General features: G+C 34.8%; 2 protein-coding genes across 2 annotated transcripts; one reads left to right on the forward strand and one right to left on the reverse strand.

Moving 5' to 3' along the window:
- Positions 1-2,339: 2,339 nt before the first annotated feature.
- On the reverse strand, positions 2,340-55,864 carry LOC138713703 (protein lifeguard 1-like). The gene is made up of 5 exons (XM_069846002.1): positions 55,679-55,864; positions 53,577-53,643; positions 19,598-19,916; positions 19,090-19,360; positions 2,340-15,687 (listed from the first exon to the last, which is right to left on the reverse strand). Exons 2-5 carry the CDS (start codon positions 53,629-53,631, stop codon positions 15,328-15,330), a joined length of 1,005 nt encoding a protein of 334 aa, XP_069702103.1. The 5' UTR covers positions 53,632-53,643; positions 55,679-55,864; the 3' UTR covers positions 2,340-15,327.
- A 248-nt stretch (positions 55,865-56,112) lies between these two features.
- On the forward strand, positions 56,113-73,107 carry Rab10 (RAS oncogene family member Rab10). Its single transcript, XM_069846003.1, has 5 exons — positions 56,113-56,290; positions 56,833-56,893; positions 56,979-57,117; positions 67,354-67,443; positions 71,544-73,107. Exons 1-5 carry the CDS (start codon positions 56,164-56,166, stop codon positions 71,727-71,729), a joined length of 603 nt encoding a protein of 200 aa, XP_069702104.1. The 5' UTR covers positions 56,113-56,163; the 3' UTR covers positions 71,730-73,107.
- The last annotated feature ends 27,885 nt before the right edge of the window (positions 73,108-100,992 follow it).

Consider the following 100,992-nt stretch of genomic DNA (forward strand, 5'->3'; position numbering starts at 1 on the left):
CCTATGATGAAGAAGATGTGTCTCCTTGGAATCTGCTAAGCTACCCAACAGAAAATCTACTCGCCTTCCAGTTTCATTTTCTAATCGAATACCTTGGCTTTTTCTTGTAGCATCAGCCCAGAAATGCACATTCATACAGATATTTTAATTGCGAACCATCATATAGAACACGATCTAATTCTTCACAGTGGGACTGATGTACAGTTTTCAGATTTTCCGCAACTTTCGTAGATTCAGTGTTACTTATAAATCACCGAAGTTGACTGCTTTGTTTCTTTATATTGTATAAAGTTGAACTTCCAACTTTATATTCGTCCATTAATTATTTGGATCTACTAAATCTATTTTCTCGAGTAATTCAAGCTTTTCTTCAGTGTGAGGATGCTATCACACGAAAAACTATGACGTGCTGAATTTCACACTTTACAATTTAGACTCATCCAACACCTCCTCAAAACGGAAAAGTTCAAACGGTAAATTTAAAGATATCGTCCCTGTGCAGTTTGCAAGGCCCAAGCTACACAAGTTACACTACACAAACACACTACCACAGGAAACACAAATAAAAGGCGCCAAGACCAGCACCAACCAGTTCTGAAGATGGCCCATAACAGGCAGAAACTAGTCAACCGGGTACTATAATATTTAACACGTGAAAGCTGTATGCTGTGATACATATTCCGAAATGATATAGTGTTAAAAGTTGTGTAATCAAGACGTATAAAAGAAGTCATTGAGGAATGACAATTGAAGTGGTTTGGGCATACCTATTGCATATCGGAAGGAAGGAAATCTAAGCAGGTAATGGAAATGCAAATTGAGGGAAGAAGATAAAGACCTAGAATTAAGTGGGAGGACACATAAGAGAGGGAAAACAATGAATTGAAGAGAATGTGTAGATAGAAGTCGCTGGAGAGTTTGGGTGTACCAAGGTGAACCCAATACCTAACAGCATAATGGGACAGATGAAGATGATTTCACTATAAAAGTCGTAAATACAGTGTGTCCCAAAAGTCTCCATATGTAGGAAATGTTAGTTGAAAATAGAAATGTCACATAATGTGACAGCCTTCTAGAGTCAGACATAGGTAAATGTGAGCCAATCAGTTCTCACACACATTCTGCAACTTGTCCAGCATCACACGATGACACTTCAATGATACAGGTCTGCAAATGGTGCAAGTCCCAGATTTTCTCCTAGTGACCTGCGACTTAAAGCAATCCCAGACATAAAAAATCAAGAGATGTAAGATCTGGGGAGTGGGCTGGCCACATTCAGCACATTATGTGACTTTTCTATTTGAAAGTGACATTCCATATGTATGGAGAATTTTGGGACACCCTGTAGTTAAATGATATATTACATAGCAGGATAAGATATGCAACCATGAAAGGTAATCTTTGATCCTTTGCATACGAATATGTTTGTTACATAATAATAAGTATATACCAATGTCTTTATATACTAAAGAAACTTTACTCCATGTAGCACTAGTATTTATCTTAAGAGTATATACAGAAAAACATACGTTTAAGTTCGAACATCATGAAAGCCTCTTTGAAACTAGAGTTGTTTTGTTAGAAATGTATAAGATAACAGTTCACTAACTGCATATTACATTAAAACTACCTAGCCATTCATTCAGAGACTCGTACAGACCACTAAGTTGTAATATAAAAATTTATAAAATTGACTTAGTCTTACGTTAAAAAAGTGTAAAATTGTTAAAAAAAAAAAAAAAGGCATATACCTTCGACAGACGGCCCGTTTCGACGCTATGTCACGTCATCCTCAGTGTCTCTTGAACCACTCAAGAGTGAAGATGATTTCAAGAGTGGTTCAAGAGACACTGAGGATTACGTGACATAGCGTCGAAACGGGCTGTCTGTCAAAGGTATATGCCTCTTTTTTTTTTTAACAATTTTACACTTTTTTAATGTAAGACTAAGTAAATTTTATGGTTTTAACAAAGTGTTAATGAGAACTTTTAATCAATATATAAAAATTTATCTCATTGCAATTTTTAAACACTTTAAAAGAGCTGCTAATAAGAAATTTTACAGTACCATTCAACAGATGAATTCAACAAAGATTCCTTTCACTTCCATTACATAGTTCATGTAATTTATATTCTATTACTATTATTTAATTGCCGTGGAGCTCAATCTTTGATTTCATGAAATTGCAAATTAAAAAAAATTATCAGGACTAAAGAAAATCAAATGTAACAAAGAAATCTCATACAGTACAATGCAAACAATTTTATGATGAACTCTGATTTATTACTTACAAAAACTAAAAAGACCAAATTAATTAGTAATTCTACACATGACATAAGTAACTTGATCATAGAATAATTTATTTCAGAATTTTTAATAAACACATTCAACATACAAAAACTACAGAAAGTAAAACACATCATTAGAATATCTATAGAGATACATAACCAGTTGGCTCTAATGGTAACATAAAAAAAAAAAAAATGGAATGCGTATTTCACATATCCTCATTTTAATAGGCAGAAATAAAGAATTCAAATTTGGAATGAAACTTCTACATTTGTTTACAAAAACAAAATTTTTCTGAAATATTGACCGCTTGCATTTTCTTAAGATTTCATACATATGTGCAAAATTACACACACAAAGAATCTATTCAAGTGTCCTATATAAGAAAAGACAACAGTAGTTTCGTATTCAGTTAAGTTTATAGGTAGGTAGATAATCTTTTATTATATTCTGTTGAATAAAATTATATTTGTAACAGTCTTTTTCTTCAGACTATCACACATTGCCTAAAGCAAGTGAATATTACATCAACCTGTTCACAAACTAAACACAATAAACAATACGAATAATAAAAACTTTATCAAAGCAAATGGTTGTATAGTAGTACAGTAGATTGAATAATATACAAGATACACCATATCAGTACACTTTCATTCCTAAAACAAAAGTGACGTTCAATAGTTACTTCTTTTTTGAACTTTACATCTACAACCAACACAACTCTACTACACAGATAAATGACTTGAACAAAATAGATTTTTAACAGCGACAGTAGGACTAGGGCTTGAATAATTATCTGATTAATTTTATTGGTTAAATGAACAGCCGCATATAATTGTAGGTGAATTCACAACCAACGTAATTCTACTACACAGATAAATAATGACCTGAACAAAACAGATTTTTAACAGTGACAGTAGGACTAGGGCTTGGATAATTATCTGATTAATTTTATTAGTTAAATGAATGGCTGCATATAATCGTAGGTGAATTCACAACCAACATAACTCTACTACACAGATAAATAATGACCTGAACAAAAAAGATTTTTAACAGCGACAGTAGGACTAGGGCTTGGATAATTATCTGATTTTATCTGTTAAATGAATGGCCGCATATAATTGTAGGTGAATTCATTTGTACTCACTACTGACTGTTTGCATTTATTTATTTTGGTTATTTTCATACCTGAATGAACATTTTTAATGATTTCTTACAAATATATACATTGATTAGTTTTATTCGTTCCCATTAAACTCAAAAACTGCATGATAAGAATCAGGACCTGACACTGGCATCCAAGATGGCGGCCAATTGAAGGTTTTTCGTAGATTGCATGCATTAAATAATTACTGCGCCAAAGAGATTTTAACAAAATTCTCGATGAAATAGTAAATATTGAAGTTCCTTATCTACATAAATGTACACAGCACATTCAGTAATAGAAATAATATATAGTTATCTACACCAATAATAAAAGAAAACAACTGATTAAAAGTTTCAATACGTCATTATTATTTTCTTTTGTTTCGACATTTCCCTCATTCTATAATTATACTTACGACATCCTACACACACATACAAAATTAACTTGGTGAACTACAACATGAGATTATTTGAAGTAGCTATGACAAAATAACATGAGATTATTTTAAGTCGTTATGACAAAATTATTTCACATTATTATATACAAAATTAAAGAATGGTGAAGCACTCCTGGTCTCGGTCGACGTGTATTACTGATTTGATTAGTCTTACGAAAGTGACCAGGTAACAAGGTTCTCCACATTTCAGCATGTTGAGTATGTTCAGGTTGCGTGTGGCTGTGCTGTTCAGCTGCAGCAACTGTCTTCATGTTCAGTCAACAGCATCAGTCCCCTCTACCAACGTTACAATAAATAATCCCACTCTCACTTTGCCGATCTTCACTTGTCATAGTAGGTTTCCAGGATGTCAGCCATGTGCTTGTTGTCTCACGGCTTCTCAAGTTGGTGCTGGTTTGGTTTCTTACACTTGTGGGGTATCGGCTTCTTGGGTCCATGATCTTGCATGGAGCGGATTCCCTGTTTCTCCAGATATCCCTCTATCTTCAGGTCATCCATGCTCTCAACTGCCACAGAATGCCAGAGTTTCTGGAACTCATTGTCCACAGGCAGACCTGCTGTCTTGTTATTGTAGAACACAATCTTCTTCTTGTCAATCGGTCGCGAGATGTATATGATCTCATCCTGCAAAGCCTTGAGGGCTTTATCACAATGTGGCAGAGATTGCTGAACGTCTTCCAACAAAATTCGTCCAAGACCCTTCAAGTCATGCTGCTTCAACAAACGCAGTTGTTCTGATATTTGACCAATATTTAGAATTTCATTATATTATATTATATTTATATAATGGCACTGGCAGTTCACCATTTTATAATCTGTAAAATATAAGTTTAAGAGGAAATGAGTTATTTGTCCCCACTGTACACACAAAAGTCTTTAGATACCCACACCAAAGTCTGTGATGCTTACCTCAGCTGTGTGGATAATGGTCTTGCAAAAACTTCGGTTTATTCCGACCTTTTTTTGTTCAAAAGTGTCATCAGTATTTAGGAAGCAACTTAATAAAACAGACAACTTTTCCTATGTCCTTATCTTTAAATTTAAAAGATTTTAAATAGCTCAACAGGCGATCAAATTTGGTTCATTTATCAAACGTTCCTCATGGACACCATTGAAACTTAAAGGCTCATGTTATGAAGAAATCTGAAACTTTCACAGCTGATGAAATCTTAATGGAAACAGCTACTTTTGGTAGCAGTTGTCCTTAATTTTGCATAATAGGACATAATCTCCTTTATCTATTAAAAAAAAAAAAACGAAGGGGGAAATATTTCTGTCGCTCACATGACTTGAAGTCGAATTATGTTGTCCCTTTCATTCCATTTTTCAAATTGATGTTTGTCACATGAAACAACAGTAGCTAACATTCACTGGAGTCTTTTCTTTTATGGCAATCGTTCAGTTAAGCAGGAGGGTAGATTATAAAAAAATCGTATTTGCTCCATCCTGTAGTTTCAACTTTTTTTTTTATAGACATCCCATAAATCTTTATCTTTTGGAAACAAAACTACATGTACAAATGACCTTTCCTTATAATAATTCGATTTACAACCTGAAACGCTACAAGTGTGAGGCATCTTGAGGTCAAGTTTTATAACTACATATCTATATCAAGCTTTGTTCGCTATGAAAATAATTATATCAATTACAAGATCATAACTCTCTTATAATATGCTAACTTATAAACCCCCACCGATTACACTAGAGACAAATAATACAAGAAACACAAACATGAAGAACAAACGCTTTCACAATCGTGCCTCTACTCAACTGTCCGTCATGTTTACTATTTATATTTTCAGTGTCAGATCCGAAAACATTTAGAAGATCCTGTAAGAATAATAATACTTATTGCTCGTCAGTAATGCTGCAGCAAATATTAAACTTCGGTCTGTTAACTTATATCAGTATGTGCAGATGTGTTCGAGGCATACACAAATCATTTGGTGCCACTAATATCCCACTGAACAAGTTGCAGCATACGATGTAATGCGAAATTTCCGAGAATTATATATTAGCTTCCCATCCTGGATGAGTTAATAATAAAGAAGCAGAATTTACCTAACTGTATACAGACAATTTGACAGAATTCAGAAAGAAACTCAGTGACAGTAACTGTACAATATTACTGATGCAAATGGACACTATGTGGCAAACATACATAGTACTTTAAAAGCCGAATTATCATAACTTTTATCGTTATGCAACTGCTCTGAGAAAACAACCACACCACAATATTTTTGGGACTTAAACAGTATTCAGTACAATAAAATGCATCTATTACTTAACTTGTTTAGTACAAAGTGTCCACTGTGTTGCACAAATTTAGCAATTTATTTTCCAATAATAAAACGAAATTATTGTAACAGTAAAGAAAGTGATTACTGAAGCACTATGTCACGTCGAAGTGTTCAAGAATTTCCTCTTTCCCCAAAATCAATTCTCAGCAAATGAGTACTTACATGTGGACAAATTTCAAATATTAAAATCTGTAGCTGAACTGAACGAAGATGATGCGCTGTACATTGATTAAGACCATAAAAGGCATAAAGATGAAATGATTGGTTTATCCTAATAATTATTCAAAAGATTGCTCCTCAAATATTAATTTAATATTAACAATAAAAAATAACTAATACAATGAAACAAAAAACAGTCTAAAAAATATCTCCTTACACATACTATCTTTGAAGGGAGTGCAGGAGAACTTAATTTACTTAAAACAAACATATTTTCACTTCACAATTTTATTACAACTTGCTACTGTCAAATACTCAAGAACTTTCTGAAAAAGCTCGAGAATTTCTCTGGAAAACTAGTGAAATAACCTTTCACGAAACTGATGATTAACCAAAAAATACTAGTTACCATACAGTAAAAATGTGCAAATAACTAGTGTTCTTTGTGGCAAGGAAAAACTGAAATAACAAGAGGATTCTCATTCTTAATCAATGCATCTTCAAATATGTACCCATATTATGTAATGTACAAAGGAGCAAGCACGCACGCACAAACACACAAAAAATCCTTTTTACACGAAAATCTTAAAATGCACATTGCTATACAATGTGCAAAACTTCAAATTAAATTGTTATATTGCAAAAATAATTTCAATATCCTCTCTACTAATATAATTTAAAAATTTCAAATGTTATTCACATTCATCTAGCATGTATTGTTATTGTTCTTTCATAGGGAACTAAGTTTTGCACACTGGATAATAATGGTCATTTACTTGTGATATAAATTTTAGTGACATATGCCATTTTCCTCTACGCTATGCTACTCTAAGCACATAATTATCCAAGTCCTAGTTATGAAATTTCTGCATTATCAGTAGCAGGTTCTTTTAAGGGTAGCAGATCAGTGGTAAACTCTGTACTTTTGATTATGCTTATGTAAGTGATAAAGTTATTGCTATGTTTGAAATGTAATTCTATGCAACCGCCACTGTGCTAGGACACTTCGTCTTAGTGCAACAAGGATATTATTTTAGTTCAAGAGCTGCTGCTGCTGTGTCCAATAGTGACACACATCTGCACACACACACACACTCACACATACATGCGCACACATGCACACGAATTAATGCATTGACATAGGATACTTGAACACTCATTTTTGGTAGCAGATTAAACTTCCATTGCTAGTTCAGACATCCAGCTACATTTAACTTTCTCTTTCTAGGAATTTACATCCTCTATTTTTTTTTTCTCTGACTATGGACAAACAGTAGATACTACTTAATCCATGCCTCTGTGCTATTCATTCCCACTCTCCAAGAAACTCTCTTCTGTTAATGAGAACTCGTATTTTGTTCAATTCAAATAGGTTTGTTATTGTTCTCAATTTAATAAAGTGAACTGAAGTTGTGATTTGTTTATTTACTTATTATTATTATTATTATTATTTATATTAGTTATTTGTTACCATGAACTGAACACATCTTTACAATGATTAATACTATCAATAATTCCACGGAAACTTCTCTTAACCAATGAAATAAGCTTAATGATGAGAATCATACTACACTGACAGTATTTTGGTTACCATACTGCAGTTATAGCTTTTACAGCAACATGGAATTGTTTTATTCCACATTATTATCCTAAATATTTATGTCTAATTGTGATGTTCACTAATCATATGGCTACTGTCAAAGTTTACCCATTAACTTGATATTTCAGGAGGCCAATGTATTTGTATCATGTGCTTTCGAAAAGAAAAAACAACAGAATGTAAAAGGAAAGTAGATAATATATAAAGAATCCTATTATTCACAATGCACAGTGGTTTCAAATGCGAATCTAGCAGGACAAAATTATTTGGAATTTAAAAATTATTGCTCTTGTATTACTACTTCCCTGAATGAAAATTTGACTTGAAAAAGACGATTCTTTTTTTAGGTTTTCTTTTTATACCAGAGAGTATGATAATTTGCAAGTTGGCTTAATATTATCTTCAAAAATGTTATGCTTGGTCGTCTAAGATTTGGTGAACAGAGAGCATCTTCCATAGAATTTCGTGAAGGTAATCCCCTAACATTTTCCGAGAATTTTAATTCAAAATTTAATCATTTCTCTATTTAAGTACATTTATAGATTTGGAACACTACGAATCCGACATTCTGCTTTCAATGAAGAGCAAATCCTGGTTGTACAACCTTTTCTTGTTGTTAATGAAGTTGGAAAGAAAGACAAATACAGACCAGAAAAATGCCCAACAAGCTCACAATGTTGTTTAAAGTCTCTTAGGGCCCATAAATGTCTCTGTAATTATTTTTTCCATAAAACATACTACTTAATATAATAGCATTAACATCAACACACAATTCTCAGTATATATTATGTACGAGTATTAATACAAAAAGTGACACATATGTTTAACTCTCTACATCCCGAATTACTTTCGAAAGTCAGGAAATGCTTTCAAGCCTCTCTATTAATTATCTAATAGCACATATTAGTAAAATTAAATTTTTTGATTAATTTTTATTCGACATAACATGGTTGTGACTTCCAGGTAACTTTGGTCGAAAATTACACGGTAAAATAAATACTGACATCTAGAGGGAAAAATATGAACTTCAGAGAAAATTAAATGTAGGAAACAGTAGCCATATTGTAATTTTGAAGTCACATTGGTCAACAATGGAAAGAACATTCCTTCTCTTGTTACAAAAATAGTATTAAAATTACTGGATGTGACTCTTAAGTCACACGGTCCAATAAAGGGTTAACTAATATATCCAACAGGAATAAAAGCTTACACTTTTTCACACTTGCTTATAGCCACTGACTAATCTTACAGAAACATGAAATCATTTGATGCTAAGAAGCAATTTTATGATCTCTACATTCAACTTTGGGATTCTACTATGCAGTCATATTTTTAGATTGTTCTTGTTTATAGGCTGAATCATGATTGGACGAGATGCTTACAATATAACAGATCTATTTTCATTACTTTTTTTTAAGAGTGACCAAAATGACTATTGCCTCAGTAGATTCACGCCTGGGACCACTGTGCAATGCAATTGTCTGGCCAAAATTTAATCATACCAATAATTTTCTTTAGTAATTTAATTTCGCTTTTAAACGTAGGTTTCTTATCATTAGCTAATTGCAGTCTCGAATAATGATCATAACATGAAAAGTTCACTGAAGTCAATGATCTTACTGGAAAACTATCAGCATTTGTGATATTGTTGTGGATAGTGAAAGGAGAGGGAAATTTTGAATTAAAATAAAAGGCGTGCAGACAACCATAACCTCACTCACTCTCATATTCACACTTGCTTATAGCCACCGACTAATCTTACAGAAACATGAATCATTTGATGCTAAGAAGCAATTTTAGGATCTCTACATTCAACTTTGGGATTCTACTATGCAGTCATATTTTTAGATTATTCTTGTTAATAGGCTGAATCATGATTGGGCGAGATGTTTAGAATATAACCGATCTATTTTCATTACTTTTTTTTTTTTTTTTTTTTTTTTAAGAGTGACCAAAATGACTTTTGCCTCAGTAGATTCACGCTTGGGATCACTGTGCAATGCAATCGTCTGGTCAAAATTTAATCATACCAATAATTTTCTTTAGCAATTTAATTTCACTTTTATACTTAAATTTCTTATCATGAGCTAATTGGAGTCTCGAATAATGATCATAACATGGAAAGTTGACTGAAATCAATGATATTACTGGAAAACTATCAGCATTTGTGATATTGTTGTGGATAGTGAAAGGAGAGGGAAATTGTGAATTAAAATAAAAGATGTGCAGACAACCATAACCTCACTCACTCTCATACTCACACACAAGTAAATTTCAATACTGAAAATATTTAAACACAGCTTGTAAAGAGTGTATGATGTAAAGAATGCGCTGTTCTGTGCATTAAATTTTTAGGTTACCAACCACTACTAGTAATATATATTTTCACAAATCAGACCTTTGTATTCAATGAGTGACTAATTCCATACCTGAATTAATGCAGTTAAATTATATACCTTAACAGCAGTACCACATTCATGTACAGACCATGTAGTACCCATAGCAGTAAATTTCAAGTGACAGGATTTGACTAGTACAAAACACACACTTTTTGTTGCTTACACTTTGAATCTGAACAGATGCATGTAAATATATACGTGCAATAGTAATTACTGTTGGCAAATTCATACAGTATAACAAGCTTAGAGTGACTCAGAAGTAAATGTTTCACATTTGTTATATTATCTAAACAACTGTAAGGAAGTACGTTGAAATTACTGTTTAAAATGTAAACATGCAATGTGATGTACATAAATGTTCGTTTGAAAATAACTAACATAAAGCAACATGTGTGAATCATAATGAGAACGATGTATTATTGTTGCTGGATTAAAAGGACTGAGGAAGTCAATGCCTTCACCAAGCATGGAATAACATATTTCAAACACACTCTTTGGTAATCGCAATTCAATTATTTGCAGGGTTTAGAGGATTTTCATCTCAGAAAATAGACTCCACTGAAAGGTAAGGTTTGACAGACACTTAAATACACCACTCCTTAACAGGGAGAATTAAGTTCCTTTCGCATTAACTTATACTTTTGTGTAAACCATGTGTACAAGGAATTTTAATTCTAGGCTCAATGTCTGGCTATTCTGTAATATTATGTCTCCATCTTCAAAACGGAAGCCTTTACTGTTGTATGGAATTCCTCGGCTGGGGAAACTGAGTAACCTGGGTACCAGCAGAAAAATGCCATCTCTACAAATAAGCTCCGATATTCTACTGAAAACACTTTCCACTACAAGAACCAACAACAATACATTCAGGTCAATTTCCTAAATTGAGAAATTCTCTATTTTTAATGTTGCTAATTAAATGTGTAACAAAGATGCCTATGTTCAGTGTGAAAAAGTCAGTCAAACTATTGTTCCCATTAACATTCCACTTCAAATACATAAAAATTCAATCTGACAATCATAAAAAGGATAGTCCTGGAAGTGCATGGCTTGTTTCATACTGTCCCATTCCACTTATCCAATGATACTATCTTGCCACATTAGAATATATTTAAAATCTATATATACATAGAAGTCTTTTAGTGAAAAACAGAGGATTACGGTATACTAGCTGCTCTCCACATCAACCCTTCCCTTATGCCATATGTCAACTTTTTTCCATATATTAAATAAAAATTGATTGATTGTACTATAGCATGTACTTTTAATATTAAATAGTGGTAGAAAATGTTCACTATAAGAATATGACTCATCAACGAACAATCTTTTCGAAACCGCAGTAAAAATTATAACAAGCTTGTGTAATGGTGGAACAAAAAGCTACGAAACTGGACCACTTTTCTTACACCATCAATTTGTATTTTGCTTACAGCAAATATTTAATCTGAACAATATCCTACTATCATGTTCAGATTAAACTTAAACTACAGTATCATTAATAGAGATTGTATTTTCCTAAAATATGTTTTCTTGGGGTTGTGTGGGCGAATTAGTTTCTAGTCTAACAATTCAGTGTGTATTGTCAGGTGAGATAGTTTTTGCGACCGTGATACCAGTACATAAAAAAATTGATATTCTCTAGATTAGAATATACAGACAGCTCTTCAGCAAAGAAATGCTGCAGGAAATTTCGTCGATAGTTGCTTTTTACATTTCACATTTTTTTTTATTTCTGGGCAAAGAATAAGTTAAGAATTGCTTTCTGGTAAATGAACAGAAATTGGATCAAATAAGGCTTCAAACACACACCTAAAGGTTGCTGAAATGTGTGGCAAAGGAAAAATGTCAAATCATCAGCTAGATATGCAATCCATTTGATGAATTAAGTTCATCCATACTTTTTTTTTTTTCAAATGAGGCATGATCACCTAACATAACAAAGAACATGCTGGAGTAATGATAATCCATGTAAGATATACGAAGCTTCTTTAGTATATGATGAAAAAATAGAAGTGTCAGCAAAGGCCCAATGAATGAAGAAAAAAAAAGAGAGAGAGAGAGAGAGAAATTATATACTTCATGACAACTGCAGATTCGTTTGTCAATTCAATAATGACTGTTTGTTTTTCTCCGGAAGTTGTTGAATTATTATTTGTATGGTTTCAATACAATCCTCAACTGCCCACACCACAGACAATTTCATGTTTCAATTAAGTATACATTTCCCGACTCTGAGCTCATGTGATTTTATAGGACTTCGTACACAGAGAAATTCTGGTAATTACTCCAAAACTTCTTTGGGTGAACCAAAATCACTTTTGGATGTTCACAGAATGTTTGCAGATTGAAGGACAGCAACTCCACCATTTCTTATAACTGAGATTTTTCAGTGACTCAATGATTACAATGATTACTGGTAAAAAAAAGTTTATAAGACAATCACTTGTGTGTGATCTATGACAAAGTAGGAAAATATCCTCATTGTGTATTTAATTTCAGTAATAAAATACGTAACTTAAAATTCTCCACATGACACTGTCAAATTAACTTACCACACATGCTTTTTACACATTTCTTCTTACCATGTTCCATGTAAATTTCAAAGGGAGGTAGCAACCATAATGACAACAGAAAAATCACCTCAAAGTGCTGGTCACAGATTAACTCAGTCATAGCCTCATTCCAATACTGAATCACCACATTCATTTCAAACAATGACATATAATTTCAATGCAAGAAATTTGGCATATTTAATGGAAACCATATTAGTGGTCAAATTGTAGCACTGAAGTTCTAAACCAGCTAAATGACAAGGGCAATGTATTCTACGATCTGCTAAGTACTAAGTCTCCTGCAAGTAAGGTACATATGAAATTGTTTCAATGATAACAAATAGCATCAATATAAAATGAGACAGTTTTTCTTGAATAACTGAAAACCGCGATTCTGGCATTTAGCTGGCTTAAAACTCCAATAATACAATTAATAATAATAATAATAATAATAATAATAATAATAATAATAATAATAATAATAATAATAATAATAATAATAATAAGTAAAAACAAAGAAAATAAACCTTAACTCTGGTAGTACAAAAAATCTGACACTAATATATGTCACAATCTTGAATATTATTATCTTGCACAGACATTTACAAATATTGTTAACAGACAATTTTAGAATCTAGTGGCATGACAAATTGAAGAGAACATTTACTCTAACTACAGAAATACGCAAACTATAAATATATCTTCTAGAAGGAAAAATATCCTGTATGTGAAAGAAACTTTTCAGAAGTTGAGCCATTTTTTTTGTCTTCAAGGCTCATTCGGTAAGTGTAGTTTTTAGTTCCACAGTCTTCACTGGATTTGTAGAAGTTATAATAAAATGAATGAAAAAAATGATTTTCTTTCTCTCATTAACAGGGAAAGAAAATAACTGTAGGATCTGAAGTTGTACATGCACAGAAGATGACTGTGATATTCAGAATAATAATGAACTTCAAAATACTTGAAATAATCACTTCGATGCTGCTGATTTGTATGTTTAAATTTTACACTTTGGCATACAGTTCGCAAGCTTCAACAAAAATACAGACACAATAAACATTTAGATCATCTTCCTGGTCTTCTCTACTATTTTATATCTTTTACATGAGTCATTTTGCAAAATTTATAAGAACGAAAGATAATAAGTAAAATAGGAACTATGCAACACTGTATATAAATCCTCTCTTTAGCAATTTTTTTACAGAATCTAAAAACATACCCCAAAATCGATTATAAAAAAATGTAAATAATAACTGCTCATGTAAAGACTGGAAGGTTCTCCCACTGCAATCCACTATCAACATTGCTAGTACAGTAGAACCTCGATACAACCAAATTTACATACAATACTGGAAAGCATAGAAAAAGAATAAATCAGGCCGGCATTACTTGGAGCAGCAGTATTATTCCATTTTGAAACTTGCATACACTACTTTTAACACTTGAATATAAGTAATTGATTAACTAGCGGACTTACTAGTGTTAATTATGTAAGTCTGTGCAGCTTACATAATTAACATGAGTAAGTCCGCCAGTTCATCAATTACTTAGCAGTATTATTATTTATTTTGTTTCTACTGTTCTATATGTTTAACTGTATGTTTGATTATTGTACTTAATAGACTAATTTCCACAACCATTTTACAGGTATATTGTTTTGTAACAGTGTACAATGATTTTTATGTAATTCAGGTAGTTCTATGTTTGCCAATCCAAGCGAACTGAGAATCCGAAATACCCCCAGTCCAAATTGGTTTGGATTATTGAGGCTCTATTGTACCTGCTTTCACAAGGTACCTGAAAACATGCATTTTGTCTCCTCCCCTTAAAAGTACACTAAATTATTAATTTATATACACTGACTTCCACAAACATTTTACAGGTATATTATTTTGTAACAGTGTACAATGTTTTGTATGTAATTCAGGTAGTTCTATGTTTGACGATCCAAGCGAACTGATAATCCAAAATACCCCCAGTCCAAATTGGTTTGGATTATTGAGGCTCTATTGTACCTGCTTTCACAAGGTACTTGAGAACATGCATTTTGTCTGCTCCCCTTAACAGTACACTAAATTATTAATTTATATTGACTCCTCAGCATACGGTATTATCAAAAAAGAAAAATATACAATGAATTTTTATGACCAATTAAGCAAGCCATAACTACTAAAACTACGTACATGAGCAAGACCCTTCTGCACTTCGGAAGTAATAATGATGATTAATAAATTACAAGGTATAACTTCGTTACAACTTCAAGGAGATGGAATACTGTTGAAGTTCAAATAATAAAGATGTACATAAACTGGTGAGTAAGTGGATCTCCTCTTACAACATAATGCAGGCAATTCCTGCAAGTGATAATTTTGATACTGAAGCCTTACAGTATACTACGGAGCTGATTACAGCGTGGCAGGGAAGCTAATCTCGAGAGGCTCCAATGATAGTAAGAATATACAGGAAAATGTTGACAATATCAAGATAGAGATTCAGAGCAGCGAAGATGTATTCTTCGGGTGAAATGGAGTACTTGTGTTTTCCTCCTATCATGAGTTGCGTGTCATACACCAGATATATGGAGAACAGCAGTGCACCACAAGATGCATATACCAACGTTATGGTTTTGCCAGGAAAGATCATAGCAACAATGCCAAAAATCATGAGGATAATGACGGCAACAAACAGAGCACCGCTAAGTACCGTGAAGTCCCATTTCGTTTGGAATGCGAATATTGTCAAGCCAAAACACACAGCTGCACAAAGGCCCGCCGCCATCAGAACCTGCAACAATCATAATCAACACTGTAGAGCTCACACACAATACATTCTGTGGGAGTGTATCATTCAAAGTTTGGAAAACCTTGATAAACACTCTAATCAAATACTTTACTGTAATAATACCGGACAGCTGTATACTAGCAGCAATGTGGAGCTGACATCTAGTGGAGGGGTGTGGTATTATGACCACAAATACAAATATTAACATAGCGGGAATCGAACTATTGTTTAAAACGTGACGTACTAAGAAATGCTGAATAATGTTTAATGTAAAATTATTATTTTATATCAAAGCTGGATATTATGAGAAATACTTTCCGTAATTAATTGTTAGGGTACATACTTTTTCTTTGCTTTAGTGAGACAAAATTAATTCTGACATTAAGAATGAATTTACAATAACGCTTTATATAGCCTACGAATTGTCGACAGCTGCAAAGATAAAATTCGTAATAATCTGATACTTGTAATAATTAGTAAAGGCATATGGCCAACAATAAAACTTAATTTTATAAACCTTAAAATTTCCAATACATTTTAACTTCTATTCATTTATTAGGTCTAAATAAAAAAAAAAAAGCTAATTTTTATTGTTCTATAAACACAGAGACAAAGGCCTACTAAAGAATGTTGTTGACTCGCGTTTTATGATCCCTCGGAAATCAAAAATACGATTTGAAGCAGTTTGTAATGCTGTAGGCTAATTGTAACAGTTATAAACAGGATATAACTGACATTTTAACACATTTAATTAATAAAACTATTTACTAGCTCAGCAACAATCTACACTGTAGTAGATTACAGCTTCATTCGTGGGTTTCGGAACACACTGCTGCCTAGGTAGCAGCACCTGCACCAATCGCGAGCAGAACTGCTAGCTGTCCGGTATTATTACAGTAAGGTATTTGCTCTAATACGGAATTCTCATATCGTCCCTGCAAAGCAAAAGTATCTTAAGTGCCACTTTTACCGAAAATGGTGCTTAGAATAAAGTACCCAGCACTGTGCATCGACTATAAAAGTTCTGTGAGCCCCAACAATTTTTTTCCCTCTGATAGGTTGGTTTAAACTTTGACTATTGTATTCACCACCATGACCATATTCTACAAGTATCGTAACTGCTTCTCCTGTAAAGTTATCAAAATGGTGCTTACAATACTGTGCCTTGCAGGCGACGTATTTGAGAAATTTGATATGCAGAAACAGCAGCAACTAATTTCCATCACAAATCCATAAACAAATATCATATCGGTGTACTGATGATTAGAGAACTTAAAAGGCATCTTGAGAGTAGAACACTCAAATCCTATTCACTTTAGAACACCTTGAGTATTGGCAGCATAAATCAATAGTGACATTAATTTGTCCTTGGCATCCAATGTATGAGCTTAGTTATTGCTATTGTGATTTCAATACCATCCTCGCACAATTATTAATTATAAGTAATATCAGGAGAAGATAATGATGCAGGAAACCATATGGTAACATGGAGTTCATAGTAATATATTCATTTTTACCAAGTGTGTGTGTGTGTGTGTGTGTACCCACTTCACTTACGTGACACGGGTTTTCACACACTGCAGATAAAGTAGAACCTCTATTATCCATGGTAATGAAGGGGTGGACTGAACGGTTATTCGAAAAAATCGGATAATCCGTACCATAAAATATTTTCATAAATTAAGCATATAATACTTAGTTTCATAATTTGAAATTCCTACCATACTGCAACTATCAGTGTCTTTATACTACACACTATACAATGTTATGCTGGTTATAACTAATGAAAACAATGAAATACAATAATACATACTACTTTGTTTTATTCTATTAAACTGTGCATATTTCTTACGCCAATCTTCTATTCTGATGCACTATGAGCCACAGTTTTTCCTTTCCCAAACAGCTCAACAAGTTTCCTTTGGACATTTTGCAGAAAATGACTAAATGATGCATTGGTTTGCAGTTATGTGAAAGGTCTTGGGGTCATTTCTTTCAAAGCTGATAGTGACTATTTTACAAGTTGTGAAAAAACCTCCTCCCAAAAGTGTTTCTACTGCTGGTAACAGTAGCATTCCTACTACATACTGTGTAACAGTAATGGTGGTAATAACCTTCCGTAGAAAAAATGCGTGTTAACATAGTGTACAGTACTTAGTATTTTTCTGCAGCAAAAAAGAAAATAGCGAGAGAGAGACAGTCGGATAATCCACCAATCAGTTAATAGGGTTACAGATAATCGAGGTTCTACTGTATATGGCAGGACTGTGACTCATTTTCAAGTTGCACACCACTCCAGATGACCATGCTGTGCATAATGTGTATCTGTGGAGAGTCATGTCGTGTACTAGGGTGAGTGTTCGTGTTAAGTGTAGTGTAGGGAATGGGTGAGAATGATGATGATGATGAACATGAGGAAGGGAGGAGGGGAAACCTGGGGTCAGCACGTAGCCTACTCCTGTTGAATAGCGCCAAGGAGGATGCCAGACTTAATGTCCTCGTCCGACAGACAACTTGCTATCAACAGTGACATATTTCTTCTCTTCATATACACTGCAAAGAGATTTGGAATTTAACCCAGGCATATTGATGCACAATCTAGCGATTAGAAGTTGTGCATCACCACCTCTCCTAGGTAGAAATTTTACACGAAAATCTCTGACCTCGCCAGGAAATGAACCTGGCCTGGGTTTAGCAGACCTCATTTTTATCAAATAAATGCAATAGCTCCTTAACTACTTGAAATCGCACCCAGAATCATATGAATGTTTTTAGTCAAAATGGTTTCAAGTATCATTTCCTAAAAGTTATGACCTTTCTTCAGGAATTAATGCACATATTATAATTTTAAGTAATTTTGCTCTTTTAATGATTTCAATAAAATGAAGAAATGTGTTTCATATGCTCATGCACGTCAAAAAATGCAGATCTTTTCAAACTTAAAGCCTGAATCTAGATGTGATAAATAAAGCCAAATTCGGGATTTGTAGTTAAGCCTAACAGTTCATTAAATATTTCAAGTAAAATCTATAAAGTGGAAATCCTGAGATAAAAAATTCACTTAATATGAAATGAACCAACATTTTTACAACTTTATTTTTAAACACGTAAGAGAGAACACACTTTCTCCATGTACCTCATTGTTATTTCATTATCATAAATATAATATAAAGAAGAAGATAGATCTTTATATTGCATGACATTCTATCTTTCTTTTATATTTTAAGAGGCATTTAACAAAGTACTACTCATGATATTGAATTTATGGAAGATGAAATAATAAACATGGCACAAAAATCGTATGATGAGGAATTAAAAGAAATCACATTTGATCATTAGAAAATTCCTAGTCAAAAACACGGAATAATTTCTTACAGAAATAAGCTTATTCTTTTATTTACATACCGCTTCTGTGTCATATGTAGAAGATGCAACACCAAGCATAAAGGCCTCTGCTAGTGTGAATAGAAACAAGAAGATGAAGTTCATTGGTGCCTTGCGTCGTACATCACCGCAGCAAGCCATTGTGATTAAACATACAATCATTACTGCAAATGCTGCCCACCAAATCCCTTGGTGTTGATGGACATAACGTTTAGTAGCTTCATGGAACGTAAACCAAGCAATGAATGAAACTGTAATTAGCAACTGTACTCCCAGAATTCCATACACTTTCCTGAAACAAAAGGTGTAATGTTATTCAATGGATAGAGAGGAGAAAGAAAAAAAAAGAAGAAGAAGGCATTTTTAAACGACATGTAACTTCAACTCCACAGAAACCTACTGAACTGTTAAAACAGCAAGTAATTAAATTAAACAACATTTTCTACCATGCATAAGCCTAAAAGACAAACCTTCACACTAACCACAGAAATTACTACAAAGTTTAATATTATACTATACAAAATATTACCTTATAAATCCTCGACGGATAGATTTATCTGTAAATTCAAAGCCACCATCTGCTCCCTCTGTGAGGGGTTCTTCCCCAACATATGATGATCCATACATGGCTTGTTGATTTGGACTGGTAGAGTATGCCTGCCCTGATCCTGGTGGAACGTGTCCGTACGGAGGTACAACTGGTGGAGGTGCTACGAAGCCTGGAGTGGCTGTGTAAGGTGGAGGGTAACCCTGATTTGGATAACCGGGCTGTGCGGGATATCCTGGCTGAGTAGGGTAACCAGGCTGAGCTGGGTATCCTGGCTGTGCTCCGTAGTAATTCTGCTGATCTGAAATAACCAGACTTCATTAGTTCTAAAATTTTGGTTTTCATTTCCAATCAGTTACCATATACAGTCAACTTCGGTTACAGTGAACCTCTGCAGACCAGCATATTTCGTTCACTGTATCCGAGGTTCACTAAAACCGAAGTGTCTGTTTTTATACCACTGACGTTGATATACATACAGTATTAATGTCCACTTGGGACAGACCACGTTCAATATCAGTACTAATGTTCGCTTTATCTTCCAACTTAAACACTTTACACTTTGACATCCTGATGTTCACAGTTCGAAACTTGAATCTAATCTGACCATGTAGGTAGTAGGCACTGACCGATTTCGCACCTCTTTCCACTAGAGGTATTTCTACTGTATACTCGGCCTTGGAATTTCCCCGGGTTCACTTTTACAAAGATGCAGGTGAGGACAATTATATTGTAATCCTTCTTGTATTTACCCTTTGGTCATCACTCTACTCCCTTTTACAAAAGAAAACACTTCTTCCTATTCTTCGAATAACCTCTTTTAAAGAAGTCAGATCTAATCCTTCCTTTCTCCCTCACTGTGTATACTATTCTCTTTAACATGTTTCAAACTGTCCAGGAAGCTGAACAAATCCTTTGTCTTTCAATGCACATAACGAGTAGAAGGTTTGAGATTTTGTTCTGAACATATTCTTGGCAGTTCATAGGAGAAAGGGTTTCCTAAATTACCATTTTGACCATTTTAAAATTACATTTTCTTGGGGAAGTTCTAGTTTTAGGTTCACTATAAACGGAAATATTGATGTACTTTATAATGTATGCGGGTTGGGACCAACGAATTAGGTTCACTATAGCCAACCGAGTTCACTATATCCAGAATTGACTGTACTATCAATAACATGGTTCAAGTTCCTTCTTCTTTATTATAATATGAGGCCGAGTCGAAAAGTAACCATAATACAGAAGTAATAAATATGTTACACTCTCCCATTTCAGCTATATGTGAGTGGTCTGATGGGAAATGTCAGCTAACCATAGGTGAAATGGCTGCCCCCTTTGAAGCATACTTCAGAGAGGAGCGGCATCCAGTTATCAGTTTTTTTGGTAATGGAGAAAAACTAGTACATATTCATCAAAGGATTAAGATGTAGTATAGAATTGCTTGTGTGTTGCTTTAGTGAGTTTTTGAATGACATAGGATGTGTGAAGATCAGACGCGGTTTGCCACACATCATTCACAACACACTTCAGTACCACACCACAAGTACCACTAAGTCTCAGCAAGCCAGGTATTAAAACAATTCAACCCTATGAAACCAAAAAGTTCCATACAATCCTGTCAGCTAGCAAATTGATGATCATGCTCTTCTGAGACTCTTAAAGACCCAATCTCCGAATATTACATGCACAGTTAACAGTGAATCATACTGTGATCAACTTCAGAACCACTTGCAAATTGCAATCAGGTCAAAATGTCACAGTTTGCTCAGTTCTGGTGTGTTCTTACAAGACACAGCTCATACAACAGTAAAACAAATCACAGATCTACATTTTGAGTGAATTTCACATCCTACATATTCACCAACATTATATTGAATGTTTATCATGTGTTTGAACTCCTTAAAGAGGCAAGAAGTACAGGTAAATTAGGTGGAACGTAAGTATTTACAGTCACTAGCAAGATTTTTTTTTTTTTGCGAAAGCCAGGCTAAGTAAAGCATTGGCACACCCACAATGAATGTGTTAAGTGATGTTTTAATCCTATTTGTGCATATTCTTTACTTTTTTTCCTAATTTTGACAAATGCAATTAACTGTATAACATTATAAACGTGTTTCATATGTTTTTTTTTTTTGTATGACAGCATTATCAAACAATTAATAAAGAAATAACATCAAATTTGTAATGATGGGTCTATGAAGAAACAGGTTGCTATGACAACAATGATAAATTAAAGCATGGCAAATCTTTTCATAATATTAATTTTATGGCAGAAGTTATGCCATCATAATAGAAATCATGACTTTTAGTTAGTATCGTAATATTTTACGGCATTGGTACAACAATGTGTGATTTTATGCACGATTTTCACCAGCGATAAAGACTGTTTATAAAGCTGGAGTACAAAAAATAATTAAGGTTTCTTTTTTGACTCTGTTTCATATGTATTTGTACCTGAGAGGATAAAAAGAAAGGAGGGAGCGACCCAAGGGAAAATGCTTGCAAGCGATGGGACGGATGTGACTTCAAACTATACCTTTTGTCCCATAATTCTCCGCGAAATACCGCCAAGTATTTAATTTTGCTACAGGCTGTTATGTCACATGGCGAAATTTAAATGTCTAATTCAAATTTTAATAATGGTTAGTTGTTGCGTTTGTGGTGTAACAGCTAAACCAAAATCTTCAGGAAATGCCGTGACCTTTCATATCTAAGCATTATATTATTATATTTATGTATAATGAATGGAATTCATACAGTGCGATCGAAAAGTCTCTCCACAGTTCTTTTAGTTTTAGTAACCCTAGAATACAACCCTGTAAAAAGTTGGCACTCTCTCATTCATTCTGGTTTGACAATCTCACACCCCCCCAGTCCATCACATGCTTAGGGCCCAGTGCTGCCACTTGAATTCTCTACCAAATACACTTGACTTCTCTGTCTAGTGGATTCTCGGCTACACAAGCACTGTGGAGAGACTTGTCGATTGCACTGTATAATAGTATGTAGGCCTAACCATTATGGCTTACGTTCTTTACAGATTTCCGAAAGATTTAAGTCGTAAAAATGAATGGCTAAAATTTATGAATACGCCAAATTGGCAGCCAACAGCAAGAAGCGTTATTTGTTCGCAACATTTCCTGGAAGAATGTTTCGACAGGTCCTCCTCCTGCTCTAGTGTTAGACTGAAATCAAATGCAGTTCCAACTTTGCATGTGGAAAGACTTAAATATGTAAGCCTATCATCCACCTACATATATTTAGAATTTAACAATGATGAAGTACAGTGCATTAAAATTATAGTCTAATTTCATATACAAATTAGTCTAGTTTTTTTCTCTTCTCTTTGAGGTTCGGGATCATAATCCAGAGACTCTAAAAGAAGTACAAGTGTCAAGTGGCAGGAATTCATCGAAACCCTATAATTGCGTGAAAGGTTTATGGTGTTCCAGAATGCGATTGTGAGCACAGGATTCTAAGGATGTTTGGGATTTTAAATTAAATTGTTAGATTTCTCTTCATTTCTGTCTTTATATTCTCCACTTTTAAATTTAACAAATTGGAGCCTTCTCGTTAATTTTATTGCTTCATAATAATTGCTTCTTCATTCCATAAGACAACAATGGAATTGATAGTTGAAACAATTCACACATCAATATGACGCCAATGAGTTGTTTGAAATTATAGTGAATAATAATACAGAGAATTGGATGCACTTCTCATAGTTACCTACTTGAGAATTAGATTACAGTTAAATTAACTATTTGTCTTTATAGACCCTGTATATATTAATCAGTCCGTTCCCCCTTTATGTTTTATCATGGATGGCTGCATTCGAAACTACTTTCTTTTACGCATATCATAAAGATAATTATCCAAGATCTATTGTAATCAATGACATCACTCTAATAACAGAAAGTGGACCAGATTTCTCGAATGTCAAATGCATTAACATTTCACACTGAAAGTAAAAAACCTTAACCCCCTCAGACCGGTTTGCCATATGCAGCTCTGTGGGGTAATTCTGTAGTGGATTTACGAACACATACGTACACACATCATGCATGACTACACAAAACTGGCCACAGTTCATAATCTATTGGAGATATTTTCAAGCAGTTTTTTCAAGTGTACTGCAGAGAGTCTGGTTTTTACTGCCATATGGCTGCATTATGTTCAACCATTTCGAAAATAGGAAGAAGAAAAAAAGAGCGATGTCATGTAAATTTAATTCCATTACAGGATTTAAATACCATTTTGGTGCTCAACAATAAGACTTTTAAATACCAGGCTGAGGGGTTAAACAGAATTAATGCCAGTATATGCTAATCTCAACGGTCGCTCACAGTGAAAATTATCAGATGTGCACTCAATAGAAGTTGATGTGCAATTGAGGTCAACAACAGTTCCGACTCCATTGTTACCACATTATGAGAAAGGAAATTGGCAACCGACTCCATTGTTACCACATTATGAGAAAAGAAATTGGAAACAGCCAATAGTAAAAAAATGACATGACTGCCAAATACTGTATGTTAGCTTATTAGAGAAGAGCATGTGTGATCTCTGATGAATTAAAAGAAATTTCTTGGAATTCACCACCAATCTGTGAAAATATTATCTTAGGCAGCATCAGACTCCTCTTAAGCATTTTGAATCACCACCTTTATTTAAATTTCTTGATTTGTTATATTATTTTAGATTTAAATTACCTCTTGTTTTATATATGTGTACATTATTAAATAAATTACCTTCTAGTATGTTTTAGTATGTTCATTCAAAATACTGATTTTCTATTTTATTCTTTCTATTATAATATTGTATTATATTTCTTATTCAGAATATTCTGTTTTTCAAAATTCAGGATCTTGTGGTCTACCAAAATTGTTGTCTGATGTTTTCAATAAAAATCTATATATGGACACGATGTTTTGTATTTTGTATCCTTATTGTGAATGATCAGGCTACTTTTAAGGTTACAAAGAGGATTCACAGAATACATTACATACTTTTGTTTTTGTGTTTGTAGTACAATTGTGACAGAAAAAACATAATATGAAACATTGATAAAACACAGAATAAGTATCCTAAGCAAAAGCTGCAACAAGCATATTACATCAATAGAGGCCGAAATTGCATTCTCTCCCTCACTGCACATATAATAAAAGTTAATGAAGAACTCTGCTAAGGGGATGGACAGAAGTAGAGGTAGGTTTTGATATACATATATAAAATACGTAATATTGTCCAACTTATTATGTGCTAAGTTACAGAAAGGATTTTGATCAAGACTATGAAAACTTCTAAATGGCAAAGTACCTCAGCTTAACTAACAACTGCTGAATTAGCAGCTTGGCAATATACGATGCAACGGTGTAGGGGTTTCTCGAAAAAAGTAAAGATGTAATTCATGAATCCTTAACATCAACAAGTGGATAGCTTCAAGTACTTGGGGTGTGCTGTAAGTACTAACATGAGCTGTTGCCAGGAAGTCAAAAGGAGAATAGCAATGCCGTCCACACCTGTGGAGTAACGGTCAGCGCGTCTGGCCGCGAAACCAGGTGGCCCAGGTTCAAATCCTGGTCGGGGCAAGTTACCTGGTTGAGGTTTTTTCCGGGATTTTCCCTCAACCCAATACGAGCAAATGCTGGGTAACTTTCGGTGCTGGACCCCAGACTCATTTCACCGGCATTATCACCTTCATTTCATTCAGATTCTAAATAACCTGAGATGGTGATACAGCATCGTAAAATAACCCAATAAAATTAAAAAAAAAAATAAATAAAATAGCAATGCCAAAGGAAGTTTTTAATAGAAAAAGGAACAACTTCTGCAGAGGTCTGGAAAAATAAACTAAGGAGGAGACTAGTGAAGTGCTTTGTGTGGCATTGTATGAGGCAGACACATGAACATTATGACGAAGTAAAGGGAAACTAGAAGCATTTGAAATGTGGATATGGAGAAGCATGGAGCATGTGAAATGGACAAGTCTCGCAGACCCCCTCCGGTTTCCAAACATGTTTGGAGACGAAATTTCACGATATGACACTTTACGACACTTTTTCTCAGAATAAGAAATGAAGCTGTGCTAGAAAGAGTGGCCGAAGATAGAATAATGCTGAAACTGATAAGGAAGAGAAAAAGAAATAATTGGCTAGAAAAGAAACTGCCTATTGAAGTATGCACTGGAAGAAATAGTGAACAAAAGAAAAGTTAGAGGCAGGAGGAGAAGTCACATGATAGACATTAAGATACATGGATTATAATTATGTGGAGACTAAGACAAAGACGGAAAACAGGAGAGATTGGAGAATGCTGGGTTTGCAGTGAAAGACCTGCCCTTGGAAATTCAATTCAATCTTCTTAATGTATCTAGCTGTTTGCTAATAACATAAAGTCCACTATAGTCCACTGTAGTCTATTCAGTTGTTTTTCACGAGAAAGAGGGGTACTTTGATCGGTGTTCATTATAGATGCCTGTTGCTAGTAGGCAGAGTTGGGGTGTAGTCAATATATACTGCAGGGCTGTCTTCTGCAACTGATACTGATGATTTTAATTTACTTCTGTTGTGGTTTATGGATGGACAATACAGAAGAATGTGTTCCAGATCTTTATCATGATTATTACACTACAGACAAGTAGGATCATCAGAAATGTGAAATCTGTGTGCAAGTTTTTGTACATTTCCAGGTCATTTGGTTTCTTTTGAACAGGCTGTAAAATTTTTCCTTTGTCAGAAGAGAGTCAATTGTTTATCGATAAGTTTATGAAATGAGACCTTACTGAAGCAAAGGCACTGGATAGAGATATCACTTGAAGAGGTCTCGGTTGTGAATATGTTGCCTGTTTTGCAATATTATCGACTTTCTCATTTCCAGATATGCCACAATGACTAGGTATCCATTGAAATGTTATTTCCTTTTGGAGTTTTTTTAGTTTACTTAGTTGTTTCTGAATTGGAATAATTCTATGTGCGTATAGGTTTGGTACTTATTTGATTATATGTAAATATAGCTCCATTGGAGTGGTAAGTATGCCCTTGGAAAGAACACAATGAATGAATGAATGAATGAATGAATATAAACTTCAATACCATATTACAATAATGTGAAGGATTACTTAAAATTAATTTTTTATTCATTTACACTTAAAATTTTTCTTAAAACTTGGGTTTTATATGTGGAAAATACGGAAAATGTTTCTTCAAGACACAGGTATTACAGAAAGGAAAAACTCAAGGTTCAAGAAACTATAATGATTATGAATAATTGCAGAATGTACTGTATTTGAAAGGGGATGGGGACACTACAATCCAGCATTGTGTGACCAATAACACCTATTGCACTTACCCTCAAGTTAGGCATATTCTCAACCCACAAGAGCTGATTACACTACGATTTGTTGAATAATATAGGTTTCGAGCACACAACTCCACTCATCCTTAGATCAGTTTCCTCCATGTGTCGCCAGCCAGCATTTGGGAAATACTATGAAATGAATGGAATGGACGTTGGATAGAATTAAACTGATGTCTAATGTAAAAAAAAGGAGAACAACCCCAAGAGAAATTCCAACTGCCACCTTGTTTGCCACAAGCATTAAACTACGGATTTTTCAGGCCTGACCAGGGCTCGAACACACCATTTGCGTGACACACTAAAGGCCTGACCACTCAGCCACCACAGGAGTTCGCATCCAAAAGTACTCTTACAACAGGTATTACAAGTTACACTGGGAAGTACAGCAGAGAGGGTATAAAATATCCAGCTACTTGCAATGAAGTAAATTTGTCAGTACAAGTGACACGACATACAGGAGTGAGACAATTATTACATGATGTAGGTGCAGTACTTCAATATTTTCGGACAGCACTAACACTCCTACATAAAATATACTGCCGATTGATTTGTCACGGAATTTTTGTCTTAATAAACAAAGATTTAAGTTTGATTAACTGAAAACTGAACATCCAATGAAGTGTCTAGCTTATTAAAATGTGCTGCAGTGTGTATGTGTGTGTGCAAAAATATTAAAAGAATGCTAGAAAGGTGCAACAGACCAAGCTACGATAAGATTCCACCTAATACTACTATTACTTTTCATAATATCAGTCTCACCAACCTGGTGAACTTGAATTCACAGTAAAAATCCTTACAGCAGCTTTATATAAACAGAGAAAGGCCAAGTTTATGACAGTGTATTTCAGCTTATATAAAAGTGTCGTGACACAATGTACACAATGTAAAAGATTTTTATTCAGAGTATTTCTGAAACAAGTACCTATATATGTTACCAAGGGAAATACTTTATAAACAAATTGTAATATTTCATTTTAGACTAATCACAATTTGACAATAACTATGAGTAGAGAATGGATAATTACTGTATTATTGTAAACTTTTCACTTGTGGGCATCTTCCAGACATGATTATTTCAATGTATGGATATTAAAATACAAAGTGGTTCACGAGGAAAGGTAAAAAATTTAGGATATGATATCTTAGGCCATTTTGAATGAAAAAGTTCATATGAACATAGGTCCATTTTCGAATGATGGCAGAGCTAGATACATTTTTTTTTGGTAAAATGTCTCGCCCCAATGTGAATTAGATGTTACCACATGCTGCTGACATGAGACATGAGACAAGGTCACGGATCGCAATGAATGACTTAACATTGGAATCTGGATTGTGAGCGATGTAGATAAGAGACGTTCATTCACCTCACAAACCGGGTGGTAGGACATTACAAATGTCCAATCACCTGCCCTTGTCTAATGTAATGACACAGAACCCACACATAACACAAATACACTATCACTTATCAGTTCACAGCAGTTCAGTCAGCTACCTACAGTACAGTAGTTATACAGGTACAGTTATCAGAAGTGTTGTGTTTTTCAAGATGCCTTATAAATTTTCGACTGCAGAATATGCCGATATTGTATATGTTTATGGTTTGTGCGATGGAAGTTCCTTGCATGCCATCGCTGAATATGAATGACGCTTTCCTACTCTCTTTCCAGCTAAAGATTGAAGTAAATGTAAATAAATGCACGTGGCATAATGGTTCCTGATTGGCTACTGGACGCACAAGGCCTCCAAACTCATGCTTGTCATCTTCTTCCTCACATTAAAATAGTTCCTTCTTAAATAATAAAATGTATAATGTATATGGAATACGAGTGAATTAAACATGCTTATAAGAACACTTTCTTACGATTTAAACATGTTTATATCAGTAGTTTCAGACATTGCATGTTAAATCATTGTAACGTGTATTATGGCAACGCGAATGCGTAATAGGCATTAAATCCCTCCCAAGATGACTTGCAGCTTCACAGAGCACATCAACACAGCTGGTATAACACAGTGCGAGATTCAGGGTTGCCAACCTCAAATAAATTTCTGTATAATTAAAGAAATTCTCCACTCTTCAAAGAATAACATTTAATCACGAATCTACAGAAAAAGAAAATCCACTATTCCCAGTAGAGAAATAATAAATATTAACCCTCTGAGAGCATTTTACTGGTTACTTCAATGAATATGTTGAAATGTCTGCAATATATCAGACGGTGGCTGCCCTGCGTGCTCACTTGCTGAAAATAATGCGCCCTGGTGGCTGCTTTGGTAACTAGCTTGCGATTGCGGAATAATACATTTTGGTTTTGTTTACGTCTACTTCAATCTTTAGTTGGAAATAGTTTAACAGAAGGGTACCATATCAAAGAGCATTTACTGTCTATGGGGTTGGATAAAAGACTTGGTATACCAGGAAGGTGGAAACGAGAGAGGCGCTAATCGACTGTATTTTGAATGCTGCACACTGCATAAAGAACAGCCACAAGCAACTCTCCTGAGCGACGAGCGCGATTCACGCCCAAGTGCAACAGTGCATTGAAGCAGGAGGAGGTACCTTAGAAAATGTGCGAAAACATCGACCCCAACATCTAGAATATTAGGTATGTATGCATACGTGAATATAAACTTTAAATTTGTCAGTTATCTGTCTCTAATTGCGAGTTAGTACAATGGAAGCCCAGAAGTTTTTGTGAAATGAAAGAGCCATATCTCTGTAACCATTCGAAAACAGACCCATATTCATATTAACTTTTTGACTCAGAATGACTTCAGAATTCATATCCTAAATTTTTTACCTTTCCTCGTGAATCACCCTGCATATTCACTCACTGAATCAAGAATTTTATGTACAAATAATTTTCAACTCAAGTCTTTCAAACATACATATAAAAAGACAAGTTACATAAGACAGAAAATTTAAGTGTCTTTCTATTTTGCACCAGTACCAGGCTATATAAGATGCATAACAAAAAGTATGTGTTAAAAGCATATACTGTATAGTGTGGGACTACTATCACAGTTCATTATACACTCAAATTTCGGCTTCAAGTAAACAGTCCTGTGTGTTCGATCAATTTGTACTAGAAAGTACCTGCAGAATTATTTGATGCACTTTTAGCTTCCCCAGTCAGATGCCAATATACAAGGGTGTTTTGAGAAGTAATGCCTCCTATTTTTTTATGTGTTAACACATTTCAGAATACTGGCCATTGTACATTCTACTCAGTTAACTTTCCTGCTTCACTGACGCAAATTTCGTACCTCTGCTTCTTCAGAACTCTAATTACAGATTGAAACATGGCAGCATGTAACAGCACTGTGTCTGTGCTCTAAAAAAGCATGATGTGATAAGAATTTTGGTCCACACCTTTGGAGTAATGGTCAGCGCATCTGGCCATGAAACCAGGTGACCCGGGTTCGAATCCCAGTCGGGGCAAGTTACCTGGTTGAAGTTTTTTTTCCGGGGTTTTCCCTCAACCCAATACGAGCAAATGCTGGGTAACTTTCGGTGCTGGACCCCAGACTCATTTCACCGGCATTATCACCATCTTATTCAGACGCTAAATAACCTAGATGTTGATACAGTGTCGTAAAATAACCCAATAAAATAAAAATAAATAAAAATAAGAGTTTTGACGGCAGAAAATGTGGCCTTGATTGACATTCATTGGGAGACTGAAGGCTGTTTATGGAGATGAATGTGCAGACATCAGTACTCTGCAATGTTGGTCTGTTCGTTCTTGTAATAAACCTGATGCGACTCTCAACTTGTGTGACAAAAGACGGAGTGGAAGGCTGCATACTGCAACTGACAATGCTCATCGGAATCATTTGAATGAACTCATTAGGCGGAATCATCGCATAATGCAGGAGCAGCTGTCAGTCAAGTGTGGCATATCACAAGAGTGCGTGCAAGTGATAATCCCAGAACTCTGATTCCGAAAACTTTGTACACAATGGGACTTTGTTTCACTGTCTTTCATCAACCTCCATACAGTCCCAATCTGGTGCCATCAGATTTTCATCTGTTCCCAAAATTTAAAGAACACCTGAGTGATGATGCAGTGCAGACAGAAGTGAGACTGTGATTCTGTCATTAAGTGAAATATTCTACAGTGACGGTATCAAGAAACTGGTCTCCTGTTGGGAGAGATGTGTTAATCCCCAGGCCGACTATGTGGTGAAATAATTATATGCAGATGAACAATAAAGTTGTAGCAAGTTACCACTTACTGTTTTATTCAAATAACTATACCTATTTTCAAATAACAAATTAGGAGGCAAAACTTTCCAAAACAACTTCATGTGATCGACAGATATGTAGTGTTCCTCAATGTGTAACGGATGCAGGCAAAACTTCCCAAAACAACTTCATGTGATCAATGGATATGTAGTGTTTCTCATTGTGTATTGGATGCAGACTTATTTTTTTAAAACTGTATAAAATGGGTTTCTTATAGAGGAATTATTGTAATAAAATATAAAAGGAGCTGAAAAGCAAATAACAGAACCTAGTATTTGGTTGCATTTCAAAAAAGCAAGTTTTATAGCAAGAACATGTGTATGTGCATACATATGTTTTAATTCCATCTCTAATCTCTTCCGCATGCATGAACTGATTTTGACCAAATTTTGTACATACATAATTTATGAATAAAACATCTAACTACAAGCCACATTTCTTCAAATAAAGAATTTGGCTTATAAGAAATTATAACTTGATCAAAATCCTACCTTATAATTAGAAACTTTTGCAGCATAAACTTTTCTGTATTAGCAAAATATTGTATTTGATGGACATCATGCCATACAAGAGGAGCAATATATACAAAACTGTTTCACCCTGCTGTCAAAAACAAATTTAAATGCATTTTCGTGAAATAGGCTAGGTGACTCCACTTAAACTGTCGCCTGTTTTTACTTCTATAAATTTCATTAAATTAATGAGTATGAACTAATGCAGGCTATCTATAAAATTTTCTAGTACACTGTGGTGCAAAATTGTGGAAAGAGGTCAGACTTCTCAATTGTGGCTCTACTGAATCCCATAGAATATGTATGAACATTATTGGGAAAGCATGTACGAAATCTGGTTCCTGCACAGAAAATCGACACCACCTCAGAGAAGCCATACAAAAGGACAACCAGCATATCAGAAATGTCACTGAAAGCATGTCTGATAGGATGGAAATTGTCATTGCACGAGGAGGGAACACACTGTGGTGAAGGACAAAGTGATAAAAAGCCATTTTGAGGGGATTCTTATGTTTTTATTATTTTAGGTTTTTATTTATATATGCATTAACATCTAGGTCATATCACACGTGTAAGATTTTTTTAATATATCACTAGGACATGAACTTATTGTTGTGATTCTGTTTCTATTGTTATATGTTATATAGGTATGACTTGTCATAATGTTATATGCCTTGTATTCATTTTGAACGGATTTAAATTTTGAATGATGATAATGGTAATTAAGGTAGTGATGAATCATGTTATGCAAATTTTGAATCAGGCATTTGCCTTTGTGACTTGAGGGTGTGGCTAGCTCTTATTAATGGATTGGTGCATTAATTCGTAGCATAAATAAATACTTGGTTGCTATGGAAACATAGACAGCAGATGAATGAAAGTACAGAAAAACGCTACGAACTAATGCATCAATCCAATAATATAATTAATATTGTGTCCCTACTATGTATCAAGTGGCACAAGGGGAATGACAAAAAACCTCAGTCAGATTGGCCTGCCAAGAGGATTGAACACATGACCTCCTGAATGTGAGTGTTATGCATCACCATTGTGAGCCACCTCACTCTGTGAAGGAATTCATTGTTTAATGGTGATTATTCCTTTTTGTGCAGTGCAGTGTAAAAAAAATTACAATGGTGTACATTGTGTTTGTTAAATAGGTCCTAAATATCCTACTTTTTCTTTGCATTTCACATTTTTTGCACTACAGTGTACAATTTGAAGGAAAAAACATAAGATAATAGGTGTGATATACTGATATATTACACAGCATATAACATAATGATAATTGAGACAGAAATATCTTATTCTCACTTTTCAACGATTGATATACAGTACCATCAAGTGGGGTGAGTTCGGATGGTTTTGAGACACTTTTTTATATAGTTTGTAAATAAAAAGTGCAATAAATATAGAAATTACATAAATTGTGGGGTATACGTCTAAGGAACATATTCTCTAATTAATTATTCATAGTTATTGATTATCCTAGCGTTGAGGTGAGTTCGGACACTAAATAGTTACTTATTTATGTCTGAAGTTGTCCCACTGTGAGGTGAGTTAGAACACAATTTCTTATTTCTTTTTAATGCTGGGATAATAAGAATATATTGGACTATAAAAGAAAAGTATTGCAAATTAAAATGACATATAATTTGCACAAAACATTCCCTTTATTCCTTTATAAACACAAAATGTATATGAAGATAAAACGTTTCCTAATATTAAAAATTTTGTCTCCAATAAGCTTAACATAATCAGCTGTGAATAGATCACATTATAAATTCTTAACAAAAAAAATCGTAAAAGTTGATAATAAACAATAAAAACAGATAAAAGTGATGTTGATAATTAAGAAAACTCTTCACACCTTTACACAATGTTAAAACTAGAACAAACTATTCTCAATTGTTATTCTATGTTTACAAATACACACACTTTAGATTTCTTTTTTAAAAAACAAATTTCCCTTTGTCATGTGTTGGAGTTTATAGCACTTTTGAAATTTGGTCTTTTGTCACGGTGTCTCATCAGGCTCTTGAGGGAAAACAAACATTGACTTACTGTCTTCATATGGACGTAAAAATTTCACTTCCACATCCCTTTCCTCCACTTCAGTTATGACACCAACAAACTGTCTTGTAAGTTGTTTCTTCACCTTCAGATAAATATAATTAACAACTATAAATGCTTCCAGTTCTAGCACAGCCCCCTCCTTTTCAACCATCATTCGACGACGAACATTTGAGGTTTCAGTTGCAGGGTAGCGGCCATGTCAGGTTTGCTGCATTAATTTTGTTTTCCATTGTTGATTTCGAAATTCCACACAGGTCAGATGCCTTCCTCTAGAATAATTTTCCCTCTTTAATGTATTTTACGGCTTTTTAAAGCTTCTTCGGGTCATAATGACCCCTTTGCCTAACACCCGGCTTACTTTTGTATTCACGTGGCATTGTCCAAACTCACCCCACACTGTTTTCTTAGTCACAAATATGCTTACTACAAGGATAATGATAAACACTTAATAATGCAAACTGAACTGTGGCTTTCTAAACACTTTCAGAAACTGCAAAATGCACATCCAAAGCTTTTCTTATATATCCCTCATACTAAAACTATGACAGTATCCACATTGTAAAAATCCCAGCTAATACGTCGTAAAATTTAAAAGGCCCAAATTAATTTTTCAAACAAAACCAATCAGTGGAAACAGGAAGCACCTGTCACTTGCAGCATCTGTTAAGGTCCTGTTAAGTGCGGTAGTCATAAACTCACGCTGTAGTGTGAACCGACTGTCATAAAAGAGAGAATAACAGTACTGTCGGAACTCACCACTGCATCCGAAATCATCTCACTTGGGGGTACTTCCACTTTCATAGTTTATTAGTTCAGTTAAATATTTTCAATCTGTATGAATGACATATTGTTCATTGTTTCATATTATTGTACACTAGTGCTTAACACATACAAAGAGGGGGAGAGAAGAGGAGAGAATAAGACAGTGAGACAGAGAGAAAGAGAGGAAAGAATGTGCGACATCAACACCTGTAGTTTCATGTGTAGACAATTAAAATTACACATCATGAAGCATATTACAACTATGTTCACCTTATACGAGAAAAGCAGAAGAAAATTATTTCCTATGGAAACTAGTTTTCTTTGGATAATTCATGTTAACAAACTAAGTAGGGTGCTCATAAAATCGCCATGTTGTTATGGAACATCAATACTCAAGATGGAAAAATAATTGTTTGGTATTCTATGAAACATAGCAATGACAGTTTTATTTTAAAGACAGGGTCACAAATATCCAACATCCCTTGATAAATGTCTTCAACAAAACCACATTAAGCAAACATGGTTATGAAAATTACCTAGTCTATAAAAATGTTCTGAAACGCATCTGTTCACTAAATGTTGTTGTTTTCTAATGCCAGGCGTTTGACAATAAAGTCATTTGAACTCTTGCACTCCAATATTTTTTAAAGATATTATCATGACCAGCCAATGAAATGAAGCACAGATTTTAAGGTGTTCCGAATCCATTTCTTGGTTTGAGTTGCACAATGGGCAGTTAGGGGACTGATATAGTCCAATTCTATGCAGGTGTTTAGCCAAACAATCATGGCCTGTTGCCAATCTAAATGCAGCTACAGACGATTTTCGTGGTAAATCGGGAATTAACTGTGAATTTTGATGCAGAGAGTTCTATTTTTTCCCTTGGGATTGTGTTATCAAATTTTGTTTGTCTAAGTATGTAGATTTAATAAATCTCTTCACAGAGTAATACGTAGATTTAGTAACAGGTCTGTAAGTAGCAGTGCTGCCCTTCTTTGCTAAAGCATCCGCATTCTCATTTCCCAGGATTCCACAATGGGGTATCCATTTGGAATACAATTCTTTTATTGAGTGATATTAATTGAGAGAGCATTTTAGTTATTTCTGCTGTTTGAGATGAAGGTGTGTTCACTAAATACATATAGGCCTAACACAATTTATTCAACTCATGTTTACATAGACATATTTAATATTCAATGAAAATAAATAAAACAGAATATGTATTGAAGTCAGGAAATCTCCAAAGAAAAATTCTGGAAATCAGTTTTTGTAAATGCAGTAAGACTTGTAATTAACAAAGATATGGAGGAGAAAGAGGGTTGATAATAAAAAATAATGGATAATCCAAATATATACAGTATACAAAATGCACAGATGTAATGTAGCTATACCATTAATAATTTATATAGGACCATGTAGGTATTACTCATGGCTTTTAAGGAACCCAGATGTTTTTGCCGTCCTCACATAAGCCCGTCATTGGTCCCTATCCTGGGCAAGATTAATCCAGTCTCTATCATCATATCCCACCTCCCTCAAGTACATTTTAATATTATCCTCCCATCTATGTCCTGGCCTCCCCAAAGGTCTTCTTCCCTCCAGCCTCCCAATTAAACACTCTATATGCATTTCTGGATTCATCCACATGTGCTACATGACCATCTAAAACGTCTGAATTTAATATTTCTAATTATGTCAGGTGAAGAATACAATGCATACAGTTCCGCGTTGTGTAACTTCCTCCATTCTCCTGTAACTTCATCTCTCTTAGCCCCAAATATTTTCCTATGCACCCTATTCTCAAACACCCTTAACCTCTGTTCCTCAAAGTGACATCCAACTTTCACAACCATACAGAACAAGCGGTAAGATAACTGTTTTATAAATTCTAACTTCCAGCCTTTTTTTTAAAGCAGACTGGAGGATCAAAGCTTCTCAACCGAATAATAACACGCATTTCCCATACTTATTCGTGCTTAATTTTCTTCCGAGTCTCATTTATATTTGTTACTGTTGTTCCAAGATATTTGAATTTTTCCACTGCTTCAAAGGATAAATTACCAATTTTTATATTGTCATTTCGTACTATGTTCTGGTCACGAGACATAATCATATACTTTGTCTTTTCGGGATTTTCTTTCAAACCTATCTCTTTACTTACAGTACTTAAAATAAAATTCTCGTGTTTTCCCTAACAGTTCGTGGATTTTTTCCTAACATATTCACGTCATCTGCATAGACAAGCAACTGATGTAACCCATTTAATTCCAAATCCTTTCTGTTATCCTGAACTTTCCTAATAGCATATTCCAGAGTGAAGTTAAAAAGTAAAGGTGATAGTGCGTCTCCTTGCTTCTGCCCGCAGTGAACTGGAAAAGCATCCAACAGAAACTGGCCTATATAGGTATAAACTTATTAATTTCCTGCCAAATATCTCACTACCACTATTACATCTGCATTCAATAATTTAGTAGATGATACTTTCTTAGGTGAAAGAGTGATATAGCCAAAACGTCACAACAATGGAGGAGGAGGTACTGTGAGAATCCGTAATCTCACCTTAGATTAAGGTAGCTGGGACAGTCTTGAACTGCAGTTTCTAAATGAACACTACTGGGGAAAATGGGCAGTTGCCAAGAGTATTTTAAATTATGACGAGATGAAATTGACAGTTTTCTCAATCCAAGTCTTCAAATCTTTAGGCGTAGATAGAATCATGCCCATCATGCTCCAGTAGGAACTTAAATTATTGTATAATAAATTAATAATTAGAATACTAAGAATAAATTTAACCTTAGGATATATGAAGGATTTCAATCCAGACGTAACTAGGGTTACTACCAATCTGGGATTACTCTGGACAGTCCGGGAATACAGAAACTTGTCCGGAGTTCAGTGTAATGTGTCTGGGAATCTGATTTCTTGCATCACCATGTGATCTTTATCCCATGATATCACTTCACAATAATTTTTCATTTGAAAATAGTTAACATTTACACTATTGAGAGCAGTATAGACAGACAGTCATTGAATCAGTTTGGCAACACTGTCTACAGATTGCCGGTCTGTTTGTCTCAATGTGTTGTTAAGTTTTCCTCCAGATCTGGTGGTAGTTTTGTTTGTTTGGGCCACGTGTACTGCTAAATAACACTTATACTGTACAGCTTTGCTGTGCTGTACTAAATCAGTCAATGTTGCAGAAGAAATGCCTTCAAAATTGAAAAGAAGTGAGGCAATTACAATCCCAAGAAGAAAGGACTGTGTACTAACTACAATGAACAGTGGGAGAACTCATACAAGTGATTAACCACAGGTGCTAGTAGTGAGTATGCTAAATGTAAGTTTGTAAGTGGGATGAACTTTTACTTCAAAGTGTTCTTCATTGTGTTCTTCCTACAGTCAGCATATTGCAGTAGTCTATTCTTAGTTTTTCCAAAACTCAATCCTTTGTAAAACGAAAACCTGTGAAAACGGGGGGGGGGGATTTCTGGAATGATCGCGTTTCATTTTAGGGAGGTTTTACTGTATATTGTATTATACTTATTTCTAATAGGCCTATTTTTACATTTTCGAAAATCGGATTCAAAATCCCTTTTCATTTCAAATCTCTGTTAGATCTTGCTTCAGTGGTTCACAATAGTGTTATTACAACAAAACAGTAATCCTCCTAACAATAAGTGGTTTTGTAGCTCTCCCTTACTGCTTATGGCATAAGAAAGTAGACCTTTAAAAAATTTGCAACAAAAAATAGAAATAATAAGTATATAAAATAATTTACCTCTCTTAGAAATGTTTCCACCGACACTAATTTCACTGTCTAATTTGAAAGTATATTTTACGTAATACGAACAAAAATCAGGAAGTAAATTATCTGATTCCTGAAGTGGATTGCCAAATAAGAACCTATTATCATACTAAACATTATTATATTTGATGTGCATCATTCCCAATAAACTGACTCATAGATACTAAGACGAAAATCCAACCCATAGTCTCTGAGAAATCACTGTTCACAGACAGACATTCCCAAAATTGTATGAGGAAGCAAAATCTATGAATGAAAGCCATTAAATGAATTCTTGTAGTTACATTCTACTATAAAATAAATCAAATTTAGTCTACAGTGCTCTCATGAATAAACACTATGCTGATAGCTAGCTTAGCCTCACCGACTGTCCATTATATTATTGTATATATTTTCTACTGGTCAAATATGATTCTTCCTGCTATACTTTGCAGTGACTTATACTACACTTGCCAGCAAAAAAAGTGAATCACTTTGAAAAATTTTGTTTTCAATACAATTTTAAGGGAATATTTAATTTTGTGGTGTTTCCCTTTATAAGGAAATGTTTTTATCACTCTCTAGTAAGTATGTGGTAAATGTGGTCCGAATTGATTGACTTTTAGAGATAATTTTCCCTTCCATTAACTTTTATGGTTTTCTGACCCTGGCTTTTAACATGGTTCCTCACCCCTAATAAAGCTTTAAAATTACTGTAAACATCTGATAAAATGTTCTTTGTAAATTCAGGGGAGTTCCATGCGATTTTATTCAGTTCCTGTTCGATCCTTATTGAGTCAAAATGCCTCTAAGTAGAGAAAATGTTGTACGCGTAATCGTCTTAGTCGAAGATGGTCGCAGCCTTTGGTATGTGGCACATGCTGTAGGAGCATCTTATGGAAGTGTCCAGCAGGCCGTAGAATGTTATCATGAACGTGGGACATGCAAAAGAGTCCTGGATCTGGACATCGACGGATTATGAAAGTCAGTGACGACCGATTTCTTGTCCTCTAAACCTTGAGACACTGAAGAACAACAGCAGTTCAGGCAAGAAATCGTCTAAAGGCCGCAACAAATGTCCGTGTGAGTGAGAGAACCGTGAGGCTAAGACTCCAGGAGGCTAATCTTACTTCAAGAAGCCCCGCTACAGGCCCATTATTAACAGGGCAGCATTGGAGAATACGACTCAAGTTCGCGATGCAGCATCGAAACTGGACCATTCAGGACTGGAGCATGGTGCTGTTTACAGATGAGAGCAGCTTCTGTCTGAGGTCTCCAGATGGGCGAGAAAGAGTGTGGAGGATTCTCGATTCTCGCCCATAACTTGCTCCCAAACGACACCATTTGGGGAAGGCTCTGTGATGGTGTGTGTGTGTGTGTGTGTGTGTATGTGGGGGGGGGGGAGTATAAACATTGAAGCCTGTACTGAGCTTGCGACATTTTATGGCGGTTCTTTCACTGCACACTGCTACGTGGAAGAAGTTCTGGGGGATCATGTTGTACCATTTGCACAATTTACAGGCAACCACTTCATTTTAATGCAAGACAATGATCGACCGCACATCGCCCGTATTGTTACATGTTACAAGAAGTCGGGATTCAAACTCTGGACTGGCCAGCAAGGAGCCCTGACTTAGTCACACGTTACAAGAAGTCGGAATTCAAACTCTGGACTGGCCAGCAAGGAGCCCTGACTTAACTCCCATCGAGCACGTGTGAGATATGATTGGGAGAAGATTTCGGTCTCAGAATATTGAGGCCTGGCTGAACTGAGGGCACAACTGATGGTAGAATGGAACAATCTTCCTCAGGAAGCAATTAGGAACTTAGTGGTCAGTGTACCTCAACGTCTCCAAGAGGTCATCACTGCCAGAGGAAGAAACATCAGATTTTAATGTTTCTAGTGGTTTACTAAAACATTTTTTGACCGTGTACATCAGTGGAAGTGGTAAAATTGAATACAGTGAAAGAAATTCAAATGAGTAAAAATAACAACAATTACAAAAATTGCAAAATGTCATAATAAAGCAAATGTGAGATAAAGTTTGAAAGTGCATACAAGGAACATGATGTTTGATTAGTATTACCAGTATAATTCATTATTTAGGACACAAGGCTAACATTATATTCAATAAAACAAAATTTTTCGAAGTGATCAAATGCCGGCAAGTGTATAAGAATAAAATAAATGGTGTTTAAATCAATGTCACTTTATTAAAGATTTCTAGTTCATTTATTCCTCTTTAGTTTCCAGTCTCAATTTTATCATTCACTCTCTTCTAATAAGTCTTGCATAAGCTAAAGCACAATGACAACTATTGTCCAGGACAGTTAGAAGGTCATTACTATGGAGTAACAAGAAAACAAAAGTGACAGACTCTAAGAAGGTCACACAATGTGAAACTAGGATCTCATACTAGAAAAGTAAGGTGTACAACATTATTAAAGCATTCTTGGGGAATAAGATCACAAATAAATATAGACATGAACTTAGAATAGTGTAGTTCACAAATTACTTGCATGCACTACTACTTAAACATGCAACAATTAACAAGCCCAAGACATTCAACGTAACCATTCCCTTGCTCAATTAATGCTAATATGAACATAAATTAAGCACGAATGTGGTATTATCCCATCAAAAGAACAGAAATATTTTAAGTGTAACCACGAAAAAATGAATCATTACATCCTACCTACTAAATCAGAAACCTGTTAAAAAGTTTCATGTACAATATACAGAGTGAACTGTCAGTAAAGTCATTAATTCCAGGGGGCTATTCTTCATATATTTCAAACAGAGAAGTTTAATACCATTTTGCTCGTTTTTGCTTCCTTTTCGAGATAAAAATTCATTTATATTAAATATTTCACAATGTATTTCTGGGAAAGCAATTGATTCAATTCCCAATATGTTCAGTCAGCTTAAGAGAGCAATGTATTATATAATATATGACTGAAAGAATTTTTTTTATCCTTTAATGTGCAAAAATTTGATCACAACAAGTGTAACTTTTCGTTCTAAAATGGAATTTTACAGTGTTACATTTGTTCGGATAAAATTTCTCCACATTTAAAGAACAAAATTGAAATTCTTTGTCATAATACACTGCCATCTTAAAACAGCTAAGCATATTGGGAATTAAATCAATAGCTTTTCCAAAACATGCTATGAATTGTTTCATATAAACAAGTTTTATCATGGAAAGGAAGCAAAAACGAGCAAAATTGTATTTAACTGTTTTGTTTGAAATATCTCAAAGAATAACCACCTGAAATTAATGACATTAGTTACAGTTCATCCCATATTGTTTGGAATCTTGTAGTCAAGTGTATTAAAAAAAATTAGAGAAATAACATGTGAGCAGACTCCTGCTAATTCAGTCATTTCTTGCACAGAGGTATGCCAGATTACTGAGAGTGCTTCAAAATGTCATTAAATTTAATGTTATAAACTGCGCCAAATAGAAATTCTAAATAGAAATTAGAATGTTTCACATGTGGCTGGTACGTGTACATGTATGTAAGTGTATAAGTAACACAGTCTGATTGAGGTTCTGGTTGATATGTACTAGGCAGTACATCTCACTTGACGATATGTGTCAGAGGAAGAACAATTGTTTGTATGCATCTGAAGTCTGATTAGTGTAATATATATCTGGTCAGCGATGTATGCAATGGAAGGGTTAAGGAATTGGCCACCCTACCCAGTATCTCTTGGCTTAGTTGCCTCATGAGTGATGTCTTATTAGTGTCATTTATGAGGTTCAGACTTGGCTTCGGACAGTTGACTAAACAACAAACAATAAGTGATACAGTATAAAGCCTCCTCTCCACTGATAAACATTTAACAACATGTTAAATGTTAAACTGTTTACTGTTAACATCCCAACATGTTGATTGAACATGTTAATGCTAATTTCATTTAACAGTTTGTCCACACTGTTAAACATGTTAAACTTGACTTTCTTTGCTTAGTCCACCATAAACAGTCTATGAGATTTTAATGCAGGTAGTGTCTTATTTTCAAACCTTGGACAATGGACTGAGATGATGATTTGGCTTTTGTAATTGCCTCTATTGCCTGTTACAAGACCTTGAAACGGAAGAAAATGAGAATGTGGGTGCGGCAATATCTTAGTAAAAGACACAATGCAAAAGACATTCTAAATGAGCTTGAAGTTGAAGATCGATTCGGATTCAAAAGCTTTCCAAGAATGTCAAAACACGATTTTAATAAAGTGCTGCAAAAGTAGTTCCTGTTATATCAAAGAAAGACACATAATTCAGAGCTGCCATTTCATCTCAATTACAAAAATTACAGTGCGATTGATTGACTATCATAGGACTTACAACATGATAAATGTTAAAGGAGGAGATAATATCACAGTCTAGTACATAGTCACAAAGCTTGAGGTGATTTTTTTTTGCATTTCTCGCGATACAATGCTCCAAGCGGTTAGCAACTGAGAGTACTAGGAACAACAGACTGTGCGATAGTAGCGATCCTAGTGGCTAGCAACTAAAGTTCAACTGTCATTGGATGCATATTCCCTATGTATTGAGCTTCGTGACCGTATGTACTAGACTGTGGTAATAAGATATGATTCTTTACGAAGTTTTGCAAATGTTAACATACGTCACCAAATACGACCATTACTGACGTCAACATAGCATTAACGTTTAGCATAAGACGAGGGTGCGAAAACTCTCTGTTGTGTTCTCGAGAACAGTTAAATAATAATTCCAGTTCTCTAAAACAGTCGACCTCCTTTGTTTTGTTTCTGTATTCTTTTGCAGACACATCCCACAAACAAGGCCTTTCCATCAGTGCATTAATCAATTTTATTCTAACATATTTTCTTTCGTCCATTCCATTTCGAACAACTTACAGCCAACACAAAATAATTAAGATACACGCCAGAAAATAGGAAGTTAGTTGTTGCTATGGAAACTGTACGAACTTTTCCGAACAGAGCCGATGCTGTACAAGCTAGTGAACTGACTTGACATGTTTCCATTGCTGCTGGAAAACACGCCAACATGTTAAAAGTTTTAACTTCAACATACTCAGTCAACATGTTAAATCATTTGAGACTTGAAATGTCCATATACATGTTAAATTCAACATGTTGTTGTTAAATGTTTATCGGTGGAGACGAGGCTTTACACATGGCATCGGTGCAACTTATCATGAAAACTATTACAGCAGAAGTGACAGGAAGTACACTAGAAGGAGGCCTGATAATTCAGAGGCCGGATTACTGATTAGTGAGAATCTAGTTTACTGTATATATGTATATACTCCTATGTACAGTTACTATAAAAAATGAGTACATTCTTGAAAGCATATGAGGTTCCATATGCGCCAATATTCCATTTTCTACTTTTTTTATCGCAACATACAACATACTATGAACCTTTCTCTTTCATCCTACTGAACATACATGGTTGCTATGCCTCGAAAAAATAATGAAATTTCCAATGAAACAGGCATGGCAACAGACCTTATGCACCATAGCGAAATCTTAGAAGTCTGAGAATAGGAGAGGCATATAAGCCACGCACTATGCTGATTTCCTCTCGGTCATGCATGGTACATTCAATTTTAAAACGATAGTCTGAATAACTAGAGACATTGGGCAGACTGTCAAACAAAACCCATGTAATTCTTATGAAAGTAATAATTCTAATTTATCATATTTTTCAGTTTATTTTTTCTTCATTTCTGTCCGATTCTCCTATGAGGGTTGTGTAGATGAATGCCTAGCATTTCGTTCAGTCCTTTGCTTGAATTACTGATTGCCACAATATTTGAATCGTGAATTGCAGAAACCCAATAAGTTACAATTTTTCTCAAATTCACTTTTTCATATGGTTGTAATGTTCCCCCATACATCAGCCTTTCAAGTGGTGTAGAAATCCCACATGCCCAGTGTTTGGTGTACATTTCACTGGAGCAATAAGGTATAGTGAATTGCACGTTATACTGCAGAAACACTCTATGCAGTATTATCTTTTCCATTGATTTTTTTTTTTAAGATTTATTTCCACCAAATGTATTGTATATTTTATGTTTTTTACTTTTCCCACGTTAAATACGAATTCGCGGTAAATCTGACTACACTATATCGGGCTTTTATTGTATATACTATTCACATAATTTTACATTTTTTTATGTCTATGTTCTTTTTTCAGTTTCTTGGCTTAATATATTATATTTCAAATTGTTTAGAAGATAAAAAGAGTCCCTCTCCATCTTCACCTAACAAGGTTTTAAAGAATAAAATAATCGTTACCAGTTATGAATTGCCGAAACCTCACATGTCCAGACAATTCAGATTTCCCCCCAACCCCCAGAAAATACTGAAGACAAAAATTAAAGTTCATGTCTGACAAACACTAGATCTTATTATTATGCTTCCATAATAAAAATAATAATTTCAAAATACCAAAGGCTTTTGAAGATATTAAGTCTTTTGTGTCTCCTAAAAAAATTATACAAATAGAGATGTAGGGATTCTGCAATTCACAATACGAGAAATATGTATTATTATCACAGATATTGACCATATAGTGGAAACATTATTGAGGATTTGTGGCATTTAGTTCACACCAACCAGAATTTAAGTTAATTTTTTTTCTCATTGTTTTAAGACATTTCCAAGGTTTACCCATATAAAACAATAACTAGTAGTTTTTTTTTTTAATTTCCCTTATATCACACTGCACAAGGAAAAGCATTGTAACTCACTTTTGGGGCATTCTGAGTTATGATGTTCGAAAATACAGAATATCAAGCTACATCATATAGAATTGGTGTTATTTATTCAACTGTCCGAAAACAGGTCTAACCTCACAAGTGATACCAAGAAGGCAACATGTATGAGGCAAGTAGGTCAGGGGTAATAGGATAGGGTGACAAGTTCCTTTCCTCCTCCACAAACTAGCTACATATTACACTAGTCAGACTTCAGATGCATACAAACAATTGTTCTTCCTCTTGACACATATCAAGTGAGATGTACTGTCTGATAATAGATGTACATATCAGCTAGAACCTCAATCAGAGGACATATAGCAATTATCGTTCAATTATCTTCATTAGTTCCTATATGTTAAAAGCAGTTGTTTTTTATCTTATCTCAAAAGTAATTGATTTTACCATGGAAAAGAATCATATGTTGAGATATGATGTTATTTCACGAAAGTTCAACAGTATTATTAAATTTTACCTTGATATATGTCAGTTTTTCAGGCCTAAGACAGATGACTCATTATTTAACTCCATAATTTTATTGCTGATTCAATACCAAAAGTTTTCTCATTATCTGAAGAAACAATCTAAAAGGCATATTAGGCCTATGTAAAGGGGAATTTACAATAACCTATTTTAAAATGAATAAACAAGAACAAGAATTACGAATTAGGAAAAACAAAGATCTTGCAAGGAATGAAAAAATAACGGGACAAACAAAAGTCCCATGAAAGTAATTCAGAATTATGTTGTTGTTGTATAATGCCTGGCATTTGACAATGAAGCCATTAGCACTCTTGCTCTCCAGTACTTTTGAATTAGGTCTTTCTCTCCAGATAGTGTGCTCCAGGTTTTCAGAATTATTGTATGTGTAGTTTTTGATATCCAGAAGATTCTACAAACCCCTATGTATGATCTAAGTATTTTCCACTATAAAAGGAAGTTAAGCACGTACAATTTAATAGTAGGCCTATATGACTGGAAAATAGAGATAGTTACTATTACATATGGTTATAAAACAGCAGCTAGCATGGGGAAAATTAAGTTGCGAGATTTTTGTTATCTCATTGGAAAACAAAAGGGTAAAGGAAAAAAATAAAGTAATCCTATACCCAGATAACTACAGTGGTCAAAACAGAAATAGGCATGCATTTACCTATCACAAGTATGGATCAGAGCATTATCAGACTGATATTTTACACAAATTTTTGGAGAAGACCATACCCAGAATGAGAGCGACTAGATCTATCTATTTCCTTACTGAAAGGAGAAAACAAGAATCACTGATTTTCACACCACAAGAATGGTACATGTTAGTGACATATATTAAAGTCATTGAGAAACCATACATAGTAAAGAAAATGGACCAGAGTGATTTGTTTGGTTTCAAGCACAAAGTTAATACCAAGAATTGGTCCATTAAGTCAATAGTGGGAAAGCTGTTTGGCCTAAATTAAAAAAAATTGCTGTTTGTGGGGGGGGGGGGGGAATTATGGTATGTTCAAATCCATGACAGAGCATTCAAAAAGGCTACCAGTACATCAGTTTTTGTGTGACAAGCTTACTTCGAAGAAATCCCTATCTCAACTGCAAAATAAAAGGATCTCAAATCCGTTTGTACGGCAGGAAAATTTATGTTCCTTATCATTCATTCTACGATACCATCTGAAACACACATAGCAACCAGCTAGTAATGTCACTCTGAAGAAGACTTGTACAAAATGATAAGACAGCACTATCAAAGCCTGCTGTAAATTTCATTACTCACTATCCAACATTGTTGTGCAACTATGTGACTTTGTATTTGAAACATGATTCATATATTATAAAACAGAGTTAAAATAGTTTATTAATAAATTATTATAATTAGATTATCCTAATGTTTACTGAAGTTCAGTATAATACTGTTGTCTGTTCACATATCCTTGAGATTCTGATGAAAATTGTATTAAAAATCTGCATTTATACAGTATATTTCTCATTTTTTTAAGTAAGAATAAAATTAGTTTCTAGTTACGTTAACCAGAAAAACACATAAAAACACCGCAACTCAGAAAAATGAGCGACACTAAGACATTTGATGCTATAATAAAAATATTTACAAATCTTCAAATGTAAAATTATCACCAAATATTAATTATTAATGTTAAAATAAGCAAGTTAAAAAAGTTGTGATCAAATCCTGAGAGTCCTTTGTTTTTGCTACCCAGTAAAATTGTGAAAAGTGAGTTACAGTGTTTTTCCTTGTGTAGTGCGATTTTTCAAATTATTTTTTAAAAAGTTAAATTCCATTTATTTCTACTAAACTGTCTGAACTACTCTGTTAAGAACAAATGATTTGTAATTAGATTACCTCCTTGTGATGCACACTGGATAAATGCTAAATGATCTATACTATTTGAACATTATTAAGCATAATGTATTATGATATAATTAGCACTTTTTAAACACATTTGAAAAGAAGGAAGTTTCTGTGATTCAGTGCAGCAACATTTAAAGAAGGCATTTTCACCGATCTTCAAATCTACAATCACTGAAGACCCACCGCTCAAAGAAAAAAAAAAATCTTCGAAACTAGAAAAGTGGCACGGTAATGCAATCAAAAACTCAACTGGAAATTTTGAGCAGACAGCTATATTCAATTGGTGGAGATACGGTATTGGTATTTGTGGTAATAGGGTGCAGTATGTCCCTGTAAATTTATTTTCTGCATTTTCATCTGGATTTCTTTCTACTGAACCTTGAAGTTGTGGCCAATGAGCTTAGGGAGAGATTTAGTAAGGATATACCACAAACTGAAAGACAATATACAGGGTGTATCTAAATTGGTGTCAAATATTTCGGGGACGTGTTCCTAACATCAAAACAATTAAAAAAGTTAATAAGAACATGGGTACGAAAACCATTCGTTAGGGAGTTATTAAAGGATTTGTCCCTTCATTGACCACTGATTGTTTGGTGGTTTTTTGTTTGTTTGTATTTTGTAGAGCGAAGAAATCAGAAGAAAATGTATTCTGTGAGTGAACAGAACGAAATGATTTGCATCATTTAATTGATGATGTGCTTCTGGATGTCATCCAACGAATGTGTTTTAACACGATGCTGCTCCAGCTCATTTCAGTCTGATAGTTTGTAATTCCCCAAAGATGTATTGGTTGAAGGGGATTCATTGCATGGCCTGCTCGATCGCCTGATTTGAATCCAATGGATTTCGTCTGGGGACATTTAAAGTCCCTGGTTTATGCAACTCCTGTACTTAATGTTGATATTCTGAGAGGGTATCCAAACTGGATTTCACGAAATACGAAACACTCCAGGAATTTTCAACAGAGTACACCAGAACATGTAACGCAGGTTTAGGGGACACATCGAAGCAGAAGGAAGCCACTTCGAGCGATTTTTGTAACATTAAATTTTGTCTTGTAACTCTGAAGTAAATTATTTTGAGACCAATGTTCATATGAACTTTTGTAATGTTTTGGTGTCCCCGAAATATTTGACACCAATTTAGATACACCCTGTATACAGCATGCTTGCTGACTATTGTTAATTCACGAGCAAAAATTAAAAAGCACATGAAAGAAAACCAATTACAGCACTGAGCAGTGTTGCCAGACACTAGGTACACATATTCCAGGTATAAGGGTGAGGAGGGGGGGGGGGAGCCCTATGTTTCTCTAAATGCGTCAAAGTACTGGTTAGGCATGCAATTCTATTGACAGCTTTTTAAAACATTATACATTTAGACAATTATCTATTTCACTGGCTAGAACTATGTATTAAGATGATGTTTCTTCTATCACAAGATTATAAACATTTTCTATTTATGATTTAGCTTCAAATACATTTTCCAAATTATAAACTGCTCAAAAATGAATACGGATATTGCAATTAAAACCACAAATCATAATCATCTGTCATTTATTCCTAAATATAGTCATGTAATAGACTCAGTGGTCGAATTGGGCCAGTATGAGCTGGAATGGCATATTACTGCTAAAAGTCCTTTAATAAATAACTTTAACATATACCGGTACTTCATATTAAGGTAAGGCCAATTGTTTGAAAGTACTGTCCTTTTCATTCCAGTGGCACTTAATTCGGAATTACCATTTTCGTCTTTTAAATTTATCTGAGCTGTCGACAGCTAATTTATCTGTGGAAATCACCTTCTTATGCTTCACATGTAACATCAGTCATCTTTCGTCACTGCTGTTGCTTATCTCTGGTTTAATGAAACCATTTCCATGAGGTTACATTTCTGTATTTTTAATAACTATCTAGACTTGGGTAAAGTTCTAATTTTGTGTCGCGTGATTATCAACAAGTGCCTTGTATCAAGTGAATTTTCGGGTCAGAGGTATCTTTCCTACCATCTCTCAACTCTCCACAATGAGGTCCTGTGAAACCTTATGGGTAAGAAAGAGACCTGTAATTTATGGAGCAAAAGTAAGGGGGAGAAAGCTTCAGAAGCTGGTGCGGAGGGAGGAGGTGGCAAAATTTGCAACCATAACTCTGAAACTGCTAATTCTCTGCTTCAACCTTAAACATCTAAAAGACCTGAAAAACAGGAAACTGTAGATGAGGCTTACAGTAGCAAAGCGGTGCCGAAGTGAAAAGACCATGACTTAGAAACACTCCACCTAAGGCACATCATGCCACTGAACAACTACAAGGAGGTAGAGGCGACAATCTATGGCCAGTCTTACCACAGTCTTTCGAGATGGCAGGCAGTATGAGGGATTTACTGAGGAGCAATTCCTGGAATTCTCAGATGCTGTGTGGAAGTTGTAATTGGGATGCTCGAAGACAATGTCCTGCTCAAGTTTGAGTCTATCAAGTTGTGGAGGAGATGTCTAGAAGTCACTTGCTTGGACTAAGGGTCCAAAGAGTGGTTTTGTGGGTGTAGCTTCCTAAGCTACAAAAGACTCTGCTCTGGACCCTGAGAAAGACACATCCTCTAACCCAAAGTCTTGGAAAAACTATAGCGGTCTGAAGACCTCCAAATGGCACGTATACAAACAAATGAAAAGAGGAGGAAAAACGACTTCTACTAGTGGTGGGATTGGATCCTCAATAACTTAACTGGAAAAGATTGATTTTCAACCACACTACAGTCAATTCAATGTAATGTAAAGTACTAAATTGCAACTTCAAGATTTTTCCTCCATTACTTGATCACCTGCATAAATTTAGTAATTTTATAGTTTTAGGATCACTTCACTACTAACACTTTCTTGAATACAAGCATGTTACAGATATCACAATAGTCAGTCATTTTGTAACTGTTAGCTGACACATTTTGAGACGATTTTCGGGAAGGCTAACACAAATTTTTCCTCAAGTATTTTCGCGAAAGTTTCAATTTGTCCTTCCATCGTCCCCAAACAGAAGTCTGTTCAAAATGTGAAGAACTTAGAGACAAAATAAAGACCCTTATCTTTAAGGAGAATGCAAAGTGAACTGTGGTTGCTAAACACACAGTCCATAAGTGAAGAGCTAGCAAATTTTTCAACAAAATAGACTCAGAAAGATCACTATGCAATGGAAGTGGGAAAGTAGCAGCATTAGGTTTTGATTATATGCAGAACCCTTTTCTCCCATTTTTACCTTTGCAGGAAGTAATTTATTACCAGCAGCTCTGGATCAACAAGTTCTGAATTCATAAATTCAAAACCGAAAAAGCTACATTTTACTCTTACCAGGAAGAGAAAAGTCACAAAGGCCCTAATGAAATATGCAGTTTGTTGAATAACTATTTGAAGGACATTCGAAATAAAGTTGAACTCCACTTGTTCTGTGATCGTTGTCTGGGGCAGAACCAGAACAATATTGTGTTACTGTTTTGCAAATTCTTGTACTAGCAGAAAGATTTTCGAAAACTTAAAATTTACTTCCTTCAATGGGGCCACTCCTATGTGACCGAGATTTTAAAACAGTTAAAAGAAAATATGCCGTCATGATCAGATCTATATCTCACAAGAGTATAAAAATCTTATAGAATCAACTTCAAATATAAACAAATTCAAAAGCAAAACAGGCCACACATAGAGATGTGGCTGATTTCAAAACTTCCGTGACCTATTTTCTTTAAAAATTTCTTGCCAATCGAAGTTACACAAGAGCAGTTTCTCAAGAGAAGAAGTGTTCTTTGCAGTGAACAACTATTATGAATGTTTTACCAGTGAAGAATCAGGAGTTGTGACAGACAAGCCTTATACTGACAGTATGGTATAAAAAGATTTTTTCTTGAAGAAACAAGCACGAGAAGGCTTCTCGCTGTTCATGCCAGATCCAGAAAACAACCCTGTCTACAGAGAAAAACTTTCTAGCAATATCAAGAAATAGAGAACATCAGGAGCTCTACCAGTACATTCTAGCCAACTACAAAGACTTCTACAATTGTGTTCCTGCATATGGAAAAGGACCACTTAGCAGCTTCTAATTTCAGATGTAATCTTTAAAAAACAGAGGAGTATTCAAACTGGTAGATTTTTTTTACGCCTTTGGTATGATCACATCCTAAGCAATAAACTGTATAAATATTGAAGTCCTGTGTCAACCGGATCATGCTCAAATCACTGTCTATATTTGAAACTAGAAAGCTGCCAAATGGTACCTTTTCATATGCACGCACACAATTGTAGCTTTCCTCACAATTATTTTGCCTATTACCGGTATATGTTCTTTTAGACAGTGCTATTTGTGTTTTTTAAATTTAGTTTCCATAAAAATACAAGTTTAAATTATAAAAGTGGACTTAATCCTTCACAAATTCAGATTCATTTTGAAAATGGGTCATCTCTCAAAAGAAAAATAATTTCACTGGACATCCTGTATGACCAACAATGATTTTATGTACTTTTTAATACATGTCTAATGTCCTTTAATGATACATACAAAATTATTCTTTTACTTTTTTGCATTATAAAAGACTTAAAATAGTTTTTTACTTCTTCTGCAAAATTAAAGAAAAAAAGTGGAGATGATCCCTTTTCAAAATGACCGATTCAATTTTAGGTGCCAATCGCACTTCAAGTCCAGATATCTAGCCACAAGATCAAAAAAATTTTGTTCTCAAAAGTGTACATGGTGTCACTCATCACTGATATAAAATCATTTCTTTTATCTGAGCTCAGGGTTTTCAATTCAGTATAGTTGTAAATTACAGACACTTTGGAGTCTTATAAAGATATGGAAAGAATAACTGCAGTTCTAAAATGAAATTCACAGAAATTTTACAGAACACCTGCATGTCACTGTCACTTCTGTCATAAGTACCAAATGAAGCCTAAAGAGAAAACTAAAATTGATACTGATTTAAACTCTCCTTATTTCAGTTCTTATTTAGAACTATATACTTATACTAGAAACATTTTTGCTACAGGGCTCCTACAAAAGACCTTTCTGGTTTCGAACACACATAATTTACATTCTATGAAACTGAGGTGCATGAAAAATAGGACCAATGGAAAGAGAAACTCAAAAAGTTTAGTTGTGACAACATTGTTTTCCTAGTTGGTAACAATGTCTCATAACATAAACAAATTTGTTCATTGCAGAGGCGAAATGGCTGCTATAGAGGAGAGAAACGCTTAATTTTCATGTGTACCAGTCAGTTATTAATGTGCAACAGCATTACCGAACAAAATTTGGTGCAGATCCACCCAGTGGGCCTGCAATCCGTAAATGGTACACTGATTTTAAAGCAAGATTCTTTGCAAGTGGTTGCGATTTCATCCATACTGACTATAGTTGCTGCAAGCCCTAAAATCAGAGGACAAAGTGCTACGAAGAAATTTCTGCATAAGTATGCAGACTTTAATTGAAAACGATAATGAATTTATTCATTCCGTGGTGTTTTCTGACGAAGCCACTTTTCATCTTTCTGGTAAGCAGAACAGACATAACCTCAGAGTCTGGGGGTTGGAAAATCCATGTACCTACGTGGAACTTGACTATAGGCTTGATGTGTGCCGTGTTACCAAGGGGGGACACATTGAACATCTTTAAGGTGATGAACTAAACTTTTTGAGTTTCTCTTTCCATTGGTACTATTTTCATGCACCTCAGATTCATAGAACGTAAATTACATGTATTCGAAACCGGAAAGATGTTTTGTAGGAGCCCTAAATTTAATTAAACATTTTAAAAATATTCATATGTTCAGATTTTCTTCCTCGCAATCAATTTAATTCAAAGAATGTTATGCAACCCATCGACTACATCCAATCCAATCCATAAAGAATATGGAAAACTATAACTGAAGAGAAATTTGAAGGACGGTATAATACCAACATCCGCAAATATAGGAATATATGAATTCAGATAAACATAAGGGTAATACATTGAGTGAAATGCGTGACGAACTCTTAAGTTATGAGCAAGGAAACAAAAAGCACGTAACAGAAAGGAAAAGCACGTGTTTTAAAATAATAGTTTGACAAGTTATTTGTATAAACCTTGTTGTCCTGGGTAGAAGCCTGCAGGTGGTGGATTTTGCTGCCACGTAGTCATCTGGTTGAGAGACTGCAAAAGTGACAAGACACAAAACAAAATTGGCTCGTTAGACTTATAACACAAACACAACAACCTGAATTGATGATTAAGAAACAAATGAAAATTCATAATTCACAAGAAGCGACTTTCAGCCAATATCATACTGTGACTTTGAATGGAACTGACCGAGTCTCAAACCCTATCAAGGATCCATAGTTTTCAGTAACAAATGGATTTACTTGCACACGAAATTCACCAAGTGTGTATTAAAAAAAAAACGACAAAAGAAAAGAAACAAACAAACAAGCAAAGAAAAGGGAAAAAAAGTGATCTTAGCCAAACGGTTACTGGTACTAATTAGCCTATGTTTACTATTATCCAAATTGGCAGAGGAGATCGCTCATTTCCTTACATTTTCTGCACTATATGAGTATCCATTAGGACTCCTACTTCTCACTGCCAAATTTCCTTTGCAGGCCTATGTAGAGTACTGTGATAATATTAATTCTGGATAAAACTACAATGACATAGTTAATCGTCTCTGTCAATTTCGCAGCTAGCCATAATTAGTACGGTAACTGGTTTGACTAAGATTATCACAAAGAAAGATAATTATGTAAATAGTAAAGGCCAAGCGGCCGAGGTTATGTGACAATGTTAGTGGGTTAATGGAGGGGATATAATTTTAAGTAAGTAGACTACTTAACCCTGTCACATACCTCGCCTCATGTCACTTAACTATCCCCTCAACTAACTCACTAACCTTGTCATAAGTTATAACTCGCCCTTATGTCACTTAACTATCCCTAAACGGCCGAGGTTTGTGACAAGGTTATTGAGTTAGTTGAGGGGCTAGTTAAGTGATATGAGGCGAGCTAAGTGACAAGGTTAGTAGGCTAGTTACTTAGGCTATATATCTCCTCAATTAACTTACTAACTTTGTCACATACCTCGGCTGCTTGGCTGTTCCTTTCTGCATAATTACCAGAAAGAAAAACAATCGCAACCGAAAACCGCAACCAAAAGGCAGAGCACCACTTATTCACAATACCCTAGTCTATTGTCTCACTGAATTATTAGTAGCTACACCCCATATAACGTAACATGTAGAAGATACATCAATATAAACGAATTTCCAAACCACTGTGCAAATGTGCCGCAAGGAAAATGTAGACTACCTCTTTAATAATAAGGCATAAATATATTATGTCTTATACTCAAATGCCAATAGGAATCATCTCAGACTTGTAACTTTACCTACACTATGCGAATAAGTTTCTTAGAAATAAATGTGAAAAAATGATGCAATGATATAGCCCATGGGTCTTATTTCCTGGGACCTACTTCAATTCACGAAACTTCGGATTTGATTACTGGAATAAACGTAATTGAAAAACTGGCGACTGTCTGCATTAGGCATTGAAAATGTACCGTATTTAATGTTACCTAAACATTAGACCTCAGTATCTCATAAAGTATTTAAAATGGAGTGCAAGTCGCATTGCTGTACCTTCAAAGATTGTTCTTATATTATAAGAGTCGGTAAGGTATAGTAATTCACACTATTCAGTTTATCCGGGACCGTTTATCCTTAAAATCAACAAAGATATAAGTATTCCAAGAGATAATATGAATTCTTGCTTTATATAGCGGCGGTGCTCTGTCTTACCGATCTGCAACGAATGACTTCTACTTACTATACATACAACTTTTACTAAAATTATATTTCCAATGTAAAACAGGGATAAATCGCAATATAGCGAACGCCAGTAGGGGAAGAAACGGATAATACACTGCAAGGTTATGGGAATATGTTCATTACGAAAAGTTCTGACTTTAGTACGTACATTCATTAAATGTAAGTAACAAGAATCATAAAACCACTCAACAACAAGTACACTTATTTTGTCAAAACACTGCCACTGTCAGAAACTGCAACGATAACAATATTATACCTGGCAGAGTGTCGCACCATTCGCGGTTGAGTCATCAATGTCACAAAATTATTACTATGGAGGATCAATAAATATTGTGCAACAATAATATCCTCATTTTATATACTTACGTTACTTGACAGTTGTCAGGTATGACTGCTGAAACTATTTTATACTGATCTAATTTCACTGATAAATATTAGCACCAAGTTCTCCTTTTCACTTCCCTAAATAGTCTGGAATTGTCCAGAAATTACAGACACTCTGGCCAGATATTTGGCGTCACATCAACGCCTGCGCTCAGATGTATCAAGGGTTTCCAACATGTCGTGTACCATCATTTACAAACCTCTGTAACAAGAAAAGTTGCATGCAATAAAAATACAAAGAATAAAAAAAGTTTTAACAACTAATTTATCCTAAGTTCTGTGAAAATGTATTTAATTTTTATTAACAGCCATAACCGTTGTAATTATTTAGTATATTACCACATTAACCTGGGGTATTACTACACATTTGAGTTGGTTGTCCTGACGGAAATAGTGAGTTAATCTAACATCCGGTTTTTCTCCAAACTTCTCAGAAGTGACGTCTTTCAGATTACCAACTAAGGAAAATGGCGAAGAAAACGTACGATCTGTTGTTTAAATTACTGCTGATTGGTGATTCTGGTGTAGGAAAGACATGTATACTTTTTAGGTTTTCAGATGATGCCTTTACAACGACATTCATATCAACTATAGGTAAGTTCGCGAAAGGAATCTGTACAAGCATTCTAAATACTAATTTCAATCATCTCATTGGTCGCAAATAGATTGTATGATAATATTCAAAGAGCATTAATAAGTGACACAGCAAGTTTTTCTTGTGTGATATATAAATGAAAAAAAGAACAAATGGCCTTGAACCTTTGGTACGAAAGGTATATTTTACTTGCAATAGACCTGCGCGCCAGATAGGTATATTATATGTTTGTATTTGAAGATCTGAGCATAACACATTAACCAGTGCAGGGGTGGGGCAAAGCATTGTTCATAAGTTAGCCTGTCCAATTGCAAAAGTCACACTTATCATTGAGATTATCCAGAAATTGACATTTCTGTCCATATTGTGACACTTTATTGCTCAGTATTCCATTACTACATTCTAAACATTGACACTTCCAGGTCTGAAAAGTCAATGTCATTAATTTATACAAATGTTTGTCATTTCGGAAAACTAATTACTTTACTAAAAATTTTAAGCGTAAATTTATTCAGTTGTTTTTATTGGTTTGTTTGCCCAGGAATTGACTTCAAAATAAAAACAGTAGAACTCAGAGGGAAAAAGATCAAACTACAAATATGGTGAGTCTTGACAATTAATTGTAAAGTGTGTTTCCATTAATTTTAAATTTCAATTATTGATCATACGTTTGTATATTTCTTGTAGGGACACTGCAGGACAAGAAAGATTTCACACAATTACAACCTCATACTATCGAGGTGCAATGGGTATAATGTTGGTTTATGACATCACAAATGAAAAAAGTTTTGAAAATATAGTCAAGTGGTTGCGAAATATCGATGAAGTAAGTATCTATGCAATTATATGTTATTTTTACATTTCACTACGTTCATGAAATAGTAGAGTCTACTGTAGAAAACAATGCGGTAATTACTATTTTTTGTATTGCTTTTGTTTTCTGTTGTCGTTTGCAAGGCAGCGTATGTTTCATATTCTGGTGTTGGCAGTAGTGTGTTGCAATAATGGGTAAATGATAAGTGCAATACGGTACTACCAGTGAATAGGGGTTGTATCAATAGGCCTACCAGTTGATTCCACTACAACTGATACAATTGATTCAGATGCTACAATACACTTGTCGAGGGGTTGTTTCTCCAACTTGTAAAATAGTCACTACCTCTTTTCAAAGAAATAACTCCAAGAACTTACTCATAATTGCAAACTCTACTGTTTGATTGACCGTACTGTAAACTTCTATGTGAAAAGTTTTCCTCGAGTGTCAAAAGAAAAAATGCTAAATATTTTAAAAGTGTAAATAACTGGGCAATTTTGGAAGGGAGAAACTGTGGCTTATCTCGCATCAGAATAGAAGATTTGTGTTACAACTATGAGCGATTTAATAAGAAAACAAGGATAAATTTTATAAAGTATGTAAATCTACAACATGAAACCTCATTTCTATGTTTCCACAGATGGGTATCACATGAAGTTTTCTTGGCCTTTAAAAATCTGACGTTAACAATGGGACTTAAATTAGTGAACTTTGATCCACTGTCTAGCATATTAAACACAAGACCAGAGTAAATTACGAAACTGCAGTTATTTTACACTTAATTCATGAAAATCTTTTATGATACAGATTATCCGATTTTTTCGATTAACAGTTCAGTCCATCCCCTTCATTACCACAGATAATAATAGAGGTTCTAATGTAACTAGTCTGCTGACCTTGTCACATACCTCGCCTCATATCACTTAAGTTTGGAGAACTTGAAAAAAATAGCTACATGAGAATACAAATTGACTGCTTACAATGTGTTTGGCTTGCTGTCTCTATTCATTGGTGACGGGACTTCTGATGCCATGATGCCATCTGATGCAAAATCTGAGTTTCTGTATGTCCAAGTTTTGAGTAAAGGAAGTTTTTTTTATGTTTTTATGAAATTACTTTTTGTAGAACTACCAGTTTTTATGACTTTATTTTACATTTCGAGTAATTGGAACAAATAGTATTCTCATGATACTTTATTACTGAAAATTTACTTAGGGCCGGTATTATAAACGCCGTTTAAACCTTACCTTCAGTTTAAACTGAAGTTTTTCGTTCTGCTTCATATTATAAACCTTAACTATCAGTTAATCTTGAGTTAACTTGAGCTTAACTTGATCGGCAGTTCTCTGCTGTTTAAAATGCAGTTCAAGACTCAACAGTGCAAGATGGCAGTTCCCGCAATACACATGGATATTGCAGAAGTTTTCCAAGAACTTATGAGTGACGGACGATAAGTGAGTGATCAGTATTACTGAACGACCACGGCGGCCAAGAATTTTTCGAAATAGATGCACCACTTTGAAATTACATAAATGAACATAAATTTTAAAACGGATTGAGGCTTTCGAAACAGACAGTCCTAACCTTCAGAATTAGGCTTACAGTCCTAACCTTGTTTCGAAAAATTGAAAAGTTGGATACAAGATGCAACAGAAAGAGCACTCAGCGCGTAGAGCTGAGAGGTCCCGGGTTCGATTCCCGGTGCCGGAACGAATTTTTCTCGAATTAAATGGTGATAATACACATTGGCTACTTCATAGTAGTCGTGTAATATTCACTATGAAGTGGGCGAGACCTCATATATAATGAATATGTGATGTATGCAACAGAAAAATGAGAAAGTCCAAAAATATGTGTTTTAGGGTTTGAATTTAAAGATTATTTGAAAAGATAAATGATTTCTTTTTTATTTTTGAAAACATTCTGTTGAATCTCTGCATCAGTTACTAGTTACGCTGCACTATTTTTCTTCGGGTAGTAGGCATACTGAAAACGATAGAGTTCGGTGATGTCCATAAATCTACCATAAACCTATTCCGCATTGTACTGTATGTGGCAGACAGTCTCCTGGTAAGATTTACTATGGGGTTTGATTTATAAACACTAATAATATTAACTAATTTTACTAGACTCATAAAAATAATTTTATTGTTTGACTGAATTATGTTTCATAAATATTCTAGATAACACATAAAATACACACACTATTACTTCATTACTCAGTTGATTCTGTGTGGAGTTACGTCGCGGATGGTCATGCAATATTTAGTTTGGTTGCATTGTGTTTGGGAGTGTAATGTTGGTAGCCAGCATTAAGAAACTATTTGAGGTTAAGTCTGACAAGCATACTGAAGTACGCGGTATTGTTCCTCTTTAGGTTTATTATGATACTCTCTCTGATATCTAAGAACAAAGATGTTTCTTAATGAAGATTCTCCACAATCGTCGGCTATTTTAAATCAATAATATAATTAAACAGTTGCGATCATCTTCTTTTCTTTCCTAGCAGTAATACCAATCGTATTTCGCTACGGTTTAACTTAACCGAGACTCTATAATACGGCATGTTAAGTTAAACTCACGGTTAGGTTTAACTTAGGTTTAACATAACCTTTAGTTTAAGCGTGTTTATAAAACCGAGCCTTAATGATTATCAATTCGGTTTTAGACCATCAAAGAGCACAATAGATTCAGTTCTATATTTTACAGAAAGTCTATATTCTGAATTCAAGAATAAAGAAACGACAATCACTGCAATATTAGATTTGGAAGCAGCCTTCGACAGAAACCCTCTTAAAATCCATAATGCTAAAATTAATGAAGATAGGAATCAGAGGGAAAATCTTAAAATTCATACATAATTTCTTGAATGAAAGATACATAAATACGTGTGTAAACAAAAAAACCTCTAAATACAAAATGGAATTCCCCAAGGCTTTGTTCTTAGTCCAACACTGTTTAATGTCATGTTGTACGATATCTCAACACAGTCACCTGCATACATAGAAATTCGTATTTATGCAAATCACATCAATATCTAGTTCACACACAGAGCCACTGGTGTAGCTCTGTTGGCTAAGGTGCTTGCCTACCGATCTGGAGTTGTGCTCAGGCACGGGTTTGATTCCCGCTTGGGCTGATTACTTGGTTGAATTTTTTCCGAGGTTTTCCCCCATCGTAAGGCAAATGTCAGATAATCTATGGCGACTCGGCCTCATCTCGCCAAATATATCATCTCACTATCACCATTTCCATCGATGCTAAATAACTCGTAGTTGATACAGCTTTGTTAAATAACCAAGTAAAATAAAAAGTTCACACACTTTACTCCAGAAGTTGCCAGAAGCAGATTATAAATGGCTTTAAATATAATTTATAAATGGATCTCAAAATGGAATCTCACCATTTCTGCAAAGAAAACAGAATACAGTAGTACACTGGTTATCTGTCACTCTATTAACCGATCTGCAGATTATCCGACTGTTTTTCTCTTGCTATTTTTTTATGCAGAAGAAAATACGAAGTCCTGTAAATTATGTTAGTATGTTTTTTTTAAAAGAGGGTTATTACAAGCCTTTACTGTTAACACAGTATGTAGTAGAAATGCTTCCGCTGATGGGAACACAAATAATTACTTGTGGAAGGGGGTGTATTTTCCAACATGTAAAATAGTCACTACCTGCTTTCAAAGAAATGACTTCAGAAATCCATTACAATTGTAAACCTGTGCACCATTCAGTCCTTATCTTTACTGTTCAAGTGGCCATATTGTAAAACTTCTAAAATGTTTCTAGCAGGTGGCAAAGGAAAATGTGTTGTGCACAATATTGAAAAAAAAAAAAGGTGCAAGTAATTGACATATTTGTGAAATGAGAAACTGTAGCTCATCTCGTATCAGAATACGAGACTGGCGTTACAACTATGAGAGATTTAATGAAAAACAAATATAAGTTGTATAAGCATGAGCATGTAAGTCTACAATATGAGAACCCTACTATTCCTATCTCTCTGCAGACAGCCATCACAAGGAGTTCCCTTGACCCTTAAAATCTTGTATTGACAGCCAAAGTTAAATTAGTGAACTTCAGATTCACTATGCAACATGCTAACCACAAGACCATGGAGAAAATTACGAGATCATAGACTAAGTATTATGCTCTTAATTTATGAAAATTGGTTACAAATTATCCGATTTTTTTCCATTAACCATTCAGTCCACCCCCTTCAGTACCACCGATAATAGAGGTTTTATTGTACACAGTTCTTACAAGAAAGTACTCTTTTAAAAGAACTATCAGGCAAACTACTTGACATCACACTTGATGGAAAATTGTTGTGGAAAGACCATATTTATAACACCATACAGTAGTGTATGAAAAGACTTAACCTGTTGAAAATTGTAGCAAGTAGACTGTGAGGATCAGATACCTTAGTCATGAGATAATTCTACCTTGCATATATCAGAGCAAAATTAACATATGGATGTGAAATATGGAGACATACAGCATATTCATATATATATATATATATATATATATATATATATATATATATATATAGTGAAATTGATGTCCCAAACAATGCTTATCAGCTCTATGGATATTGAATTGAATGTTGAACCTCTTACTTATATAAAAAAGAATGCTTATAAAATTTTAAAAAGTAAAGTCACAGGGGCAAGTCAGGCAAGTAGGTTACAAGGTGATAGTCATGTTGTTTCTGGTTGTTTCCAGTTCTTTCATTGCCCTGTCACAAACATCCATAGAAATAATCTAAAATCTGCAATCCCTGTAACCTTGGACAATTCTCTCCAATATATACTGAATACACCTCATCTTTGGAATGTGGCTGCTGAAATATACAACTAGCATCATGCTTTTTACCCATCATTTTTGTAAGGAGAGGAAATTCATAGTGAAACATAGTGGAACACGTGTTGTCAGCAAATAGCTGGATACACTATGAAGATAGACCATAGATCATAAAATGTCATGTAGTATTTGGAATTGACTGTTTGGCCTGCTGGAACAAATTCTTCATGAACAACCCTTGATATCAAAGAAAATGATGAGCCTGCTCTTGACTTTGCTCTTCACCTGTATGCCTTTTCAGTCTTTGAGGATTGTTGCTTTATGTCAAGGTCATAACTGTGAATTCAGCTCTCATCACAAGTGATAACTGTGGGAAAAAGGTTGCATCATTGGAGACAATATGATGAAGCTTCTTGCAGACGTCAACATACTACTGCTTCTGATCAGCTCTGAACGGAGCATGTCATTGAAACAGCTGTGTATGACTCGTGATTTCTTACCCAAACACTTGTCTAATCATTGGCAGGATCTGTGTGTCGCATTTTTTCCGAAATTTGCACAAAATTAAATGCACACTTGCCATTCCTTTGTTGGATCCATACAAAATTGCATTAGACCAGATGACATAAAAGAACGTAAAATATCAGCACGTCCACCCAGCTGCATGAAATTATGTACACTGATTCCCAAAATATGCTAGTACTACCGTCTACAATTGCATTGTGCTCAGTACTCCATATGCATTTCGGACATCATAGTAATATATTAGTTTTTATTTCATTATATGCCCTGTCCATTAATAATATATGAGCAATCAGATGAGGTGAGGACATGAGCGACAGGGTTTTCACTGTGTGCTGCTGATGCACTCTTGATGTGGAATGGTGGGCTGGGAGAGGCATGATGCAAGCATATACGTGTTCGTCCTGACTTGTGTCGTGGTTAGTGAATCAGTCTCCAAGTCTGCCAGCCAAATAAAAAGGTGATTTGAAACACAATTCCCAGGTGTAAAAATTTCATCACGTACAACAATCCATATTCTTTATAATTAGGGGGCGGATGTTGATGAAAAGCCATCTTCTTATTTTTCATATTAGGACGATACCTGTTAATATAGAAATCCTTTCTGTGTTAATATCAACGTAAAAAAGTAATTTCTTATATTGCATTTTTTGACGTTTTTGAACTAATAGATCATTTTTATATTTTTTCGGCATTTTTTGGTCACTTTTAATACTTTGAAGAACTTTTAGATCATTTGGAATGCATTTTATTTTCTTCTTTACCGATAGGTCTGTTAAATCATTTTCTGACCAAATAGGTCAGTAGTAATTACCTACTGAATTAGTGAATAACAGTGAAGTTTGAGTTTTATAGTTTGAAACAGACTCTAAAGCCCATCCCTCATTCCACTGAAGGCTTCACTTCACACAACGGAAGTAATAAAAAATTCTTGAAAGCAGCTTAGTTTAAGTGAGGACTTTGACTCCTGTTGTTCTTTTGTCGTTATGGGGGTGTCTTTAGAATTTATATTTGGAAGGGAGAAAACTTTAACCATGTCCTGGACAGGACGTTATGTCATGAACATGGTTCAGAAGTGATGTCTACTGTAGTAGATATTATTTTTAACACAGAGATTGCAAGAATGCATGCTGCGCCCACAATTTGTTTTGTCATTCACACTCCCTCATCTGGAAGATCTGATAACAAAAGTGAAGCGCGGAAGGAGGAGGAGATGGAGAATGAAGGCACTGACATGGACCACCCCTGATTGAAACACATTGTAAACCCTCATTAAAATCTATAGTTTTCCCTTAAAACCTTCATCTTGTTGCATGTTCTTATCCTTTATCTTTGCCAAATTCCAGGAAGTTGCCTCCTCTCTCCGAGATTTGCAGGTTAGTCATTGAAACAAGGTGACAAATTTTTAAGAAGTTGTGGTGCAGTATGGTGAATAATATTTAAATGTAATTTTCTTTACGTCGTTTTTCCGTTAGATTAAGGGCATTTTAATGATCATTTTAAGTAGATTTTTAGGTCATCAACATCCGCCCCCAATTTATAATAAATTTCATGAACACGAAGTGTTAGCCTAAGCAACAAAATAGGCAGTGTATGTAGGGTTCCCACAGAAGAAACATTACACGACACTGGTCATTGATTGGATTGCTATCTCTGAGGTACATTAAAAAATGTTGTATATGAGACAAACCCGTGCACCCTGGAAGTAGTGAAACGTAATATCCATCACAAAATTAACAACATTAACCAATCAGAACTACAGTGAGTTATGGGACATTTCATATAGAGGCACCAAAAATGTGTGGACAACGAAGGCAGCCAGTTTCAGTACCTCCATCAATGAAGTTGGTAAGGAAGACACTTTTTAAAACAGTTACAGAATCTTGTATGGTTGTGTTACCGCGACTCTACACTGTCCGTTCCTCGCTGCAAGTGCATCAGCAGTGTACAGTAAAAACCCCTTCACTCCTGTCCACATCTTATCTGATCTCTCAGTATGTATAGTATCTTGACAGTAGACGAAACACTTAATAGCTTATTAAGTTTAAATATTAAAAAAATTAAAATAACATCTGGAAATCGAACCTGGGTCCCCAAGTTAGTTTTGTTAGAGTTCTACTACTGTGTTGGATACTATCTCTCATGTTAGCTGAAGCATTTCTGTACTCAATGGAGCTGAAACTTGTGGTTGTAAGTTACTTTACTCTAGCCTCTTAATTAACTGTGTTGCAGATCTTGAAACATTTTCACCAGCTCTGCAATTATGTCTCCCTCTCTACAGCTCTCATACAATTTTAAAACTCATTAAATGTATAGTTAGTCCTTGATCTCTGTACACAAATTTCAATTCCTGTATTGAAAAACAGTTTAGTGGTGAAACATAACTTGTTTTTTTTTTTTTACCTGATTTTCATTGCATTGATTAACCCAAAAAGTGTAAAAATGGTTATCTTCGTAATATGTAAATTCTCAGACTTTAACATTATGTTACATGTTTCTAAATAATACATATTAGAAACTTTAATGAAACACATTGAAAATTTTGTCATCAGTTACTCATGCACTTCTAATAATTTTACTTCAAATTTTATCATTTCTGCACAACGAAAGTTTATTAAAATAGAGTTTTATTTAAAAAATCCCAATTATCTCAAAGTTCAAATTATCAGTATAAACTGCAGTATTTCTTATTCTTTCTGCTCCTCTCCTGATAAATACAGCAGCAGTCTGCTCATTTCACAAAATGATGTTTGAGGCAGATCTGCATTAATATGTATATTCTATATGTTTTTTTAGTAACACATCCATTTCAGTGCATTATTTCTAATGCAAAGAAATTGTAATGTTGTTCTCTATAATTTCAACTGAACATCGTTTTTACTCCATATCAGTCTCAGAGCTTTATATTACATCATTTATTTATTTTCCAATGGCTAGAATTGACGATCAAGTCATTTTCTCTCTAGCTTCCCAGCACAAGCTAACCAGGTCCTCAGTCTGTTGTGCACTTGGGTTTAAGGCTGGGCAGAACAGAAGGTGGTGTTTGTCCGTGATTTGGTCAGGGTTGTTGCACAAAACACAACTGTTGAATTGTTATATGCCTATCCTGTGTAGATGGTGAGCAGGCAGTCATGTCCTGACATCAACTTAAATTTTGCTACAGCTTCCTTGCGGCCTTTATATTTTACTTCCGTTGATAGTTCATCAGTTTTTTCCCCATGACTTCCCTCTGGCAGCTGTAATATTTTCTTGCTTGTTTACCATTTGAGGTTTGATTTTAAGTGGATTATTGTTTGGATTGTAGTGCCTTTTTGGCAAGTTGATCTGCCATTTCATTGCCAAATAGTCCAATATGTGAAGGTATCCACTGGAAAGCTATTGACTTGTTTTGATGTCCTAGATGCTTTAGGAGTTTATGGCATTCCAAGATGCTTTCATTTTCTGGTGTTTGGTTGGAAGTTATTGCCTGGATTGCAGCTTTTGAGTCTGCTAAGATCATGGCTTTTGTGAACATTTTCAAACTGAATAGAAGGTTCTTAAGTGTCACTTCTGTAGCTTTTACCCCTCCATCAAAGGCTGTGTTATTTGCACCTACTGTAATGTACTGACTAAACAAGACCGAGTAAATGCTAGATCCTGTATTTTCGCTCTTCATATAACATTATTATTGTGTTGAAAAATAATAAGATATGTGGTGCATAGTTCCTATAAGCAACTTACAACTGCAGAATCAGTCAGTAATTGAGAGGTCCAGTCAGAGAGGAGGACAAGCCACAAATCCTTATATCTAGATTATATCCATATTTCACTGGACTGCCATTGTGAAGAAATATCTTTTATATTAAACTCTATGACAACATATTACTCCAGTGATATAATTTGCGTCTGTAAAATTTGGGACTGATGAGTACAGATGTCAGAGCATTCCTGTTTATGTAAATATCTTAACCTCTAGCCTTACTATATATTTTACCAGTTTTGTGAAAAAAAAGTGTCATATTTTTTATTTTCGTAAAGAGGTCATTTAATATTGCAGAATCACTGTACATCACTAATTTTCTTACATACTTAAAAAATCACTATGAAATAGACAATGGGACTCAAATGAGTTAACTCGGGTTAATAAATTTTGAAGCAACCAGAGTTAACTCGGGATAATAAGGGAAGTGGTTAATTGTAGTTTATCCCCTTATCTGACCTCAACTTAGGAGAAACTTTTTCAGTATAAAAAAATGGAAGAATTTTTCATTAACCTCTTGAACTGTTCTCTGATTAGAAGTTTCATTGCATCTGAGTCTTGTTAGCTTTTTGAAAGCACTTGTATTTCTCTTGAAATTTCGATATTTTTTGGCAGTATCATGGTACTTTCACCATAATTCATGTAACCAAGGAAGAAGATAAAATAAAACCAGTACATGAAATCCTCTCTTTTATGTTCTAAATCTAGTAACATCTACTTGATAAATAGTTTCCTGTAGATGTTTATAGCTGTATAACTGATTACAATGATAAGTACCTAAACATTAATACAAATAATTGTATGGTACTTATCTATTCTAGAGAAACAAATTGGTGTGTCTAATTTGCTGATTTCTGATGTATAGTAATGATTGTATTTCTTACACTCGTAGTTTAATCTATAATACATATTTTTGTTTCAGCTGTAAGTGATTTTTAATTCTCCGATACATTCGTAGTATTCTAATTTTGAGAATTACTTTGCTCATGGCATCTTCCTAATGTAGTGTTTGTCTTACTTAGAAACCAGGCACAGACATTTATTTTAGATGTCTTCATTACAAACCCACGATTGTAATAAAATATAGGTCTACATTTTTGTTGCTTGATTGAGGATAAATTACAAATATAGTGTCTTGCCAGTATAAGGTACTAAAATGTAAGATATTTTTTCTAGCACGCAAATGAAGATGTGGAAAAGATGATTCTTGGTAACAAAAATGACATGGATGAGAAGAGAGTTGTAAGCAAAGAAAGAGGAGAAGCAGTAAGTATTTATGTATTTTATAACTTTGCTATAATGTTTTAAGCATGGGATTTTTGCGAAACTACATTTATTATCACCAACATCATCTCTATCTCTATAGAATATCTTTCCTGTCTGTTGTTCCCTTTGCAACATAGTGCAGGTGTGAATCAGTCAGTCTATTAACCTATGTGTGTTTTTTTTCTATTACTTTTTACGATGTAGTTAATATTTAGTTATTTCACAAAATCAGACAAGATCCAAGTTTGCTTAAATCAGTTTACTTTTTCGCGTTTCATGAAATATTATTTCATTCATTATCAATCCATAACCATTCATCACAAATCTCTGTCCACATTCACGTTTTAATGGCAAACTTGGGAAAATTTTACTTGGATATTATACAAACTGATTGAACATAAACATCGAAATTTAATAATATGCAATCATTACATAGAAGACAGCCTTTGTTTCATTGTTTGATGTAATGCATTGGATTGCAGAAAAACACATTGTTTTGTATGACCTCAGTAATTATGTACAGCATTAGACAAGAAGAAATTGCCTAAACTCTTGGAACATGAATTTGTCTAAGTCCCCTTCGGGTAAATGCCTAATTCACAAGTGATCAAATGCTGAGAATCATAGATGAAGCCAATGTGATTCAACTGTAATCATGTATAACATAGAACTGCTTCGTCCTTAAAGCAATTCTTGTAGCTCAACAGTAAAACACATGCTTCTCATACAAAAGACTGGAGTTGCGTCTAGCTTTGCGATTTTGGTATTTTTAATATTATATATTTTTTCATGTGAATTTATTTGCCTTAATTTCTATCTTTCCTCTAGTTAGTTGCATATTTCGCTTTTGTTTGTAAAATTATTGATTAATTATCTTTGATAACTGTTTTACAGAAACAGGATTTTGGCTCTAAGTTATTATTTATATCCTATGGCAGTTGTAATCTTAAAACTCATAAATAACTTCATTTATTATAAAAAAAATATAACACAACTGGTATTATTAAACACACAAAAAGATAGGATGACCGAGGTGAGTGAATGGAATGTGTCTGAAACAAGATAGTCTTTCATAGCTCAATGATAAAGCTTGTAGTTCTGATGTGAGTGAGAGATTTTATTTATTTTTTATTTATTTGTATGTTTTTTTAAATTATTATATATCTAATGTAAATTTAATTGTCTTTCTATTTTTATTTTGAGCATGCTGTTTTGTTATATACATAATTTTTAATTTGGCATTTTTTAAAATCTATTTTATTTATAATCTCTTCAACTGCAAGGTTATTGCATGACTGTCGATATTGTTGTTGTTCAGTTGGATTGTGAGCAATGTTTAAGGTACAATCATTAGGGATTAATGTCTTGCAAAACTTTATCTGTAGACTTCGTAGTGGAAATGGAAACCATTCTGGAATTTACCTTTTTGTGTTAAATAAATAGATTCTTTTATGATCGAAGAAACCCACTAAAAACCACGATTCAAATTGGCCAGTCCTGGGATTTGAAACAAGGACCTTCCTGCATGCAAGTCTCTCTCGCTTGGTCTTGGTATTGTTATGATTATAAATACAATATGTGACTTCTGATTGTATGTGTACACATTAAATGTGATATAAGGGAATACAGTAATCAAGTGTTTTCATCATTCTGAAGAATCATTGGTCATCGAGCATATAGAAATAACACTTGTAAACAAGCTTTTCTTTCCCTCGTGAGGGATGCAGGAGAGACAGGTAGATGACTTAGAGTACCTTATTCCACTGCATGATGTTGGATGAGATTATCCAGGGCAGGAGTTAAATATCGTCAAGAAAGTTCTGGAAGGAGACATGTGTCAACTCCTGCGTAGGAGATTACTTTGGTTGCAGAAACAGAAAGGGACCTGTTCCAAACTGCATCTACAATTAAAGTAGATGTCCAGTTTCCTATTGTCGTGTACAATCATAAGAAATTAAGGGATGCAGGGTGCTGAAATGGCAAAAGTGAAAGCATCTCATTGACGGATTGTAAATTGTTTTGCTTTTGTAGAGGTAAATGTTAATTGGGACTGGAGTAGAGTAATATTCTCAGACAAGGTTACATTTAATCCTGAAAAAAGATGAGCAGCAAATAGTCTGTTGTTCATGGGCATCCCAATATGATTCTGAATATGTGACAATGCACTATAGCAGTGGCTATGTACTGTGTTGAAGGTGGACGTCAGTTGACAGTTCAGATGTTTTGTGAAGGCTGGTAGACATCTGAATGCTCTGCAATACAAATGTGTATTGGAGTATGTTATGATTCCCTCCCTGAGGATGTTATATCTTGAAGATCCGCTCCCTCTTAGCAGAATAGAATCAAAGCGAAGCACCTTCCATTTTTTGGAAAAATACAAATGGCTACAGTTCAAAATGGATTGTTTATTAGCTTTAATATATTTATGTGAAGAAGCAGAAAGGAAAGAATTAAATAACCAAAAGAAGTAAAGGAAATATTGCATTCGTATTTTTAGCGAAAGATACATATGGGGTATTGTGATTGTGATTTTAATTTAATCTAAAATTAAGCAATTATTAACATTGTCCTAATGTAATATTTCAATACAAAAATGTAACATTTTATTATTATACTTAATGCAACCTAACTGTAATTTGTATTACGTTTTGTTAGCAGAATTAATTTACAATCGAAAATAGATATTTTAATTTTTACCTGTTGTGCTTCCTATCAATTTGCTTATTTTGTCTCAAGTATTTTTCACACATTACTCCAATACAATTTATGCGTCTTGCCATAGAGGAAAGAATAATTTTGGGTTAGGTTGATTAACTTTTCTTTACCCATGTTATCTAAACTAATTTTACCCAGATACAAATGTGACAGTAAACTTCAATTCACTAGAAACAATATTGTGAATTTGTAATGCAAGATATTCATTTTTCCGTGATTGTTTCAATTAAAACTTAGTACACTTGAATGGTTTTTATTTTTCATTAAGATGTAAACCCTATCCAGCCCACTTCTCCTCTTAACAGTGTGACACCAACAAAAAAGTTGCTGCCCACTACTGTATACTGGGAAATATTTTTCTTAAAATGGAATTTTTCCATTTCATTTTCTAAAGCATCAACTTTCCACATCAAAACTTGTGTTTAAGCCCCAGCAAATCCAAATAAAATTTGTAATAGAAAAAGACAGTGTTGATCAGATATTTTTGCAGTGCTGTCATCTTTTCTGCCATAATTCAATCATTTCTCCATTCATCATTAACTCATGAGAAAGTGCGAGTTCAAAAGAGATTGAAGATAAATATAATGAAAAATATCCTTTTCTTAAGAAGTAAAGCTTAAAGTTGTGTAAAATGTCTTGTGTACTGTACTGCATCAACTACAATAATTTTTTTTTACAACTAATCAAAAATAATACTGATCATAGTGGTGTAGTGGTTAACACATCCAGGAGGCTCAGGGGTTCCATCCCAACTTGAGTTTTTCGTGGTTTCCCAAGTCTCTCTGGGCAAATGCTGGAATAGACTGGCTGGCAGTCAGTCATAGAAGTATCGTAACTGACTGATTGTGCTCTGCTTTATTGAGAAGAGAGAGTATTAGCGACAACCACTGAATAGTGGAAACATCTAACAAAAAATAATACAAATCAAAGATAACATTTTATTACAATATTTTCCTACTACATAACCCTACTATTTAAGTTACATTAATTGACAGAAGAAAATAATGAAACATGAATGCATCCCACACATTTTATAGTTCTCTATTTTATTTTAATTTAATGTATGAGATGTTCTAGCATATGATGCTTGATGTACGAGATATCTTTTATTTTCACAGCACAAATATCAGCATGGTCTTTATAATTTAATGCATACTTTGTAATAATTTTGTGATGCATTTCCTCTTGTATAGACTTTAAAATTGGTACTAAGTATAAAAAGGTATAATTTTAATTGTTGTGTTAATCTTATAATTCAGTGTAATCAGTTCTTTGGACATTCGAAATTACCTTCGTAATTGTAAGTTATAAGATTGTGTTGAACGTTATTGGTACTGTTTAATGACTACAGTTCCATTTATTGATGCACATATTCTTTGTATCAGATTGCAAGAGAACATGGAATAAGGTTTATGGAAACATCTGCCAAGGCAAATATCAATATAGATCGGGCATTCAACGAATTGGCAGAGGCTATCTTGGACAAGACAGCAGGGAAGGATCCCACTGAAGCACCGGACAGAGTACTGGTAGATAAACGAGTGGATCGAGGTTCGAACAGATGTTGCTAGGTCAACAGGATCAAAACAGATATAGAGAAAGACAGGAGATTCTACTTTTTATATATAGGAACTGAGCATGTTACCTCGTGTTCTGATGAGGATGGTAATTCCTCTTTTTCTGGGTTAAGTAGTTTGATGCAAAGGTTGGTAAAACTGTCCAGATATTTTAAATACAAAGTAGTTAATTGCAGAGATGTTCAGCATACAATGTGAATTAACGTTCCTTTGCATTGCTAACTGACAGATTGAATTCTGTGTTCGTTAGAGAGTATGCAGTGAGGTTACTGGGAATTTCCTTGAATTTCCCGTCTTTCTCTCTGTTTGGCCAAGAAGCTAACACAGCCGCCATGGTGCTAGAAAACAAGACATTTAAAGTGGGGATCCAATGAATACAAACAGATAAGTTCACTCATTCAAGTGACAAAGAGCTAGCATATGTGAACTCATTACTATAGAATTTTTGTGAATACAATTATTTTTTTTGTGTGTGGATATATCATTCACCATTGAGTGGCTACGGGCTCATAAGAGGCATTTCGTGCAGGTGGTTACATTTGAGCTGGCCTGTTGAATGCAGTTATGCGACTGCTATTGGGTCAGATAATCAACGAATATGACGAAGTATTTGAGGACTCTGTGCACGCAAATGAGTCTTCTCTTGTTTGCCAAATGTCTTATGTAAACCAATGGTCTCATGATAGGTGTGGCTGCCTTTTCTAAAAGATATGCTAATTTTACAGTGAAACTTTATCAAGTCCATTGGACTGTTATAATATCAATACATTCAGTGTCACGGAAAAATTATTTCCTTTTCGATAGTTGTCATTGAATATGTATGATCTTGAAATTTCATCATAGCTTTCATTTAGAGTAATTACGAATAGAGGGGAGTTATCCAACAGAGCACAGAGCCGTTCAGATGTGAACATACCCCATTAAGAGGGAGGTCAGACGTCCACAATGCAGCACAGTTTTTGCCTTTAGCATGCTGTGCATTAGATGATGACATCCGGGCAGCTCTGTTTGATAAGGGCTTACCTATAGTTATGGATATTTTTTTAAAATATCTAATTTTTTAAGTCTAATTTCTATGGAACGTATATTGTGTTAACTACCGACAAAATGAAGGTGAAAATAGTGTCTAAACTGTTCCCTGTTTGTGTACCCCTGTATATGGCTACATGCTTTGCGTCCTGCACACCTACAGAAACACATTCATGGCAAACATTTTCCAAGCACAATCAAGCTTTCAGACAGTGCAGCAATTATCTTATTTTCCTCTCCCATTGGTGTATTTTCCTCTGTCTCTTCAGAACGATTGAATATTGTTATTTTATATTGCAATAGAGATGTATGCAGTTTCATTAAATATATAAATAATTGTGTTGATGTGTCTACATTTATAATCCAGCCTTACAACATCCAAACCACTGTACTAGTTTGAATGTATGTAGAGTATAACCCCTTTTTAACAAATAGCTGAGCACCACGGTTTTCATTCCTTGAATAGGGTTTTCACTAAATAGGAGGTTCACCATGAAAAGTAAAGAAAACATTGAAATTGGATTCATTATAGGTTTACATATTGAAATAAAATAATGTTTGAATTTGTTAATGCATTATTTAATAATCATGGAAATTGTAATACACTTAAAAGACCTTGGTGAGATCCATACTCTTTTACAGTAGTGAGACACAGACATTAAAGAAGAAAGACGAAAACAGAATAATGGCTAATGAAATGAAATTTATGAGATACACAGCAGGATATACTAAATGGGATGAGGATGTAATGGAAGAATTACAATTAGAACCTGTAATAACATACAACATTATCAGAACAAATGGATAAATCATCTACAGAGCCTTCAGATAGATGTTCAGATAGATGTGCAGTTAGCAGAGTCAGATATTCATAGCCCCTTAAGTCAAGTGCATAGATTGCTCATGCAAATTACAGTAACAACCTACCTTTGCCATAGAAAATGTTACAAATGATGCCATTGTGCTGAAACACATCTCTCACATCTTTTAAGATAATGTGCATTCATTCTTCTGAAATTGCTGCAATTTCTCTTATTACATTGTCTTTCGGTTCTTCCAACATATGTGGTTTATTCCAAAACACTTTATTTTATTCATTTTTAAGTTCCCCATAAATAGAAATTTCGTGTAGTATTATAAGAATATCCACTGTAAGATCTCGAAATTAATGTTTCTACTGAAAGATAGCCATGTGCTACTTTATTTGTTCAGGAATTGCAGCCACGTGATATGAGTAGAGTAAATTTCTGCAATTAGATTTTGGGTAGTTTTATTAATAGCTCTATTGATCCACATTTAATTTTGTCCACAGATCAAACATGATTTTATTTACATGGTCATGCAGCGACACAGATACTGGAATGCAGAACTTGATCATGTACAGGAAATGCCATTGTGTGACCAAAAATTTTATGCATGGTGTGCAGTGAATACCTATACTTACTCGCTTTCAAGGAACCCGAAGGTTCATTGCTGCCCTCACATAAGCCCACTATTGGTCCCTATCCTGAGCAAGATCAATCCAGTCCCTATTATCATATCCCACCTCCCTCAAATCCATTTTAATATCTTCCCATCTATGTCTCGGCCTCCCCAAAGATCTTTTTCCTTCCAGTATCCCAACTAACACTCTATATGCATTTCTGGATTCGTCCATATGTGCTACATGCCCTGCCCATCTCAAACGTCTAGATTTAATATTCCTAATTATGTCAGGTGAAGAATACAATGCGTGCAGTTCTGTGCTGTGTAACTTTTTCCATTCTCCTGTAACTTTATCCCTCTTAGTCCCAAATATTTTCCTAAACACCTTATTCTCAAACACCATCAACCTATGTTCCTCTCTCAAAGTGAGAGTCCAAGTTTCACAACCATAAAGAACAACTGGTAATATAACTCTTTTATAAAGTCTAACTTTCAGATTTTTTGACAGCAGACTGAATGATAAAAGCTTCTCAACTGAATAATAACAGGCATTTCCCATATTTATTCTTTATTTAATTTCCTCCCGAGTATCATTTATACTTATACTTACAGTGAATACTTATAGAATTATAGGGCCTATATTTTTTTAGAATACCATTAATATGCAGAGATACAGTGATAACATGATCACATCATTCCTAAGAGAATTATCTGACCTTGAATGTACACACACTTTTTTTTTCGCCAAGATTCTGCAGCAGTGCATACAACTGATCTGTAGTTAGCATTAATTGCGGGAATTTCTTAAGCTAGGGTCATCAGTAAGGGAATAAAAAATATAATACTAAACTGCCCCCAATTGAGGGTAGCCCTTACGGACTCAGTATATCCTCAAAAAAATTATTATACATATGTAAACATAGGTATTAAATTAAAAAAAAAAAGGGAAACAAAGAAAAGGGCGTGAAACATTACAATTGCACAGTGCCCAGATCTTACCATATGCGATTTTTATTTTTGGGGAACTTAAAAAAAAAGTGTATCGGAATAAATCACATACATTGAAAGAACTGAAAGACAATGTAAGAAGGGAAGTTGCACTAATTTCAGAAGAAGAAGTATGCAGATTTTTCTAAAAGGTGTGAGAAATATGTGGCTTCACAAGGACATAATTTCCAACATCTTCTATGACAAAGTTAGGTGGTTATTGTATTTGTAACTTGCATGAGCAATCTATGTGCTTGACTTAAGAGGCTATGAATACATCCAACTGTGCCGGAAAAAAAAAAAAAAAACTGTGTGTTTCCAGCCACCAATGCTGCTGCACATCACATGCATACAAATAGAATTCCAAAGCCATGTTTCACTATCATCCAAATAGGAAGAGATCTCTAGGTCGTCCAATGAAATGTAAGGTTGAAAATTAACCTTGAGGTTGTAGCAGGCCATAAGGCCTAATGCTTGAAGGGAAGATGAAGGTTGAGATACAGCACACTCAAACAATCAGTGGCGTAGCATGAAATTTTGAGCAGGGGAAGCTAACTCAAGTTGTCTTTCATGCAATATGAGAAAACGTATTACAAAAATACAGTCTTAATATAAATAGTAGTCGATTTCAAGTCAGCAGTCGAAGATTGGTTGGAACAGCGTAAGTAACACCAATAAGGCATGACCTCAAATGATACGTAGTAAAATATGATTTCACGGTTTACACATATCTCTTAACAAATAAACATGTATACGTATAACATTAGCTCATTCCCTGTCATACTTAGAGAAATTACAATATTAGTATCATTACGTAAGTATGTGTCTCTCTTTTGGTTGTGTCCTTCATTGACAGCAAGGGAGTCGGTCATTTGTTTTTTAAATCACACTTTTGTTCGTAAGTCAGTCTTGATAATACAATTGTCCTAAAAAAATTCAATTAAATTAGTGTCAGGAACTATTATTTCGCTCATTATTTATTATATCAGCCACAATGCACACTAACACTTCAACTGAACACAATAATTGACGAAAAGGGATAACTCGGAAACTACTTATTTTAAATGTTAAAGCTAGCTTCTTGCGAGCCTTGCAACTAGGGTAGTTTAGTTAGAAAGGGATGGAAAATCTGCAGGGTGGATTACACAGAAGAAACCAGTTTGCTTGGAAGCTGGTGTGTGCAGGCTTCTTGTTTACTGCTGCATCACAAATCATCCTGGCTGCCGCATCACAATATTTAACGTGTAAATATAAATTCTGTTAAAATTAATAAATAATTTTCTCCATAAACTGCCGGTTTATTATGAAATTATTATTAACTGGGGAAGCTAAGCTTTTTAGCTTACACTGACGCTACGCCACTGCAAACAATTACTCTAATGAAGTTCAGCACACTAGTTTGCTTCATCTTGCCTACATCTGTCACATTCAAAATCTCTTGCTCGACATCTTAGGGCAAAGAGCAGAAGATCCACATTAAATTAAGCAAGGTAATGCAGGAATGTTAAATTGGGGTAATACTATATTTGTATTTGTTTAAATAAATATTATCTCTATGTCAGGACATTGTGAAATATTGTTACCATTATTTCATATAATGTTTTGTTAATAGCCATGACATAATTTAAAACATGCAATTTATATATTTTCTGTAACATAGTTTTCGTACTTGTTTCAGTGTCACGGTATTTGTGAATTTATGTTCTAACTTGGTTTCCGAGAAAATATGTACTGATAGTGACGTTTGAGGGGTGGGGGAGAGAGGAAAAGAGAGAGAAAGATGCTTTATGTACTTGCATGTACGTTGGTATGTGTGTAAAAATTTGTAAACATGGGAAAAGTCAGTAAATTTAAATGCAGATTATAATTTTAAAATTAAAATAATTATATATAAACTTCAAATTAAAAATTTCTCAATTTCATAACTGGTTAAATGCTGTTTCAGAGCCAAAACCACCTATTTTTAAAATAAACCGTGAACCTTCATTCCTTGCAAGGTGGCACCAAAAATTCGTGCAACATGCAGGACGATCTTGGTGAAAATCTAAGTTTCCAACATTGCTGATTGCGAAAAAGTGATTTTCATCATTCTGTCTGTCACACTATTTCTAAATTGTTGGACAGATTCATATTCAGTGTCTATAAGTCGGTTCATTCGGGAGTAATGCACATTAAGTACATCAGTAAATACTTTTATATAAAAAATATTGCACTTTTATTTGAAAACATAACATAAATTTGGTTGTTATTAACCGATGCTGAATTCTTGGCAATAAAGCCATGAACATTCTTGCTCTCCAGAATTTCTCATACAGACTGGATTTAGAGGAAAGGTCTGGATATTGCTGACATTGATTCTGATCCATTTCTTTTTGAAGATTGCACAATGGATAAAATGGTGAAGAAATAATTCCAATTTTGTTGAGGTGTTTTGACAAACAGTCATTCCCTGTGAGTAATTGAAAGGATGCAACTGCACTTTTTTTTATGGATACTCAGGAATTATATTTTGTTATACATTGAGACAACTCTATCTTTTATTACTTCAAATTTCGTGGAATTACAAATGAATCTCTCTACAACGAAAGTGAATGTAACTATAAATTCTATTGCAACGATACATTTTGTCGGTCTCAGCGTATTTCCTATATTTTAAATATGTTTTATTCATCATTACAACGATGGTAAAATTTTGGAGAAACCCTGATGGAACATTATAATATTTTTAATTTACTTTGTTTTCATATTCAGTACTATTTCACTCTTCACTTAATATCACCCTCCTAAAGATGTTATTTCGTCTACCCTCTTTTATACTTTTCTTAGCATTCTGTGCAAGAGGTATGTTGCAATAGGACTCTACCTGCTTCAAGGTTCATGACCCTTAACAGGATTTACCTTATGGTTCCTGCCATTGGTGATTTCACATTCGAGTTTTAGTTAATGATGGCATATGTAAGATGAAAAAAAAAAAAAGTTTTTTTTTTTTTTTTGACTAAATTAGCTGGATTTAAATAGGGAATTGAAGCAGACTGAAGTGGCTAAAAATTATGGGTTTGTCCAGTCGATACTTGCAACATTCGTAAAGAAACATAAGGAAATAGAGGACAATGCCACAAGTGGTAATATTAATCCTGAATGTAAGCACCTAAAAACTGTGGCAGCAGGAGACGTTGATATTGCTATCTTGAAGTGGTTTAAAGAAATGAGGGCACTTAACATTTCTGAACAGGCCCTATTGTGCGTCAGAAAGCACTTAATTTTGCCAGTATACTTGGCGATTCAAACTTCAAAGGAAGCAACGGTTTTAAAGATAGACATGGGTTTACTTTCATTAAAGTGACAGATGGAGAATGAAAATCAAATAGGGTAATCAAAATGGTGAGTAAATGTTATTTCATAGTATGCAATGTTGTTTTATACTTATTTATAATATATTCTTTTTCAGAACAAAAATTTGGGCAAAATTTCATAATCCCTCAATACAACAATAACCCTGATACAACAATACAATTTTTCTAGGCTCCAGAAAATTGTTGCATTGGGGTTCGGCTTTACATCTTGGCATTTTGAGTTGATTATTCTTTTAACTTTTGGGAAGGGTAAAGTTTATGTACTTGGTTGCAGTGCGTTACAGTGTTGAATGAGAGCACTGACCTTCGGTGATTTTAGCTATCATTCACTTCTCGACATATATAGGTAGTTCTTCTCACATTAAAGGTGCTCAATGCACAAATGGCCCAACCCACAAAATTATATTTCACTTTACCTCTTTGTAACAGTCCGCAAAATGCGATACACAAACAAAACTTGTGCTGAAATCTCACGGGAAAACTGGGAATGATGATTAGGCCGATTTACACATTGAAGAGAACTATATGAGGAGCTCTTTAAAGCAATAAACTCAATATGCAAATTTTGTGGTTTGGGCCATTTGTGTGCTGAGCGCCTCATTTCTTACAAACACAAACACATTTTAAAATGTATTTTATATTTCTTTTAATTTGTTTATTTTCCTTATTTGCTGTTCTCATACTTTCCAAAATTATGTTCTTAAAGATTTTATTATTTGTTCATTTGTAATTTCTGTTATATTGGCTAATAATTCAACTTCATTACTAAAATGTGACATTCCTTTTTCAGTCCAATTTTATCCAGTTCATTTTTTAAAGCACTAACCTAATTTATTGCCATTCATTACCAAATATCTTTAACAAACCATATCTTTGTTATCCTCCATTTTTTAAATTTTAAACGGAAATTTTGTTTTTATTACCATAATTTCTTCTCTATTCCTATGTTTATCACATTCTCCTGGGTACGAAATTAAGGAGTTATAAAACTTGTTTACAACATTTATCCTGTGAGTATTACATTAATTTTCTCTCACCTGTTGTTAAAAATCTCCCATATTTCAATGCCATAGAACATCCTGGATTTCACTAGGAAACTGTAGATGTTATGAAAAGTATAATGGATATAATTGCCATCAATAGAAGACCCACAAAGCGATGGTCTTAAACCTTACAATATGCTTTGAGCAAGACACGAATCAGACACTGCAAATAAATGATGACAAGCGAGCTAAATATGTACCTTGCCCTTCATACCTCAGTAGTGAAAAATATGGCATTTCGCTTTACAACTGGGATGTTACAGACTTACTATTTGGAGCGATTGTATGTTTACCAAAAGTCACATGTAATATCCTTAAATCTTTTAAAATTTTCTTTTATGAGATTCTGAAGATTGTGATGGAAATTCTGAAGGCCTCTCTTCAAATTCTACACCATCATTTATATATTGATACGCAAATTTTTGTTTTAAATGTACAAAGTGAATAATTTTATTATTTTACTCATTTCATTTTTCTTTATATTTTGATGTTTGTAATTCCGGATCCCCTAGTGGTCAACCTCACATGAGGATGGATGATTTTCAATAAATCTTAGTATTATGTCCATGTTTCGTGTTTTAGCTAGACAAATATTTATTGCTAACTATGCATGTCCACTACTCAGAGTTGCTTATTCCAAAGTAATACAGAATCAGTATGGAAAAATTATTTTGAAGATCTGTTAAATAATGTGAACATACATGATGAAGATGAACTGGAAGTACGATTTCATACAGTTGAATCATTAATAAAAGAACCCAATATGGATGAAATAAAAGAAAGCAAAATAAAAAAAAAATCACAAAGCCGCAGGTAGTGATTCTATATCACCTGACATCTGGAAAATAAATTATTTTTTGTTATTAAGATTACGTGGATTAATTTCTAAAATTTGGAATGAAGAAAGAATACCAGAAGACTGGAAAGACCTTTCAATCTGTCCAGTATATAAGAAAGGGGATTAAACAGAGATTCAAATTATAGAGGCATTTCTCTGTTTAATTCTGCTTATAAGATATTCACAAAAAAAAAAAAAATTGAATTCAGCCACATACAAATCAAATATTTGATGATGCGTGTTATTGTTCTGATTGTGTTAATGAAGTGTTTAGATGTAGGAGTGGTTGTGTTGACATTAGATTACTTGTTATTCCGATTGTGTTAGTGAAATGTTTAGATTAGCTTGCTGATATGGCACCACAGAAATTTACATTAGAGCAAAGAATTTTCATGGTAGAGACATCTGAAAAAGAGTGATTGAGGTGAGGAAAAAAGACGATTTGCAAGAAAATTTCCTAATGTTACCATTCCACATAGCAACACCATACGCAACCTCGTTAAAAAATGTGGAGAAACTGGTCAGTATTGAATAAAGGCACCAAAAAATCATGGCATGTACTTATTGAGGGAAAACTGGATGAAATAAGGAAAAGATTGGAACACCCTCCACAGAAATATCTCTGCTGTCTCACAGTTCACTGTCAATTCAGGAACTGAAAGACAGTATAAGAACTTAAATGGGAGAATCATGGAAGAAAGCTTGTGTGTGTGACCTCCAATTTCCCAAAGAGATGTCAGAGATTTCAAGGTAAGTTTAGTACCAGTACTAATAAAACTGTCAAGCGTGCGGAAGATGGTTTGCCACATGTTGCATGGCCTTTGTGCCAGTCACATGTTGTCCGGTCAACTTACACTGTGTAAGCAAATGTTTAGAAATTTATTTATTTAATCTGACAGGATTTAGGCCATGTTTCAGCATTCAGCGCTATTTTTTAAATAGCCTCATTTCCCTTCTTTTTTTTTTTTTTTTTGAAGTGAATTAAGTTTTGCTAATGCTTACAAGCATAATCTGAAAATTTCTAGTGTCTTCTTGTTTATATTACCTACTCAGTTAAATCCTTTAAAATAGTACACATTAAAATTTATGCCAAGTCAATAGTATGGACCTCTTTTATTCTCTTTCCCAACCTTTATTTCATCGTATCTTCAAAACTGAAGATGAAGATGATGATGAAGTGAGAATGAGATATGGTAGTCCAAAGTCACACTTTTAACAAAAATTTTTTCCTGTGCATGTTCATTTTTTACACTTATGGGGAAGCTACTAGTAAAATATAAAATTTAGTCAACAAATAACATATGTATGCTGAAGAAATTATCATACTGTACCTAATAGCAATGAGCTCGAAATTTATAATACCCTCTCCTGTTAAATTTTCTCTTTGTGGCTTAGAATTATATTATCATTCTCACTCCTTAAATTTGTTAAACAAAGGAAATCATGAACTACAATTCATTATCCTGCTGAGTAAATATAAAACACTACTTAACAAATCTCAGTAATTGTCAAAAATAAAATTGATATCTCTGCACTCAAACTTTGTAGTGTTATCAGGAGCAGTTTTAGAAATTAGTGCCCCTGTGCCAAGGCACTGCCTAAATAAATTAAAGTGCATATTTTAAGTTATGTTTATTTTACACACACCAATATATTTCCTAATAGAAGATTTTAAAGAAGGAATTTACGGTTGTATGTTGTATCGTACACCTAGTCTCACTCATGCTGCCTGGTCCACATAACTGTATGTAGCCACTGTCTTTTGTGCAACTCATGGATGGAAATGCACAGAAAATATTTCAGTGTTCACATCATGAACCCCACGGGAGTGTAAAGAGCAGGGGGAGAAAGACAAATTTGTGCAGTACCTTCTAAATAGTACTTCTAATACTAGTATTTAGAAGACCCTGATTCGTGCCAATTAGTTTCATATATAAATCGAGAGGACAGCAAGAAGAAAACTAAGTGTGCCAATATGAATTGTTTTCACCAAATACAATGTTTTACAAAATAATGTACTCCAATTAATATCCTAAGTTTTAAAACAAAAATTATTATTGAAATACATTACACTTTTTGTTTTTTTTTTTTTTTTTTACGGAGGGACTCGAAGGCTTACTGCAGCCTGAGACTTATTATGTTTACCACTCCTATTCTTGTGAATGATTGGGTAGCCGAATGGTCACACTCTTATACAAGTACAGCATGCCGTACTGTGAACTTAACCCAGGCTATTGTATGGATAATGAATGATATGTGAATTAATGATGGCGAAATGAATTTGAGGTCCAATGCTGAAAATTATCCAGCAATTCTGCTTCAATGGGTTGAGGGAAACCCGCAACCAGGATTTGAATCCGTGCCAGCTTCATTTCATAGTCAGACATGTTGACCATTACTCCAAGCGGTGGACTATTATACTATTACTTTTTTTTTTAATTCCTTTTCTAAGAAGGGTCCAAAGGCTTGCATCACAGTCTGAGGCTTATTATGACAAACTCATTGTGGGATGATTATTGAAGTCCCTGAGACTGCATTCCTGTAAGTTCAAAGTCTGACGTAGCCCTTGTGAACAGGAACACCCCTCCGTCATATTAATATTCCTCAGATCTATGGCATTTCCTATCGTATCTTAAATGTTTTGTTGTTTAAAATGACACGATAATATACTCTTTTGTTGAAAGATAGACTGTAATATATTTTTCAATTTAGGAAATACAGTAGTTGTTATCAGTTTAAAAGAGCGGTCAGAAGTATACTGTTATGATTAAGTTTTGCTATGCTAATGTGCAAAAACTCATAATGAATAAAGTAAGTGCTTTATTACTAGGGCTAGGATTTTTATGAAATTGCATCTTTTTTTTTCTAGTAAGCCAGAAACATAGCTGCTTTAGTATTTATGTTATGTGATAAACTGAGTATTTTAAGATATATTTGTTAAGGCATTTTTTTTTTGCATTTTTTGCCTGTTTCAACTCATAAGAGCATTTTTTGTTTTATTCGGTCATTTTTTATGCATTTTCATTTAATTTTGGCCATAAATCCCCATTATTAATGTAAAATAATGTTTATTTCCTTTGATCTTTACATATTTTGTCCATTAATACCCATTATTTTGTATAATATTTTAATCGTTTTTCTACACAAATATTGCCATTTTAACGTAGTACACCCCATGTAATGGATCAGTCCAACCACCCCTTCACTATAGACTCCTCTAAACCTGCTAATTCCGGATAAGAGTGGCTTTGTGATAGACTACATGGAAACTAAAAGTAAAGTAAATCCATGACGCTACATCCCATGAAGGGCCAAGACCGATCAGCTGACTGCTGACCTCACGTCCACATGCTGACACAGAGGTGAACGATCATACATGGAAACTACACCAGGTAAAATAATTAATTAAAGTGTACTACTTAGAAAAAATTATGTAAAATTTAATTTAATTACTAGTCTAAATATTTAGTACAAAACCTCTTTTCCTACTAAGCCAATTATGTAAGATCAATGTTAGGGCATTTTTGAAAGATTCTTAGGTCATAAATGCATTGTTTTTACGACATTTTTTCATGGTTTATAGGTCATCAAAATCCTAGCCCTATTTATTACAAAAAAAAAAGTTCGTTCATTGCCATGTAAAGAGAAAATAAAGTGAAAGACAGCGGAAGACCAATATCTTATTTACACTTAAGTGTACAATAAAATATTAGAGTGCGAAGTGTCTCGTGTTAAAAATAAAAAGTTCAATTGAAATATTTATATAAAAAGCAAATGGATTTATGGGTGTGGCGTAAAAATTGCGTTTAGTTTTCTGTGTACATGCTTTTTGGTGATTATTTTAATTGGACTAACAAAGGTGTGGTGGATTTAGTTCACATTTGAGAGAAATTTGAAGTGTTATGAAAAATCGAAGATGCATGTCAACAATGTAATGAACTTGGCGGTTTTAAGCAGTATGAATATCAAATCGGCACCTGAATGCAGGAACTAGGTAACTTGATTTTTCCTATTTTGAGATATTGCCTATTTACTTATTTATTTCACCAAGGAATATGTCTCGTTTTCTTTTACCTACTTGTTACATTGGAAAATAGATATCGCTGATATCATTCGATCAGTTACCTAGTTCTTGCATTACATTCTGTGCGATCTTTACTATGATATAAGAGAGATAACTAAAACACGCAAATTTCGAGTTACCTAGTTCTTACATTCAGGTGACGAAATGTTAGTTGGATTCACAATGTCAGTAGGCCTAAACCATGGCTAAGCACAACGAATAAGTAGACAAAAACAGGTACCGGTATGTGCTGAATTTAATCATACAACTGTATACGACCACATTTTTGTGGAATGCTGGAATTTGCATTAACCCTTAAAAGCCTGAATTATTTTTCGTCAAGTTTTTCGTTTATTTCGTTATAGACTAATTAAATGGATGTAATTGAACACGACAATGCTTTTGTTTTCTATTGTTGAAGCGAATATGTGGAATTACAGGGCGTTACCATATGGTAACGCTAGGTCATTATGTTGTCAAATCTTAAAGGATGAGTTATTGACTTATAATTACATCTTTCAAGCAATTTATTGAACTTAACTGAACTTTAGCATACAAATAATATATTCATCACACATTCAGTGTTCTGACCAAGGTCAGATCTTTCACTGCAAACCCAGCATTCTCCAGTGTTTCCTATCTTCTGCCTTCCTGTTTGTCTTTTCATATGATCCATATATCTTCATGTCGTCTATCATCTGATATCTTCTTCTGCTCCGAACTCTTCACCATTCCTTCCAGTGCAAGTCGACCTGGTTGGCGAGTTGGTATAGCGCTGGCCTTCTATGCCCAAGGTTGCGGGTTCGATCCTGGGCCAGGTCGATGGCATTTAAGTGTGCTTAAATGCGACAGGCTCATGTCAGTAGATTTACTGGCATGTAAAAGAACTCCTGCGGGACAAAATTCCGGCACATCCGGCGACGCTGATATAACCTCTGCAGTTGCGAGCGTCGTTAAATAAACCATAACATTTCCTTCCAGTGCATCCGTCAGTAGGCAGTATCTTCTCAGCCAGTGACCCAAACAATTCCTTTTCATCTTCCTAATCAGTCTCAGCTCATTCTTTCTTCACCCACTCTTTCCAACACGGCTTCATTTCTTATTGTTTGTCCACTTAACACGTTCCATTCTTCTCCTTATTCACATTTCAAATGCATCTATTCGTTTCTCTTCACTTCGTCGTAATGTCCACGTTTCTGCCCCACACAATATCACACTCCATACAAATAATACAGAAAATACAAAAATATGAAAATTACTTTCACAATACCTCAACAAATATACATAATAGAATTATTGTCGCAATATACTCGTATGAAGAAAACACATTTTCGTAACATAACGTTTTACATTATTTTTTGTGTGATTTTCACATATTTCGGTAGTAAGGTAAAACATTTCTTATAATATGACAAAAAACATGGGCTGCAGAGACCTACATCAAATTCTGAGAAAGCTGTATGCCAGAAGAGCATTTTCACTAGCACATCCGTGTATCGGAATCACTAATGTTCCATTCCATCGTATCTTATATAATCAAATGTTCTGCGAGTGACGTCCAGAAAGTAAGTTTACCTGGAGCCGTTTACAGAAAGAAAACACAATTTCATGAAAAGATTTATTGGAATAGATACAGCAATTGTTGAACTATTATTCAACATATTTTCCACCGGAACTGAGACATTTATCACACCTTGGGATCAATTTTGTCCCTCGTAGAAGTCTCCCGCCTGGAATCCGAACCAGTGTGTGACAGCCGTTTGCACCTCTCTGTTGATCTTACGGTATAAAAAAGTCTCAATTCAGGTGGAAATATGTTGAAAAAATATCTCAACAATTCCTGTATCTGTTCGAATAAATCTTTCCATAAAATTATATTTTATTTCTGCAAACGGCCTCAGGGAAACTTACTTTTTAGAAACGTTTCGTAGCTCCAATGTCGTTGTATTTGGAAGTAGATGGTCACCCCTTGCCTTTTGGGGTGCTCCCGACTTCTTCAAATCTCCCATTTGAATTCTAATTCATTCAATGATGAGCCAGATCTTCTACTTGGCTGCTAAGCATTTTGTATAGCAACATCATGTGAAAATGGACTAAAACAGTTTTTACATAGATAAAGCGAATTTTATAAATAAAACAAAATTTGTCACATCTCTCTCTTTAAAAGTCACTCTCTGAAGAAATCGATAGAACTGTTATAACATACTGTTTTATCCACTTACGTTTCCCTGATGGCACTATTTCCACACATTGCAATGTTGACGGTGTCATTCTCTTTCTATCACAGATGACTCTACAATTTCCTCTTCTTCTATAAAAGAAATATCGTCTGGTCCACCTGTTCTGTCGCTATTAACAAAAATAACCCCAGCTTTAGTACTTAGTTTCCTTCCACTTAGGTTGTCGAACATGCCACCCTCTACATCTGCAGAGTTCTCGTCAGATACAAAATTGGGCTTTGGTGGCTATATGTAGAATGCTCTAATTTTTCGTTTTCTAATTCCAAAAGTATCTCATGCACTTTCACGCACCTGTTTGTAACATTCATTTTGTTACTTGTGCTTTCTTGCAACTCCTTCATCTTACTGTTAGTAGCAACAGAGCACAAAGAATGAGTGACAACATATTAGCCTAGCGTTACCATATGGTAACGTAAGAAACAATGTATTATATCCACAACAATGTTACGGATTGTAAACTTGTGCTTGATGTACACGAATACTCAATCAACAATAAGTAAAATACCACAACAAACATTACAATCAAGTTCATTAAAGTAACAAATAAATTATCTTACTTCTTGTTGCTCTCCAAAATTGCTGCCGAGAAAGCAACATCTAAATCGTGCAGCTGCTCTTGCCCAACTGGTATAATAAATTTGTGATTTCATAATGTAATAAGAAAGAACCAATCATGTAGCTTGGATTCACAAAGAAAATTTTCAGTTTTATTAATTAAGGACGGGTATGAAGCAAGTTATATTGCTTTTTGCACTGCGTTACCATATGGTAACGCTAGGTTAAAATGGGTTAAGGAGATACTACGAGACGGAAGATTCCAACAATAAAGGCATGTTCCGAGAATTAAATCATTTTAGTGCTGAACTTGTTAAGGAATTTATTAAATTCTAATCTTATCATTGCCACTTTTAAAGGCACGTCAGAACCATTCAAAACGACTTATTGCTGTTGAAATGTGTGCTTGAAATATACCACAGTGGAGTCTGGCAAGAAATAAATAATGCTGATTATTTAGCAATTATTACTGGCGTGCCTTCGGGTGAAATAGGGCTCCCCATGCTGGATATAAAATAAATAATAAATAAATACTGAAGAATCTACAATCTACATAACCATGGCAAATAAAATTTGTTTGCTCACTGACTGATTCTCACTTTGTCAAAATGTCACCTTCACGGTTCCTAATTCCACGAATTATCAAATGCTACAAATCACCAAAATTTCAAGAATTTTGAATATAATAATAATAATAATAATAATAATAATAATAATAATAATAATAATAATAATCAATTTTCACTGGAGGTATTCGGCAAGTGAGCTGGAGCTAGAGTGTCAACGCAAGTGGAGTCCCAAATTAAAGATTTTCCTCTAGACCATGGAATTAAGGTAAGACCATCGGGCCCTTTACCATCCGCGCGACTAATACTTGGTGGTTCCAAAAGAGACGGGATGCCGCAAGAAGTCAAAGATCTTTTAATGATATCATTGAGTGATGTATGTCTGGGAATGCGACCCTTGCCCCTCGCACAGCTGAGTGCATGATGACCGTAAATATCAGCAATTCCTCCTCATCTGCTGCTGAATTAGCCGTGAAAAAAAAAGTCAATAAGCATGCTCATCTTTTAGACAATTATATCTTTGTCCCCTTTGCTGTGGAGACCTTCAGTCCTTGGAGTCATGACGCTAAAGTTTTGGTATCTCAAATCGGCCAAATTTTGATCTCCATTACCGGTGATCGTCTTTGCACCACTTATTTGTGTCAACGTTTAAGTATTGCGATTCAACGCGGAAATGCAATGAGCTTTTTGGGTACGGTACTCTTCCAAAGTCCAGCCCTTTGGATGAACTCTTTCTCTTGTAAAATTTATTTAGTATAGATAGATATTTTTAGAATTAATTTATTTTTTCATTACAAGATAAATTTTCACTATATTTTCATCTTTCAGTCATTCGTTTCGAAAAGTTGTTAACCACTTTCACAGTTACGGTATTTCTTAAAAATCACAGTAATCACCAGTCAACAACAGTCAACGCGCACTACCTCACTGTAAGCTTAGGCCTATCATACGTCCCGCAAAAAATGGGACAGTCTCCTTTGTCTGGCCTAGGTGTCCGGCGTCCCCGTATTTTTGTCCGGATGCGCAAATGTTCATATTAAAAAAAATAAAATAAAATCCTGGAGCCGTCCCTGCATCTTGTGAGGATAGGCTGTGAGGGTAGACTTTTCTGACTCAGAAAATAACTGAACTCTCGATGCAGCCATGACGAATGTTTTCTTCACAGAAGCGTTTACTTCGGGAAAGTGAACGCTTTAATCTTCTAATCTGTGAAAAAAGCAGCTATTCGTCATGGTTGCATCAAAAGTTCAATTATTTTCTGAGATGATGCCAGATACTCTTCAACCCCCACAGCCTATCACAAGATACCAGTGGCGGCTGATTGACTGAGGCAGGTGAGGCTGGGCCTCAGTCACTTGGCTTAACTGAAATCAAATTTTGTGTTTCTATTATAATGTATTAGTTATTTGAATGAAGCATATATCGCTGTAGAAGCATTTGAAAACTTTGTGATGTATATAGTCTGTTTTGCAGTAAAATTTGTTCCTGAGGCCAGGATCGCTCGTGCCGGGTCTGGCTTGTGATGTATATAGACCTGTTTTGCAGTAACATTTGTTCCTGAGGCCAGAATCGCTCGTGCCGGGTCTGGCTTGTGATGTATATAGACCTGTTTTGCAGTAAAATTTGTTCCTGAGGCCAGAATCGCTCGTGCCGGGTCTGGCTTATGCATTTCATGTCCTTTCGCGGGCTTTGAGTTTGCGCTTAAAACGTTGTAGCTGAGGCACAATTCGTCTGGCCTGGTCAGGTTTCACTTCTCCCATCCATGGGCCGGCCTCAAGGGTAGAGTGGGGTGGGAATAGCAGTGGTGAATTGTCTTCCTAAATAGGCCATAAATAACAAAATTCCAGCTCTTTGGCAGGCAGAGACCCACTCTATTCTCTCCCCTTATGTCTTAGTTTATGACATAAGCGAGGGTGTTCTACTATTGTACTTCGTAATATAGTAGTGAATCTGGGCCAATGTTATATATTTCCGGAAAATATAAACAGAAACAAATGAGAGAAATAATGCTGGTGCAGTTAATTCATTGTTAGAGTATCCTTTTTCGAGAAGAAATACTGTAATACTGAAATAAAGGAAGTTTTAAGTAAAGAGAGAGACTACCGAGATACCTACGACATTGCTGACAATTTTTCAGACAGATAATCTTAAAACGCGAGTTTCTATTGCATCCTGGTATGGGCCACATAAATGGTTAAGTGGTAATGTGATGCAAAATAAACTTCTCTTGGCCTTGTTTGTTGCTGTCAAAGGAAAAAAATAAAAAGAAAAGAAAGAAAGGGGAATTTCAACACATATGGGTTGCTTCATCACACTGAAACTATCACTGAAACTCTGAGCATAACAGCTTATTTGGTGAGTGAAATTTTTATTTTTCATTAATAGTAATAATAATAGACTAATAATAATAATAATAATAATAATAATAATAATAGTAATAATAATAATAATAATAATAATTAATATCATAAACAAACATTTCTTATCGGAGGCACTTAAACTAGTTGAATCTGGCCTCACCGAGGATTTCGATCACCGGCCGCTACTGCAAGATACAGGGACTCCTCTACGATTTTTAATCTGGGGAGGCAGAGAAGGGGCGAACCATTAGTTTGGGGGCTACGTTTATTTAAATGCAAATGTTAAGTGTTGATGTAATAAAATAAGACAACTATTCTCGCTTGAAAATGTCCACGCATCTACATACGTTTTTAATTTACAGTACCTATAGCCTCTCTATATATATTTACCTTATTAATTTTATGTCAGCATAAAAATATATAAGTTTTACCACGGTGGGAATGCTATTGTATATTGATTGATTAATCTGGAACATTGCGCGGGGTCTCCAGTAACCGTCGTAGCGAAGTCACAGCGCAACGGCTAAATTTAGAACTGTATGATATGAAGGGTAAAAACATGTTGGAGTTGTTCATCTCGCCACGCATATCGCCGCGCATCTCGCCGTTCAGCGGGAATCAAACTGGTTTGATTTTCAAGATGCAGCTGCCTGAAACTAGCGTTCTGATTGGTCGGTCGTCGCAACGGAACGTCATGATTCTCTCCATCCATCCTCTCAAGGCATAAGATTGGAAGGAAATTCTTATTTTTTTAATCTTGCAGTTCTTAATTGCGTATTATATTAAAGTATGTTCATTTTTAAAGCCATTATTATTATTATTATTATTATTATTATTATTATTATTATTATTATTATTATTATTATTATTATTATCCATTTCGTTTTCAGAACAAAAAGTGTTTATACCGATGTCAAACTTTTGCACAATATTTTGAAAGAATATGTGTTTCGTATTGTGATTGACAGTGAAAGATTTTTGCTAATAATAAGTAATACATTTTATTAATAGTACATTATTATATACTGTATAATTATTAATTACCTGAGAGTCACTACCAACCTCTCTTCAGCACTGATTGGTTGTTTATGTATGTTAGTGTACACTTTTTGGATTTTAGGTTCTATTAGCATCAATATGTAATTGAACGTTGACTGAGACATTCTTAAATATTCGTAAAATCTATCTGGAAATGCCTTAAGCTGCTGATATTATTGATAGAATTCACCAAGTTTAGTGCGTTCCTTATTGATTGGATGCACGCTGTATTTTCTTCTTCTGTTGGAAAGTAACCACCACTTCATTGCAGTACTCGTAGATAAATCGCTAACACTGTCAGAATTTCTAAACATTTTTTAAGTACTAATATGTACGACCAATAAATTTATTAGTATTTACCACGTATTCATGGAGAATCTCACATCTGTACTCAATGTCCGCGTAACGGCGAGAATCATGGCGAGGTGAATTGCTTCACTATGTTCTGCTGAGGCGAGATGCATGGCGAGTGAATGGCGAGGTGCGCTACTCGGAGAGGCGAAATGAACAACTCCAACATGTTTTTACACTAACTGTAGGTACAGTCGCGCCACGATGACAATGTTAAATTAAAGCCAGACGTTTATGTCTGGGTGTCCGTTATTATTTCAGCTCGCACTCATAGTCGTATCGTATAGTATGAGAATGAACTGAAGTAACTAAACATAGTACTTCCGTTCTTTGTTTGCGCATGATCTACTTTCACACCTAATAAATAACAGATACAGTAACGCAAGGCATGTGTGTTATATTAGAGTTCGAAGTTGAGGCACATTGCTCTGAAGTTAAGTATACACAGAGAATAATACAGTGTTTACGAAGCAGCTGGCAAGGTACTTTGAAGGCAGTCCCTCCTCTCATACACACATCATACTATAGTTGGATGGAGCAATACAGGCCAAGGGAAAAAATTAATATTCGCCTGAAGGACAAACGTAAATATTACGTTGGTTGGAATACCGGTACATCATATTATCGTCTCTAGGTTATAGAAACGTAATAGGCCTATAAAAGTTATACAGAGCAATAATCATTACAGAGGTACTTTGTAACAATTTTAATAATAATAATAATAATAATAATAATAATAATACTAAATTTTAGAATATCAGAACTGTAGGCTTATGTACATAAATTACAAAATAAGGAAAAGCAGCGACATAGACACAGTAATTATAAAACATAGGTCACAGAAATAGACTTGTCTGAAACTAATTAGATTACTGTAAAAGAAAACAATATGTTATATTTAATATAAACGTAACCCAGTATGAGTAAATTCGTTACCAAGAAACGAAGATAATATTATACTTAAAATGAAAATAAATGAAGTATCCTATTTAGTAAGAATTTAATATTAGTAAGAAGTCAAAATTTAAAGTTTTGTGGGTTAACTTGATGACAAATAGAGTAAACTAAGAATAAAATGAAGTACCTGTATCACAATTTAACAAGATATTTATTTAAAACATACGATATGTTAAATACAATAATACATTAATACTAATTTAAATTACGTACATAGGCATTTTCTAAATATTTCCTGACTTGATGTAGTCCCAACTGTACCAGCTTAACCAGACCAGAAAAGGTAAACAAATCCTAGCCTGTTCCCTCCTCTCCGTCCAACACTCCGCTTACAGTCAACCTGTATCTCTTCCATCGGGATCTGAACTTCGAAGTCTAGTTATAACACGTGAGTGTTACCTGTATAAACAATAACCTATTTAGATAATAATGAAATACTGAATCCCTGCTGAAATACCACATAATAAAATTAATGTTCAAAATGTAATTAGAGTAATTTTTCATAATATACGACAGAAAATCAGCTCTTTTACATCTGCGCAAAAAGCTGTTTTTACACTACGTGAATTAATAGTAAATACGTGAAAAACGTAACAAGTAAATTACATTGCCAGCCTTGCTCGTAACAGTATGCCTCATTGCTCCTCGAACTGGATCCTTTTGTTGACTCGTTAATATTGGTAGGAGAATATTTCTGTAAAAAATATTACAAGAAAAAGTTAAATCCTGAAGAGACAGAAGCTAAATTCATTGAATTGACTACTACGGATAACCAGTGACTAGTAGAAACTTGTTAGGTATGTACGAATGTACAGATATGCCACAAAGTCCCGTTACCCCCTATAATAACGAACATAAACCCCTAAACTTAAAGAAATAAAATGAACAACTGTACTTTATAGGAGTTTGCTTGAGATATGAACCATTACTTGTCCAAATGATCAGTCTGTGTACTGTCATTCTCATGGCAAAGGATAATACGCCACCTGCCCATTATGCCATCGCAGTACGCGAATGTCTTAAATGTTGATGGGGTCAACGTCTTAACTCTTAATGAAGCTCTTCCTGGGCTTTGGGTTGGTCGTCGTTCTCCTGCGCTGCCGGCATCACTTGCCTGGCCACCACGAAGCCCAGACCTCACCTTTACTTACTTACTTACAAATGGCTTTTAAAAAACCCGCAGGTTCATTGCCGCCCTCACATAAGCCCGTCATCGGTCCCTATGCAAGATTAATCCAGTCTCTATCATCATATCCTACCTCCCTCAAATCCATTTTAATATTATTCTCCCATCTACGTCTCGGCCTCCCCAAAGGTATTTTTCCCTCTGGTCTCCCAACTAACACTCTTTATGCATTTCTGGATTCGCCCATACGTGCTACATGCCCTGCCCATCTCAAACGTCTGGATTTAATGTTCCTAATTATGTCAGGTGAAGAAAACAATGCGTACAGTTCTGCGTTGTGTAACTGTCTCCAGTCTCCTGTGACTTCATCCCTCTTAGTCCCAAAACTATTTTCCTAAGAACCTTATTCTCAAACACTCTTAATCTGTATTCCTCTCTCAAAGTGAGAGTCCAAGTTTCACAACCATATAGAACAACCGGTAATATAACTGTTTTATAAATTCTAACTTTCAGATTTTTTGACAACAGACTAGAGTCCAGACCTCACCACATGTGATAATTCCATGGAGGTTCATAAAGGGTGTCGTTTCACAAAACCTTTACAATACCACTGACGAACTGAAAGATGCTGTGAGACAAGCTTTCACTCAAGTTACACAAGCAATGTTCCGAAAAATGTCGCACAGAACCTGGCGGCGTATTATCACAGTCTAGTATATACGGTCGCGAAGCTCAATACGTAGTAAATATGCAAACATTAGATAGTTGCTCACCACTAGGATCGCTAATATCGCCTCATTACAGGCAATGCAAAATAGTACCGTCATAGTCTATTGTTTCTAGCACCCTCAAAACTCAAGCTTCGTGACTGTATATAGTAGACTTTGGTATTATCCTTTGCCATGAGAATGACGGTGCACAGGCTGATCCTTTGGACAAGTAATGGTTCGTATCTCAAGAAAACTCCTCTAAAGAACTGTTGTTCATTTTATTTCTTTAAGTTTAGGGGTTTATGTTGGTTATTATAGGGGGTAACGGGACTTTGTGGCCTCTCTGTAGATAGGTAGATAAGTAGATAGGCAGGCAGGAAAGAAAGAAAGGAGCTTGGTAAATGGATGGATGTATACATACCGGTAGCTGGATATAGTAAGCATAGGCTATATATTAATAACTTGATTGATCATATATTCATATATGAGGTCTCGCCGTCCTCATTGAATACAATGACTATACTTGTTTTTTTGAAAGATGGGCCATGACAGTTAAGCGGCCGAGCTTGGAACTACAGTGCCATGTTGCCAATCAGCGTATTCCGAATCTCATCGGTCCGGTGGCATCAATGACGTCACGTTGCAGCGAAATAAGGAACAAAACAGGCGTGTTCTTAAACTCAGCGCACACTCGTACGCATCCATCGACAATTCATCAGAACGTTCTGTAACTCAACGCTGAAATCCATCAGCTCGTTCCTATTTCCAACGCTGTATGCCTCGCTGAACCATACTGCTGGAAGGATCGATGGCTGTCATGGCGACTGTAGAAGTTGTTGTCTGTGCTACGCTAGCAAAATTTTGCGAAATTTTCGTACTCCCATCTCGTTCAAAGAAAAGATAGCATAAACAATTTATTTCTTGAACCGGTAGTAATAACGGGTCCGCTGACATGTTCGCTCATAAGCCATTAACATATTGTTTTTACGTTGTGCTCATTACAAACAATACAGCAGAACTAAAGCAGAACACACCGCCATGACACAACAGTGCACGATGTTATTCGTCTGCTAATTCCCGCCCTATACAAGAACCAATCAGATTCACTGATGGCGGCTGATGGAGACTGCCACCACCTCTGCAAGTTGATGGCACCGGTGCGACACCGGTGGAGCATCAATGACGTCATCGGTGGAATTCGGAACACCGTGATGCCATCGGATTGCTCACCGGTGAGATTCGGAAACGCTCAATGTGGACTACCACGCTGCCAGCTGATGGAAGCTAGCAATTGTCGTGAAGACGGCTGACGTTAAAACATTAATTGACAATTGATGCGAAGGTAAGAAAACAATATAAAAATCGATAGAGACTCAAAGACGAAACGTACAAATGCTCACATTGTGTGCACAACAAATGTTGCCAAGAGAGCTATTAAGCACTCGCCACGCGGGAACTGTAAGTTTGGCAACTCAATCGTTGTTACCATAGCAACAGGTCTACAACGCTATGTGACATTCAGTTGTTTTTCCGATCGCAACGCTCCTGTCATGTCCCATCTTTAAAAAAAAACAAGTATAGCCATACTGTAGATATGTCTATTAAATTGAGAAAAATTCATTCCGGCATCGGGACGAATTTTTCTCAATTTAATTGATTGATCCTGTTTTAGCCAAAGAAGGATGCATGCACTGAGTGAAATTTAAAATGTTGATTCATTTCTATTAGAAACAGCTAATTAAAGATGTGAAGTCAATATTACTAGCAGTTCATAACGAATTTCCAAGCATATAGAGAGAAGTGTAGTATTCTGCTTTGGGTACACCAGTTCCAGGAAGCTGACAGCATGAAGAAAAGAGCCCGGGTGTGAAAATCATTGCGCCGCGTGATAAACATTTATCGTTACTCATTGCATAACGTACTGTATGAAACATCTGCAGTTTAGCGCATGTGAAATCCAAATCTCACAGCTAAATTTCAACAGGACAATTATGATGCTGTAACTTGGCTTGTCTTAAAGATCGCATAATAATAGCTGAGGTAGAAACTGCTTCTGAAAATGTGTAATAACCAGGCTTCGAGACTTTGGACCCTATACAATAAGTTTACTATGCATGCACTATAGGTTGTTGACTCGCTGCAGGTAGATAGAGATGTGTTGAGAGGTAACGACGTTGCTATTTAGAGTAGAGTACGGTAGTATGGGGAAACACACATATGTACATTCTGAAAGTAAATATACATTACACAATGATAATGTCAAAAGAATGTGAAAAGCATTTATTCTGCTGTCTTTTATAAGCATTTGTGTTTAATTATACACAGTGCTAATGGTGGAAATAAGCATTTAGCAATTTTAATTTTTTTCATTTATTCTATTTGTCGTCTTTAGGAAGAGCAGTTACAGTACCGAATTGCAATATACCTACTACAAGATTCATTCTCATTGTCTCAAACGTAAATCTTTTTCGGTTATCTGCCAAAGTTTGTACTGTAGAAAGCTGCGCTCTACGTCGCATGACGTGATAGGACCAAAACGAAAAAACCTAACATCATTGCAGTCTCTAAGAGACAGTCCTTTATTCTCGGGTGACTCTATGTCCACTAATTTGCTGTTTATGTTACACAATGTTCCATATCCGTTATTTTTACTTAAAATTGATTTCCACTTCTGTTTTATACGTTCAGTAACCGGTGTAGCCTACTTGATGTCTCATTAATTCTCTGCATTATTTTCTAAATTAATTTGAGGACTTCCGGCATCTCTTGCTCTGACTTTTCTATTTTTTTTTTATTTTATTGGGTTATTTTACGACGCTGTATCAACATCTAGGTTATTTAGCGTCTGAATGAAATGAAGGTGATAATGCCGGTGAAATGAGTCCGGGGTCCAGCACCGAAAGTTACCCAGCATTTGCTCGTATTGGGTTGAGGGAAAACCCCGGGAAAAACCTCAACCAGGTAACTTGCCCCGACCGGGATTCGAACCCGGGCCACCTGGTTTCGCTGCCAGACGCGCTGACCGTTACTCCACAGGTGTGGACATGACTTTTCTCAGACACAGTTTGTATGAAAACCAAATTATTCGTCAGAACCTTCAAATCCAGAGCGTTTTCCTTTGCGTATTTGTTGGCATTCACTCTACAGTACCCCATCCACTGTACGCTTTACCACTATACTCAGTACGCTGCCACTATACTCAGTACGCCGTTATGCGGATTTCCCACTGAACTGCTCTATTGGGTCCGAAGTCTCGAAGCCTGGTAATAACTAATAATATAAGCTTTGCACATATTAAGATATCGAATGATCACGAAGGAAGTACATGTTGAAATTAATTAAAGGGAGTTAATTTGATGAAACTTTTATGTATTGAAGTTACATTGCTCATATCTACAAAAAAAAAACTTTGAATTAAGTTGGTTTTTTCTTGAATCGTCTGTATGATATTCAATTTTCTTTTTCGGTAGTAGCCTACTAGAAATATTGATAAGAATAGCTACTCGGATTTTAATGCCATATAATCTTAAATTTGCCATTTTATATACTATGCAAACTAATTTATAAATTCTGTTCATGGTATTCGAACAAAAAAACTGACAGATTTATGAAATCCCTTAGATTGAGTGAAACGTCTTTATTCTTGGCTTATGGAATTTTTAGGTTATGCAAGGATAGATTTTAGGATTAAATAAACACTACCACAGGCAGGATGAGTAGGTTTACATCCTATTCATTAATTATGTAATGGACCGAGACGGATCGTGTGGAATGACGCAATGAAAAGAGGGGAAATGGGATGAGAAATAATAATTAAAACGTACGCGATCGCGCGTCTTTGCAACGGAATTTGAGGCTGCGAGGAAGGATCTATGTGAGCTCTAAGCCTGTTGTTCACTTGTCTCAGTCCGTTTTTCATCGTTCCATTAAATTTTGTATTTTAGTAGGTTATTTTACGACGCTTTATCAACATCTTAGGTTATTTAGCGTCTGAATGAGATGAAGATGACAATGCCGGTGAAATGAGTCCGGGTTCCAACATCGAAAGTTACCCAGCATTTGCTCATATTGGATTGAGATAAAACCCCGGAAAAAACCTCAACCAGGTAACTTGCCCCGACCGGGAATCGAACCCGGGCCACCTGGTTTCGCGGCTAGACGCGCTAACCGTTACTCCACAGGTGTGGACCCGTTCCATTAAAGGAAAACCACAAGGCACGAAGTTCATCTGTTTTGTTTCCATAGTACTACGAGTGACATCGGAATAAAACTTTCAAGTCAACACATTACAATTTTTCTCTCCTTGTAGATCGAATAGGCCTATAGACATTTAACGTCAAAATTTATAATGAAATTAACATGTGAAATTTATTCATTTTGCACTCTTTTGTCACATTGTAATATTGTACATGTTTATTGTATTCGGGATCCTTGCAGTCACTCAAATTCTTTGAGCTGATGTCTTTAATGAATAAAATAAAATACATTATTCAGTTTTTACTTTACTCTTGTGTCATTTTGTAGTGATTTTATATTATGCGTAGCTAATTCGTAATTTTTTTCTATGATTTTATTTAACGATGTTGTATCAACTACTAGATTAATTAGCTTATGTGGAAATGGCGATAGCAAGATGGTATTTGGCGAGATTAGGTAGAGAATTCGTTAATTACATAATATTCGCCATACAGTTGGGAAGAACCTGGGAAAAAACTCAACCAGATAATCAACTCAAGCGGAAATCGAAACTACATCCGAGCGCAATTCGGAAACAAATACAACTGAAGTGGTGAGATCAATAACCATTCAAGTCCACTTGTGGCCATTTATTTTTTGCAAATTTGAAAATAAATTTTGGGTCTTTCCACAAGTTTTACGACTTTAAAAGTTGGTATACTACTTTGTCCTGATCTCTAAAACAACCAGAAATATTACGTGCAAAAAATAATAATTAGGTAAGAAACAAAAAAAAAAAAAGTTCTTTTGCATTTTTCTCGAAACTTGTGTAAATGGACTTGAATGGTTATTGATCTCACTGCTTCGATTATCAGCGCATGTTTTTTTGAGAAGACAGTTATAGCGAAGTACAGTACATGCCAATCGAGCTGCGTTCCGACATCTAATAAACTGCAGTGTTATGCAATAAATACGAAAATGCAGAAATGCACAGAAAGCTTATGTTAAAACATAATTCCTTATATACGAGTATATTCGATATATTCGTACTGAGTTTATTGTTCGTAATTTTTACGTACTTTCTATAATATTTAAAGGAGATTAGGCCTAATTTTTTGGAATCAACAATGTTTTCTGTATATTTCGCACAACGATAAAATGAAATACAGTAATTGAAATTTTTGAAGGATCTTTTGATATAGATATGACTAAACATTTTGAGGCATGCATCATTCTTTGTTCCACCCGCTCGCCACGTTGAGGCACAGGATACAGAGCATAAACAATAAGCTGTTAAACCTATGCAGATAGTAGGCCTACACCGATCCACTGCACATAAAAGGTCCAATAATATATCCTTCCAATTACAATGGTTAGCCTAGAAAAAATAGTTTCGAAAGCCGTGCACTTTTTAAGAGTGAATAATAGCGAATGATTGAGAAACTCATCTCAGCAAGGCCACAGTATATGAACCAGTAGTTCTTAGGATCGCCAATAGTGAACAGCTCATATAACTGAGTGAGAATAAGTTACTTGCATAATTATGGAGAGAAGAAGTATATCGCAAGGAAAGTGCTTTATCAAGATTGTTCTCCGAGAATGGTTTCCTGCACGTTCAACGTTTGTTGCTGTTACCAATAGGTTAAGATCAAGATGCATTCGGTGACGTCATCTATATGGTATTAAACACGCAATGCAAAATATACAGGGTGATTTACCGTCCTTTACGGAGCTTAGTTCTGAAGACATTTTGAGCAAAAAATGTCATATAAACATAGTTCCTATTCTCAATATTTTCAGAGTTACACTAATTTAAAGTTGTTTGTAAAATATGAGTACGTTTTTTTCTTTAGTTTGAAAGTAAAAGAATAATACAAATAGAGAATGAACCATTGAGAAGTATCATCTCTTTAATTGGCAACTATTACGAAGATAAAAATGTGCTGTGAACTCCTTAGTTGCTTCGTACAGACATCTTTTTATATTTTTAACTAGAAAATTACATTATTCTTACGCACTTATCACAACAATTATTACAAATTACACCACTTCCACCGACTTAATTATTTGCAGTTCAATTTTGCATACTAATTTACAGTCTTGGAGAGCTTGCAACACATTTTAAAAAATGTCGCCGTCCGCTTGAGTACACTTGGCCTCACGCTTGTGAACGGCACTCGTCGCTCTACGTAACTGCATACGGCTATCTTTGATTTCCGTAGCGCTCGCGCTGGCTGCTGACTGCACGCTGACCAAGATCACGCGTTCACAGCAATGCGTTCCAATAACGAAACGTAACTGTGTAAATATTGAGAATAGGACCCATGTATATATAGCACTTTTTGCTCAAAATGTCTTCTGAAATAAGCTCCGTAAAGAACGGTAAATCCTCGTGAATCATCCTGTATTTTACTAGATTAAAATTGAGGTGCGAGACAGA

Source organism: Periplaneta americana, chromosome 14 (assembly GCF_040183065.1).
Source record: "Periplaneta americana isolate PAMFEO1 chromosome 14, P.americana_PAMFEO1_priV1, whole genome shotgun sequence".
In the NCBI taxonomy this organism is placed as follows: domain Eukaryota; kingdom Metazoa; phylum Arthropoda; class Insecta; order Blattodea; family Blattidae; genus Periplaneta; species Periplaneta americana.

Coding starts and splice junctions, on each gene's coding strand:
- LOC138713703 (XM_069846002.1), bottom strand. CDS start 53,631: ATGACTACGTGGCAGCAAAATCCACCACCTGCAGGCTTCTACCCAGGA. Junction 19,917..53,576: donor CTTCTACCCAGGACAACAAG/GTTTATACAAAT, acceptor TGGTTATTTCAG/ATCAGCAGAATTACTACGGA. Junction 19,361..19,597: donor ATCCGTCGAGGATTTATAAG/GTAATATTTTGT, acceptor CTTTTGTTTCAG/GAAAGTGTATGGAATTCTGG.
- Rab10 (XM_069846003.1), top strand. CDS start 56,164: ATGGCGAAGAAAACGTACGATCTGTTGTTTAAATTACTGCTGATTGGT. Junction 56,291..56,832: donor GACATTCATATCAACTATAG/GTAAGTTCGCGA, acceptor TTGTTTGCCCAG/GAATTGACTTCAAAATAAAA. Junction 57,118..67,353: donor GGTTGCGAAATATCGATGAA/GTAAGTATCTAT, acceptor TATTTTTTCTAG/CACGCAAATGAAGATGTGGA.